The sequence below is a fragment of the Mobula birostris genome, chromosome 13 (genome assembly GCF_030028105.1).
Source record: "Mobula birostris isolate sMobBir1 chromosome 13, sMobBir1.hap1, whole genome shotgun sequence".
NCBI classification, from domain to species: Eukaryota; Metazoa; Chordata; class Chondrichthyes; order Myliobatiformes; family Myliobatidae; genus Mobula; species Mobula birostris.
The window spans coordinates 14269750-14413928 of record NC_092382.1 but is presented as its reverse complement, the minus strand read 5'-3'; the positions used below and the strand labels follow the sequence as shown (position 1 = coordinate 14413928).

At 43.9% G+C, this 144179-nt stretch overlaps 3 protein-coding genes and 1 long non-coding RNA gene across 4 annotated transcripts; 3 read left to right on the top strand and 1 right to left on the bottom strand.

The window, feature by feature from the left end:
* Positions 1 to 9507: 9507 nt before the first annotated feature.
* Positions 9508 to 41541, top strand: LOC140208413 (uncharacterized). Its single transcript, XM_072277077.1, is given in 3 exon segments — positions 9508 to 11131; positions 36242 to 38255; positions 38257 to 41541. Coding segments are annotated over 3 exon segments (3276 nt in total). The 5' UTR covers positions 9508 to 10013; the 3' UTR covers positions 38401 to 41541.
* Positions 41542 to 58994: 17453 nt separating this feature from the next.
* LOC140207819 (uncharacterized) lies at positions 58995 to 135531 on the top strand. Its single transcript, XM_072276380.1, is given in 7 exon segments — positions 58995 to 61041; positions 90723 to 90890; positions 105472 to 105735; positions 114319 to 115001; positions 115056 to 115404; positions 126735 to 126848; positions 133663 to 135531. Coding segments are annotated over 7 exon segments (5130 nt in total). The 5' UTR covers positions 58995 to 59358.
* LOC140208411 (uncharacterized) lies at positions 87918 to 90675 on the top strand. The gene is made up of 2 exons (XM_072277076.1): positions 87918 to 88123; positions 89540 to 90675. Exon 2 carries the CDS (start codon positions 89884 to 89886, stop codon positions 90496 to 90498), a length of 615 nt encoding a protein of 204 aa, XP_072133177.1. The 5' UTR covers positions 87918 to 88123; positions 89540 to 89883; the 3' UTR covers positions 90499 to 90675.
* On the bottom strand, positions 91223 to 105602 carry LOC140208412 (uncharacterized). Its single transcript, XR_011888764.1, has 3 exons — positions 105516 to 105602; positions 103085 to 103253; positions 91223 to 94404 (listed from the first exon to the last, which is right to left on the bottom strand). It is a non-coding gene; the product is annotated as an uncharacterized lncRNA (long non-coding RNA).
* Positions 135532 to 144179: the final 8648 nt, after the last annotated feature.

Below are 144179 nucleotides of genomic sequence, written 5' to 3'. Positions count from 1 at the left end.
GCGAAGGAGACAGACAAACTGAGCCAAGTCACAGACGGAGGAAGGGGAGGAATGATCCATTTTGATACCGAGAGGGAAGCAGAGAGTTTGATATTGTGCCTGATGCTGGAACTGTAGACAGTTAGAAGATAAAATCTTGTTCCTCCAAATTGTTTTGAGCTGTGACAGTGTTTTATCAGAAGGCACCATGGAGACTAAAATTATCTGAGTTGAAATGTTGTCCTTCACCCACTGACGTGCTTTGTAAACTTTTAACAGTGTAGAAAAGTCAAAGGATTTGTGTATGGGAATCACAAACACAACAGCACGTTAGTCCCGCTGTTTCTGTCAGTTCACCAGCGCTTGAATGTCGCCGATCCTTGAATGTGGAGATGGAGATGCTGGAGAAGACGGCGCCCCACTCCCTACAAGGAGAGCCCGGTCACGTGTCCATGTCCGTGATCTGATTGGATACATTGCCATGACGTTATGCAGTGTGATGTCATTCACTGGATTTAGTGGGACATCCCAGATACACCAACAGCTTCGCACTGGGAAGCGGCCGCTCACCTGCTCCGTGTGCGCGAAGAGACTCATTCAGTTAACCCACCTTGTGATGCTCCGGTGAGTTCACAATAAATAGAGGCCACATTTCTGTCCGGAGTGAGTAAAGAGTTTTACTCAATCATCCCAGCTGCTGCAACACCAGCAAATTCACATCAGGGAGGAAGGTCAAATTAGCTCCGTGTGAAATCACGGTGACTGAAGGCAGATGCAGGTTCATGAGGGATTATTACTGACAGATTCTGCAGTTCTTGCGCTGCTCATGGCACCCAGGACTGAACCCTGGTCACTGAGCACTGGAGGAGTCTGTTCTGCTGATGTTAGCCTTAAACTAGACTGGTATTTAATATTGTGGATCTTTGAAAGATGAATCAGTTCTGTATCATATCCCGTGTCTCAGGTACTTACTGTCTCTACCACACTCACAACGTACACTAGAGAGGCCACTCAGCCCATCTGATCCCTGCCCATGTTTCTGTTCCATATCAGTATATGAACATCTATCCTTGCCGTTCCCCTCTCACCCTCCCTGTGATGACAGGTTGCAGCCAGTCATCACTGCGTGGGATAGGAAACTTCCCTTGAATTTCATAAAATTCATAGAAATCATAGAAATCTACAGCACATTACAGACAATTTGGCCCGAGGTTGTGAGTAACTTACTCTAGAAACTGCCGCGAATTACCCTACCGCATAGCCCTGCATTTTCCTAATCTCCATGTAGCTATCTAAGAGTCTCTTAAAAGACCCAATTTTATCCGCCTCTACCACCGTCGCTGGCAGTGCATTCCACACACACACCACTCTTTATTTAAAAAAAAACTTAGCTCTGACATCTCCTCTGTACCTCCTTCCAATCACCTTAACCCTATGCCTCCTCATGTTGGCCGTTTCAGCCCTGGGAAAAAGCCTCTGACTATCCACACGACCAATGCCTCTAATCATCCTATACGCCTGCATGAATGTCCTGCATGATTTTCTCCAGTCTGCATAAGACGACGAGCTCACTGTGGTTTTGATTTTCCCCAGGGCTCAGGATGAAGTTGGTTAAACTCCTTCTTCCCTGCTGTTTTCAATGTTTGGGTCATTTTCACTCATTTCAAAGGACTGTGCTTCAGACAGCTGGGTTGTTGCAATGCACCTCTAAAGTTTGGCAGCAGACTAGCGAGTGAATCTTTGAATGTGCAGAGTCAGAAACCAAAGGGTTGCCAGCCTGAGTCAGGGCTCTGGGGCTCAAGAGAGAGATGGGGTCTGGAGTTTATGAGGAGGAAGAAGAATGAGACCAGCATGATGTGGCAACAAATGAAAGATCAGAAACATTTGCAAACTGCTTGATCGAAAAAAAGATGGTTATTTTTTGCAAATTACTGGTGGAAATCAACAGATCAGGCAGCAAATGTGGAGAGAATAAATAGACAACATTTAGGCCGAGCTCCTTCAGCATGCCTAGACTGTGTACTCCTCTGCTGAGCTGCTGCCTGAACTGCAGAGTTCCTCCAGCATTTTGTGTGTGTGCGTCTCTGTATTTCCAGCAACTGCAGAATCTCTTGTGTTTCATATCTGTATTTGTAAGAGGATTGTACTTTGGCATTAGATACACGTTGATATTAAGTAAATTGTTTATGGGAGCCACTTTCTGCGTTAAAACAGCTGCTGAATTTTCTATACACACAAAAAAAACTGAGATATGGACATGAAACCGGTGCTTGCAGAAACTGTTAATGGCACCATGATTACCCATAAAACCCTGCGTCTGAAGTTTCGCTGCCGCTGAAGCGCTGATCAAATGCGCAGGCGTCTGGATCGATGACGTTCGATTGCACGCATGCGCACAGTATACAGGGGGCCTCAGGCGGATCGGTGCAGGTAAGGGAAGATTTGCGGGCGGTTATTTGTCAACAACGACTTCTGGTAGTTGCTGTGACTCCGGACTCCGTGACCCGCAATCCCGGGACAGTCCTGCTCTCTTCCCTCTCTCTCAGCCCCACCATCCGTACACGGGCCCCGGGGAGCTTCCGGCTGATGAGGGAATGGGAACCGATGGGTCTCTCAGACAGAGCTGAGCTCCAGCTGTCTAAATGCAAGGATCGGGAACTCGGAGAAAGGGAACAAAATCTTTTACATCAGCTGTTGTGAAAATCACCTTTGTTCTGCCTCCAGTCACAAACAAGAGAAAATCTGCAGATGCTGGAAATCCGAGCAACACACACAAATTGCTGGAGGAACTCAGCATTAGTACTCTTTTCCATAGATGCTGCCTGGCCTGCTGAGTTCCCCCAGCATTTTGTGTCTGTTGCTTGTTCCACCCCCTCTTGTTCTGGACTTTCTACCCGTGAGAACATGTTTTGTCCCACTCTCTCTGGGTACATAATGATATCAAACACCTTTGTCCAGGGCAACAAGTATCTTTCACATCACAAATGTGCCAGACTCCAATGAGACAGACTACTGCCCTTCCCTTCATATTCATTGGCATTGCCATCACTGACTTCACCACCATCAGTCACCTGGGGGAGGGTTCAGGGGAAATATTTATGTACAATACAGAAACTGGTGTTACCTGTGTGTATTGTGGTGATGCAAAAGTTGCTGGAGAATTTGCAAGTGGGAAGAAGTGGAGTGATAGTTGGAAATCTGACCTTTTTAAGCGTCATTTAGCAAGCAAATCACATATGGACAGTGTGGAACAGCTGTGGAGAGAAAATCCTTCATTACCCGCTACAGGCCTACTATACAGGTTGTGTGAGAGTGCAGATGAACTCGATCAAACCCAGAGGACATCACAGTTCTTTATTGACAGTGATTTGCTAGCTGTTAAAATGAATGGCTCTCTATTTAAAATTCACAGTGCACATGTTGTCACTGGGTAAAAGAATGTACAGTACAAGATTTATGTGCACACTGGTCATGACAAATTAGAGGGGACATTGGTGGGAAGGTGGGGAGACCTCCAGCGTCCCTGATGCCCTCACTTACAAAATGTACATCCAGCTGCAGCTTGTAACTCAGCACTTTACAGAGTTGGAACTTGAAATGGATGAATTTTGGATCAGGTGGGAGTCGGAAGGGGTGATGGATATGACATGAAGAGAGGTGAGTTGCACCCAAGTGCAGGATACAGTAAACTGGGTGAGAGTCAGGAAGGGGAATGAGGTTAAATAGCCATCACAGAGTACTCTTCTGTCCATCCCACACAACAACAGGTGGACCACTTTAGAAACTGTTGGGCGGGGGATTACCTGGCAGAGGAAAGTCAAAGGGGTGAGAGGGGATTTGTTCGTGAGGGGAACACAACAAGAGGGGACTAATATCCCAGTGGTAAGGCTTGCTAGTGCTAGTGTGGGGAGAGGGTGATGTGGTTAAAATAAGTTGTAGGGGGAATGGGAGCCAGAATGACAGAACAGATAGTGGAGAGGGTGAAATGAATTGAATTGACTTTATTACATACATCCTTCATATACATGAGGAGTGGAAATCTTTACATTACGTCTCCGTCTAATGTGCAATGTGTAATTTATAATAAATAGTTTGTACATAGGACAGTCAATATAACATAGAAATGCAATTGTATCAGCATGAATTAATCAGTCTGACGGCCTGGTGGAAGATGATGTCCCGGAGCCTGTTGGTCCTTTTGCTGTGGTACCGTTTCCTGGATGGTAGCAGCAGAAACAGTTTGTGGTTGTGGTGACTCGGGTCCCCAATATCCTTCGGGCCCTTTTTACACACCTGTCTCTGTAAAGGTCCTGAACAGTGGGAAGTTCCCATCTACAGATGTGCTGGGCTGTCCGCACCACTCTCTGCAGGTTTCTGCGATTAAGGGAAGTACAGGTCCCATACCAGGCAGTGATGCAGCCTGTCAGGATGCTCTCAATTGTGTCCCTGTAGAATGTTCTTAGCATCTGGGGCCCCATCCCGAACTTCTTCAACCGTCTGAGGTGAAAGAGGTGCTGGTGTGCTTTTTTCACAACACAGCCGGTATGTACAGGCAATGTGAGATCCTTGGTGATATTTATGCCAAGGAACTTAAAGCTGTTCACCCTCTCAACCCCAGATCCATTGATGTCAATAGGGGTTAGCCTGTCTCCATTCCTCCTGTCGTCCACAATCAGCTCCTTTGTTTTTGTGACAATGAGCGAGAGGTTGTTTTCTTGACACCAGTCAGATGTTGTTCAGACCTCAGACAGAGTCAGCAATCAAATGGTTGAGCATGGTGCAATGAATGTGCTGAGCTGTGTATATCACAATGCAAGAAGCATCGTAGGAAAGCCAAATGAGCTCAGGACAGGGAATTATCATATTGTACCTTGGTTTTCAAGAGATATTTAGGCCCCGGTTAGTTTGTTACTCTAAATGCCTCAGACTGTTGGGTGCTACCAAGACTCATTAGTGACTACAATATCATAATTCCACCCCCTGAGCTCATCTGACTTTTTTTTTAATCATCTTCTGTTGGTTTCTAAAAGCTTCCCAATAGTTTTTGCTCTTTTGTTTGCCCTTTCTTTTGCTTTTATGTTGGCTTTGGCTTCTCATTTCAGCCACGGTTTTGTCCTCCTGCCTTTCCAATGCTTCCACTTCTTTGGGATGTATCTATCACTCAGCTCCCGATTTGCTCACAAATGCTCCAGCCATTGCTGCTCCATTGTCACTCCTACCTTTTCCCTTCCAAACAGGTTTGTCCAGCTTGTTTTTCATAAAAATATGGAGTAGTTCGGTACGGAAACAGGGTATTTGACCCATCTAGTCAATGGTAAAAAAAATTTAATCTGTCTAATGCAACTACCTGCACTGGGACCATCGCCTCCATACCCCACCATCCAGGTACCTATCAAACTTCTCTTAATTGTGAAACCCAGCTCATATTCACCACTTGTGCTGACATCTCATTCCACACTCTCACGACCATTTCAGTGAAGAGCTTTTCCACGTGTTCCCATTACATTTTCTCCTTCCCCACTTACCCATGACCTCTGGTTGTCATCCCTCCCAACCTCAGTGGAAAAAGCTGCTTGCATTTACCCGATCTATACCCTCATAATTTTGTATACTTCTAACAAATCTTCAAAGCAATATATAATTTCTTTGTTTATGTTTGGAGCCTTTTTGAGGTGTATAAGATGATGAGGGGCATTGATCATGTGGATAGCCAGAGGTTTTTCCCCAGGGTTGAACTGGCTAACACGAGGGGGCATAGTTTTAAAGTGCTTGGAAATAGATACCAAGGGGATGTCAGGATTAAGTTTTTTTTACACAGAGAGTGGTGGGTGTGTGGAATGCACTGCCAGCAGTGGTGGTCGAGGCAGATACAATAGGGTCTTTTAACAGCCTCTTAGATTGGTACACGGAGCTCAGTAAAATAGGGGTCTATGTGCTAGGGAAATTCCAGGCAGTTTCTAGAGTAAGTTTCATGGTTGGCACAACATTGTGGGCTGAATGGCCTGGAATATGCTGTAGATTTCTATGTTCTATGTTGAAGAGCGAAATGACTTTGGCTATCCTACAATCCTCAGATAACTCCCCTGTCACTAAGGATGATTTAGTTATATCTGCTAGGGCCCCAACAACTTCTGCACTTGCCTCCCGTGGGGTCCAAGGGAGCACCTTGTCATGCCCTGGAGATTTATCCACCCTAATCTGCCTCAGGATGGCAATCATCTCCTCTTCTTTAATCCGTACAGGGTCCACGATTTTAATGCCGCTTTTCCACAATCCCATAGACCCTGTGTCCATCTCCTGAGTAAATGAGATGAAAAATATATTTGAGATAGAACCATAGAAACTACAGCACAGAAACAGGCCCTTTGGCCCTTCTTGGCTGCACCAAACCATTTTCTGCCTAGTCCCACTGACCTGCACACGGACCATATCCCTCCATACACCTCCCATCCATGTATCTGTCCAATTTATTCTTAAATGTTAAAAAAGAACCCGCATTTACCACCTCGTCTGGCAGCTCATTCCATACTCAGATCTCCCCCATCTGCTTTGGTTCCACACATGGTTTGCCATTCCGGTCTTCCAGAGGACCAATTTTGTGCATTGCAGTCCTTTTGCTCTTAATCTATCTCCAGAATCCCTGAGGATTATCCTTCATCTTTTCTGCGAGGGGAATCTCATGCCTTTTAGCCATCCTGATTTATTTCTTATGTGTTCTCTTGCATTTCTTAAACTCCATAAGAACCTACCTGCCTGTCCCTGTTCTGCAACTCCATTTTGTGCTTCACCAGGGTCTCAATATCTCTTGAAAACCAAGGTTCCCTACAATTTCTATCTTTACCTTTTATTCTGACAGGCACATACCCGCCTTGTACTTTCAAAATTTCGGTTTGAAGGCCTCCCATTTACCAAGCGCACCTTTGCCATAAAGCAGCCTGTCCCAGTCCACAGTTGCCAGATCCTAGTGTCATAATTCCAGATGTTGATCCATGTCCTGAACACATCCGCCTTTCCTACGCTGCTCCCTGTATTGAAATGTACAGGATTGAGCATATTCACTGCACCATGCTCAATGTTTTTAATTCCTGACTTTGCCTAAGGACTGAACAACATCTGTCTCCACAACACCTCCACTATCTGTTCTGTTATTCAGGCTCCCATTCTCCCTGCAACTTTAGTTTAACCCTCCCCTACTCCCACCTCCCACCATGCAGCTCCATCACCCCTTTGGCTTTCATCTCCCAGATCAATAAAAAAGAGGTGCATACCAGGTACGGGCAGATAGGAACAAATGGGATACTTATGAAGTACGGGAAATTCAGGTGAACACTTATGAAAGAAATAAAAGAAGGCATGAGGTTGCCCCAACAGACAAGGTGAAGGAGAATCCTCATGGATTCTGCAGATATGTTAAGTGCGAAAAGATGGCAAGGGGAAAAATTAATTCTCTGGAAGGTCAGAATGGTAATCGATATGAGGAGACAAATAGATGGGGGAGATATTTTCTGCATCCGTATTTACTCAGGAGATGGTCACAGAGTCTATAGAAGTGAGGGAAAGCAGCATCAACTTCATGGACCCTGTAAAGATTACAGAGATGGAGCTGTTTGCTGTCTGAAGGCAAATTAGCGTGGATAAATCCCCAGGGCCTGACAAGTTGTTCCCTGGGACCCTGCGGAAGACAAGTGCAGAAATTGTTGGGGCCCAAGCACAGATATTTAAGTCATCCTTAGTGACAGGTGAGGTACTGGAGGATTGGAGGACAGCCGATGTTGTTCTGCTGTTCAAGAAAGGCTCTAAAAATAAACTAGGAATTTATACATTGGTGAGCCTGACATTAGTAGTGGGAAAGTTATTGGAATGTGTGTGCAGGAGACGGATATACAAGTATTTGGATTGATGTGGACTGATTAAGGATAGGCAGCAGATCATGTCTATCCAATCTTATAGAGTCTCTCGAGGAAGTTATCAGGAAAGTGGATGAAGGCAAGGCAGTGGATGTTGTCTACATGGACTTTAGCAAAAGCACTTGACAAATTCTCATATGGGAGTTTGGTCAAGAAGGTTCAGTCACTCAACATTCAAGATGAGATAGTAAATTGGATGAGACACTGTCTTTGGGAGAAGCCAGAGTGTGGTAGCAGATGGTTGCCTCTCTGACTGAAGGCCTGTGACTAGCGGTGTGCCACAGGGATCAGTGCTGGATCTGTTACTGTTTGTCACCTATATCAGTAATCTGGATGATAGTGTGGTTAACTGGATCAGCAAATTTGTGGATGACACCAAGACTGGGGGTGTAGTGGACAGTGAGGAAGACTATCATGGCTTGCAGTGCGACCTGGACCAGATGGAAAAATGGGTGAAGAAATGCAAAATGGAATTTAATGGAGACAAGTGTGAGGTGTTGCATTTTGGTAGGACCTAGAATTGCACAGTGAATGGTCGGTTACTGAGTAACGCTGTAGAAGGAAGGGATCTGGGAATACATGTCCATAATTCACTGAAAGTGGTGTCACAGTTAAATAGGGATGGAAAGAAAGATTTTGGCATATTGGCCTTCATGAACCAAAGTACTGAGTACAGGAGATGGATGTTATGTTCACACTGCACGAGACATTGGTGAGGCCTAATTTGGAGTATTGTGTGCAGTTTTGGTCACCAACCTACAGGAAAGATGTAAAAGGGGTTGAAAGAGTTCAGAGAAAATTCATAAGGATGTTGCTAGGTCTGGAGGACTTGGGTTATAAAGAAAGATTGAACAGGTCAGGACTTTATTCCTTGGAATGTAGAAGATTGAGTGGAGATTTGATGGAGGTATACGACGATTATGAGGGTTCTCGATATGGTAAGTGCAAGCTGGCTTTTACCACTGAGATGGTGGGTCTACAACTAGAGGCCATGGGTTAAGGGTGAAAGGTGAAACGTTAAGGGGAACATGAGGGGAAACTTCTGCACACAGACCGTCATCCGGGTGTGGAATGAGCAGCCAGCACAAGTGGTGAATGCGAGCTCAATTTCAACATTTAAGAGGTTTATATACGTACCTGGATGGTAGTAGTATGGGATTGGGCAGTTTAAATAGTTCAGCACAAACTAGATGGCCCAAAGGGCTTGTTTCTGTGTTGTAATTTTCTATGACTGTGAAAAGAACCTGAAATAATACAAAAATTCACTCTAAGTCCTTTTAACAGCTGTGTGGACCAACCATTCATCTCAGCAGGAATTTTTTATATGGTGTTAAAACTGTGGCACCTTAAGTTAATAATACAAGAAAACCCCAGTTGCATGTCAAGAAAGACTATTTGCGTGAGAGTGTTTCAGTTACTGTGGGGCCAGGCACCCATGCGGCTCAGCAGGAACAGGGAATAATACCAATGGAGAGAGTCAAACTGAGCCAAGGAACAGACTGGAGATGGCAGAAATGCCCCATTCTGATAGAGACAGGAAGAGCATCAGGGAATTGATGGTCATTCCAGATACCAGCACTGCGACCAGTCAGAAGATGATTTCTCTGTCCAACTTGGGTTGAACCTCACTGTAACAGTGTGATACCAGAACAAACCTTGGCAACTCAAGTAATCTCATCTGAAATGTTGTCCTTCACCCATTGATGGATTTTGTAAATCTTTTTACAGGTTAAAACGAGAAGTAATTTGTCTCCAGGAATCTCAAACACCAGTTTTGCTGTCTCTGTCTAGACATTTAAGAAGTGGAGCAAGGGATTCAATCAACCATCTTTCCTGCTCAGACAGTGGGGAGGGATTCACTTGATCATCTGACAGACTGGCACAGTCGTCATTCTACACAGGAGAAAGGCCGTTCACCTGCTCAAACAGTGGGAATCGATTCACTGGGTCATCTCAATTGAAAGTACATCAGCAAGTTCACACTGGGCAAGGCCTTTCACCTGTTCTGTGTGTGAGAAAGGATTCAGTCAGTCGTCTCACCTGTGGACACACCAGTCAGTTCACACCGGGTAGATGCTGGTCATCTGCTGAATTTCTGGGAAAGGATTGACTCAGTCATTTGACGTAATGGCTGACCAGCGTGTTTACACCGGGGAGTGGACGTTCACCTGCTCAGACTGTGGGAAGAGATTCACTCGGTCATCCCACCTACAGAGTCATCAGCGAGTTCACACTGGGGAGAAGCCATTCACCTGCTCAGACTGTGGGAAGGGATTCACTCAGTCTTCCACCCTACTGGTACATCAGCGAGTTCACACTGGGGAGAAGCCGTTCACCTGCTCAGTATGTGGGAAGAGATTCACTCGGTCATCCCACCTACAGAGTCATCAGCGAGTTCACACTGGGGAGAAGCCGTTCACCTGCTCAGTCTGTGGGAAGAGATTCACTCAGTCATCCACCCTACTGTTACATCAGCGAGTTCACACTGGGGAGAAGCCGTTCACCTGCTTAGTCTGTCAGAAGAGATTCAGTCGGTCGTCCCACCTACAGTGTCATCAGCGAGTTCACACTGGGGAGAAGCCGTTCACCTGCTCAGAATGTGGGAAGAGATTCTCTGAGTCATCCCACCTACGGAGTCATCAGCGAGTTCACACTGGGGAGAAGCCGTTCACCTGCACAGAATGTGGGAAGAGATTCACTCAGTTATCCAAACTGCAGAGTCATCAGCGAGTTCACACTGGGGAGAAGCCGTTCACCTGCTCAGTCTGTAGGAAGGGATTCACTCGGTCATGCGACCTACAGAGTCATCAACGAGTTCACACTGGGGAGAAGCCATTTCCCTGCTCTGTATGTGGGAATAGATTCACTCGGTCATCCGACCTACAGATTCATCAGCGAGTTCACACTGGGGAGAAGCCGTTCGGCTGCTCAGTCTGTGGGAAGGGATTCACTCAGTCATCCAACCTACAGAGTCATCAGCGAGTTCACACTGGAGAGAAGCCGTTCACCTGCTCAGTCTGTGAGAAGGGATTCACTCACTCTTCTGCCCTAATGATACATCAGCGAGTTCACACTGGGGAGAAGCCGTTCACCTGCTCGGAATGTGGGAAGAGATTCACTCGATCATCCAGCCTACAGAGACATCAGCGAGTTCACACTGGGGAGAAGCCATTCACCTGCAAAGAATGTGGGAAGGGATTCACTCAGTCATCCCAACTACTGGCACATCAGTCAGTTCACAATGGGCAGTGACCGTTGTTATGAATCCCTAGGTTTCATTTGCTGTGGGCTGTCATTTTAAGAGGGAGAGAGATTAAGGCGAATCAGTCTGACTCGCATCTCGTTTACATCACTCACAGCTTGTTTAGTTTTAACCGAGGACACAGACACTCAGAGTCAGGTGGAGATAAAGGAGGAAAAATGGAAGGTTCAAAACAAGGGAACGAGTGGCCAAGGGTCACTGTTTAGAACTTTCCTCTGCCCACAAGGTTGGGTTAATTATCGATTCAGCATACATTGAATGTGTGGTTGTCACCTCGTTTGATCTATAGGAGTGGATCGGATTTGGGGTATCCTGTGAAGACCACTTATGTGTTAACCCTTGCCTGGGTGTGGTGTGGTAATTCACTTGAAGATGATACCCCTTGTGACAAGTCACTTTCGGTGATAATTCGTATGTGGATTTGGAACAACGATGGATAAGTTCTACAGCAACTGTTCTCTTACCACCGTGGAAACTGTGGAATTTGACATAATTGCCTTCTCTCAACATTTACCCTGGATTACAAATCTCTCTCTCTCATCACCTATTCTATGATTGAGCTGAACTTCCATACTTTACCGTCTCAAGACTCCAAGCCTTGTTTCCCCCGAGCTCAGTTGGGTGGGAGTTATATTTACACACATATATACACATACCACTGTTAACTATTGTTTATAGAACATAGAATAGTACAGCACAGTACAGGCCCTTCGGCCCACAATGTTGTGCCGACCCTCAAACCCTGCCTCCCATATAAGCCCCCACCTTAAATTCCTCCATATACCTGTCTAGTAGTCTCTTAAACTTCACTAGTGTATCTGCCTCCACCACTGACTCAGGCAGTGCATTCCACGCACCAACCACTCTCTGAGTAAAAAAACTTTCCTCTAATATCCCCCTTGAACTTCCCAGCCCTTACCTTAAAGCCATGTCCTCTTGTATTGAGCAGTGGTGCCCTGGGGAAGAGGTGCTGGCTATCCACTCTATCTATTCCTCTTATTATCTTGTACACCTCTATCATGTCTCCTCTCATCCTCCTTCTCTCCAAAGAGTAAAGCCCTAGTTCCCTTCATCTCTGATCATAATGCATACTTTCTAAACCAGGCAGCATCCTGGTAAATCTCTTCCGTACACTTTCCAATGCTTCCACATCCTTCCTATAGTGAGGTGACCAGAACTGGACACAGTACTCCAAGTGTGGCCGAACCAGAGTTTTATAGAGCTGCATCATTACATCGCAACTCTTAAACTCTATCCCTCGACTTATGAAAGCTAACACCCCATAAGCTTTCTTAACTACCCTATCCACCTGTGAGGCAACTTTCAGGGATCTGTGGACATGTACCTTGAGATCCCTCTGCTCCTCCACACTACCAAGTATTCTGCCATTTACTTTGTACTCTGCCTTGGAGTTTGTCCTTCCAAAGTGTACCACCTCACACTTCTCCGGGTTGAACTCCATCTGCCACTTCTCAGCCCACTTCTGCATCCTATCAATGTCTCTCTGCAATCTTTGACAATCCTCTACACTATCTACAACACCACCAACCTTTGTGTCGTCTTCAAACTTGCCAACCCACCCTTCTACCCCGACCTCCAGGTCGTTAATAAAAATGACGAAAAGTAGAGGTCCCAGAACAGATCCTTGTGGGACACCACTAGTCACAATCCTCCAAACTGAATGTACTCCCTCCACCACTACCTATCTTGCTTAAGTTACTATATTAGAAGTAGATACTAATAAAGATAGTGGTTTTAACATCAAAACCAGACTCCAGGTGTAGTCTGTTGCTGCTGGTTCATTTTTAAAGTGTTAGGGTTCGTAAAAAAATTGGGGCCTGCATCCTGGATATGAACAGATTTGGGGCCGTATAGATTACTTATCGATTTCATTGGTGAAATCCCTTTTGATTTATTTGTGTGTAGAAAATGAGAAGCAATGGATGTTGATACATGTCTGGAAGCGCCAACCTCTGAGGCATTAGAGGACGCCAGAAGGATTGAGTTATTGAGTATTGCTAAAAGGTTAAAACTTGCTAAGATGAAATTGACAATGAGGAGGTCACAGATGCAGAGGATAATAGCTGAGTATTATGTATCTGAGGGTGTGTTTAAAGTGGAAGAGTTGGAGGTGTTTCCTGAAAGTAAACCTAGTGAGCTTGAGCTCCCGTACAAGTTAGAAAAAATAAAGATGGAGGTTGTGGAAAGACAGAGGCAGTTTGAGGCAGGAAAACAGAGAGAAGAGGCAGAAAAACAGGGAGGAAGCAGAAAGGTAGAGGATGTTCAAACTGAAAAAGATAGAGAGATTGCAGCAAAGAGGTCTAGTGTGAGACTCTGGTGATAAGTTTCAGGCCAGTCGGGAAGTTAAATTGGTACCCCCATTTGACGAGGCAGAGGTTGATAAATACTTTCAGCATTTTGAAAAGGTTGCTCAGGGTTTAAAGTAGTGAAAAGAGGGTTGGCCCATTCTCTTACAAAGTGTAATTAAGGGGAAGGCTCAGTGAGCCTATTCTGCTTTGACAGTTGATGAAGCAGCTGATTATGACACAGTGAAACAGGCTGTGCTCAAAGCTTATTAGTTGGTCCCAGAAGCATACAGGCAAAAGTCTAGAAATTTGAGGAAATCATGAACTAGATTTATATGGAATTTTCTTATGAGAAGTTTGTGTGTTTTGACCACTGGTGCACATATAAAAATGTAAATGATGATTTCAACAGCTTGAAAGAGTTGGTTTTAATTGAAGAATTCAAAAGATGCACCCTTGATTTAGATTTAGATGAAAAGGATGCTGCCACTTTGCAGGAGTCTGCTAGATTAGCAGATGAGTTTGCTTTAACTCATAAGATTAAGCTTACCCCAAATAAGAGCTTCCAAAAGAGTAGCAGGGATAACCAGGGTAAACCAGAAATTAAAGATGGGATTAGTAATAAGGTAAGAATGAAGGGAAGCAGTTGAAGGAGAAATATTCTGGTCTCTCTTGTTACTATTGTCAGAAAGCTGGTCATATGATGGCTAATTGTTCTGTCCTGAAGAAGAAAAAGGAAAAGGAGGCAGTCCCACATGCCTGTGATCAGTATGTTGAAGCACCTATAAACCCACAGGGTTCTGAACATTTTGTTGCAGCTCATTTAAGGACTGAGAGGTCTGACCGAGTTAAGAAGAGATTCGATCATTTTATGTCAGATGGGTTTGTATTAGTAATGGAAGGGTCAACACCGGTACCAGTGAAAATTCTTCGAGAAACTGGGGCTTCTCAGTCACTTATGTTAGACAGCCTTCTAAAGTTTGGTGGTGAGACTAACATTGGTGAGGTAAATCTTATTAAAGGCATTGGGGGTGGCATGGTTTCTGTGCCATTGCACAGGGTAATTTTACAGTCAGGGTTGGTTTTGGGACCTGTTAAAATTGGATTATGCTCCAGTTTACCAGTGGAAGATGTTACTTTGCTGTCAGAGAATGACCTGGCAGATGGTAATGTTGTTCCTGCAGTGCAGTTGCCAGCTAAGCCAACCACTGACGACCCACAGACGGATTTTAACATTTATCCTTCCTGCACAGTAACTCGAAGTACGGCGAAAAAGTCTGCTAATGCAGACGGTTCTGTGCAGCACGATTCTGATACCCAAGATAGCCAAAATCGGGATTCAGGTTATGATGACTTGTCAGGGAATTTTCTGCCTTCATTGTTTCAACAGGATTCAGGTAGTAAGTCTGATGAGAAAGATTTATCCCTGTCTAGGAAGGAGTTTATAGCAGAACAGGACCGAGACCCTGAGATTGAAGCTTTATAAGAAACATCTCTCTCAGATGATGAGATTAAGAAAATGTCAGTAGGGTATTATCTCAAGGATGGAGTGTTAATGAGGAAGTGGAGGCCACCTGCTATACCTGCGAGTGAGGAATGGGCAATTGTTCACCAAGTTGTAGTTCCTAAAGTTCATAGGACTGAAATTTTAACTTTGGCCCACACTATGCCCTTAGATGGCCATTATGGAGTGAATAAAACTGTAAACAGGATTATAAAGGAATTTTACTGGCCTAATTTGAGAAAAGGTGTTGTGACCTTTTGCAGAACCTGTCACACTTGTCAAGTTGTGGGTAAACCTAATCAGGTCAGCCCAGTGGCCCCACTCCGGCCTATACCTGCATTCGGTGAACCCTTTTCCAAAGTTATAATGGATTGTGTTGTCCCATTGCCAAAGACTAAAGCTGTCCATCAGTATTTGCTAACTATTATGTATACCGCATCCACATTCCCAGAGGCAATACCTCTCAGAAATATTAAACCTAAAACTGTGGCGAAGGCTCTTAAGTTTTTTTTTACTTTATTTGGTTTGCCTAAAGAAATCCAGTCTGATCAAGGAAGTAATTTTACATCTGGATTATTCCAGCAGGTAGTTTATGAACTGGGAGCTAAACAAATTACGTCGTCTGCGTACCATCCAGAATCACAAGGGGCTTTAGAAAGATTTAATTCTACTGTCAAAACAATGATTAAGACATACTGTGTTGAAAATGGAAAAGACTGGGGTGAAGGAATACATTTGCTTTTGTTCGCAGTAAAGGTTGATTTATACTTGTGCGTTCGGGATATGCCGTATCCTACACCGTAGGCCCAATTTAATTTTTGCGTAGCCCTACGCCGTAGCGAGCATGCGTAGCTGTGTCTGCATCGCTTTGCACTTCGCCACCAAAATGCAAGTTGGTGGTGGGGTTTCTCTGACACTGTTGAACTTTTTCATGAGAGACATGGACAAGGAAATGCATTTCAAAGATTTTCGGATGTTGGCAGGTAGACTTGACGATTCGGTTCATTGTCTCCAACCATTTATTTTGCATCAGTGTACAGACATGGCAGACAAAAGCAACCAGAAATGCGATGCTACCAAGCGGACCAATCACAGTTGTTGCGCTCTGCGTCGCCGCGACGCGTGAGTTACTTTTTAGAGGAGGTGCACGTCACCCTACGGCGTAAGGTACACCGTGGGTATGGCGTAGGGTACGTAGTGCCGATGGCGTACACTTGACGCACAAGTATAAATCAGGCTTAAAAGAGTTGGTACAGGAGTCACTGGGCTTTAGTCCATTTGAACTTGTATTTGGTCATAGAGTGAGGGGACCTTTGACCTTGTTAAAGGAACAGTGGATTGATGGGGATGTACATGTTAACTTGTTAGACTATGTTTTGAAGTTCAGAAATAAACTACACCAAGCCTGTCGTCTAGCGAGACAAAACGTAAAGATTTCTCAAAACAAAATGAAGTGTTGGTTTGATAAGCAGACCAAAACAAAAGAAAATATATGGTGGGGGATAATGTGCTTGCCTTATCTCCAATGTTGACGAATCCACTTCAGGTGAAATTCAATGGACTGTATGAAATAGTCTCTCAAATTAATGATGTGAATTATGTTATTAAAACACACGACTGATGTAAACTAACACAGGTGGTTCACATCAATATGATAAAGCCTTATTCTGACAAGCAGGCACCATCGGTGAGTGTTGTCAAACATATAAATCTGACAGCCCTGAGAATGAAACAATTGACTCATCTGAGACTTTTCACAAGCCAAACATGGCTAATGAACTCGGTTGTTCTCAAAAACGTGGACAACAGGTTGGCTCATCTGCAGCCAAAGCAACAACAACAGCTGAAGGAATTAATTCTGAGGTTTAAAGTTTTATTTCCCAATGTTCCCAAGCAAACCACGGTTGCAGTACATGACGTAGATATGGGTCAAGCCAAACCGATTAAACAACACCCATATCACATGAACATAGAAAAGTGTAAATTGGCTGAGCAAGAAATTGAATATATGCTGGAAAATAGTATTATTAGGCGTTCAACATCAGATTGGAGCTCACCCTGCGTTATTGTGCCCAAAGCTGATGGTAGTGTTAGATTTTGCACTGATTATAGGAAGGTAAATGCAGTAACAAAAACAGATGCCTATCCTATCCCTAGGGTGGATGATTGTATCGATAGGGTTGGAAAAGGCAATTTCTTACAAAGATTGATCTGTGAAAGTGTATTGGTGTGTTCCATTGACGGACTGAGGTAGAGAAATTTCTGCATTTGTGACACCTTCTGGGTTGTATGAATACAATGTTTCGCTATTTGGAATGAAATATGCTCTAGGAACATTCCAGAGAATGATTGATTCTGTAATTCAAGGGTTAGGACACACAGATGCCTATATTGATGACTTAGTCACAGGGAGTGACACTTGGGAAGAGCATAACTCTGTAGTAGAAGAGCTGTTTGACAGGCTTTCCAGGGCCAACCTTACAGCTGACTTAGCTGAGAGTGAATTTGGCCATGCCACTGTGATCTGTCTTGGCTGTGTTGTAGGTCAAGGCAAGTTGGCTCCTGTGCAGGCAAAATCCAGGCAATTTCTGAAGTTCCTATTCTGACTGTGTGACGAAGGCCCATCACTGATTACAGACGTCTCATGGCACACTCGGTAAAACACCCAAAGGGTCATCCACGCACATTATTCCCCTTTGTTATTGTGGTGAGTGCACACGTCACAATAAATCAACAGTCACAATTTTACACTCATCCCCAGCAGTAATAGGTATGAAAAAAAGAAACACACTATGTCACAGTTTTATTATCTCAGGTCAATTTATTCATATTCATCTTTCCAATAAGTGTTTTGCCGAAGTGTCATGATAATCTGTCGTCTCTCTCCTCCACAGTCACTGGGTCTGAAACAGAGCTGCTGCATAGAGCTGTTTTATATAGAGGCAGCAGCAACCTGCACAGGTGTGCCGATGGTGGAGGATACCATCTTTACCTGGGACAAGGGTTATGTTACCTAATTACTCATCTTGTGGTAAAGTTTTGGGGTTTATACAAGTTACTTAACCGGGAAATGGTGAATCCTATGATGAAGTATATGCGTTTATTGTGAGAACTGGTGGTAGAGTTTCAGATTGTGTGAAATGGAAGATAATTGAGTCAATTAGCTTCAGGTTGGTCTAGGGGGATTGGCTTAGCTGTTGTAAGCCTTGGGTTACCAAGGCTTTGGGTTCTTTTTTTGTTTAGTCTGAGGGTGGCTGTTAACCGGACAGGTGACAATTGCAAGCTGTATATATATATATATATATATAGTTTTTTTTTAATTTCTTGTTTTGATGTGGACATCCAAGTTTTTGTTTCTCCACTATCTTTGTAAATAAAAGCACCACAATCTATTTTTGCCACTCAAGCCATCTTGTTATTTTTCTTAGACAGTTGACCCACAGTTTTTGTGACAGACTGGTAAGAAGGCTCTTGAAAGGTTTCTGGGAATGGTTGGATATTATCGTAAGTTGTGTAAGAACTTTGCTGATATCGCTCTTCCTCTGACTAATCTCCTGAAGAAGGGTGAAAAAGTTGTTTGGACCGAGCCTTGTCAGGAAGCTTTTGATTGATTGAAAGTTGTTATTTGGGATTAGGCCAATCGATGTAGTGTTGTCAGCAAATTTAATTAACAGATTGGAGCTGTGGGTGACGACACAAGTTATGGGTGCACAGAGAGTAAAGGAGGGGGCCAAGGAGACAACCCTGTGGGGCATGTGTGCTGAGGGTCAGAGAGACAGAGGTGAGGGAGCCCACTCTTACCACCTGTCCGTCATCTGACAGGAAGTCCAGGATCCAGCTGCACAAGGCAGGGTGAAGGCCGAGGTCTCTGAGCTTCTTGTCGATACTTCACGCCTTCGTATGGCTAAAGCTCTGCCCATGACTGCAAGGAACTGCAGAGAACTTTGGTCTCATCTGGAAACATCATAGAAACAAGCCTCCCCTCTATGGACTCTTCCTACACTTCCCCTGCCTCGGGAAAGCAGGCCGTGTACTCAAAGATGCCCACAACTTTGGACATTATTGCTGCAAACCCAATCCCCCATCGGGGAAGAGATACAAAAGCCTTAAAGCGCATACCACCAGGCTCATGGACAGCTTCCTGTCTGCGGTTGTCAGCCAAATTAATGGTCTCCAGTCCAATAAAATGGACTCAAACTCACAATGTAACTCGACGTGACCCTGCACCATACGTCTATCTGCACTGCACTTTCTCTGCAGCCATAATGCTTTGTTACAGTTATTGTTTTGTCATATATCAGCTCAATGTACTGTTGTAATGTATTGATCTGTGTGGATGGTACGTCAGGCAAGATTTTCACTGTAGCTCAGTACGTGATAAGAATAAGCAAATTCCCCATTTTAATTGTGTGGAAATATTAGACAGACTGAGCTTCTGCTTTGGAACCACAGAAGGAAACTTAACTGAACTGAGGAACACGAAGAAATAGAAAAGGCTTCAATCTCACATTACGATCTGCGGTAACTGGGATCAGGTGACTGGTGGTGGGTCTCCCAGACCAATTATCAGAATCAGGTTTAATAGCACCGGCAGATGTCATGTAATTTGTTGTCTCTGCGGCAGCAATAGAACCTAATTCATAACAATAGATTTTAACCATTGTGATTTAAAATAAGAACATACATATTAAATAGTTAAATTATATAAGTAGTACAAAATTAAAAAATGTAATAAACTATTTTAATTGTGTGGGACTATTTGACCGAATGGGTTATTGCTTTGGAAATTCTGGAGTGAAGCTTAGCAAAACTGTACTAAACTCTAACTTAACTTATGAAAAGCTCAGATAAATACAAAAGGCTAAATTCTCACATAAATGGGTCATACATCCAGAAACATTGGCTGCCCTTCAGCAGGTAAAAACAGTGGAATGAGGCCTAGTCCCAGGCCTCAGCCCAGTGGTTATGGGCAAAGGCCTGGGACGAGGTGAGAGTAAGCATTCGGCACGGACTAGAAGGGTCGAGATGGCCTGTTTCCATGCTGTAATTGTTATGTGGTTATATAGAAACATGCTGAAAATATTGCAGAAAAAATCATTGTCCACCCACAACGAGAGGACGTGACAGATCCGGATCTCACTGACTTGTCTGAATGGACGAAAGATGAAGCTACACAGACACTTAGAGCAGTGACCGGCAGATGCTGCAGATTTGTGGAAAAACGTGAACAGGAAATGGGATCACGTGACGGGTGGAGGGTCTCCCACCTGAACCGGTGACTCTGCTCCTTGCCCCTCACACGCTGCCCGACCCATCCGCTGCATTTCCCACATTATTCCATATTCACACAAGATACATATTTACTTCTTCCTCCAGATCTTCCCTGTCCCTTTCCCTCCACCCCCAGGTCAGAGAGTCACAGGCTCGATTCCCATCCCGGTCCAACACACAATTCAGACCCAAAACGGTAATGTGCAGGTTTCATTTAAATCCATCCATGTGTATAAACAATAATTTCTATTCACATTTCTCCAGCCTCACTGGACAGGAACACTGAAACATCAGGTGAGAAACAGCAGGAGGTGGCCATTCAGCCCCTCTAACCATCAACAAGATGATGGCTGCTCTCCCATCTCAGCCACATGTTTCTGCACGATCCTCATTTCCTCGATCCCTTCGGTCTCCACACATCTGCCGGCCTCTGTTTTATGTGAGGATGATCACCAAGTCTTCACCGGCCTCTGTGGTGGGGATTTACAGACATTCACCACCCTCGGAGTGGAGACATTTCCCCTCATCTCAGTCCCGGACAGTCCACCCCCTTTTTCAGAGACTGGGATCCCTGGTTCAGCCAGTAATGATGTCGTGCATTTCAATGTGTTCACCTCTCAGTCCTCGATTCTCTAAATGAAAGGGTTATCACATTTGATCTTTCTTCATATGATGACCCACCACTCCAGGGATCAGTCTGGTGAATCTTCATTGCACTCTCTATAACAAATACTCTCTAACCTCTATGTTAATCCTCTATGGAATTAATTTCCATCTTCTGCAGCCCCGTGTTGCCCCAACCACTCACCTCCCACCCCCGTCACTATTTCCACCTTCCCACCTCCCCCTCACCTGGATCCACCTCTCACTCCCCAGCTCTTGCCCCATCCCCACCCCTCACCTCTTTTCTCGGACTATTTCCCGTCCACTCTCAGTCCAGAGGGAGGGTCTCGGCCCGAAATGTTGACGGTCCATTTCCCTCCACAGATGCTGCCCGACCCACTGAGTTCCTCCGGCAGTTTGTTCTTTGGTCTGTGTGACCCGTGTTAGTGTGGGGAGCGGGATTTTACACCATATTCCCGGTACAGTCTCAACAAAACACAAATAATTGTCACTTTGCCCGGACCATCGGCCCCGCTTGCAGGGCAACAGTCTGCCGGTGTTTGCCCCCCAATGTGGTGAATCGCCACCACCGTGGGCTCAGACATTTCCACAGATGAGCCCCGCCTGTCCCCACCGGGACAAACATCCTGTCCGCCCCCTCTCTCCCCGTCTTCATCCTCTCCCTCCCCGGGGAACCGGCATCAAACCGACGGGCCGAGCGGTCTCCTCCTACCTCTCAGCGACACATCAGACTCCGGCCGCAGGAGACGCTTCACAAACGCCCCAACTTCCCTCGGAGGGAAATGGAAATAAATCAGAAAGCGGACATTTACTTTGACGGTTGTCCCGCCGTGACGGAAAGTTCGGGAGACGGAGTCAGCGGGGGTAACGCCCTCTCGGCTGGTCCGCCTCTGCTATTGGCTGGAAGCAGTGATTGACACTGCTTCGTACCAATGGGAATAGCGCAGCGCGTGACTCCTCTGTTGACAGCGGTGGGGGAGGGGATGGTCACGTGATTAGTTTCCCAGCCGTTAAACCGACCAAGCTCGAGCTCACCAGCGCGCGGGGCACAAAAGGCCCCGGATGATCGGTTGAGGTGAGAAGGGGTCTCCGGGTTGGGGGTCTCACCGGGCGGCGTTTTCAACACCGACTTCGGGTAGTTGCTGTGACTCCGGACTCCGTGACCCGCAATCCCCGGACAGTCCTGCTCTCTTCCCTCTCTCTCAGCCCCACCATCCGTACACGGGCCCCGGGGAGCTTCCGGCTGATGAGGGAATGGGAACCGATGGGTCTCTCAGACAGAGCTGAGCTCCAGCTGTCTAAATGCAAGGATCGGGAACTCGGAGAAAGGGAACAAAATCTTTTACATCAGCTGTTGTGAAAATCACCTTTGTTCTGCCTCCAGTCACAAACAAGAGAAAATCTGCAGATGCTGGAAATCCGAGCAACACACACAAATTGCTGGAGGAACTCAGCATTAGTACTCTTTTCCATAGATGCTGCCTGGCCTGCTGAGTTCCTCCAGCATTTTGTGTCTGTTGCTTGTTCCACCCCCTCTTGTTCTGGACTTTTCTACCCGTGAGAACATGTTTTTTAAAATTTTTTTTAGTTTTCTACAAACAGTGTGGAAGAAAAAAGTCAATAGTGTAAATAGAGGGATCATTGCAATACAGACAAAAATAACAATAATACATGTCTTAATAAATGAGTAAGTCACCCATATTAAAAATGAAAAATTAGAAAGGAAAGCACCCAACCCACCCACGATCCAACTCCAAGCCGACTATTATAATATAAGTATTTAAAAGGACATTTGAGATAAACTTTTATCACCCCAGATCTATATATTGTGGTAAAAAGTGAAATCACTAATAAAAAAAGCAGCCTGCTACCTAATCAAAGAATCAAAGAAAGCTGGAAATGCAGGATCTGACTATCAAGGGAAGAAAAAAATACACTTGTCAATATTCAAGAAAAGGTCCCCACACCTTTTGGATCTCTATATCTGAATTAAAAAGTGAATAGTAACCGTATACGCTTATAACAATTACAGCACGGAATCAGGCCATCTCGGCCCTTCTACTCTGTGCTGAACTCTTACTCTCACCTCGTCCCACCGACCTGAACTCAGCCCATAACCCTCCATTCCTTTCCTGTCCATATAGCTGTCCAATTTTACTTTAAATGAAAACATTGAACCTGCCTCAACCACTTCTGCTGGAAGCTCGTTCCACACAGCTACCACTCTCTGAGTAAAGAAGTTCCCCCTCATGTTACCCCTAAACGTTTGCCCTTTAACTCTCAACTCGTGTCCTCTTATTTGAATCTCCCTCACTCTCAATGGAAAAAGCCTATCCACATTAAATCTATCTATCCCCCTCATAATTTCAAATACCTCTATCAAGTCCCCCCTCAACCTTCTATGCTCCAAAGAATGAAGACCTAACTTGTTCAACCTTTCTCTGTAACTTAGGAGATGAAACCCAGGCAACATTTTAGTAAATCTCCGCTGTACTCTCCCAGTTTTATTGACATCTTTCCTGTAATTCGGTGACCAGAACTGTATACAATACTCCAAATTTGGCTTTAGCAATGCCTTATAGAATTTCAACATTACATCCCAACTCCTATACTCAATGCTCTGATTTGTAAATGCCAGCATACCAAAAGCTTCCTTCACCACCCTATCCACATGGGATTCCACTTTCAGGGAACTATGCACCATTACTCCTAGATCCCTCTGTTCTTCTGCATTCTTCAGTGCCCTACCATTTACCATGTATGTCCTATTTTGATTAGTCCTACCAAAATGTAGCACCTCACATTTACCAGCATTAAACTTCATCCGCCATCTTTCAGCCCACTCTTCTAACTGGTCTAAATCTCTCTGCAAGCTTTGAGAACCTGCTTCATTATCCACAACTCCACCTATCTTAATATCATCTGCATACTTACTAATCCAATTTACCACCCCATCATCCAGATCATTAATATATATGACAAACAACATTGGACCCAGTACAGATCCCTGAGGCACATCACTAGTCACCATCCTCCTATCTGAGACACAGTTATCCACCACAACTTGCTGGCATCTCCCATCAAGTCACTGCTGAATCCATTTTACTACTTTGATATTAATGCCTAACGATTGAATCTTCTTAACTAACCTTCCGTGTGCAACGTTGTCAAAGGCCTTACTGAAGTCCATATAGACAACATCCACCGCTTTACTCTCATCAACTTTCCTAGTAACCTCATCAAAAAGTTCAATAAGATTTGTCAAACATGACCTTCCATGCACAAATCCATGTTACCTGTTCCTAATCAGACCCTGTCTATCCAGATAATTATATATACCATCTCTGAGAATACTTTCCATCAATTTCCCCACCACTGACGTCAAACTCACAGATCAATAATTGCTAGGTTTACTCTTAGAACCCTTTTTAAACAATGGAACAACATGAGCAATACGCCAATCCTCCGGCACCATCCCCGTTTCCAATGACATTTGAAATATTTCTGTCAGAGCCTCTGTTATTTCCACACTAACTTCCCTCAAGGTCCTAGGAAATATCCTGTCCGGACCCAGAGACTTACCCACTTTTATATTCCTTAAAAGCGTCAGTACTTCCTCTTCTTTAATCATTATACTTTCCATAACTACCTTTCTTGTTTCCTTTACCTTACACAATTCAATAACTTTCTCCCTGGTGAACACCGAAGAAAAGAAATTGTTCAAAATCTCCCCCATCTCTTTTGGCTCCACACATACCCATCCACTCTGATTCTCTAAGGGATCAATTTTATCCCTCACTATCCTTTTGCTATTAATATCTTTTCAAGATCTAAAGAAGACATAATATCCCTGAGCCATTGAACATGGGTACGGGGAACTTCATCTCTCCACTTAAGGAGTACTGCACGTCTAGCTAAAAGAGAGACAAAAGACAATGTTCGTCATTTAGCCGGGATCAAATGCTTGTCAGAGTCTCGTGAAATACCAAAAAAGGATCAGGTTCCAAATGACAGGGACATGTTTTGACCCACTCTCTCTGGGTACATAATGATATCAAAGACCTTTGGCTTGGGCAACAAGTAGCTTTCACATCACAAATGTGCCAGACTCCAATGAGACAGACTACTGCCCTTCCCTTCATATTCATTGGCATTGCCATCACTGAGTTCACCACCGTCAGTCACCTGGGGGAGGGTTCAGGGGAAATATTTATGTACAATACAGAAACTGGTGTCACCTGTGTGTATTGTGGTGATGCAAAAGTTGCTGGAGAATTTACAAGTGGGAAGAAGTGGAATGATATTTGGAAATCTTGACTTTTTGAAGCATAATTTAGCAAGCAAATGACATATTGATGATGTGCAAAAGCTCTGGTGAGAAAATCCTTCATTACCCGTTACAGGCCTGCTACAGAGGTTGTGTGAGAGTGCAGATGAACTCGATCAAACCCAGAGCACATCAAAGTTCTTATCGAGAGTGATTTGCTAGCTGTTAAAATGAATATCTCTCTATATAAAATTCACTGTGCACATGTTGTCACTGGGTAAAAAAATGGACAGTACAAGATTTATGTGTATACAGGTCATTACAAATTAGAGGGTACATTGGTGGGAAGGTGGGGAGACCTCCAGTGTCCCTGATGCCCTCACCTACGAGATGTGCATCCAGCTGCAGCTTGTAACCCTGCACTTTAAGGAGTTGCAGCTTGAAATGGATGAATTCTGGATCATCCAGCAGTTGGAGGGGGTGATGGATATGAAATGAAGAGAGGTGAGTTACACCCAAGGTGCAGGACACAGGAAACTGGGTCAGAGTGAGGAAGGAGAATGAGTTTAACTGGACATCGCAGAGTACTCTTGTGGCCATCCCACACAACAGCAGGTGGACCACTTTAGAAACTGTTGGGGGGCATTACCTGGCAGAGGAAAGTCAAGGGGGTGATAGGGGTTTAGTTACTTAAAAAGAGTGGGAATAAACGGGACCTTTTCAGAATGGCAGGCAGTGACTAGTGGGGAACCACAAGGCTCAGTGCTGGGACCCCAGTTGTTTACAATATATATGAATGACTTAGACGAGGGAATTAAATGCAGCATCTCCAAGTTTGTGGATGACACAAAGCTGGGCGACAGTGTTAGCTGTGAGGAGGATGCTAAGAGGATGCAGGGTGACTTGGATAGGTTAGGTGAGTGGGCAAATTCATGGCAGGTGTAATTTAATGTGGATAAATGTGAGGTTATCCACTTTGGTGGCAAAAACAGGAAAACAGATTATTATCTGAATGGTGGCCGATTAGGAAAAGGGGAGGTGCAACGAGACCTGGGTGTCATTATACACCAGTCATTGAAAGTGGGCATGCAGGTACAGCAGGCGGTGAAAAAGGCGAATGGTATGCTGGCATTCATAGCAAGAGAATTCGAGTACAGGAGCAGGGAGGTACTACTGCAGTTGTACAAGGCCTTGGTGAGACCACACCTGGAGTATTGTGTGCAGTTTTGGTCCCCTGATCTGAGGAAAGACATCCTTGCCATAGAGGGAGTACAAAGAAGGTTCACCAGATTGATTCCTGGGATGGCAGGACTTTCATATGATGAAAGACTAGATCAACTAGGCTTATACTCGTTGGAATTTAGAAGATTGAGGGGGCATCTTATTGAAAGGTATAACATCCTGAAGGGATTGGACAGGCTAGATGCTGGAAGATCGTTCCCGATGTTGGGGAAGTCCAGAACGAGGGGTCACAGTTTGAGGATAAAAGGGAAGCCTTTTAGGACTGAGATGAGAGAAAACTTCTTCACACAGAGAGTGGTGAATCTGTGGAATTCTCTGCCACAGGAAACAGTTGAGGCCAGTTCATTGGCTATATTTAAGAGGGAGTTAGATATGGCCCTTGTGGCTAAAGGGATCAGGGGGTATGGAGGGAAGCCTGGGGCGGGGTTCTGAGTTGGATGATCAGCCATGATCATACTGAATGGCGGTGCAGGCTTGAAGGGCCAAATGGCCTACTCCTGCACTTATTTTCCATGTTTCTAGTTAGGGCAAAAGAACAAGAGGGGACTAATATCCCAGTGGTAAGGCTTGGTAGTGCTAGTGTGGGGAGAGGGGTGTTGTGGTTAAAATAATTTGAAGGGGGAATGGGAGCCAGAATGACAGAACAAGTAGTGGAGAGGGTGAATTGAATTGACTTCATTACATACAGTACACCCTTAATATGCATGAGGAGGAGTAATCTTTACATTACGTCTCCCTCTAAATGTGCAATGTGTAATTTATAGTAATTTATAATAAATAGTTTGTACATAGAACAGGCAATGTAATGTGGAAATGCAATTGTATCAGCATGAATTAATCAGTCTGATGGTCTGGTGGAAGATGATGTCCCGGAGCCTGTTGGTCCTTTTGCTGTGTTACCATTTCCTGGATGGTAGCAGCAGGAACAGTTTGTGGTTGTGGTGAATTGGGTCTCCAATATCCTTTGGGCCCTTTTTACACACCTGTCTCTGTAAATGTCCTGAATAGTGGGAAGTTCACATCTACAGATGTGCTGGGCTGTCCACACCACACTCTGCAGGGTCCTGCGATTAAGGGAAGTACAGTTCCCATACCAGGCAGTGATGCAGCCAGTCAGGATGCTCTCAATTGTGTTCCAGTAGAAAGTTCTTAGGATTTGGGGCCCCATCCCAAACTTCTTCAACCATCTGAGGTGAAGGAAGTGCTGGTGTGCTCTTTTCATAACACAGCCGGTATGTAGAGACCATGTGAGATCCTTGGTGATGTTTATGCCGAGGAACTTAAAAGCTGTTCACCCTCTCAACCCCAGATCCACTGATGTCAATAGGGCTTAGCCTGTCTCCATTCCTCCTGTTGTCCACAATCTGCTCCTTTGTTTTTGTGACAATGAGGGAGAGTTTGTTTTCTTGACACCAGTCAGATGTTGTTCAGACCTCAGGTAGAGTCAGCAATCAAATGGTTGAGCATGGAGCGATGAATATGCTGAGCTGTGTATATCACAATGCAAGAGGCATCGTAGGAAATCCAGATGAGCTCAGGACAGAAAATTATGATATTGTAGTCATTATTGGGACTTGGTTGCACCCAATAGTCTGAAGGATTTAGAGGAACAAATTTCTACAGAGATCAAGGACAATGCCAAGAAACAAAGGTTGATTCAGTAAGTGATTTTAATTTTCCATATATTGACTGGGACTCCCATACTGTAAAAGGACTAGATGGGGTAGAGTTTGTCAAATGTGCTCTTATTCAGTATGCAGAATTCCTGATGTAGGAGTGTCCAATAATCTGTTAGTAAATGATCCAGGGCTGGTGACATAAATTAGTGATCATAATGCCATGAGATTCAAAGTAAAAATGGAAAAAAAGCGGTCTGGACCACGGGTTGAGATTCTAAATTGGAGAAGGGTCAATTCTGAAGGTCTCAGAAAGGATCTGACAAGTGTGGTTTGGGACAGGCTGTTTTCTGGCAAAGGAGTACTTGGTAAGTGGGAGGCCTTCAGAAGTGAAGTTTGAAGGTGTAGAGTTTGTATGTGCCTGCCAAAATAAAAGTTGAAGGGTAACTGGTGCAGGGAAACTTGGTTTTCAAGCGATATTGAGGCCCGGGATATTTTGTTCCTCTGTTGTGGTACAACCAAGGCTCAGGACTACAGTATCATAATTCCACGCCCTGAGCTCATTTGACATTTTTTTTTGTCGTCTTCTGTTGGTTTCTAAAGGCTTCCCAATAGTTTTTGTTCTGTTTTTGCCCTTTCTTTGGCTTTTATGTTGGCTGTGGCTTCTCATTTCAGCCACGGTTGTGTCCTTCTGCCTTTCCAATGCTTCCACTTCTTTGGGATGTATCGATCACTCAGCTCCCGAACTCCTCCCATTGCTGCTCCGTTGTCACTCCTACCTTTTCCTTCCAAACATGTTTATCCAGCTTCTCTGTCATAGAAACATGGAGAGGTTCAGTACACAAACAGGCTATTTGGCCCATCTGGTCAATGCTGAAATAGCATTTAAGCTGTCTAATGCAACTACCTGCACCGGGACCATTGCCCTTGTTACGTAACTGGCAACAATGAATATCAATCGAGACAGGTTATATAAAAACAACCAAACATTTATTAAACAGAGATAAGCAATATAAAAACAAACAAAAACCTTAACTGAAAGTTAACCGCTATGCAGCCGTTCAACAAATCATCACTCAGCACTGGTTCTTAAAGCGTTAAATGCGAAAATAGTTCTTAAAACGGTAAAGTCAAATACGGTTCTTAAAATGGTAAATTCTAAAGTCCGACAGATTTATACATTCAATTGGGAGAGACTTCTCTGGAGAAGGATTTCTTCATTGACACGACTTTCCAGTTTGTTCTGACCAAAGGATTCACGATGCAGGAAATAAACGGCTTAAGACAACTGACCGTCAATTCTAGAGAGCACCTTGCATGAACTACCTTGCTCTTTTGGTATGAGTTATCTTTGATGCAGGTCGCTACTCCTTCAACGAAGACTCAATAAGGTCGATCCTTTATTAAACTGCCGAACATTCCCAACTTCTCTTAATCCTTCGTATCCTGTATTTCGATGAAGTTTTCACTCTCCAGTACTGCTGGAAAAAGGTACATCAGTGCATCTAGCAAAAATTGCCAATCCAGCTCTGTTGTACCTTGCAACAGAAAGTAACACTCCTTTTTAAAAATGAAACTGTGTCATAAAAACAAATATGCAACAGAGACGGAGACACAGACGCACGTTCTAGCTGGAAAACTAAAAACTAAAATCTAACTGCGTCAACTGAGGTCTTCCCTTATATACCCGTGGTGCACGTGTCCCCATGTGACCTCACATCAGCGGGAAAATTACATCAGGTGACCTCCAGAAGACCATTACATCATTCTCACAAAAAAAGAATCACAGATCTCCTTGAGGTATGTAACACCTTCCTCCAAAATAAACATATTGGTCTCTCAAAGAACAAAATTTTAACAATTAACAATTTATACAAAGGTATAAAACTTACAACATACACAATATATACAGTCTTATCTTTCAGCACTTTACAAACTAATATACAGTAGGAGTGTTACAAATTTTAAAATACCACTCCATAAAAACAATTTTTCATTGTACATTTAACATCTAGATAAACGATCAGTGATCACAATGTCTTTACCCTTAATATGAGTGATCAGAATATTGTACTCCTGTAACATTGAACTGTGTTACTAAATTGAAGTTTAATTTCCTTAACCCTTTTCCTTAACGGTCACAGTGGCCTGACCAAATTCACTGTTAGCTAAGTTAATAGTTAAGTTAGCTTTTGAAAGTCTGTCAAATAATTTCCCCACCGCAGTAATATGTGCTTTCCACGTATTATTTCCTGTAACTAAATCATCAATATAGGCATCTGTATCTTTTAATCCCTGAATCATGCTATTAATCATCCTCTGAAATGTACCTGGTGCATTCTTCATCCCAAATGGAAGAACATTATATTCATATAACCCAGATGGGGTTACCAATACTGAAATCTCTCTACCTCTATCTGTCAATGGAACACACCAATAAGCTCTTAACAAATCAATCTTTGTAAGGAATTTGGCTTGTCCAACTTTATCCACACAATCATCTACCCTAGGGATTGGATATGCATCAGTTTTTGTCACAGCATTCACCTTCCTGTAATCTGTACAAAACCTAATACTATTATCTGGCTTAGGCACCATAATGCACAGTGAACTCCAATTCAAATTAGAGTGTCTAATAATATCATTCTCTAACATATACTTAATTTCTTATTTGGCAAGTTCACATTTTTCCCTGTTCATTCGATACGGATGTTGTTTTATGGGTTTTGCATCTCAACATCTACATCAACTGTAGCTACAGTGGCTGTTCTAGGAACATCTGGAAATAAATCTCTGTATTTAAAAATTAACTGTTTCATCTGCTGTCTCTGCTCTGGCTGTAAATAAGCTAATTTTCCATAAATATTTTCTAGAATTTTTGAATTTGGTAACGTGGCTGAAATAATGTTGAGTTTAAAATGAGTTTCAGATGAATCATCCCTTAAGGTTTTATCAAGATCAGACTCATTATTGATCACAATAGTCATAGCAGCAGTCTCTCTCTTAATATGGTTTTATCATATTTATATGACACAGCTGTGTTGTCTTTCTCCGATCTGGGGTTTTTATCACGTAATCTACATCATTTACCTTAGATTTAATCTCATAAGGACCATGAAATTTAGCTTGTAATGGGTTCGTTTGCACTGGGAAAAGAACCAACACCTTATCTCCAGGCTTAAATGACCTCATCCTAGCTTCCTTATCATACCAAGTCTTCATCTTCTCTTGAGCTAATTTAAAATTTCCTTTGCCAAGCTACAAGCTTTATATAATCTTTCTTTAAATTAAAAAAAAACATAATCTAGCAAACTAGTGTGTACCTCTTTATTAATCCACTGTTCTTTCAACAAGGCCAAAGGTCCTCAAACTCTATGCCCAACCACAAGTTCAAAAGGACTAAAACCTAATGATTCCTGTACTGCCTCTCATACTGCAAAAAGTAGTAAATGTATACCTTCATTCCAGTCTTTTTCATTTTCCACACAATATGTCCTAATCATAGTTTTTAATGTAGAATGAAATCTCTCCAAGGCTCCTTGTGATTTTGGATGATAGGCTGATGAGATAATCTGTTTTGCTCCCAGTTTATAAACTATTTGCTGAAACAATCCAGACATACAATGACTACCTTGATCCGGTTGTATTTCCTTAGGCAACCCAAAATAAGTAAAAAAAACTATAAGACCCTTTGTCACAGTTTTGGCTGTTATATTCCTAAGAGGTACTGCCTCTGGAAACCTAGACGCTGTGCACATAATAGTTAACAAATATTGATGTCCAGGTTTAGTTTTTGGCAAAGGACCTACACAGTCTACAATGATTTTTGAGAACGGCTCACCAAGTACTGGAATTGGTTGCAGTGGGGCCACTGGAGTAACCTGATTAGGTTTACCCACAATTTGACATGTATGGGACGTTCTGCAAAATGTCGCTACACCTTGTCTTAAACTAGGCCAATAAAAATGTTTAGAAACTTTGTTCATAGTTTTCTTTACACCTAGATGACCACCCAAAGGAATACTATGAGCCATAGTTAAAACCTCATTTCGATAAACTTTAGGAACTACTACCCGATGATTAACCTCCCATTCCTCACTAGCAGGAATTGTAGGTGCTCTCCACTTTCTCATTAATAGTCCCTTTTCAAAATAATATCCCACTGGTACTTTTTCAATTTCACTATCTGAAAGAGCTTGTTCTTCTGCTATCATCTCCTTCCGAGATAAAGACAAATCTTCCTGGTCAGACTTACCACCAAAATCCTGATCAAATAACGTAGGTAAGAAAGTTTCTGATACATCCTCAAAATTCGAATCTTGAGTTGAACTGTCATGGGTAACAACCTCATCCTGTACATCAGTCTTTTTAGCCATAGCTCTTGTTACAACACAGGAAGAATCTGTGTTAGATTCCCTCTGTGGTTCCTCAGAATTTGAATTTATTTTCAAATGCACTTCAGGAAAAACTTGTCCACATGCTAAATCATTCCATAACAAAAGAGAAACATCATTCACAGTTAAACTGGATTGTAGCCCTACTTTAACAATCCCTGTAACTAATCCTGACCTTAAATTTACTCTATGCAAATGTCCTGGCATGAGGGCACTCCCAACTCCTCTTATATAATTTACCTCACAATGTCAGACTTTAGTCAGACTTCAGACTTCAGATTTTAGCACACTGTCTAATATTAGTGATTGAGAAGCTCCAGTATCTCTAAGTATTCTTATTGGTACTGAATTAGATCCTTCTTTCAAGGATACAAATCCTTCTGTTATAAAAGTTTCATATCCCCTCTTAACTTGGTCAGACTCTGACACATCTTCATTAATGTTTTCTAAACCCTGTGAATTTAAAGGTGTTTCAATATGCTGCACACAAGCATCTGGGTCGGCTTCTTTCTCTTTCTTTTTCAATCAAAAGCAATTAGCTATTACATGTCCAGGTTTCTTACAATAATTACAAATAATACCAAAAATGTCTTTCCTTCACATGTCTCCCTTCATCCTTACTTTTCTCACTCACTTCAGGTTTAATTTCTGGTTTACATTGACTCTCTGTGCTATTTTTCCTTTTAAAAATTTTACCTGCAGAAAATTTATTCTTATGAATTAAAGCATATTCATCAGCTAATTTAGCAATCTCCTGCAATGTAGCAGTGTCCCTTTCATTTAAGTATGTTCTCACTTCAACAGGAATGCTTCTTTTAAATTCCTCCAGTAAAATCAACTCTTTTAATGTATTAAACTCCCCATTCACATTTTTAGAGGAAACCCATCTCTCAAAACACATAGATTTCTCATAGGCAAATTCTACATAAGTTTTTTCCACAGATTTCTTCAAATTTCTGTATCTTTCTCTATACGCTTCCGGAACCAACTCATATGCCTTTAATATATGCTGTTTAACAGTATCATAATCCAGTGCTTGCTCAGCATTTAAAGCTGTATAAACTTGTTGTGCCTTGCCTTTAGTTACACTCCGTAACATCACGCGGCCATTGCTCTTTCGGCCACTTTAAACTCAGTGCATCGGTTTCGAAATGCTGGAAATATTTGTCCACTTCAGCTTCATTAAATGGAGGAGCCAAAATAACCTCACGACTAGCAATAAACTGTTTCTTAGAACCAGAAGACTGATTTCCCATCCTTAATTTCTCCATCTCAAACTCAAATTTCCTCCGGTTTTCAGCTTCCCTTTCTTCAAATGCCCTTTTTTTAATTAGCCTCTCTTTTGGCCATTTCCACTTTAAATCTTTCAAACGTCAACTGTTCAAGGTGCAACTGCATTTCCAGATTAGTCATTGGAAACCTATCTAACACCTCATCATCAAACGTTTTCAAACTAATATAATGCTCAGCGATTTTTCTTTGTATTAAAGCCTTTGTGGTATTCTTTGTAATTCCTTTAATATCCAACCTCCTCGCAATCTCCAATACCTCAGGTTTTTTTGCATTCACTAAAGACACCGAGTCAGGCATGTCCATAAACTCGTTAATATTCATTGTTGCCGAATACCACTCACACACCAATCCAACTCAAAAAAATCGGGTATTTTCCTTTTCCAAATCAGAATGGCAATTATCAGCACTTAACCTCAAAATCGGAACATCTCCTGGCTGAGCCCCCACAAATTATGTTATGTAACCAGCAACAATGAATATCAATTGAGACAGGTTATAGAAAAACAACCAAACATTTATTGAAGACGGATAAACAATATAAAAACAAACAAAAACCTTAACCGGAAGTTATGCGGCCGTTCAACAAATCGTCACTCAGCACTGGTTCTTAAAGCGTTAAATGTGAAAACAGTTCATAAAGCAGTAAAGTCAAATACGGTTCTTAAAATGGTAAATTCGAAAGTCCAACAGATTTATACATTCAATTGGGAGAGACTTCTCTGGAGAAGGATTTCTTCATTGACACGACTTTCCTGTTTGTTCTGACCAAAGGATTCATGATGCAGGAAATAAACGGCTTAAAACAACTGACCGTCAATTCTAGAGAGCACCTTGCATGAACTACCTTGCTCTTTTGGTATGAGTTATCTTCGATGCAGGTCGCTACTCCTTCAACAAAGACTCAATAAGGTCGATCATTTATTAAGCTGCCAAACATTCCTGATTTCTCTTAATCCTTCGGGTCCTGTACTTTGAAAAAGTCTTCACTCTCCAATACTGCTGGAAAAATGTACATCAACACATCTAGCAAAAATTTGCAGTCCAGCACTATTGTATCTTCAAACAGAACGTAACATGCCGTTTTAAAAATGAAACTGCGTCATAAAAACAAATACGCAATAGAAACGGAGACACAGACGCACGTTCTAGCTGGAAAACTAAAAACTAAAAACTAACTGCGTCATCTGAGGTCTTCCCTTATATACCCATGGTGAAAATGTCCTCACGTGACCTCACATCGGCGGGAAAATTACATCAGGTGACCTCCAAAAGAGCATTACATCGTTCTCACAAAAAAAATCACATCTCCTTGAGGTATGTAACACCCTCCATACCCCTACCATCCAGGCTCCCATCCGAACTTCTTTTAAATGGTGAAACTGAGCTCACATTCACCACTTGTGCTGGCATCTCATTCCACACTCTCACAACCATTTCAATAAAGAGATTTTCCAAATGTTCCCATTAAATTTTCACCTTCCCCACTTACCCATGACCTCTGGTCATCATCCCACCCAACCTCAGTGGAAAAAGCTGCTTGCAATTACCCTATCTATACCGTCATAATTTTGTAGACTTTTAACAAATCCTCAAGGCAATGTATAATTTCCTTGTTTATGTTTAGAGCCTTTTTTAGGTGTATAAAATGATGAGGGGCATTGATCGTGTGGATCGCCAGAGGTTTTTTCCCAGGGCTGAAATGGCAAACACGAGGGGGTATAGTTTTAAGGTGCTTTGAAATAGATACCGAGGGGATGACAGGGGTAAGTTTTTTACACAGAGAGTGCTGGGTGCGTGGAATGCACTGCCAGCTATTTGTGTGAGAGTGTTTCAGTTCCTACCAGTCACCCACGCAGCTCAGTGGGAACAGGGAATAATACGAATAGACAGAGTCAAACTGAGCCAGGTCACAGATTGGAGATGGCAGAAATTCCCATTGTTATCGAGACAGGAACAGTATCAGAGAATATGTTGGTCATTCTAGATACCAGCACTGTGCCCAGTTAGAAGATGATTTCTCTCTCGAACTTGGATTGAACCTCACTGTAATAGTGTGATGCCAGATCACACCTTGACAACTCAAGTGATCTCATCTGAAATACTGTCTTACACCCATTGATGGATTTTGTAAATATTTTTACAGGTTAAAAATGACAAGGAATTTGTCTGTGGGAATCTCGAACACAGCAAGCCAGTTTTGCTGTCTCTAGCCGGATATTTAAGAAGTGGAGCAAGGGATTCACTTGATCATCCTTTGTGCTCGGACTGTGACGAGGGATTCACTCGATCATCTGACAGACTGGCACGCCCGTCATTTTACACAAGGACCTACACGTTCACCTGCTCCGACAGTGGGAATGGATTCAGTCCGTCATTTCAACTGAAGATATATCAGCAGGTTCACACAGGACAAGGCCATTCATTTGTCCTGTGTGTGAGAAGGCATTCAGTTGGTCTTCCCACCTGTGGACACACCAGTCGGTTCACCCTGGGCAGAGGCTGGTCAGCTGCTGAATTTGTGGGGAAGAATACACTCGGTCATCTGACCTAATGGCTCACCAGCAAGTTCACACTAGGGAGAGGTTGTACACCTGCTCGGACTGTGGGAAGGGATTTACTAAATCATCTCACCTACTGAGGCACCAGTCAGTACACACTGGGGAGAGGCCATTCACCTGCTCCGACTGTGGGAAGGGATTCACTTTGTCATCCCAACTGAAGGTACATCAGCGAGTTCACACTGGGGAGAGGCCGTTCACCTGCTCCGACTGTGGGAAGGGATTCACTTTGTCATCCCAATTGAAGGTACATCAGCGAGTTCACACTGGGGAGAGGCCGTTCACCTGCTCCGACTGTGGGAAGGGATTCACTTTGTCATCCCAATTGAAGGTACATCAGCGAGTTCACACTGGGGAGAGGCCGTTCACCTGCCCAGACTGTGGGAAGAGATTCACTCGGTCATCTCATCTACAGAGACACCAGCGAATTCACACTGGGGAGAGGCCATTCACCTGCACAGTGTGTGGGAAGCGATTCACTCGGCCATCCCACCTACAAGCACACTGGTCTGTTCACACTGGGGAGAGGCCGTTCACCTGCTCAGTGTGTGGGAATAGATTCACTTGCTCATCCCACCTGAAGGTACATCAGCGAGTTCACACCGGGGAGAGGCCGTTTATCTGCTCAGACTGCGGGAAGGGATTCACTTGCTCATACCAACTGAAGGTGCATGAGCTAGTTCATACTGGAGAGAGGCCATTCACCTGCTCAGACTGTGGGAAGGGATTCACTTGCTCATCCCAACTGAAGGTACATCAGCGAGTTCACACTGGGGAGAGGCCATTCACTTGCTCAGTGTGTGGGAAGGGATTCACTCGATCATCCCACCTGCAAGTACACTCGTCTGTTCACACTGGAGAGAGACCGTTCACCTGCTCAAACTGTGGGAAAGGATTCACTCAGTCATCTGAACTGAAGGTACATCAGCGAGTTCACACTGGAGAGAGGCCGTTCACCTGCTCAGACTGTGGGAAAGAATTCATTTGCTCATCCAAACTGAAGGTACATCAGCGAGTTCACACTGGGGAGAGGCCATTCACCTGCTCAGTGTGTGGGAAGGGATTCACTTGCTCATCCCAACTGATGGTACATCAGCGAGTTCACACTGGGGAGAGGCCGTTCACCTGCTCAAACTGCGGGAAGGGATTCACTCAGTCATCTGAACTGAAGGTACACCAGCGAGTTCACACTGGGGAACGGCCGTTCATCTGCTCAAACTGCGGGAAGGGATTCACTTGCTCATCCCAACTGAAGGCACATAGGCGAGTTCACACTGGGGAGAGGCCGTTCACCTGCTTGCACTGTGGGAAGGGATTTACTTCCTCATCCCAACTGAAGGTACATCAGCGAGTTCACACTGGGGAGAGGCCGTTCACCTGCTCAGACTGTGGGAAGGGATTCACTCAGTCATCCGCCCTAATGGCACACCAGCGAGTTCACAGTGGGGAGCGGCCGTACACCTGCTCTGTCTGTGGGAAGGGATTCACTCAGTCATGCACCCTACAGAGACACGAGCGAGTTCACAGTGGGGAGCGGCCGTTCACCTGCTCAGATTGTGGGAAAGGATTTACTCAGGCATCCGAACTACAGGCACACCGGTCAGTTCATACTGGGGAGTGGCCGTTCACCTGCTCAGTCTGTGGGAAGGGATTCACTTGGTCAACTGAACTACAGGCACACCAGTCAGTTCATACTGGGGAGAGGCCGTTCACCTGCTCAGTCTGTGGGAAGGGATTCACTAAGTCATATCAACTGAAGGTACATCAGCACGTTCACACTGGAGAGAGGCCGTTCACCTGCTCAGACTGTGGAAAAGGATTCACTTCGTCATCTCAACTACTGACGCACCAGCGAGTTCACACTGGAGAGAGGCCGTTCACCTGCCGAGACTGTGGGAAGGGATTCACTCGGTCATCTCATCTACAGAGACACCAGCGTGTTCACACAGGGGAGAGGCCATTCAGCTGCTCAGTGTGTGGGAAGGGATTCACTCGGTCATCGAATCTACAGAAACACCAGCGAGTTCACACCGAGTAGAGGCCAATCAGCTGCTCAGACTTTGGGAGGAGATTCTCTGAGCACTCTGCACCGAATGTGCATCATTGGGTTGACAGTGGGGAGAGGCCGTTCGACAGCTGTGAATGTGGGAAGCGATTCACTCAGTATTCTAACCTGATGTAACTCTCACTTTGACTGGCAGCTTAATATAGGGGGTGATAGCCCCCCCCCCCCCAGCCCGGCCAGTCTTAAGAAATCTTGTTTGGGTGGATGCTGCTTGATGTGTTCCCTGTTACAAATCAGTACCCTGAGAAAACAAACGGTACATAATCTGTGATTAAACGTTTGGGCTTTATAGTTTCTTACTTTGACTATAGAACGAGTAAAAAAAATAATGAAGAAGAAAGGCCCAATCTCTCCATTCATGTCTTCTCATCGCTCCCCGGCAAAAGACTGCAAAAATCTCTCTTCCAGACTCCCAAGAAAGAACAACATTTCTCTCATTGGATAGCCCTGCGTTCCAAAACCCTGTTGTCTCTAGTCGTAACCTAAACATTGCTGCTACAGAGAAACCGTTACCTCAGCAGTGATGCATTGCAGAGAGGCCATTCCATTAGCAGTGAAACCTCACAGCATGTTACACTTGTGACATAGTACTGGAATGTTTCAATAAGCTGCTTGCTGGATATTTGTCCATCACCGTTGCTGAATGCAATTTTGAGAGTGACTGTTGGTGCTGAACTCTGCAATTATTGCTGCTGCTCACCACACCCAGTCTGCACCCTGGTCACTGAGCATGGGAGGAGTTTCTTCTGCTGCATATTCACCTTTATTGGGACTGGAGTTTTATATGGACTGGAGTGGAGAGCGGCCAGTGAAGGAGTGGAGCTTTGAGGCTTTGGCTCGAGAGGTTCTGGCAGTTGGATTGTGCAATCATGTCAATCAAGATTTGAACAGCTCAGAATGCAGCTGATTGGGCAATCAAGGTCAGGGGACCAAGCAATTTGATTGGGCAATTGTAAATTGAGAAGCTCAACAAACAAGTAAAAAGAGGGGTAGCTGAAGCGGAGCGGCCAGTGAGTGAGTGGGCCAGTGAAGGAGTGGAGCTTTGAGGCTTTGGCTCGAGAGGTTTCGGCGAGAAGAGGCAGAGGACGAGCTTGCTCCCAGTAAGGTAAGGCTGGGTATGTTTCTTTAATTATTTTGATTAACTTAGGAGTTGGTAATGGAGGCAGTAGATAGGACAGTCCAGTGCTCTGATTGTAGGATGTGGGAAGTGAGGGACAGCACAATTGTCTCTGATGACTAAACCTCAGGGATCTGTACTAGGTCCAATGTTGTTTGTCATATATATTAATGATCTGGATGATGGGGTGGTAAATTGGATGAGTAAGTATTAGATGATACTGAGATAGGTGGAGTTGTGGATAATGAAGAATATTTTCAAAGCTTGCAGACAGGATTTAGACCACTTAGAAGAGTGGGCTGAAAGATGGCAGAAGGAGTTTAATGCTGATAAATGTGAGGTGCTGCATTTTGGTAGGAGTGATCAAAATAGGGCATACATGGTAAATGGTAGGGCATTGAAGAATGCAGTAGAACAGAGGGATCTAGGAGTAATGGTGCATAGTTCCCTGAAGGTGGAGTCTCGTTTGGATAGGGTGGTGAAGAAAGCTTTTGGTATGCTGGCCTTTATAAATCAGAGCATTGAGTATAGGAGTTGGGATGTAATGTTGAAATCGTACAAGGCATTGGTAAGGCCAAATTTGGAGTATTGTATACAGTTCTGATCACTGAATTATAGGAAAGATGTCAATAAAATTGAGAGAGTACAGAGGAGATTTACTAAAATGTTGCCTGGATTTCATCTCCTAAGTTACAGCAAAAGGTTGAACAAATTAGGTCTTTATTCTTTGGAGCGTAAGAATATTGGGAGTTAGGAAAAAAGTTAAAAAGCAGGACCTCAAGGGTGGTAATCTCAGGATTGCTGCCTGTGCCACGAGACAGAGAGGGTAGGAACAGGAAGTCATGGCAGTTGAATGCGTGGCTGAAGAGTTGGTGCAGGGGGCAGGGGTTCAGATTTCTGGATCATTGGGATCTCTTCTGGGGAAGGTCTGACCTGTACAACAAGGACGGGCTGCACCTGAACTGGAAAGGAACCAATATCCTGGTGGGCAGGTTTGCTGGAGCTGTTGGGGAGGGTTTAAACTAGTTTGTCAGGGGGGTGGGAATCAGAATGTGAGTGCAGAGAGGAGGGTAGAAGGACAAGGGCATGATGCTATGTGTTCTGAGTTGCTGAGGAAGGACAGGCAGGGGACAAAACATACATGTAGCCAGTTCGAGGGGTTGAAGTGTGTCTATTTCAATGCCAGGAGTATTAGGAATAAAGGGGATGAACTTAGAAAATGGATCAGTACGTGGAACTACGATGTTGTGGCCGTTACTGAAACTTGGCTGGAGGAAGGGCAGGATTGGCTGATGCAGGTACCGGGGTTTAGGTGTTTTAAAAGGAATAGGATGGGAGGTAGAAAAGGGGGGGAGTAGCATTACTGATCAGGGATAGTATCACAGCTGTAGGAAGGGAGGTCGCTGCAGAGGGGGTGTCCACTGAGTCGGTGTGGGTGGAAGTCACAAATAGGAAGGGATCAATCACTGTGCCGGGAGTGGTCTATAGGCCCCCAAATAGCCCTCGGGACATCGAGGAGCAGATAAGCAGGCAGATTTTAGAATGGTGCAGGAAATACAGGGTTGTAGTTATGGGTGATTTCAACTTCCCTCATATTGACTGGCACCTCCTGACTGCAAGGGGGATAGATGGGGCTGAATTTGTCAGGTGTGTTCAAGAAGGATTCCTGACACAGTATGTGGACCGTTCGACGAGAGGAGAGGCCATACTGGATCTAGTTCTGGGTAATGAACCTGGTCAGGTGGCAGACATCTTGGTGGGGGAGCATTTTGGTGAGAGTGACCACAACTCCCTTAGCTTCAGCATAGCTATGGAAAAGGATAAAAACAGACAAAATGGGAAAGTGCTTAACTGGAGAAGGGCTAACTATGAATGGATGAGGCAGGAACTAGCGAGAGTAAATTGGAAACAGGTGTTGAAAGGTGAAAGCACAGAAGTAATGTGGAGGAAGTTTAGGGACCACTTGTGCTGGGTTCAGGATAGGTTTGTCCCACTGAGGCAAGGAAAAAATGGTCGGAAAAGGGAACCGTGGCTGACGAAACACGCGAGGCAACTCGTCAAGTGGAAGAAGGAAGCAGATGTTAGATATAAGAAGCAGTCAGAGCCCTGTTGGCCGCTTTTCGATTGCTCCTACCCTGTTTACTTAATTGTCTCCTACCAGTCTTTTTTTTTTGAAACCTTATTATAAAACTTCAATACTGCTTTACTGTGGCTGGGAAAAGAACCAAAGCGTTTGCAAAAGAAAGAGAAACAGAAGATGAATCCGCAGTCACTTTGGATTCAATCAGTGACTTCCTTAAACGGCAAAAGTAGGAATTCTGTGAAGAGTTTCAACGGCTTAACAGCAAATTGGATACAATTCAGCGAACTTTATTTGAGCATGAGAACCAAATTCAGGAGAATACTGCGAAGCTAATGTTACTTGAAGAGGACACTGAAGATACAATTAAACTCTGCAAAGAGTTATCTTTATCCAATGATAAAATGCTGAGAAGGATCATCAGTCTCGAAAATAAAAATAGGAGAAATAACTTGCGAATCCTGGGTCTTGAAGAATCAATTGAATGCGCTGACCCTACGAAGTTTTTTGCAAACTTTCTGAAGCAGATTTTCCCTGCTTTATTCACATCTGAGCTGAAGCTCGATCGAGCTTCTCGCTCTCTGACTTTGAAGCCATTGTCCTTGGTGGCGAAACCCAGATCGATCAGACTAGTCTTTCATGAATTTCGTATGAAGGACCTTTTAATTCACCATACCCGGAGACAAGGAATGATCGATTTCCAAAATTGCAAGGTTAGATTTGTGGAAGACTATTCACCTGAAGTTTTGGCTGATCGCATGAAATATAAAGAAGTTATGTCGGAATTTTATAATAAAGGGTATAAACCATCTCTTCAGTTCCCCGCACGTCTGAGTATTGTTTTGAAGAACGGATTGCGAAAAAGAATAAATTCAGTTGAAGATGCAAAAGAGTTTCTGAAGGATGAATTCTAAAACTGTTATACTTCTTATTTGATCAAGTTTTTTTCTTCTGTTAATATGAATTTGAAATAAGGTTACGTTTTGGCTGTTCATATATTGTCTTTTGTTATATATTTTTTGATACTACTTTATTTTATCCCTTTTTGAGGCTTTCTTTTAATACAGCTTTCTTTGAATTTGTTTAAATTGATCCTTTCACATTTTCAAATACTAAGTTGTTTTACTTTTTATGTTGTGTGTTGGTAGGGACATAATGACATCGCAGGACTGGAGTTCTTTCTGTCAACAGGATTTTTTGGGGCCGGTACTTAGTTCTTAGCTCACTGACTGTCTATTGGTGAGCTTTCTCGCTTTGGGTAGGGGAGGGGGTAGGGCCTATTTCTCTCTGGGAGCTGTGTTGGGTTGAATATATGATTGTTTGTTTCAATACCTTACTTTACGGTTTGCTTTCTAGTTTTAATAACTTATGGCCAGATCTTTTAATTACATGTTGATTGGTATTTAAAATGGTTTGAAATATTCACCTGTTTAGTTTGAATGTGAAAGGGTGAATCACCCCACCAAAAGGAACAAAGTGTTTGCTTATATTAAAAAAATGAAAGCACCCATTATTTTTTTTTTACAAGAAACACACATACACAGCTGTGATACCTTACGTTTTTTTTACTGAGTGGAAGGGTAAGGAATTCTACTCTTCGTTTAACGCAAAATCCCGTGGAGTTTCGATTTTTTGTAGATACTACAGTTCCCTTTATTCAGCATAAAGTTGTTTCGGACCCTAATGGTCGATTTGTTATTGTATCAGGGAGTTTAGACAGTAAGTTGATTGTTTTTGCTCATGTTTATGCCCCCAATGTAGATGATCCAGGATTTTTTGAGCGTCTATTTTCATATTTGCTAGATTTGTGTACTTACGCCCTTGTGATGGGAGGAGATTTTAACTGCTGGTTAGATCCAGTATTTGATCACTCATTTGTTAAACCAGCCACACTTAATAAATCAGCTTTGTTTATCCAATCTTTTCTAACTAAATGTGGTATAGTTGATGTTTGGCGATTTCTTCATCTGACGGACAGGGAGTATTCTTTTTTCTCTCATGTCTATCATTCTTATACCGGGATTGACTTTATTTTTATTGATAGTCAAATGATTCCATTAGTTCGATCAATTGAATATAAAGAGATTGCTATCTCTGACCACTCTCCTGTAATTCTATCTTTAAATCTTCCTGGTCCTATCCCCATGAGTAGATTTTGGCGATTTAATTCAACTCTGTTATCCGATGAGGATTTTTTAAAAAAATTATGGAGAATCAAATTACTCTTTATTTTTGAAGAAAATACGTTGGAAGAGGCGTCTAGCCTGATTATATGGGATACTTTTAAAGCATACATCCGGTGTCAAATTATTTCTTATACTGCAAACATCATTAGAAAAGCTAACAAAGAAAGAAATGAATTAGCCAATCAGTTAAAGCAACTGGACCATAAATATGCTTCTGTACCTGATCCTGAAACATATAAGAGACGTATTGAAACTAAAACTAAATATGATCTTCTTTTAACATATCCAATTGAAAGCCAACTTTTAAAAGATAGAAGTCAACTTCATATTCACGGAGATAAAACTGGTAAGCTACTGGCTAATCAATTGAAGCCATTTTCAGCCAAGCGGCAAATTAAAGAAATACATAAAATTAATGGGGACGTGACAACTGACCACCTTGAAATTAATGAACTTTTAGAGAATTTTATTCTAAATTGTATAGATCTGACTCTGTTAATGATAATATTGCAATGAATAATTTTTTAGATCAATTAAATATTCCTAATCTTTCATTAGATGATCGTAGGCAATTGGATCAACCTATTTCCCAGGATGAAATTGCTCAGGCTATTTGAGAATTGCATTCTGGGAAATCCCCAGGACCCGGTGGATTCTCTGGAGAATTTTATTAGGCTTTTTCCTCCTTGCTTATACCACATTTATGTTCTACCCTTACAGGAAGGAAGACAACCAGAGTCTTTTTACGGAGCTTCCATTTTGCTCATTCTCAAAAAGAATATGAATCCTACTAAATGCTCTTCGTATAGACCTATCTCTTTACTCAATTTTGATACTAAAATTTTATCTAAAGTGTTGGCTTGAAGATATATCTTGCACATGCACCAGTCGTGCATGCAGCCTGGTACAGCCAATCCGATCTATTCCTTTTACTTTTTAATTTCCGTTATTTTTTGTATTTTTTTTCTCACGGTAACACGTCGAAGCTGCACGCTGTCTAACATGCTGGTAGAGAGAGTTTTCTTTGGGTTTTCTTTAGCACTGGAAATGGTTACATCCCAACATGCGAGACAGAAGCAAGGTCGCATTGTATATTTCACGGACCAGCAAACACCGGCCGGCTTAGCGAACAGAGCGATGGACACCCCAGCTGAAATCCGGAGGAAAACACACAGAGGGGGATCACAAAGTCGAGGAAAGAGGACCGGGTCGAGACAACAGAGACTTTTGGAGAAGAGGAGTTCGGTGGGTAATTCCATTCCGGCTGACCGGAAGTGCACTGAGAGCGGTAAGCGTGAAGGAGTTCGGTGCTTACTGATCTGGCTAACAACGGATAGTGCAATCCGGGGTATATTATGATTGAGGAATGTGTTTGCAGACTGGATATTGAACTTTTTACTGTTGGACTTCGGCCACATTCCACCGTGATACAGCACTTGGCAGCACGGGAGGTCGTACCTGCCTGTGGCCATCGAACATGCAGCTCCTCCCGTGGAAGGTCAGACACCCTGAGCCGATAGACTGGTCCTGGAATTATTTTCCATCTGGCATAGTTTGCATTTTGGTGTTTGATTGTTGGGGTTTTTTGTATTGCTATATTTACGCTCTATTCTTGGTTGGTGCGGCTGTAACGAAACCAAATTTCCCTCGGGATTAATAAAGTATATCTATCTATCTATATCTTTATTGATAGGATGCAAAACTGGGCTGAGAAGAGGCAAATGGAGTTCAACCCAGATAAGTGTGAGCTGGTTCATTGTATTAGGTCAAAGATGATGGCAGAATATAGCATTAATGGTAAGACTTGGCAGTGCGGAGGATCAGAGTCAAGTCAAGGCACTGTATATTGTCATTTCCACCATAACTGCTGGTACCATACACAGTAAAAACGAGACAATGTTTTTCAGGACCATGGTGCTACATGAACAATACAAAAATTACACTGAACTACGTAAAAAAACACAAAATTACACGAGACTCCAGACCTACTGAGGACTGCATAAGGTGCACAAAACAGTGCAGGCATTACAATAAATAATAAACAAGACAGTAGGTTGGTGTCAGTCCAGGCTCTGAGTATTGAGGAGTCTGAATACTTGGGGGGAAAAAACTGTTACATAGACTGGTCGTGAGGGCCTGAAAACTTCGGTGCCTTTTGCCAGGTGGCAGGAGGGAGAAGAGTTTGTATGAGGGGTGCATGGGGTCCTTCACAATGCTGTTTGCTTTACGGATGCAGTGTGTGGTGTAAGTGTCTCCAATGGTGGGAAGAGAGACCCCGATGATCTTCTCAGCTGACCTCAGTATCCACTGCAGGGTCTTGCGATCCGAGATGGCTTCCGAACCAGACAGTGATGTAGCTGCTCAGGATGCTCTCGATACGTCCTCTGTAGAATGTGGTGAGGACGGAGGGTGGGAGATGGACCTTCCTCAGCCTTCACAGAAAGTAAGGACACTGCTGGGCTTTCTTTGCTATGGAGCTGGTGTTAGGGACCAGGTGAGATTCTCCGCCAGGAGAATCTTGGGGTCCGAGTCCATAGGACACTCAAAGCTGCTGCGTAGGTTGACTCTGTGGTTAAGAAGGCATACGGTGCATTGGCCTTAATCAACCGTGGGATTGAATTTAAAAGGCGAAGGGTAATGTAGGACTCTGGTCAGACTGCACTTGAAGTACTATGCTCAATTCTGGTCGCTTCATTACAGGAAGGATGTGGAAACCATAGAAAGGGTGCAGAGGGGATATACAAGGATGTTGCCGGGTCTGGGGAGCATGTCTTATGAGAATAGGTTGAGTGAACTCGGCTTTTTCTTCTTGGACCGACGGAGGATGAGAGGTGACCTGATAAGGTGTATAAGATGATGAGAGGCATTGATCGTGTGGATAGTCAGAGGCTTTTTCCCAGGGCTGAAATGGTGGCCACAAGAGGACACAGGATTAAGGTGCTGGAGATTAGGTACAGAGGAGATGTCAGGGGTAAGTTTTTTTACACAGAGAGTGGTGAGTGTGTGGAATGGGCTACAATAGGGTCTTCGAAGAGACTCCTGGACAGGTACATGGAGCTTAGAAAAACAGAGGGCTATGGGTAACCCTGGGTAATTTCTGAGGTAAGAACATGTTCGGCACAGCATTGTGGGCCGAAGGGCCTCTATACTGCTGCAGTTTTTCTATGTTTCTACTTTCTATTCACATTCCTCCGGGCTCACTGGACAGGAACACTGAAACACCAAGTGAGAATCAGCAGGAGGTGGCCATTCAGCCCCTCGAACCATCACCAAGATGGCGGCTGCTCTCCCATCTCAGCCACATGTTTCTGCCTGATCCTCATTTCCTCGATCCCTTCAGTCTCCACACATCTGCTGGCCTCTTTTTTTTATGTGAGGACAATACTGAGTCTTCACCGGCCTCTGTGGTGGGGATTTACAGACATTCACCACCCTCAGAGTGGAGACATTTCCCCTCATCTCAGTCCCGTACAGTCCACCCCCATTTTCAGAGACTGGGATTCCTGGTTCAACCGGTAATGATGTTGTGCATTTCAATGTGTTCACCTCTCAGTCCTCGATTCTCTAAATGAAAGGGTTATCACATTTGATCCTTCTTCATATGATGACCCCACCACTCCAGGGATCAGTCTGGTGAATCTTCATTGCGCACTCTATAACAAATACTCTCTAACCTCTTTGTTAATACTCTATGGAATTAATTTCCATCTTCTGCAGCCCCGTGTTGCCCCAACCACTCACCTCCCACCCCGTCACTATTTCCACCTTCCCACCTCCCCCTCACCTGGATCCACCTCTCACTCCCCAGCTCTTGCCCCATCCCCACCCCTCACCTCTTTTCTCGGACTATTTCCCGTCCACTCTCAGTCCAGAGGGAGGGTCTCGGCCCGAAATGTTGACGGTCCATTTCCCTCCACAGATGCTGCCCGACCCACTGAGTTCCTCCGGCAGTTTGTTCTTTGGTCTGTGTGACCCGTGTTAGTGTGGGGAGCGGGATTTTACACCATATTCCCGGTACAGTCTCAACAAAACACAAATAATTGTCACTTTGCCCGGACCATCGGCCCCGCTTGCAGGGCAACAGTCTGCCGGTGTTTGCCCCCCAATGTGGTGAATCGCCACCACCGTGGGCTCAGACATTTCCACAGATGAGCCCCTCCTGTCCCCACCGGGACAAACATCCTGTCCGCCCCCTCTCTCACCGTCTTCATCCTCTCCCTCCCCGGGGAACCGGCATCAAACCGACGGGCCGAGCGGTCTCCTCCTACCTCTCAGCGACACATCAGACTCCGGCCGCAGGAGACGCTTCACAAACGCCCCAACTTCCCTCGGAGGGAAATGGAAATAAATCAGAAAGCGGACATTTACTTTGACGGTTGTCCCGCCGTGACGGAAAGTTCGGGAGACGGTGTCGGCGGAGGTAACGCCCTCTCGGCTGGTCCGCCTCTGCTATTGGCTGGAAGCAGTGATTGACACTGCTTCGTACCAATGGGAATAGCGCAGCGCGTGACTCCACTGTTGACAGCGGTGGGGGAGGGGATGGTCACGTGATCAGTAGCCCAGCCGTTAAACCGACCAAGCTCGAGCTCACCAGCGCGCGGGGCACAAAAGGCCCCGGATGATCGGTTGAGGTGAGAAGGGGTCTCCGGGTTGGGGGTCTCACCGGGCGGCGTTTTCAACACCGACTTCGGGTAGTTGCTGTGACTCCGGACTCCGTGACCCGCAATCCCGGGACAGTCCTGCTCTCTTCCCTCTCTCTCAGCCCCACCATCCGTACACGGGCCCCGGGGAGCTTCCGGCTGATGAGGGAATGGGAACCGATGGGTCTCTCAGACAGAGCTGAGCTCCAGCTGTCTAAATGCAAGGATCGGGAACTCGGAGAAAGGGAACAAAATCTTTTACATCAGCTGTTGTGAAAATCACCTTTGTTCTGCCTCCAGTCACAAACCAGAGAAAATCTGCAGATGCTGGAAATCCGAGCAACACACACAAATTGCTGGAGGAACTCAGCATTAGTACTCTTTTCCATAGATGCTGCCTGGCCTGCTGAGTTCCCCCAGCATTTTGTGTCTGTTGCTTGTTCCACCCCCTCTTGTTCTGGACTTTCTACCCGTGAGAACATGTTTTGTCCCACTCTCTCTGGGTACATAATGATATCAAACACCTTTGTCCAGGGCAACAAGTAGCTTTCACATCACAAATGTGCCAGACTCCAATGAGACAGACTACTGCCCTTCCCTTCATATTCATTGGCATTGCCATCACTGAGTTCACCACCGTCAGTCACCTGGGGGAGGGTTCAGGGGAAATATTTATGTACAATACAGAAACTGGTGTTACCTGTGTGTATTGTGGTGATGCAAAAGTTGCTGGAGAATTTGCAAGTGGGAAAGAGTGTTATTTAGAAATCTGACATTTTAAGTGTCATTTAGCAAGCAAACCACATATGGACGGTGTGCAAAAGCTCTGGCGAGAAAATCCTTCATTACCTGTTACAGGCCTGCAACATAGGTTGTGTGAGAGTGCAGATGAACTTAATCAAACCCAGAAGAGATCAAAGTTCTTATTGACAGTGATTTGATAGCTGTTAAAATGAATGCCTCTCTATATAAAATTCACTGTGCACATGTGGGTAAAAAATGCATAATACAAGCTTTATGTACACACTGGTCATTACAAATTTGAGGGGAGATTGGTGGGAAGGTATGGACACCTCTGGTGTCCCTGATGCCCTCATGTACAAGATTGAGGAGGGATCTGATTGAAACGTATATAATCCTAAAGGGATTGGACAGGCTAGATGCAGGAAGATTGTTCCCGATGTTGGGGAAGTCCAGAACGAGGGGTCACAGTTTGAGGATAAAGGGGAAGCCTTTTCGGACTGAGATTAGGAAAAACTTCTTCACACAGAGATTGGTGAATCTGTGGAATTCTCTGCCACAGGAAACTGTTGAGGCCAGTTCATTGGCTATATTTAAGAGGGAGTTAGATATGGCCCTTGTGGCTACGGGGATCACGGGGTACGGAGGGAAGGCTGGTGCAGGGTTCTGAGTTGGATGATCAGCCATGATCATACTGAATGGCGGTGCAGGCTCGAAGCGCCGAATGGCTACTCCTGCACCTATTTTGTATGTTTCTGTGTTTCTATGTGCATCCAGCTGCAGCTTGTAACCCTGCACTTTAAGGAGTTGAAACTTGAAATAGATGAATTCTGGATCATCCAGGAGTCGGAGGGGGTGATAGATATGACATGAAGAGAGGTGAGTTCCACCCAAGGTGCAGGACACAGGAAACTGGGTGAGAGTCAGGAAGGGGAATGAGGTTAAATAGCCATCGCGGAGTAATCTTGTGTCCATCCCACACAACAACAGGTGGACCCACTTTAGAAACTGTTGGGGGGATTACTGACAGAGGAAAGTCAAAGGGGTGAGAGGGGATTTGTTAGTTAGGGGAACAGAACAAGAGGGGTCTAACATCCTAGTGGTAAGGCTTGCTCGTACTAGTGTTGGGGGGAGGGGTGATGTGGTTAAAATAAGTTATAGGGGGAATGGGAGCCAGAATGACAGAACATATAGTGGAGAGGGTGAATTGAATGGAATTGACTTTATTACATACATCCTTCATATACATGAGGAGTAGAAATCTTAACATCTCCATCTAAATGTGCAAAGTGTAATTCATAGTAATTTATAACAGATAGTTTATACATAGGACAGTCAATATAACATAGTTTACAATTGTATCAGCATGAATTAAGCAGTCTGATGGCCTGGTGGAAGATGATGTCCCGGAGCCTGTTGGTCTTTTTGCTGTGGTCCTGTTTCCTGGATGGGAGCAGCAGGAACAGTTTGTGGTTGTGGTGAATTGGGTCCCCAATATCCTTTGGAACCTTTTTACACACCTGTCTCTGTAAATGTCCTGAATAGTGGGAAGTTCACATCTACAGATGCGCTGGGCTGTCCGCACCACTCTCTGCAGGTTCCTGTGATTAAGGGAAGTACAGTTCCCATACCAGGCAGTGATGCAGCTGGTCAGGATGCTCTCAATTGTGTGTCCCTGTAGAAAGACCTTTGGATTTTGGGCCCCATCCCCAACTTCTTCAACTATCTGCGGTGAAAGAGGTGCTGCTGTGCTCTTTTCACAACACAGCCGGTATGTACAGACCATGTACATGAAAGATAGCAAATGGAGTTTAATGCTGGTGAGTGTGAGATGCTACATTTTGGTAGGACTAATCAAAATAGGACATACATGGTAAATGGTAGGGCATTGAAGAATGCAGTAGAACAGAGGGATCTGGGAATAATGGTGCATCATTCCCTGAAGGTGGAATCTCATGTGGATAGGGTGGTGAAGAAAGCTTTTGGTTTGCTGGCCTTCATAAATCAGAGCATTGAGTATAGGAGCTGGAATGTAATGTTAAAATTGTACAAGGCATTGGTAAGGCCAAATTTGGAGTATTGTGTACAGTTCTGGTCACCGAATAATCGGAAAGATGTCAACAAAATAGAGAGAATACAGAGATTTACTAGAATGTTCCCTGGGTTTCAGCACCTCAGTTATAGAGAAAGGTTGAACAAGTTGGGTCTTTATTTTTTTGGAGCGTAGAAGGTTGAGGGGGGACTTGACAGAGGTATTTAAAATTATGAGGGGGATAGATAGAGTTGATGTGTATAGGCTTTTTCCATTGAGAGTAGATGAGATTCAAACAAGAGGACATGAGTTGAGTGTTAGGGGGAAGAAGTTTAGGGGTAACATGAGGGGAACTTCTTTACTCAGAGAGTGGTAGCTGTGTGGAACGAGCTTCCAGCAGAAGTGGTAGAGGCAGGCTCGATATTGTCATTTAAAGTAAAATTGGATAGCTGTATGGACAGGAAAGGAATGGAGGGTTATGGGCTGAGTGCGGGTTGGTGGGACTAGGTGAGAGTAAGCATTCAGCATGGACTAGAAGGGCTGAGATTGCCTGTTTCCACGCTGTAATTGTTATATGGTTATATGTGAGATCCTTGGTGATGTTTATGCTGAGGAATTTAAAGCTGTTCACCTTCTTAACCCCAGATCCATTGATGTCAATAGGGGTTAGCCTGTCTCCATTCCTCCTGCCGTCCACAATCAGCTCATTTGTTTTTGTGACAATGAGGGAGAGTTTGTTTTCTTGACACCAGCCAGATGTTGTTCAGACCTCAGACAGAGTCAGCAATCAAATGGTTGAGCATGGTGCGATGAATGTGCTGAGCTGTGTATATCACAATGCAAGAAGCATCGTAGGAAAGCCAGATGAGCTCAGGACAGGGAATTATGATATTGTATCCATTGTGGGGACTTGGTTGCATCCAACAGTTGGCGGTGGGGTTTCTCTGACACTGTTGAGCTTCATCGTGAGAGACATGGACGAGTAAATGCATTTCAAATATTTTCGGATGTCGGCAGGTAGATTTGACGATTTGGTTCATTGTCTCCAACCATTTATTTTGCATCAGTGTACAGACATGGCGGAGAAAAGCAACCGGAAATGCAATGCTACCAAGCGAACCAATCACAGTTGTTGCGGTCTGCATCGCCGCGACGCGTGAGTTACTTTTTTGAGGAGGTTCACGTTACCCTGTGGCGTAGGGTACAGCGTGGGGACGGCGTAGGGTACATAGTGCCTATGGCGTACACTTGATGCACAAGTATAAATCAGGCTTAAGAGAGTTGGTACAGGAATCACTGGGCTTTAGTCCATTTGAACTTGTATTTGGTCATAGAGTGAGGGGACCTTTGACCTTGTTAAAGGAACAGTGGATTGATGGGGATGTATATGTTAACTTGTTAGACTGTGTTTTGAAGTTCAAAAATAAACCACACCAGGCCTGTAGTCTAGCGAGACAAAACTTAGATTTCTCAAAACAAAGTGAAGTGTTGGTTTGATAAGCGGACCAAAACAAAAGAAAATACAAGGTGGGGGATAATGTGCTTGCCTTATCTCCAATGTTGACGATTCTACTTCAAGCGAAATTCAATGGACTGTATGAAATAGTCTCTCAAATTAATGATGTGAATTATGTTATTAAAACACATGACTGACGTAAACTAACACAGGTGGTACACATCAATATGATAAAGCCTTATTCTGGCAAGCAGGCACCATCGGTGAGTGTTGTCAAACATATAAATTTGACAGCCCTGAGAATGAAACAATTGACTCGTCTGAGACTTTTCACAAGCCAAACATGGTCCCAGTTAGGCTAATGAACTCGGTTGTTCTCAAAAACGTGGACAACAAGTTGGCTCATCTGCAGCCAAAGCAACAACAACAGCTGAAGGAATTAATTCTGAGTTTTAAAGTTTTATTTCCCAATGTTCCCAAGCAAACCACGGTCGCAGTACATGACGTAGATATTGGTCAAGCCAAACCGATTAAACAACACCCATATCGCATGAATGTAGAAAAGTGTAAATTGGCTGAGCAGGAAATTGAATATATGCTGAAAATGGTATTATCAGGCCTTCAACATCAAATTGGAGCTCACCCTGCGTTATTGTGCCCAAACCTGATGGTAGTGTTAGATTTTGCACTGATTATAGGAAGGTAAATGCAGTAACAAAAACAGATGCCTATCCTATCCCTAGGGTGGATGATTGCATTGATAAGGTTGGAAAAGGTAATTTCTTACAAAGATTGATCTGTTGAAAGGGTGTGGTGTGTTCCATTGACGGACTGAGGTAGAGAAATTTCTGCATTTGTGACACCTTCTGGGTTGTATGAATACAATGTTTCGCCATTTGGAATGAAATATGCTCCAGGAACGTTCCAGAGAATGATTGATTCTGTAGTTCAAGGGTTAGGACACACAGATACCTATATTGATGACTTAGTCACAGGGAGTGACACTTGGGAAGAGCATATCTGTGTAGTAGAAGAGCTGTTTGACAGGCTTTCCAGGGTCAGCCTTACAGTTGACTTAGCTAAGAGTGAATTTGGCCATGCCTCTGTGACCTATCTTGGCTGTGTTGTAGGTCAAGGCAAGTTGGCTCCTGTGCAGGCAAAATTCAGGCAATTTCTGAAGTTCCTATTCCGACTGTGTGACGAAGGCCCGTCACTGATTACAGACGTCTCAGGGCACACTCGGTAAAACACTCAAAGGGTCATCCACACACATTATTCCCTCTGTTATTGTGGTGAGTGCACGCGTCACAATAAATCAACAGTCACAATTTTACACTCATCCCCAGCAGTAATAGGTATGAAAAAAAGAAACACACTATGTCACAGTTTTATTATCTCAGGTGAATTTATTCATATTCATCTTTCCAGTAAGTGTTTTGCTGAAGTGTCATGGTAATCTGACGTTTCTCTCCTCCACAGTCACTGGGTCTGAAACAGAGCTGCTGCATAGAGCTGTCTTATATAGAGGCAGCAGCAACCTGCACAGGTGTGCTGATGGTGGAGGATACCATCTTTACCTGGGACAAGGGTTATGTTACCTAATTACTCATCTTGTGGTAAAGTTTTGGGGTTTATACAAGTTATTTAACCGGGAAATGGTGAATCCTGTGATGAAGTATATGTGTTTATTGTGAGAACTGGTGGTAGAGTTTCAGATTGTGTGAAATGGAAGATAATTGAGTTAATTAGCTTTTGGTTAGTCTCGGGGGATTGGCTTAGCTGTTATAAGCCTCAGGTTACCAAGGCTTTGGGTCGTTTTTTTTTCTGTTTAGTCTGAGGGTGGCTGTTAACCAGACAAGTGACAATTGCAAGCTGTGTGTGTGTGTGTATATATATATATATATATATATATATATATATATATATATATAATATAGTATTTTTTTAAAAAAAATTTCTTGTTTTCATGTGGACATCCAAGTTTTTGTTTCTCCACTATTTTTGTAAATAAAAGCACCACAATCTATTTTTGCCACTCAAGCCATCTTGTTATTTTTCTTAGACAGTTGACCCACAGTTTTTGTGACAGACTGGTAAGAAGGCTCTTGGAAGGTTTCTGGGAATGGTTGGATATTATCGTTAGTTGTGTAAGAACTTTGCTGATATCACTCTTCCTCTGACTAATCTCCTGAAGAAGAGTGAAAAGTTTGTTTGGACCGAGACTTGTCAGGAAGCATTTGATCAATTGAAAGTTATTATTTGGGATTAGGCCAATCAATGTAGTGTCATCAGCAAATTTAATTAACAGATTGGAGCTGTGGGTGGTGACACAAGTCATGGGTGCACAGAGAGTAAAGGAGGGGGCCAAGGATTCAAGCCTGTGGGGCATGTGTGCTGAGGGTCAAAGAGACAGAGGTGAGGGATCCCACTCTTACCACCTGCCAGCCATCTGACAGGAAGTCCAGGATCCAGCTACACAAGGCAGGGTGAAGGCCCAGGTCTCTGAGCTTCTTCTCGATACTTCACAACTTCGTATGGCTAAAGCTCTGCCCATGACTGCAAGGAACTGCAGAGAACTTTGGTCTCATCTGGAAACATCATAGAAACAAGCCTCCCCTCTATGGACACTTCCTACACTTCCCCTGCCTCGGGAAAGCAGGCCGTGTACTCAAAGATGCCCACAACTTTGGACATTATTGCTGCAAACCCAAACCTCCATCGGGGAAGAGATGCAAAAGTCTTAAAGCGCGTACCACCAGGTTCATGGACAGCTTCCTGTCTGCAGTTGTCAGCCAAATTAATGGTCTCCAGTCCAATATCTATATAGGGGAAATATTTATGTACAATACAGAAACTGGTGTTACCTGTGTGTATTGTGGTGATGCAAAAGTTGCTAGAGAATTTGCAAGTGAGAGGAAGTGGAGTGATATTTGGAATTCTGACTTTTTAAAGTGTCATTCAGCAAGCAAATCAGGTATGGACAATGTGCAAAATTTCTGGTGAAAAAATCCTTCATTAACCGTTTCAGGCCTGCTACATAGGTTGTGAGAGAGTGCAGATGAACTCGATCAAACCCAGAGGAGATCAAAGTTCTTACTGACAGTGATATGCCAGCTGTTAAAATAAATACCTCTCTATATAAAATTCACTGTGCACATGTTGTCACTGGGTAAAAAAATGTACAGTACAAGATTTATGTGCACACTGGTCATTACAAATTAGAGGGGACATTGGTGGGAAGGTGGGGAGACCTCCAGTGTCCCTGATGCCCTCACCTACAAGATGTGCATCCAGCTGCAGCTTGTAACCCTGCACTTTACAGAGTGGGAACTTGAAATGGATGAATTTTGGATCAGCTGGGAGTTGGAGGGGGTGATAGACATGACATGAAGAGAGGTGAGTTACACCCAAGGTGCAGGACACAGCAAACTGGGTGAGAGTCAGGAAGGGGAATGAGGTTAAATAGCCATCGAAGAGTACTCTTCTGTCCATCCCACACAACAACAGGTGGAACCACTTTAGAAACATTTTGGGGGAATTACCTGGCAGAGGAAAGTCAAACGGGTGATAGGGGATTCGTTAGTTAGAGGAACAGAACAAGAGGGGACCAATATCCTAGTGATAAGGCTCGCTAGTGCTAGAGTTGGAGTGGGGTGATGTGGTTAAAATAAGTTGTAGGGGGAATGGGAGCCAGAATGACAGAACAGATAGTGGGGAGGGTGAATTGAATTGAATTGACTTGACTTTATTACATACATCCTTCATATACATGAGGAGTAGAAATATTTACATTACGTCTCCATCTAAATGTGCAATGTGTAATTTATAGTAAATTATAATAAATAGTTTGTACATAGGACAGTCAATATAACATAGTTATGCAATTGTATCAGCATGAATTAATCAGTCTGATGGCCTGGTGGAAGATGATACCCTGTTGGTCCTTTTGTTGTGGTACCGTTTCCTGGATGGGAGCAGCAGGAACAGTTTGTGGTTGTGGTGAATTGGGTCTCCAATATCCTTTGGGCCCCTTTTACACACCTGTCTCTGTAAATGTCCTGAATAGTGGGAAGTTCACATCTACAGATGTGCTGGGCTGTCCGCACCACTCTCTGCAGGGTCCTGCGATTAAGGGAAGTACAGTTCCCATACCAGGCAGTGATGCAGTCGTCAGGATGTTCTCAGTTGTGTCCCTGTAGAAAGTTCTTAGGATTTGGGGCTCCATCCCAAACTTCTTCAACCATCTGAGGTGAAAGAGGTGCTGTTGTGCTTTTTTCATGACACAGCTGGTATGTACAGACCATGTGAGATCCTCGGTGATGTTTATGCCAAGAAACTTAAAGCTGTTCACCCTCTCAACCCCAGATCCATTGATGTCAATAGGGGTTAGCCTGTCTCCATTCCTCCTGTCATCCACAATCAGCTCCTTTGTCTTTGTGACAATGAGCGAGAGGTTGTTTTCTTGACACCAGTCAGATGTTGTTCGGATCTCAGATAGAGTCAACAATCAAATGGTTGAGCATGGTGCAATGAATGTGCTGAGCTGTGTATATCACAATGCAAGAAGCATCGTAGGATAGTCAGATGAGCTCAGGACAGGGAATTATGATATAGTAGCCATTATTGGGACTTGGTCGCACCCAACAGTCTGAGGGATTTAGAGGAACAAATTTGTAGAGAGATTGCAGACCATGCCAAGAAACAAAGGTTGATTCAGTGAATGATTTTAACTTTCCATATATTGATTAGGACTCCCATACTGTAAAAGGACTAGATGGGGTAGAATTTGTCAAATGTGTCCTTAATCAGTTCGTAGAATTCCCAACATAGAAGTGTGCAATAAGCTGTTAGGAAATGATCCAGGGCTGGTGACAGAAATTAGTGATCATAATGCCATGAGATTCAAAGTAAATATGGAAAAAGAATGGTCTGAACCGCGGGTTGAGATTCTAAATTGGAGAAAGGTCAATCTTGATGGTATCAGACAGGATCTGGCAAGTGTGGTTTGGGACAGGCGTTTTCTGACAAAGGAGTACTTGGTAAGTGGGAGGCCTTCAGAAGTGAAATTCTGAGGGTGTAGAGTTTGTACGTGCCTGCCAAAATAAAAGTTGAAAGGTAACTGGTGCAGGGAACCTCGGTTTTCAAGAGATATTGAGGCCCGGGATATTTTGTTCCTCCAAATGCCTCAGACTGTTGGGTGCTACCAAGACTCATTAATGACTACAATATCATAATTCCACCCCCAAGCTCATCCGACTTTTTTTTTGTTGTCTTCTGTTGGTTTCTGAAAGCTTCCCAATAGTTTTTGCTCTTCTGTTTGCCTTCTCTTTGGCTTTTATGTTGGCTTTGGCTTCTCATTTCATCCACAGTTGTGTCCTCCTGCCTTTCCAATGCTTTCACTTCTTTGGGATGTATCGATCACTCAGCTCCTGAATTGCTCCCAGAAACTCCAGCCATTGCTGCTCCGTTGTTACTCCTACCTTTTCCCTTCCAGACAAGTTTGGCCAGCTTCTCTGTCATAGAAACATGGGGAAGTTCAGTATGGAAACAGGGTATTTGGCCCATCAAGTCAATGCTGAAAAAACATCTAAGCTGTCTGATGCAACTACCTGCACCAGGACCATCGCCCTCCATACCCCTACCATCCAGTCTGCTATCAGACTTCAGTTAATTGTGAAATTGAGCTCATATTCACCACTTGTGCTGACATCTCATTCCACACTCTCACGACCATTTCAGTAAAGAGCTTTTCCAAATGTTCCTGTTAAATTTTCACCTTCTCCACTTACCCATGACCTCTGGTTGTCATCCCACCCAACCTCAGTGGAAAAAGCTGCTTGCATTTACCCTATCTATACCCTCATAATTTTGTATACTTCCAACAAATCCTCAAAGCAATGTATAATTTCCTTCTTTATGTTTAGAGCCTTTTTTAGGTGTATAAGCTAATGAGGGGCATTGATCATGTGGATAGCCAGAGGATTCTTTCCCAGGGCTGAAATGGCTAACACAATTGGGCATAGTTTTAAGGTGCTTTGAAATAGATACCGAGGGGATGTCAGGGGTAAGTTCTTTACACAGAGAGTGGTGGCTGCGTGGAATGCACTGCCAGCTATTTGTGTGAGAGTGTTTCAGTTACTGTGGGGCCTGGAACCCATGCAGCTCAGTGGGAACGGAATAATGCCAATGGAGAGAGTCAAACTGAGCCAGGTCACAGATTGGAGATGGCAGAAATGCCACATTCTTAGAGAGACAGGAAGAGCATCAGAGAATTTGATGGTCATTCCAGATACCAGCACTGTGCCCAGTTAGAAGATGATTTCTCTCTCCAGCTTGGGTTGAACCTCACTGTAATAGTGTGATGCCAGATCACACCTTGACAACTCAAGGGATCTCATCTGAAATATTGTCCTACACCCACTGATGGATTTTGTAAATATTTTTACAGGTTAAAAATGACAAGGAATTTGTCTTTGGGAATCTCGAACACAACACGCCAGTTTTGCTGTCTCTGTCTAGATACTTAAAAAGAGGAGCAAGGGATTCACTCGATCATCTGACCGGCTGGCATGCCCATCATTTTACACATGGGGGGGAGCCCATTCACCTGCTCAAACAGTGGGAATGGATTCAGTCGGTCATTTCAACTGAAGATATATCAGCAAGTTCACACCGGACAAGGCCATTCATTTGTTCTGTGCGTGAGAAGGCATTCAGTTGGTCATCCCACCTGTGGACAGACCAGTCAGTTCACCCTGGGCAGAAACTTGGTCATCTGCTGAATTTGTGGGGAAGGATTCACTCGGTCATCTGACCTAATGGCTCTCCAGCGAGTTCACACTGGGGAGCGGCCATTCACCTGCTCAGACTGTGGGAAGGGATTCACTGAATCATATAAACTACGGATACACCGGTCAGTTCACAGTGGCGAGAGGGCGTTCACGTGCTCAGACTGCGGGAAGGGATTCACTTGCTCATCCCAACTGAAGGTGCATCAGCGAGTTCACACTGGGGAGAGGCCGTTCACCTGCTCAGACTGTGGGAAGGGATTTACTTCGTCCTCTGTTCTACAGAGACACCAACGTATTCACACTGGGGAGAGGCCATTCACCTGCTCAGTGTGTGGGAAGGGATTCACTCGATCATCCCACCTACAAGCACACTGGTCTGTTCACACTGGGGAGAGGCCGTTCACCTGCTCAGTGTGTGGGAAGGGATTCACTTGCTCATCCCACCTGAAGGTACATCAGCGAGTTCACACTGGTGAGAGGCCATTCATCTGCTCGGATTGTGGGAAGGGATTCACTCGATCATCCCAACTGAAGGTACATCAGAGAGTTCACACTGGAGAGAGGCCGTTCACCTGCTCCGACTGTGGGAAGGGATTCACTCGATCATCTCAACTGAAGGGTCATCAGCAAGTTCACACTGGGGAGAGGCCATTCACCTGCTCAAACTGCGGGAAGGGATTCACTCAGTCATCTGAACTGTTGGTACACCAGCAAGTTCACACTGGAGAGAGGCCGTTCACTTGCTCAGTGTGCGGGAAGGGATTCACTCGGTCATCGAACCTACTGACACATCAGTCAGTTCACACCGGGGAGAGGCCGTTCACCTGCTCAAACTGTGGGAAGGGATTCACTTGCTCATCCCAATTGAAGGTACATCAGCGAGTTCACACTGGGGAGAGGCCGTTCACCTGCTCAGACTGTGGGAAGGGATTCACTTGCTCATCCCAATTGAAGGTACATCAGCGAGTTCACACTGGGGAGAGGCCGTTCATCTGCTCAAACTGTGGGAAGGGATTCATTCAGTCATCTGAACTGAAGGTACATCAGCGAGTTCACACTGGAGAGAGGCCGTTCACCTGCTCAGACTGTGGGAAGGGATTCACTTGCTCATCCCAACTGAAGGTACATCAGCGATTTCACACTGGGGAGAGGCCGTTCATCTGCTCAGACTGTGGGAAGGGATTCACTCAATCATCTGAACTGAAGGTACACCAGCGAGTTCATACTGGGGAGAGGCCGTTCACCTGCTCAGACTGTGGGAAGGGATTCACTTGCTCATCTGCACTGAAGGTACATCAGCGATTTCACACTGGGGAGAGGCCGTTCACCTGCTCGGATTGTGGGAAGGGATTCACTCAGTCATCCACTCTAATGGCACACCAGCGAGTTCACAGTGGGGAGCGGCCATTCACCTGCTCAGTCTGTGGGAAGGGATTCACTCAGTTATCTCAACTGAAGGTGCATCAGGGAGTTCACACTGGAGAGAGGCCATTCACCTGTTCAGATTGTGGAAAGGGATTTACTACGTCATCTCAACTACTGAGTCACCAGCAAGTTCACACTGGAGAGAGGCTGTTCACCTGCTCAGACTGTGGGAAGGGATTCACTCGGTTGTCTCATCTTCAGAGACACCAGCGAGTTCACACTGGGTAGAGGCCGATCTGCTGCTCAGACTTTGGGAAGAGATTCTCTCAGCCATTGCCACCAAATGTCCATCATTGAGTTCACACTGGGGAGAGGCCGTTCACCTGCTGTGAATGTGTGAAGCAATTCGCTCAGTCATCTAACCATATGTAACTCTCGCTTCAGCTAGCAGCTTAATATAGGGGGTGATAGCCCCCAGCCCGGCCAAACTTAAGAAATCTCGTTTGGGTGGATGCTGCACGATGTGACCCCCATTACAAATCAGTACCCCAAAATAACAAACGGTACATAATATGCGATTAAACGATTGGGCTTTGTAGTTCTTACTTTGACTATAGGGCTAGTAAAGAAAAAATAAAGGAAAAGGGCCCACTCTCTCCATTCATGTCTTCTCATCGCTCCCAAGCAAAAGACCTGCAAAAATCTCTCTTCCAGACTCACAAGAAAGAACAACATTTCTCTCATTGGATAGCCCTGCACTTCAAAACTCTGTTGTCTCTAGTCGTAACGTAAACATTGCTGCTACAGAGAAACAGTAACCTCAGCAGTGAAACATTACAGAGAGGCCATTACATTAACACTGAAACCTCACAGCATGTTACAGTTGTGACACACTACTGGGTTCACAATAGACAATAGGTGCAGGAGTAGGCCATTTGGCCCTTCGAGCCAGCACTGCCATTCACTGTGATCATGGCTGATCATCCACAATCAGTACCCCGTTCCTGCCTTACCCCCATAACCTTTGATTCTGCTATCTTTAAGAGCTCTATCCATCTCTTTCTTGAAAGCATCCAGAGACTTGGCCTCCACAGCCTTCTGGGTCAGAGCATTCCATATATCCACCACTCTCTGGGTGAAAAAATGTTTCCTCAACTCCATTCTAAATGGCTTACCCCTTATTCTTAAACTGTGGCCTCTGGTTCTGGACTCACCCATCAGCGGGAACATGCTTCCTGCCTCCTGCGTGTCCAATCCCTTAATAATCATATATGTTTCAACAAGATCCACTCTCAGCCTTCTAAATTCCAGTGTATACAAGCTCAGTTGCTCCAATCTTTCGACAAATGACAGTCCCACCATCTTGGGAATTAACCTTGTGAACCTACGCTGCACTCCCTGAATAGCAAGAATGTCCTTCCTCAAATTTGGAGACCAAAACTGCACACAGTACTCCAGGTGTGGTCTCACCAGGGCCCTGTACAGCTGCAGAGGGACCTCTTTGCTCCTATACTCAATTCCCCTTGTTATGAAGGCCAGCATGCCATTAGCTTTCTTCACTGCCTGCTGTACTTGCATGCTTGCTTTCATTGACTGATGTACAAGAACACCTGGATCTCGTTGTACTTCCCCTTTTCCTAAATAGATTCCATTTAGATAATAATCTGCCTTCCTGTTCTTACCACCAACGTGGATAACCTCACATTTATCCACATTAAACTGCACCTGCCATGCATCCACCCACTCACCCAGCCTGTCAAAGTCACCCTGCATTCTCATAACATCCTCCTCACATTTCGCACTGCCACCCAGCTTTGTGTCATCGGCAAATTTGCTAATGTTACTTTTAATCCTTTCATCTGAATCATTAATATACATTGTAAACAGCTGCGGTCCCAGCCCTGAACCCTGTGGTACCTCACTGGTCACCGCCTGCCTTTCCAAAAGGGACCCGTTAATCACTACTCTTTGTTTTTTGCCAGCCAGCCAATTTTCAATCCATGTCAGTACTCTGCCCCCAATACCATGTGCCCTAATTTTGTCCACTAATCTCCTATGTGGGACTTTATCAAAGGCTTTCTGAAGGTCGAGGTGCACTACATCCACTGGCTCTCCCTCATCCATTTTCATACTTACATCCTCAAAAAATTCTAGAAGATTGGTCAAGCACGATTTCTGCACTGGGGAGAAAGTTTCAACGAGCTGCATGCTGGATATTTGTCCATCACCGTTGCTGAATGCAATTTCGAGAGTGACTGTCGGTGCTGAACTCTGCAATTATTGCTGTTGCTCACCAGACCCAGTTCTGCACACTGGTCACTGAGCATGGGAGGAGGTTCTTCTGCTGCATATTCACCTTTATTGGGACTGGAGTTTAACGTGGACTGGAGTGGAGAGCGGCCAGTGAAGGAGTGGAGCTTTGAGGCTTTGGCTCGAGAGATTTCAGTGAGCAGAGGCAGAGGATGAGCTTGCTCCCAGTAAGGTAAGGCTGGGAAAGTTTATTTAATTAATTAACTTAGGAGTTAGTAATGGAGGCAGTAGATAGGGCAGTCCAGTGCTCCGATTGTAGGATGTGGGAAGACAGAGACAGCACAATTGTCTCCGATATCTACACCTGCAAGAGGTGCATCCAGCTGCAGCTCCTGTGAAATCGGTTCATTCGGGGGGCAGAGGCAGTAATAGATCAGAGTTTCAGGGAGACAGTCACCCCTAAAAGTCAGGAGACAGGTAAATGGGTGACTGTCAGGAGAGGGAAGGGGAATAGACAGAAAGAGCAGAGCACCCCTGTGGCCGTTCCCATCAACAATAAGTATACTGTTTTGGACACTGTTGGTGGGGACGACCTACACCTACCAGGAACAAATTGTAGTGGTCACGTCTCTGGCACCGAGACTGGACCCTCAGCTCAGAAAGGAAGGAGTGAAAAGAGGAGAGCAGTAGTGATAGGGGATTCGATAGTTAAGGGGACAGTTAAGAGGTTCTGTGGGAAAGATATAGAATCCCAGTCTGTTCCCTCCCTGGTGCCAGTGTCCGCGATATCTCGGATGGAGTTCTCGGTATTCTCAGAAGAGAGGGTGAGCAGCCAGATGTCCTGGTCCACGTGGGGACCAATGACATAGATGGGAGTACGGATGAGGTCCTGAAGAAGGAATAAAGGGAGTTAGGGGAAAAAAGTGAAAAAGCAGGACCTCAAGGGTGCTAATTTCAGGATTGCTGCCTGTGCCGCGAGACAGAGAGGGTAGGAACAGGAAGTCATGGCAGTTGAATGTGTGGCTGAAGAGTTGGTGCAGGGGGCAGGGGTTCAGATTTCTGGATCATTGGGATCTCCTCTGGGGAAGGTCTGACCTGTACAACAAGGACGGGCTGCACCTGAACTGGAAAGGGACCAATATCCTGGTGGGCAGGTTTGTTGGAGCTGTTGGGGAGGGTTTAAACTAGTTTGGCAGGGTGGTGGGAATCAGAATGTGAGTGCAGTGATTAGGGTAGAAGAACAAGGGCACGATGCTGTGTGTTCTGAGTTGCTGAGGAAGGACAGGCAGGGGACAAAACATAAATGTAGCCAGTTTGAGGGGTTGAAGTGTGTCTATTTCAATGCTAGGAGTATTAGGAATAAAGGGGATGAACTTAGAGAATGGATCAGTACGTGGAACTATGACGTTGTGGCCATTACTGAAACTTGGCTGGAGGAAGGGCAGGATTGGCTGATGCAGGTACTGGGGTTTAGGTGTTTTAAAAGGAATAGGATGGGAGGTAGAAAGGGGGGGAGTAGCATTACTGATCAGGGATAGTATCATGGCAATAGAAAGGGAGGACGCTGCAGAGGGAGTGTCCACTGAGTCGGTGTGGGTGGAAGTCAGAAATAGGAAGGGATCAATCACTGTGCCGGGAGTAGTCTATAGGCCCCCAAATAGCCCTCGGGACACCGAAGAGCAGATAAGCAGGCAGATTTTTGAATGGTGCAGGAAATACAGGGTTGTAGTTATGGGTGATTTCAACTTCCCTCATATTGACTGGCACCTCTTGACTGCAAGGGGAATAGATGGGGCTGAATTTGTCAGATGTATTCAAGAAGGATTCCTGACACAGTATGTGACCGGCCGATGAGAGGAGAGGCCATACTGGATCTAGTTCTGGGTAATGACCTGGTCAGGTGGCAGACCTCTTGGTGGGGGAGCATTTTGGTGAGAGTGGCCACAACTCCCTTAGCTTCAGCATAGCTATGGAAAAGGATAAAAACAGACAAAATGGGAAAGTGCTTAACTGGAGAAGGGCTAACTATGAAGGGATGAGGCGGGAACTAGCGAGAGTAAAGTGGAAACAGGTGTTCAAAGGTGAAAGCACAGAAGTAATGTGGAGGAAGTTTAGGGACCACTTGTGCAGGGTTCAGGATAGGTCTGTCCCACTGAGGCAAGGAAAAAATGGTAGGAAAAGGGAACCGTGGCTGTCGAAACACGTGAGGCAACTCGTCAAGCGGAAGAAGGAAGCATATGTTAGGTATAAGAAGCAGTCAGAGCCCTGTTGGTTGCTTTTCGATTGCTCCTACCCTGTTTACTTAATTGTCTCTACCAGTCATTTTTTTTTTGAAATCTTATTATAATACTTCAATACTGCTTTACTATGGCTGGGAAAAGAACCAAAGCATTTGCAAAAGAAAGAGAAACAGAAGATGAATCCCCAGTCACTTTGGATTCAATCAGTGACTTCCTTAAACGGCAAAAGTAGGAATTCTCTGAGGAGTTTCAACTGCTTAACGGCAAATTGGATACAATTCAGCGAACTTTATTTGAGCATGAGAACCAAATTCAGGAGAATACTATGAAGCTAATAACACTTGAAGAGGGCGTTGAAGATACAATTAAACTCTGCAAGGAGTTATCTTTATCTAGTGATAAAATGCTGAAAAGGATCATCAGTCTCGAAAACAAAAACAGGAGAAATAACTTGTGAATCCTGGGTCTTGAAGAATCAATTGAAGGCGCTGACCCTACGAAGTTTTTTGCAAACTTTCTGAAGCAGCTTTTCCCTGCTTTATTCACTTCGGAGCCAAAGCTCGATCGAGCTTCTCGCTCTCTGACTTTGAAGCCATTGTCCTTGGCAGCGAAACCCAGATTGGTCGGACTAGCCTTTCATGAATTTCGTATTAAGGACCTTTTAATTCGCCATACCCGGAGACAAGGAATGATCAATTTCCAAAATTACAAGGTTAGATTTGTGGAAGACTATTCACCTAAGTTTTGGCTGATCGTATGAAATATAAAGAAGTTATGTTGGAATTTTATAATAAAGGATATAAACCATCCCTTCAGTTCCCCGCACGTCTGAGTATCGTTTTGAAGAACGGATTGTGAAAAAGAATAAACTCAGTTGAAGATGCAAAAGAGTTTCTGAAGGATGAAGTCTAAAACTGTTATATTTCTTATTTGATCAAGTTTTTTCTTCTGTTAATATGAATTTGAAATAAGGTTACGTTTTGGCTGTTCATATATTGTCTTTTGTTATATATTTTTCTGATACTACTTTATTTTATCCCTTTTTAAGGCTTTATTTTAATACAGCTTTCTTTGAATTTGTTTAAAGTGATCCTTTCATATTTTCGAATACTGAGTTATTTTGCTTTTTATGTTGTGTCTTGGTAGGGGCATAATGACCTTGCAGGACTGGAGGTTTTTTCTCTGTCAACAGGATTTTTTGGGGCCGGTACTTAGTTCTTAGCTCACTGACTGTCTATTGGTCAGCTTTCTCGCTTTGGGTAGGGGAGGGGGGTAGGGCCTATTTCTCTCTGGGAGCTCTGTTGGGTTGAATGTATGATTGTTTGTTTGAATACCTTACTTTACGGTTTGCTTTCTAGTTTTAATAACTTATGGCTAGATTTTTTAATTACACATTGATTGGTATGTAAAATGGTTCAAAATATTAACCTATTTAGTTTGAATGTGAAAGAGCTGTATCACCCCTTCAAAAGGAATAAAGTGTTTGCTTATATTAAAAAATTAAAAGCACTTTTTTTTTTACAAGAAACGCACATACGCAGCTGTGATAGCTTACATTTTTTTATTCGGTGGAAGGATATGCAATTCCACTCTTCGCTTAATGCAAAATCACGTGGATTTTCAATTTTTGTAGATAATACAGTTCCTTTATTCAGCATAAAGTTGTTTCGGACCCTAATGGTCGATTTGTTATTGTATCAGGGAGTTCAGACAGTAAGTTGATTGTTTTTGCTCATGTTTATGCCCCAGCGTAGATGATCCAGGATTTTTTGAACGTCTATTTTCATTTTTGCGAGGTTTGTGTACGTACTCCCTTGTGATGGGAGGAGATTTTAACTGCTGACTAGATCCAGTATTAGATCACTCATCTATTAAACCATCCACACTTAATAAATCAGCTTTATTTATCCATTCTTTTCCAACTAAATATGGTATAGTTGATGCTTGGCATTTTCTCCATCCATTCATTTTTCCCTCATGGCTATCATTCTTATACCAGGATTGACTAGTTTTTTATTGATAGTCAAATGATTCCATTAGTTCAATTGATTGAATATAAAGAAATTGCTCTCTCTGACCACTCTCCTGTAATTCTATCTTTAAATCTTTCTGGTCCTATCCCCATGAGTAGATTCTGGCGATTTCATTTAACTCTGTTATTCAATGAGAATTTTTAAAAATTTATGGAGAATCAAATTACTTTTTTTTTGAAGAAAATTCGTTGCAAGAGACATCTAGCCTTATTATATGGGATACTTTTATAGCATACATCCAGGGTCAAATTTTCTTATACTGCAAACATCATTAAAAAAGCTAACAAAGAAAGAAATGAATTAGCCAATCAGTTAAAGCAACTGGACTTCAGTACCTGATCCTGAAACATATGAGACGTGTTGAAACTAAAACTAAATATGATCTTTTTTTAACGTATCCAATTGAAAGCCAACTTTTAAAAGAGAGAAGTCAACTTTATATTCACGGAGATAAAACTGGTAAGCTACTGGCTAATCAATTGAAGCCATTTTCAGCCAATCGGCAAATTAAAGAAATACGTAAAATTAATGGGGACCTGACAACTGACCACCTTGTAATTAATGACACTTTTAGGGAATTTAATTCTAAATTGTATAGTTCTGGCTCTGTTAATGATAATATTGCAATGAATAATTTTTAGATCAATTAAATATTCCTAATCTTTCGTTAGATGATTGTAGGCAATTGGATCAACCTATTTCCCAGGAGGGAAGTGCTCAGGCTATTTGAGAATCACATTCTGGGAAATCCCCAGGACCCGGTGGATTCTCTGAAGAGTTTAATAAGGCTCCTTGCTTATACCACAATTATGTTCTACCCTTACTGATTACTTTCAGGTAGGAAGACTACAGCAGTCTTTTTACTAAGTTTTCATTTTGCTCATTCTCAAAAAGAATAAGAATCCTACTGTATGTTCTTTGTATAGACCTATCTCTTTATTCAATTTTGATACTAGAATTTTATCTAAAGTGTTGGCTCGCAGACTTAAAATATTATATCTTCTGTAGTTTCAGATGATCAGACAGGATTTATTAAAAATCGATATTCCCATTTTAATATACGGCGTTTGTTAAATGTTATATATTCTCCATCTAAGGAAATACCGGAATGTGTGATATCTTTGGATGCAGAGAAGGCTTTTGACAGAGTTGAATGGAACTTTCTATTTACATCCTTCAAAAAATTTAATTTTGGACTTAACTTTATTCATTGGATTAAATTACTTTATTTATCTCCCTCCGCTTGGGTTCTTACTAATTTTCAGAATTCTAAACCCTTTAAACTCCAATGTGGAACTAGACAAGGTTGCCCTTTGAGTCCTCTGCTTTTTGATTTGGTATTAGAACCCTTATCAATTGCTTTTCGAGAGTCTGAAGAGATCACTTGTATTTTAAGGAGAGGTACTATTCATAAAGTGTCGCTCTATGCTGATGACTTATTCCTTTTTATATCTAATGTGACAACCTCCTTACTATTTGTGTCCCGTTGACTGACTAATTTTAGTCAGTTCTCAGATTATAAATTAAATTTACATTAAAGTGAGCTGTTTCCTTTAAACAATTTAATACTAACTGATATTAACCTGCCTTATAAAATTTTAATAAAACAATTTACATATTTAGGAGTAACAATTACTGAGAATTGACAAGATTTATTTAAGGAAATTTTTAAAGTGTATTGAATTACTTTAAAAACACACTCTCTAATTGGTTGCCTCTTTCTTTATCACTGATTGGCTGAATCAATTCTATTAAAATGGATATCTTACCTAAATTTATATACTTTTTTTCAAGCTGTGCCTGTTTTTATTCCTAAATCTTTTTTTGACTCTTTGGATTCAATTCTTTCTTCCTGTATATGGAAGAATAAAAAACCTGGTATAAGTAAAGCTCACCTTCGAAAACCCAAACAGAACAGAGGATTTGCCCTACCCAATTATAGGTTATATTATTAGGCAGTTAATATACATAATATTACGTTCTGGATATATTACATTAACCATGATAATTGTCCTATATGGGCTTCATTGGAAGCCAACTCTGTTATAAAATTTTCCATTATTTCTTTACTTGGATCCTCGCTTCCTTTACCTTTAAATAAACAAATTGACAATGTGGTGGTTAAACATACATTGAGGATTTGGTTACGGTTCAGAAAACATTTTGGTTTATTGAGATTCTCCCTCTCAAGTCCCATATTTTCCAATTGTTTTTCTTCAAACCATCTTTAATTGACTCATCTTTTAAAGAATGGGATAGACTGAATAATAAACGATTTCAGGATTTGTTTGATGGAGGGAATCTCTCTTCTTTTGTGCAACTTTCAACGAAATTTAACCTTTCCAACACTCACTTTTTTCGATACTTACAGATTAGAGAGTTTTTAAAGATCTCAATTACTTACATTCCTTCAAGTCCAGATAAGAATATATTAGATAGAATTTTTAATTTGAAACCCTTTGATAACAGTTCAATATCTTACATTTATGGTCTACTGTCGGGACTGAAAATGGCCTCTTTAGATAAAATTAAAGGAGACTGGGCAAGGGATTTACAGGTTTTCATATCTGATGAGAGCTGGAAGATTATTTTAAAATTGATTAATTCTCCATCATTATGTGCTCATCATTCTTTATTACAATTCAAAGTGGTACATAGAGTTCATATGTCTAAGGATAAGCTTTCCCGTTTCTACGCAGATATTTTCCCCTTACTGTGATAGATGTGGTAATGGAGTGGCCACAATAATTCATATGTTTTGGTCATGTCTGAACCTTGAAAAATTCTGGAAAGATGTATTTCAAACGCTTTCTGCACTTTTGAATGTCAGCTTTAAGCCCAATCCTTTGACTGCCATGGTTGGTTTTGTTGAGGACAGTGCTACAAAATTGAAGCCATCTAATTTGCGGGTATTGGCCTTTATGTCTCTTATGGCCAGGAGGGCGATCTTGCTCAAGTGGAAGGAGCCTGCCCCGCCCACTCATGTTCAATGACTATCTGACGTTATGTTGTGCCTTAATCTAGAGAAGATTCGTTGTCCGATTTCTGATTCGAAACATGATTTTTTTTTAATGTTATGGGGACCCTTCCTGAATAATTTTCGCAATCTTTGAACTGTTATTAAAGTATGGATCTGATTACTTATGCAGGTACAATCAAGTGGCAAATATCATTCACCAAAATCTTGCTTTAAAATACAAACTCATGAACGACCACTGTAACTTCATCAAGGCACAATAAATTCAAACCTGATCCAGTTTTAGAGTCAAAATCTTACAAGTTATATGATAATCAATACATAATTATGAATAAGAAAATCCATAATAACCATCCGGATATAATATTACAGGATAAACAAGCAGGAACAACCCCTTCAATAGATAAAACCATTCCCAACACACGCATGTTCCTCGACCAGTGGAGCACCTCACCACAGGAATTGTTTGTGTCAGCAGTCAGACAACCAAATTATTTTATCTGTCAATCAGCTTCCAAATCTTGCTACTCTGTCATTCGTTGCCACGCCCCACTGCTGATCCCCTTCTCCTCATCATTCGTTCTTATCCCAACCATTGTTCAGAGCCCCAAACTCTGCCCTGTGCAGACCCGCCTCTGGTTTCTGACCCTGCATCATTGAAAATCCAGCTGATGGTTTCCCATTCTGCTTTCAGTCTTTAGAGGACAGTAATGTTCTCTAACAACTCTTTAGAAGCAGGGAAAATGACTCATAATGTGGAAATGAGTCGTGATTAAGGAGGTTAACTACCAATGTCATTCTTCCTCAGCCCAGAGATTGGAGGGGCGAAGAGCATCTCAGACAGAACTGCAGTCAGCTGGACTTCTTCAGTCTGCAGAGAATTCAAGGGAAACCTCTTCACCCACAGAGTGGTGACTGTTTGGAACCCATCACCACAGGGAGAGCGAGAGATGAACAACAGGGAAGGATTTAAAAAGGACTGTCGTGGAACTGAATCACTGGCATGGTCCAGCCGGCCTGAGTTGACTCTTTACTGTACACTATATATGTTATAAATTCACTAAGTACCAGAGACAGTTTAAAATAAACTGATTTATTTGTCTCAGATCCAGAATATTAAACTCCACTCCCATTAAAAGTGAATATGCAGCAGAAGAAACTCCTCCCATGCCCAGTGACCAGGGTGCAGAACTGGGTGTGGTGAGCAGCAGCAATAATTGCAGAGTTCAGCACCGACAGTCACTCTCAAAATTGTATTCTGCAATGGCGATGGACAAATATCGAGCTTGAAGCTTATTGAAACTTTCTCCCCAGTGTGAATCCGGTAGTCTGTCATAAGTGTACCATGCTGTAAGGTTTCACTGCTAATGTAATGGCCTCTCTACACTGTTTCACTGCTGAGGTAATGGTTTCTCTGCAGAAGTTTAGGTTACGAATAGAGATAACAGGGTTTTGGAGTATGGGGTATCCAATGACAGAAATGTTCTTCCTTGTGAGTCTGGAAGAGACATTTTTGTGGTCTTTTGCTGGGGAGAGATGAGAAGATGTGAATGGAGAGAGTGGACCCTTTTTCTTTTATTTGTTTACTTCACTAACCCCATAGTCAGAGTAAAAGTTATGAAGCTCAATTGTATAATCGCATGTTGTGTACTGTTTGTTATTTCAGGGTACTGATTTGTAACAGGGGACATATCGCGCAGCATCCACCCAAACGAGATTTCTTAAGTTTGGCCGGGCTTGGGGGCTATCACCCCCTATATTAAGCTGCTAGCCAAGGGAGAGTTACATAATGTAAGATTATTGAGTGAATCGCTTCCCACATTTACAGCAGGTGAACACCCTCTCAACAGTGTGAACCTGGTAGTGTGTCATAAGGATAGATAACTGAATGAATCTATTTACGTACACACAATGGTCTAAATGAACCAGCAGCAATAGAGCACACTTGGAGTCTGGTTTTGTTATTAAAAATCACTATTTATTAGTAACTACTCAATATAGTAACTTAAACCAGGTAAATCAAAAGTTAGCAATGTTATGCATATATTTGTGTGTAAATACAATTCCCAAACTGGTTAAATCTCGGGTGGCAAGAGTTAAAGTCTTACGATGGTAATGTAAGGAAGTTCAGTTCAATCCACGGAATTGGTGTGTGTGTGTGTGTGTGTGTGTGTGTGTGTGTGTGTGTGTGTGTGTGTGTGTGTGTGTGTGTGTGAGAGTGAGAGAGTGAGAGAGTGAGAGAGTGAGAGAGTGAGAGAGTGAGAGAGTGAGAGAGTGAGAGAGTGAGAGAGTGAGAGAGAGAGATATTTGTGATCCACGGAATTGGTGTGTGTGAGGAAGGTATTTGTGATCCAAGGTGAAAACCACACTTGGAGAAGAACGAGTAAACAGGTACCGTTGATCTTCCGTCGTCAGGCTCCAAATCCACTCTCGAGTTAGCCAAACGCAGCTTATCACTAAGGGGACCGTCTTCGAGGGTAAACTACCTCCCAGGCAAGGGTAGACACACCGGTAGCCTCCACAGGGTCAGCCCTTACACACACCGTGACAGCCACTGATCAATTACCCTGATCGATCCTCAACCCTCGCTTGTGGGCACTCGAAAGTTCCACCCAGTGACTCCTCTGTCACTGGCCTCCTTTCACTGACCGGTCGCCGTAACCGGTGTCCCACTGTGTGTCTCTGGGAGAGTCATCTGACCTTGCTTAAATAAACTCGCTACGAAGCAACTGTGAACATCGAACTGACCATCACATAACTCCGCCTCTCTCTCACCATGGCAACCAAGAAGCAACTGTGAACATCGAACTGTCCATCACATAACTGCGCCTCTCTCACCATGGCAACCAAGCAACTGTGAACATTGAACTGTCCATCACATAACTCCGCCTCTCTCTCACCATGGCAACCAAGAAGCAACTGTGAACATCGAACTGTCCATCACATAACTGCGCCTCTCTCACCATGGCAACCAAGCAACTGTGAACATTGAACTGTCCATCACATAACTCCGCCTCTCTCACACCATGGCAACCAAGAAGCAACTGTGAACATCGAACTGTCCATCACATAACTCCGCCTCTCTCTCACCATGGCAACCAAGAAGCAGGCAGCAGTACTGTAGACAGTTTCTCTCTCTCTCTCATTTAAAGGCACAGTCCATGTCCACCACAAATCCTTCACCACATTCACAGTAGGTGATCTGCCTCTCCCCGGTGTGAACTCAGTGATGCCCAATTGGTTGATTTGGCTGAGAGAATTTCTTCCCACAGTCCGAGCAGGTGATCAACCTCGACCCAGTGTGGACTCGCTGATGTTCCTTCAGTTGAGATGACGTAATGAATCCCTTCCCACGGACAGAGCAGGTGAACGGCCATTTCCCTGTGTGTCAGCAGGTGAAATGACCAATTGAATCCCTTCCCACAGACTGAACAAGTGAATGGTCACTCCCTAGTGTGAACTGACTGGTGTCTCAGTAGATGAGATGAGCAAGTGAATCCCTTCCCACAGTCTGAGCAGGTGAACGGCCTCTCCCCGGTGTGAACTCACTGATGTATCTTCAGTTGAGATGACTCTATGAATCCCTTCCCACACACTGAGCAGATGAATGGCCTCTCCCCATTGTGAACTGACTGGTGTCTCAGTACAGCAGATGACTTTGTGAATCCCTTCCCACACACTGAGCAGGTGAACGGCCTCACCCCAGTGTGAATTCGCTGATGTACCTTCAGTTGATATGACTGAGTGAATCCCTTCCCACAGTCTGAGCAGGTGAACGGCCTCTCCCCGGTGTGAACTCTCTGATGTACCTTCAGATTAACTGAGCAAGTGAATCCCTTCCCACAGTCTGAGCAGGTGAATGGCCTCTCCCCAGTGTGAACTGACTGGTGTCTCAGTAACTGAGACGATACAGTAAATCCCTTCCCACAGTCTGAGCAGGTGAACGGCCTCTCCCCAGTGTGAACTGACTGGTGTCTCAGTAACTGAGACGATACAGTAAATCCCTTCCCACAGTCTGAGCAGGTGAACGGCCTCTCTCCCGTGTGAACTCGCTGATGTACCTTCAGTTTACATGATTTAGTGAATCCCTTCCCACAGTCTGAGCAGGTGAACAGCCGATCCCCGGTGTGAACTGACTGGTGTCTCAGTAACTGAGATGACACAGTGAATCCCTTCCCACAGTCTGAGCAGGTGAACGGCCGCTCCCCGGTGTGAACTCTCTGGTGAGCCATTAGGTCAGATAACCGAGTGAAACATTCCCCACAAATTCAGCAGATGACCAGCCTCTGCTCGATGTGAACTGACTGGTGTGTCCACAGGTGGGAAGACCGACTGAATCCCTTCTCACACACAGAACAGGTGAATGGCCTTGTCCCAGTGTGAACTTGCTGATGTACCTTCAGTTGAGATGACCGACTGAATCCATTCCCACTGTCTGAGCAGATGAATGGGTTTCCCCTTTGTTGACGTACAGCTGGGATTTTCTTTTATCTACTGTCAATTTAAAGTGCCACAGTTTTAAAGCCATGAAAACATCTTCTGCCCAGATGAATGGTTGGTCTGCACAGCTGTTAAAAGGAATTAAATGAATATTAATATTATTTCATGTTCTTGTCACAGAGTCATAGAAAAGTACAACACAGAAACAGGCCCTTTGGCCCATCTAGTTTGTGTTGAACTATTTAAACTGTCTACCCCTGTACCCCTACCATCCAGGTACCTATACAAACCTCTTACATGTTGAAATTGAGCTCGCATGCACCAGTTGGACTGTCTGCTCATTCCACACCCGGATGACTGTCTGTGTGAAAAAGTTTCCCCTCATGTTCCCCTTCATGTTTCAACGTCACCCTTAATCCATGGCCTCTGGTTGGAGTCCCACCAAATCTCAGTGGAAAAAGCCAGCTTGCATTTACCCCATCTATAACCCTCAATTTTGGCACACCTCCATCAAATCTCCCCTCAATCTTTTACATTCCAAGGAATAAAGCCCCATCCTGTTCAATCTTTCCTTATAACCCAAGTCCTCCAGACCTGGCAACATCCTTGCGAACTTTCCCTGAACTCTTTCAACCTCTTTTACATCTTCCTGTAGGTTGGTGATGTGACAAAGGTGTGCAAAGACTGAGATGTTGACTGTCCTGTGCTATCAGCAGTGGGATCGTCAGTTGATCTGCCACCTGTCTTCAGGAGGAGAGATAAGTAAGACAATGGAGCAACATTTGGAAATGTTAATGAAGAGACGAGAGAGTTTAACGGAAGGAGACACCGGTCTGAGTATTGTCAAGACCGGCTGCTTTGAAACCCTGAACCGTTTGAAGTCTGATGGACAGGCGATACCCCAACAGGGGGGATAAAAAGGGACAGGTTCGCTAAGGCAATAGACACCACTCACGACACCACAAGGTAACGAGACCCTGGAAGCGGAGCGCCCCCACAAGTCGGTGGGAGTTTTGGAGGGCTGGTCGCGGGACCAGCCATAGACGCACAGGGTGGAAAGTTACGGTCGGCGGGAACCAGGTGTGTGGGTCCGCCCTTGCCTGGGTGCTAGGTTCACCGCAGAAGAACGATCATGTCTGAAACGGAGGGGTCACAGTCGGTGACCTCAGAAGACATTACAAAGGGCTCGCCCGAAAGCTAACTGTGAGGAATATCGAAGGTCTGTTTGAAATCCGATTTGAATATTCATTCGTTCTCTCTCTCTCTCTCTCTCTTCAACGGCACAAAAGCGATTACTGCGAAATGAACTAAATTGAACTCTGTCACTTGTGATTGATCATTTTACCCCTAGACTGCGATAGAGCTTGATTGATCCTATTATCCTAGTTCTGTGTACATGTGTGTTTATTCATTGCTAACCTGTTGCATTTATATCCTTACTATTAGGGTACTGTGTTGCTTATTCCTTTAATAAAACTTTCTTAGTTCCAGTAATCCAGACTCCAACTGAGTGATCCATTTCTGCTGGTTTGGCAACCCAGTTACGGGGTACGTAACAGTGACCAAAACTGGACCCAACACTCCAAATTCGGCCTCACCAATGTCTTGTACAACACCAACATCACATCATCTCCTGTACTCAGTAATTTGGTTTATGAAGGCCAATGTCCCAAAATCTTTCTTTCCATCCCTATCAAACTGTGACACCACTTTCAGTGAAATATAGACCTGTATTCTCAGATTCATTTCTTTTACAATGCTTCTCGGTGCCCGACCAGTCACTGTGTAAGACCAACCCTGGTGGGTCCTACCAAAGTGCAACACTTTGCACTTGTCTGCATTAAATTCCATTTTCCATTTCTCAACCCATTTTTCCAGCGGGTCCAGATCACACTGCAAGACATGATAGTCTTCCTCGTTGTCCACTACACCACCAATCTTGATGTCAGCCACAAATTTGATGATCCAGCTAACCATGTTAACATCCAGATAACTGATATAGATGACAAACAATAACAGATCCAGCACTGATCCCTATGACACACCACTAGTCACAGGCCTCCGGTCAGAGAGGCAACCATCTGCTACCACACTCTGGCTTCTCACAAAGCCAGTGTCTCATCCAATTTACTGTCTCATCTTGAATGCTGAGTGACTGAACCTTCTTGACCAACCTTCCATATGAGACTTTGTCAAGTGCCTTGCTAAAGTCCATGTAGACAACATCCACTGCCTTGCCTTCATCCACTTTCCTGATTACCTACCATGCACAAAGCCATGCTGCCTATCCTTAATCAGTCCACATCTATCCAAGTACTTACAGTATATATCTGGTTGCACACACGTTCCAATAACTTTCCCACTACTGATGTCAAGCTCACCAATGTACAATCTCTTAGTTTATTGTTAGAGCCTTTCTTGAACAGCAGAACAACATTGGCTGTCCTCCAATCCTCCAGTACCTCACCTGTCACTAAGGGTGATTTAAATATCTGCGCATGGGCCCCGACAATTTCTGTACTTGTCTGCCGCAGAGTCCCAGGAAACAACTTGTCAGGCCCTAGGGACTTATCCACACTATTTTGCCTTAAGACAGCAAACACCTCCACCTCTGTAATCTGTACAGGGTCCAGGAAGTTGATGCTGCTTTGCCTCACTTCTATAGACTCTGTGTCCATCTCCTGTGTAAATATGGATGCAAAAAAAAATCTCCCACATCTATTTTGTCTCCTCATATGGATTACCATTCTGATCTTGCAGAGGATTAATTTTTTCCCTTGCAATCTTTTCACTCATAATATATCTGCAGAATCCCTGAGAATTCTCCTTCACTTTGACTGCTGGGGCAACCTCACGCCTTCTTTTATTTCTTTCATAAGTGTTCACTTGAATTTCCTGTATTTCATATGTGCCCCATTTGTTCCTATCTGCCTGTACCTGGTATGCACCTCCTTTTTATTAATCTGGGAGAGGAAAGCCAAAGGGGTGATAGAGCTGTACGGTGGGAGGTAGGGGTAAGGGGGGGGTTTAAGCTAAAGTTACAGGGGGAATAGAGGCCTGAATAACAGAACAGATAGTGGAGAGGTTGTGGAGACAGATGTTGTTCAGTCCTCAGACAAATTCAGGAATGAAAAAGTTGAGCATGGTGCAGTGAACATGCTGAGCCCTGTATATTTCAATACAAGGAGCAGTTTAGGAAAGGCAGATGTGTTCAGGGCATGGAACAACACTGAAATTATGACACTAGGATCTGGCAACTGTGGACTGGGACAGGCTGCTTTATGGCAAAGGTGTGCTTGGTAAATTGAGGACTTCAAAGCAAAATTTTGTAAGAACAAAGTGGGTATGTGCTTGTCAGAATAAAAGGTAAAGATAGAAACTGTATCTCTTGGTTTTCAAGTGATATTGAGAACCTGGTGAAGCACAAAATGGAGTTGCATAACAAGGATAGGCAGGTAGGTTCTTATGGAGTATAAGAAATGCAAGAGGACACATAAGAAATAATTCAGGATGGTTGAAAGAAAGCATGAGATTCCCCTCACAGAAGAGATAAAGGATAATCCTCAGGGATTCTGGAGATAGATTAAAAGCAAAAGAATTGCAAGGCACAAAATTGGTCCTCTGCAAGACTGAAGTGGCAATCCACGTGTGGAACCAAAGCAGATGGGGGAGATCTTAAATATTTTTTTTCATCTCATTTACTCAGGAGATGGACACAGTGTCAATGAGAGTGTGGAAAAGTGGCATTAAAATCATGGGACCTGTACAGATTAAAGAAAAGGAGATGTTTGCTATCCTGAGGCAGATTAGGGTGGATAAATCTTCAGGGCATGACAAGGTGCTCCCTCGGACCCTACGGGAGGTAGCGCAGAAATTGTTGGGGCCCTAGCAGAGATAATTAAATCATCCTTAGTGACGGGGGATTATCAGAGGATTGTAGGATAGCCAAAGTTATTTCGCAGTTCAACATATAACATAGAAATCTACAGCATATTCCAGGCCATTCAGCCCACAATGATGTGCCAACTATGAAACTTACTCTAGAAACTGCCTGGAATTTCCCTAGCACATGGCTCTATGTTTCTAAGCTCCATGTACCTATCTAAGAGGCTGTTAAAAGACCCTATTGTATCTGGCTCGACCACCACTGCAGGCAGTGCATTCCACGCACCCACCACTCTCTGTATAAAAAACTTACCCCTGCCATCCCCTCGGTACCTATTTCCAAGCAGCTTAAAGCTACGCCCCTCATGTTGGCCATTTCAGCCCTGGGAAAAGCCTCTGGCTATCCACATGATCAATACCCCTCATCATCCTATACAGCTAAAAAAGGCTCTAAGCATAAACAAGGAAATCATACATTGCTTTGAGGATTTGTTGGAAGTGTACAAAAGGTATGAGGGTATAGATAGGGTAAATGCAAGCAGCTTTTTCCACTGATGTTGGGTGGGACGACAACCAGAGGTCATGGGTAAGTGACTTCCCCATTTATACAACACAATACAATACAGCACAATACAGGCCCTTCGGCCCACAACGCTGTGCTGAACATTATTTACTTCAGAAATTCCCTAGAGTTCCCCATAGCCCTGTATTTTTCTACACGAAGTGTACCTATCCAGGAGCCTCTTAAAAGACCCTATTGTATTCGGCTTAATCACTGTGGCCGGCAGCCCATTCCACGCACTCACCACCCTGTGTAAAAAACTCACCCCTTGTGGTGATATCACGTGTCAGGACGTGACTGGACAGAGTTCCCAGCATGCGCAGAAATGAAGAATGATCGAGAAGCATGGCAGTGTAAGACATGGTTTTGCTGCTGTTAAATACAAGTTCAGTTCTGCAGAATGTGGTTTGTTATCAGTAACCCACGGTACGTATAAAGAACACAACACCCCTGACATCTCCTTCGTACCTGCTTCCAAGCACCTTAAAACTGTGCCCTCTCTGCAGATTTTCTCTTGGTTGTGACTGGAGGCAGAACAAAGGTGATTTTCACAACAGCTGATGTAAAAGATTTTGTTCCCTTTCTCCGAGTTCCCGATCCTTGCATTTAGACAGCTGGAGCTCAGCTCTGTCTGAGAGACCCATCGGTTCCCATTCCCTCATCAGCCGGAAGCTCCCCGGGGCCCGTGTACGGATGGTGGGGCTGAGAGAGAGGGAAGAGAGCAGGACTGTCCCGGGATTGCGGGTCACGGAGTCCGGAATTAACAGCAACTACCCGAAGTCGGTGTTGAAACCCCCTACTAACCCCCGGAGACTCCCTCTTACCTGCAGCCGATCTACTTAGGCCCACCGTACTGCGCGCATGCGTGATATTCGAAACGTCACAACCTTTACGCCTGCGCATTTGATCGGTGCTTCGGCGAAATTTCTAATGCAGGGATTTATGGGTAATCACGGCGCCATTACAAGTTTCTGTAAGCACCTGTTCCATGTCCATACCTAAGTTTTTTTTTGTTCAGCAGCTGTTTTAACGAAGAAAGCGGCTCCCATAAACAATATACTCAATATCAACGTGTATCAAATGCCAAAGTACAATCCTCTTACAAACGTAGGTATAAAACACAACAGATTCTGCAGTTGCTGGAAGTACAGAGACATACACACACAAAATGCTGGAGGAACTCTGCAGTTCAGGTAGCGACTAAGCAGAGGAGTACATAGTCCAGGCATGCTGAAAGGGTTCGGCCTGAATGTTATCTACTTATTCCTCTCCACATTTGTTGCCAGGTCTGCTGATTTCTTCCAGTATTTTGGAGAAATTAACCAACTTTTTTTTTCAATCAATCAGTTTCCAAATGTTTCATTTGTAGACACATCCTGCTGGTCTGATTCCTCCTCCTCCTCATAAACTCTAGACCCCATCTCTCTCTGGAGCCTCAAAGTCCTGACTCAGGCCGGCATCTCATTGGTTTCAGACTCTGCTCCATCGAAGATTCATTCGCTAGTCTGCTGTCAGACTTTAGAGGCGCATTGCAACAACCCAGCTGTCTGAGGCACAGTCCTTTGAAATTAGTGAAAATGACCGAAAACTTTGAAAAGAGCAGCAAAGGAGTTCAGCTAAATTATTTCACAGCACTGAAGAACTTCAAATACACAGGGAGCTCATCGTCTTATTCAGCCTGGAGAAAATCATGCAGGGAATTCATGCAGGTGTATAAGATGATGAGAGATATTGGTCATGTGGATAGCCAGAGGCTTTTTCCCAGGGCTGAAATGCCTAACACGAGGGGCATAGTTTTAAGGTGCTTGGAAGCAGGCGCACAGGAGATGTCAAAGAGTGGTGGGTGTGTGGAATGCACAGCCAGAGACATTGGTAGACGTGGATACAGTAGGGTCTTTTAAGATACTCTTAGACAATCGACAATAGGTGCAGGAGTAGGCCATTCGGCCCTTAGAGTCAGAACCACCATTCACTGTGATCATGGCTGATCATCCACAATCAGTATCCAGTTCCTGCCTTCTCCCCATATCCCTTCACTCTGCTATATTTAAGAGCTCTATCTAACTCTTTTTTGAAAGAATCCAGAGAATTGGTCTCCACTGCCTTCTGAGGCAGAGCAATCCACAGAACGACAACCCTCTGGGTGAAAAAGTTTTTCCTCAACTCTGTTCTAAATTGTCTACCCCTTATTCTTAAACTGTGGCCTCTGGTTCTGGACTGCCCGGACATCGGGAACATGTTTCCTGCCTCTAGCGTGTCCAATCCCTTAATAACCTTATACGTTTCAATCAGATCCCCTCTCATCCTTCTAAATTCCAGCGTATATAACCCCAGTCGCTCCAATCTTTCAACATATGACAGTCCCACCATCCCAGGAATTAACCTTGTGAAACTATGCTACACTCCCTCAATAGCTAGAATGTCCTTCCTCAAATTTGGAGACCAAAACTGTACACAATATTCCAGGTGTGGTCTCACCAGGGCCCTGTACAATTGCAGAAGGACCTCTTTGCTCTTATACTCAATTCCCCTTGTTATGAAGGCCAGCATGCCATTAGCTTTCTTCATTGCCTGCTGTACCTGCATGCTTACTTTCAGTGACTGATGAACAAGAACACCTCAATCTCATTGTACTTCCCCTTTTCCTAACTTAACACCATTTAGATAGTAATCTGCCTTCCTGTTCTTGCCACCAAAGTGAATAACCTCACATTTATTCACATTAAACTGCACCTGCCATGCATCTGCCCACTCACCCAACCTGTCCAAGTCACCCTGCATTCTCATAACGTCCTGCTCACATTTCACACTGCCACCCAGCTTTGTGTCATCTGCAAATTTGCTAATGTTACTTTTAATCCCTTCATCTAAATCATTAATGTATATTGTAAATAGCTGCAGTCCCAGCACCGAGCCTTGCGGTACCCCACTGGTCACTGCCTGAAAAGGACACATTAATCCCTACTCTTTGTTTCCTGTCTGCCAACCAATTTTCTATCCATGTCAGTACCCTACCCCGAATACCATTTGCTCTAATTTTGCACACTAACCTCCTATGTGGGACCTTATCAAAGGCTTTCTGAAAGTCCAGGTACACTACATCCACTGGCTTTCCCATGTCCATTTTCATAGTTACGTTCTCAAAAAATTCCAGAAGATTAGTCAAGCATCATTTTCCCATCGTAAATCCATGCTGACTGGGACCTATCCTGCCACTGCTATCCAAATGTGCCACTATTACATCTTTTACAATTGATTCCAGCATCTTCCCCACCACTGATGTCAGACTAACTGGTCTATAATTGCCTGTTTTCTCTCTCCCTCCTTTCTTCAAAAGTGGGATAACATTAGCTACCCTCCAATCCACAGGAACTGATCCTGAATCTATAGACATTGGAAAATGATTACCAATAGACAGGTACATGGAGCTTAGGAAAATAGAGGGCAATGCGGTCGGGAAATTCCAGGCAGTTTCTGGAGTAGGTTACATGATTGGCACAACATTGTGAGCCGAGGGGCCTGTAATCTGCTCTCGATTTCTGATTCTATGAAGTTCAAGGGAAATCTCTTCTCCTGTGGAGTAGTGACGAGTTGCAACCTGTCATCATGGGGAGAGTGAGAGGTGAAGTGAACAACAGGGCTAGATTTTACAATACTGATATGGAACAGAAACATGGGCAGGAACCAGACGGACTGAGTGGCCTCTCTAGCGTTCAATGTGATTGCGGCAGAGACAGTAAGTATCTGTGACATGAGATTTGAAACAGAACTGATTTATCTTTTACAGATCCACAATATTAAACACCAGTCTAGTTTAAGGCGAACATCAGAAAAACATTGGATTTGATAAGGTACACCATGCAAGGCTTATTGAGAAAGCAAGGAGGCCTGGGATCCAAGGGGACATTGCTTTGTGGATCAAGAGCTGGCTTGCCCACAGAAGGCAAAGAGTGGTTGTAGACAGGTCATATTCTGCATGGAGGTCGGTGACCAGTGGTGTGCCTCAGGGATCTGTTCTGGGACCCCTACTCTTTGTGGTTTTTATAAATGACCTGGATGAGGAAGTGGAGGGATGGGTTAGTAAATTTGATGATGACACAAAGGTTTGAGGTATTGCAGATAGTGTGGAGGGCTGTCAGAGGTACAGCGGACATTGGTAGGATGCAAAATTGGGCTGAGAAGTAGAAGATGAAATTCAACCCACATAAGTATGAGGTGGTTCATTTTGGTAGGTCAAATATGATGGCAGAATATAGTATTAATGGTAAGACTCTTGGCAGTGTGGAAGATCAGAGGGATCTTGTGGTCCGAGTCCATAAGTCACTCAAAGCTGCTACGAAGGTTGACTCTGTGGTTAAGAAGGCGTACGGTGCATTGGCCTAAATCAACCCTGGGATTGAGTTTAGGAGCTGAGAGGTAGTGTTACAGCTAAATTGGACCCTGGTCAACCCCACTTGCAGTACTGTGCTCAGTTCTGTTCACATCACTACAGGAAGGACGTGGAAACCATAGAAAGAGTACAGGAGAGATTTACAAGGATGTTGCCTGGATTGGGGAGCATGTCTTATGAGAATAGGTTGAGTGAACATGGCCTTTTCTCCTTGGAGCGATGGAGGATGAGAGGTGACCTGATAGAGGTGTATAAGATGATGAGAGGCATTGATTTTGTGGATAGTCAGAGGCTTTTTCCCAGGGCTGAAATATTTGCCACAAGAGGACACAGGTTTAAGGTGCTGAGGAGTAGGTGCAGAGGAGATGTCAGGGGTAAGTTTTTTTTTGCACAGAGAATGGTGAGTGTGTGGAATGGGCTGCCAGTGATGGTGGTGGAGACGGATATGATAGGGACTTTGAAGAGTCTCCTGGACATGGAAGTTAGAAAAATAGGGGGCTATGGGTAACCCTAGGTAATTTCTGAGGTAAGGATATATTCGGTACAGCATTGTGGCTGAAGGGCCTATGTTCTGCTGTAGTTTTTCTATGTTTCTAATTTCTATTCACATTCCTCCTGCCTCACTGGACAGGAACACTGAAACACCAAGTGAGAAACAGCAGGAGGTGGCCATTCAGCCCCTCTAACCATCAACAGAATGGTGGCAGCTCTCCCATCTCAGCCACATGTTTCTGCCCGATCCTCATTTCCTCGATCCCTCCGGTCTCCACACATCTACCAGCCTCTGTTTTATGTGAAGACGATCACTGAGTCTTCACCACCCTCTGTGGTGGGGATTTACAGACATTCACCACCCTCGGAGTGGAGACATTTCCCCTCATCTCAGTCCAGACAGTCCACCCCCTTTTTCAGAGACTGGGATCCCTGGTTCAACCGGTAATGATGTTGTGCATTTCAATGTGTTCACCTCTCAGTCCTCGATTCTCTAAATGAAAGGGTTATTGCATTTGATCTTTCTTCATATGATGACCCCACCACTCCGGGGATCAGTCTGGTGAATCTTCATTGCACTCTCCATAACAAATACTCTCTAACCTCTTTGTTAATCCTCTGTGGAATTAATTTTCATCTTCTGCAGCCCCGTGTTGCCCCAAACACTCATCTCCCACCCCGTCACTATTTCCACCTTTCCACCTCCCCCCTCACCTGGATCCACCTCTCACTCCCCAGCTCTTGCCCCATCCCCACCCCTCACCTCTTTTCTCTGACTATTTCCTGTCCACTCTCAGTCCAGAGGGAGTCTCGGCCCAAAATGTTGACGGTCCATTTCCCTCCACAGATGCTGCCCGACCAACTGAGTTCCTCCGGCAGTTTGTTCTTTGGTCTGTATGACCCGTGTTAGTGTGGGGAGCGGGATTTTACACCATATTCCCGGTACAATCTCAACAAAACACAAATAATTGTCACTTCGCCCGGACCATTGACCCCACTTGCGGGTCAACAGTCTGCCGGTGTTTGCCCCCCAATGTGGTAAATTCCTCTGCTCGCCACCACCGTGGGCTCAGACATTTCCACAGATGAGCCCCTCCTGTCCCCACCAGGACAAATATCCTGTCCACCCCCTCTCTCACCGTCTTCATCCTTTCAATAAAATCCCCCTCTCCCTCCCCGGGGAACCGGCATCAAACCTACGGGCTGAGCGGTCTCCTCCTACCTCTCAGCGACACATCAGACTCTGGCCGCAGGAGATGCTTCACAAACGCCCCAACTTCCCTCGGAGGGAAATGGAAATAAATCAGAAAGCGGACATTTACTTTGACGGTTGTCCCGCCGTGACGGAAAGTTGAGCTGAGCTCCAGCTGTCTAAATGCAAGGATTGGGAACTCGAAGAAAGGCAACAAAATCTTTTACATCAGCTGTTGAGAAAATCACCTTTGTTCTGCCTCCAGTCATAAACAAGAGAAAATCTGCAGATGCTGGAAATCCGAGCAACACACACAAATTGCTGGAGGAACTCAGCATTAGTACTCTTTTCCATAGATGCTGCCTGGCCTGCTGAGTTCCTCCAGCATTTTGTGTCTGTTGCTTGTTCTACCTCCTCTTGTTCTAGACTTTTCTACCCGTGAGAACATGTTTTGTCCCACTCTCTCCAGGTACATAATGATATCAAACACCTTTGCCCTGGGTAACAAGTAGCTTTCACATCACAAATGTGCCAGACTCCAATGAGACAGACTACTGCCCTTCCCTTCATATTCATTGGCATTGCCATCACTGAGTTCACCACCGTCAGTCACCTGGGGGAGGGTTAGGGGGAAATATTTATGTACAATACAGAAACTGGTGTTACCTGTGTGTATTGTGACGATGCAAAAGTTGCTGGAGAATTTACAAGTGGGGAGTGATAGTTGGAAATCTGACTTTTTAAAGTGTAATTTAGCAAGTAAACCATATATAAATAATGTGCAAAAGCTCTGGTAAGAAAATCCTCCATTAACCTTTACAGGCCTGCTACATATTCTGTGTGAGAGTGCAGATGAACTGGATCAAACCCAGAGGGGATCAAAGTTCTTATTGACAGTGATTTGCTAACTGTTAAAATTAATACCTCTCTAAATAAAATTCGGTGTGCATATGTTGTTACCGGGTAAAACAAAATGCACAGTATGAGATTTATGTGCACATTGGATATTACTAATAAGAGGAGACATTGGTGGGAAGGTGGGGAGACCTCCACTGTCACTGATGCCTTCACCCACAAGATGTGCATCCAGCTGCAGCTTGTAACCCTGCACTTTAAGGAGTTGGAACTTGAAACAGATGAATTCTGGATCATCCAGGAGTTGGAGGAGGTGATAGATATGACATGAAGAGAGGTGAGTTACACCCAGGGTGCAGGACACAGGAAACTGGGTGAGAGTCAGGAAGGAGAATGAGGTTAAATAGCCATCGCAGAGTGCTCTTGTTGCTATCGCGCAACAATGTGCAATGTTTAATTTATAGTCATTTATAATAAATAGTTTGTACATAGGACAGTCAATAGAACATAGAAATTTAGTTGTATCAGCCTGAATTAATCAGTCTGATGGCCTGCTGGGAGATGATGTCCTGGAGCCTGTTGGTCCTTTTGCTGTGGTACCGTTTCCTGGATGGTAACAGCAGGAACAGTTTGTGTTTGTGGTGAATTTGGTCCCCAATATCCTTTGGGCCCTTTTTACACCTCTGTCTCTGTTAATGTCCTGAATAGTGGGAAGTTCACATCTACAGATGTGCTGGGCTGTCTGCACCACTCTCTGCAGGTTCCTGTGATTACGGGAAGTACAGTTCCCATACCAGGCAGTGATGCAGCCAGTCAGGATGCTCTCAATTGTGTGTCCCTGTAGAAAGTTCTTAGGATTTGGGGCCCCATCCCAAACTTCTTCAACTGTGTGAGTTGAAAGAGGTGCTGATGTGCTTTTTTCACAACACAGCCGGTATGTACAGACCATGTGAGATCCTTGGTGATGTTTATGCCGAGGAACTTAAAGCTGTTCACCCTCTCAACCCCAGATCCATTGATGTCAATAGGGGTTAGCCTGTCTCCATTCCTCCTGTCGTCCATAATCAGCATCTTTGTTTGTGTGACAATGAGGGAGAGTTTGTTTTCTTGACACCAGCCAGATGTTGTTCAGACCTCAGACAGAGTCAGCAATCAAATGGTTGAGCATGGTGTGAATGTGCTGAGCTGTGTATATCACAATGCAAGAAGCATCGTAGGAAAGCCAGATGAGCTCAGGACAGGGAATTATGATATTGTAACCATTACTGGGATTTGGTTGCACCCAACAGTCTGAGGGATTTAGAGGAACAAATTTGTGGAGAGATCACAGACTATTCCAAGAAACAAAGGTTGATTCAGTAAGTGATTTTAACTTTCCATATATTGACTGGGACTCCCATACTGTAAAAGAAGTAGATGAGGTAGAGTTTGTCAAATGTGCCCTTAATCAGTACATAAAATTCCTGATGTAGAAGTGTGCAATACGCTGTTAGGAAATGATCCAGGGCTGGTGACAGAAATTAGTGATCATAATACCATGAAATTCAAAGTAAGTATAGAAAAAGAGAGCATATAGAAAAAGGCATGAACATCGACTTCTCTAACTTCCGCTAAGGCCCCACCTCCCCCTCGTACCCCATCTGTTACTCATTTTTATGCACACATTCTTTCTCTCACTCTCCTTTTTCTCCCTCTGTCCCTCTTGCCTATCCTCTGGATCTTCCCCCCCCCTTGTCTTTCTTCCCGGACCTCCTGTCCCATGATCGTCTCATATCCCCTTTTGCCTATCACCTGTCCAGCTCTTGGCTCTATCCCTCCCCCTCCTGTCTTCCCCTATCATTTTGGATCTCCCCCTCCCCCTCCAACTTTCAAATCCCTTACTCACTCTTCCTTCAGTTAATCCTGACGAAGGGTCTCGGCCTGAAATGTCGACTGCACCTCTTCCTACAGATGCTGCCTGGCCTGCTGTGTTCACCAGCAACTTTGATGTGTGTTGTTGATAGAAAAAGAGAGGTCTGGACCATGGGTTGAGATTCTAAATTGGAGAAAGGTCAATTTTGATGGTGTCAGAAAGGATCTGGACAGGCTGTTTTCTGGCAAAGGAGTACTTGGTAAGTGGGAGGCCTTCAGAAGTGGAATTTTGAATGTGTAGGGTTTGTATGTGCCTGCCAAAATAAAAGTTGAAAGGTAACTGGTGCAGGGAACCTTGGTCTTCAACAGATATTGACGCCCCGGATAATTTGTTCTTCTAAATGCCTCAGACTTTTGGATGCTACCAAGACTCATTAATGACTACAATATCATAATTCCACACCCTCAGCTCATCTGACTTTGTTTTCAGTCATCTTCTGTTGGTTTCTAAAAGCTTCCCAATAGTTTTTGCTCTTTTGTTTGCCCTCTCTTTGTCTTTTATGTTGGCTTTGGCTTCTCATATCAGCCATGGTTGTGTCCTCCTGCGTTTTCAATGCTTTCACTTCTTTGGGATGTATCTATCACTCAGCTCCTGAATTGCTCCCAGAAACTCCAGCCATTGCTGCTCCATTGTCACTCCTACCTTTTCCCTTCCAAACAAGTTTGGCCAGCTTCTCTGTCATAGAAACATGGAGAAGTTCAGTACACAAACAGGGTATTTGGCCCATCTGGTCAACGCTGAAAAAACATTTAAGCTGTCTAATGCAACCTCCTGCACTGGGACCATCGCCCTCCATACCCCTACCATCCAGGCTCCCATCCAAACTTCTTTTACATGGTGAAACTGAGCTCATATTCACCACTTCTGCTGGCATCTCATTACACACTCTGATGACCATTTCAGTAAAGAACTTTTCCACATGTCCCCGTTGAATTTTCACCTTCCCCACTTACCCATGACCTCTGGTTGTCATCTCACTCAACCTCAGTGGAAAAAGCTGCTTGCATTTACTCTATGTATACCCTCATAATTTTGTATACTTCTAACAAATCCTCAAAATAATGTATAATTTTCTTGTTTATGTTTAGAGCCTTTTTTAGCTGTATGAAATGATGAGGGGCATTGATCATGTGGATAGCCAGAGGATTCTTTTCCAGGGCTGAAATGGCTAACACAAGAGGACATAGTTTTAAGGTGCTTGGAAATAGATACTGAGGGGATGTCAGGGGTAAGTTTTTTTACACAGAGAGTGGTGGGTGCGTGGAATGCACTGCCGGCTATTTGCATGAGAGTGTTTCAGTTACTGTGGGGTCAGGAACCCATGCAGCTCAGTGGGAACAGGGAATAATACCAATGGAGAGAGTCAAACTGAGCCAGGTCACAGATTGGAGATGGCAGAAATGCCCCATTGTTATAGAGAGAGGAAGAGCATCAGAGAGTCTGATGGTCATTCCTGTTACCAGCATTGTGCCCAGTTAGAAGATGATTTCTCTCTCCAACTTGGGTTGAACTTCACTGTAACAGTGTGATGCCAGATCACACCTTGACAACTCAAGTAATCTCATCTGAAATGTTGTCCGACACCCATTGATAGATTTTGTATATCTTTTTACAGGTTAAAAATGACAAGGAATTTGTCGATGGGAATCTTGAACACAACACACCAGTTTTGCTGTCTCTGTCCATGTATTTAAGAAGTGGAGCAAGGGATTCACTCGATCATCCTTCCTGCTCAGACTGTGGGGAGAGATTCACTCAATTACCTGACTGACGGGCATGCCCATCATTTTACACAGGGGGGAACCCATTGATCTGCTCAGACAGTGGGAATGGATTCAGTCGGTCATCTCAACTGAAGGTACATCAGCAAGTTCACACTGGGACAAGGCAATTCACACTGGGCAGAGGCTGGTCATCTGCTGAATTTGTGGGGAAGGATTCACACGGTCATCTAATGTAATGACAGATCAGCGAGTTCACACAGGGGAGAAGCCATTCATCTGCTCGGACTGTGGGAAGGGATTCACTTGCTCATCTAAACTGAAGGTACATCAGAGAGTTCACACTGGGGAGAGGCCATTCACCTGCTCAGACTGCAGGAAGGGATTCACTCAGTCATCCCAACTGAAAGTACATCAGCGACTTCACACTGGGGAGAGGCCGTTCACCTGCTCAGACTGTGGGAAGGGATTCACTTGCTCATCCCAACTGAAGGTACATTATCGAGTTCACACTGGGGAGAGGCCATTCACCTGCTCAGACTGCAGGAAGGGATTCACTCGCTCATCCCAACTGAAGGTACATCAGCGAGTTCACACTGGGGAGAGGCCATTCGCCTGTTCAGAGTGTGGGAAGGGATTCACACAGTTAGCTAACCTACAAGAACACCGGTCAGTTCACACTGGGAAGCGGCCGTTCACCTGCGCAGTGTGTGGGAAGCGATTCACTCGTTCATCTGATCTACAGACCAGCGAGTTCACACTGGGGAGAAACCATTCACTTGCTCAGTCTGTGGGAAGGGATTCACTTGGTCATCTCTTCTACAGATACACCAGCAAGTTCACACTAGGGTGAGACCATTCACCTGCTCAGACTGTGGGAAGGGATTCACTTGCTCATCCCAACTGAAGGTACATCAGCGAGTTCACACTGGGGAGAGGCCGTTCACCTGTTCAGACTGTGGGAAGGGATTCACTTTGTCATCTCACCTACTGAGACACCAGTCAGTTCACACTGGGGAGAGGCCGTTCACCTGCTCAGTCTGTGGGAAGGAATTCACTCGGTCATCTCATCTGCAGAGACACCAGCGAGTTCACATCAGGTGGAGGCCGATCACCTTCTCAGATTGTGGGAAGGGATTCACTCGGTCATCTTGCCCACTGACACACCGGTCAATTCACACTAGGGAGAGGCCATTCACCTGCTCAGACTTTGGAAAGAGATTCTGTCAGCTACATCAACCAAATGTGCATCACTGAGTTCACACTGGGGAGAGGCCGTTCACCTGCTGTGAATGTGGGAAGCGATTCACTCAGTTATCTAACTTTATGAAACTTTCGCTTCGGCTAGCAGCTTAATATAGGGGGTGGTAGCCCCCCAGCCCGGCCAAACTTAAGAAATCTCGTTTGGGTGGATGCTGCACGATGTGTCCTCTGTTACAAATCAGTACCCCAAAATAACAAACAGTACACAATATGCAATTAAATAATTGAGCTTTATAATTCTTACTTTGACTATAGGGTTAGTAAAGAAAACAAAAAAAAGAAAAAGGGCCCACTCTCTCCATTTGCGTCTTCTCATCTCTCACCGGCAAAATACAGCGAAAATCTCTCTTCCAGACTCACAAGAAAGAACAACATTTCTGCCATTGGATAGCCCTGCATTCCAAAACCCTATTATGTCTATTCGTAACCTAATCATTGCTGCTACAGAGAAACCATTACCTCAGCAGTGAAACATTGCAGAGAGGCCATTACATGAGCAGTGAAACCTTACAGCATGTTACACTTGTGACACACTGCTGGCTTCACACCGGGGAGAAAGTTTCAATAAGCTGCATGCTGGATATTTGTCCATCCCCATTGCTGAATGCAATTTCGAGAGTGAGTCGGTGCTGAACTCTGCAATTATTGCTGCTGCTCACCACACCCAGTTCTGCACCCTGGTCACTGGGCATGGGAGGAGTTTCTTCTACATACTCACCTTTAATGGGACTAGAGTTTAATATTCTGTATCCGAGACAAATAAATCAGTTTATTTTAAACACTGTCTCCGGTACTTAGTGAATTTATAACACAACTAGTGTACAGTAGAGAGTCAACTCAGGCCGGCTGGACCCTGCCAGTGATTCTGTTCCATGACAGCCCTTTTAAATCCTCCCCTGTTGTTCATCTCTCACTCTCCCTGTGGTGATGGGTTCCAAACAGTCACCACTCTGTGGGATTTTTTTTATTAAGTGCAATCGTGAACAATAGCCAGATCAGAAATGCTGATCAAGTCAACTAGTTCCCAAAGAGAACTCTGATAGGCCAATTAGAAGGTTCACTGCTGCTCAGCGATAGAATACAAAAAAAATCATATGTACAGGTAAGAAACATTAAAACATAGTAGAAATACTGGAGTCATGATGAAATCTGCTGGAGAGAGACATTTATACACAGGCTGCCCTCCATAATTTAAAGAGATTGAAGGATGAGGTTGCAGGGTGACAGAATGAGGCAGGAGCACTTGGAACTAAAAACTAATCCCTACCGGGAGGAAACAGCACCTGCTCTTTCTGCACTGTTCTCCAGCAGTTTAAGGACTAAGTCCAGCCGGAAGATAACTCACAAGTGCTCTTGAAAGTCAGGTATTAACCCTACTTGCCAACAACCAAGCATTGCCATCCTGGTCCCCTTCATGATAGCTTAAGAAGCATGTGACTTCCCTCCCAGAGATGATAGGTGTTTGTGCACTCGACTCTTGAAGGCTTGCACCCCATCGTCGCAGATGTTTCCAACCACAGCATCTGGAAGGCTGTTCCAAATTCTGATAGCACAGTGAAGGAAGCTTCTATCCGGTGTGTGGGTTCTCGCATCAGGCATAGAAACAGCATGAGCAGGCATAGACAATCTTGATCGTCTGGTACGCCGTCTCTCATGAGATGAAGGCAGCATGGTGCGAAGGTCTGCAGGGCTGTGGCTGGTGTGCATTTTGTATATTCTGCATTGTGCAATTTCATCTACACCTATAATCCTGAGAGCCTTTCTTTGATGGAATCAACCTGGCCGAGGACACTCTGTGAGGCATTCACCCATGATACTTCGTACCTGGGCTTTGTAAATCGTGGCTCTGCCCTCTTTGTCTAATTTGGATGCTACTTTCCACAGAGCTCCAAGCCTTTGTCCAGCCACGGATGAAATAGTGGAAAGGAGTTTATCCCATACCAACTTGCTGTCAATATTAATACCAAGGATTTTGCAGTTCCCAAAATACAGGTCGGGGTTAGATGGATTCCTCTTCCTAGACATCACCATTGCCTTGCACTCAGTAGGCTCAAAGGTGACATTCCAGTTGTCTGCCCAGGCTTTCATCCTGTCAAGATCCCTATTCAGGCCTGCTGTCACTATATCACTCTGTCCCACTCTAATTGAAGAGGTTTCCCTTGAATTCTCTGCAGATGGAGCAGGGTCAGAAACCAGAGGCACGTCTGCACAGGGCATAGTTTGGGGCTCTGGACGATGGTCGGGGCAAGAACATATGATGAGGAGAAGGGAATCAGCAGCGGGGCACGGCAATGAATGAAAAGTAGCAACATTTGGAAGTTGACTGGCAGCGAAAGTCTTTCGGTTTTCTGACTGATGACACAAACAATACCCGTGGTGATGTGCTCCACTGATTGAGGAACATCTGTTGGTTGGGAATGGTTTTATTTATTGAGGGAGTTGTTCCTGCTTGTATTGATTGTCACATAATTTGTAATATTTTGACTGTAAAACTAGATCAGGCTTGAATTTATGGTGCCTTGATAGAGGGCATTCATGAGTTTGTATTTTAAAGCAAGATTTTGGTGAATGATATATACCACTTGATTGTACTTTTGTAAGTAATCAGTTTGAGTTAAACTGCTACAGGATTGTGTCTGGTTTCTCTAGGCATTTTCTGCACTTACTGCTTTGTTTGTATCTCATGTATTTTTGATTTTTTTTTTCTTTCCTTTTGTTAACCACCTTGTCCTGTATTTCTGCAAGGAAGCCCCCCTGTGTCTGGGAAGAGGTCTCCAACTCTCAGTCAGGTGCTCGATGCTTCCTTGTCAACATCTCATCTGTTCAGATCGTTGGGATTTCTCCCATGGAGGGTCGTACTCATTCCACTGGTTAATGTTTTCTTCCCTAGTGATGATTCATTTTTCTGAGTTGGGCTCTCATTTAAGTTTTCTGGTCTGTATTTCTTACCACGGTTGCAGATGCACACATGGAGTGCTGAATCCAGTTCAGTTTTGATGAGAATATATACTTAGAAGTGTTATCTGACTGTTGTGTGGTTTCCTTTTTTTTTCCAAGTGTGTTATTTCTCTTCCTCCTTCTGTCCATGGTAGTGTTAATCTAAGTGGGTTTGAGTGTAAGTAGTCTTTTCTAAAGTTCTTATTTATCTTTGTAAATTTTATTGATTGAAATGGGACCAAGATATTTTTATAAAAAAAAGTCAATGTCGGGATTGATGGAAGTGTTTATTACCTTTGTTGTATTTGTTAACTATTGAGCTCTGTTTGGCAGGTCCTTGTTTAAGCCTTCAACTAAATTTTGTCAAAGGTTTTCCTCACTTTGCACTACTTTCTATTGTCTTTGCTTGTTGATATTCCAGATACGTGGGTACGAAGAGTCCCGATGAAGCGTCTTGTCCCGAAATGTTGATTCCCATCCATAGATGCTGCCTCACATGCCGTGCTCCTCCAGCACTTTGTGTGTAGTTCTCATCAGGGGTGATTCAGAAGTTCATGGCCTAAGGTAGAAGGAGATGAGTTATTAACTTCAAACTTTCTGCATAATCACTCAAAGAGTTGACCTGCATGTGCCTGTAAGGAGAGCTGTATAACTCATCTCCTTCTACCTTAGGCCACAAACTTATCAATCACCCCTGCTGTGGACACTTTCTGGAGGTCCAAGATCCGTTTGCTCCACGACCACTGGACTAACTGTGTAAATGCAGGAGGGGACGATGTTGAAAAAATAAATGTGCTTGGTTCTCTAAAATTGACTCATTCTACTTTTGGCCACAAACTTATCAATCTCATTACAAAGAGGAAGTAGTATTCTAAATGTAAGGTGACAAAACCGTGACTGACAAGAGAAATGAAAGACAACATAAAAAAACAAAGAGAGGACATGGAGCAAAAACTACTAGGAAGCTAGAGGATTCAGAAGCTTTTAAAAACCAGAATGCAACTGAAGTAATTAAGAAGGAAAAGATGGAATACATAGGTGAGCTAGCCAGTAATATTAAAGAGGATACCAAATGTTTGTTCAGGTACATATAAACATGTAAAAGAGAGGCGGAAGTGGATATCGGGCCACTGAAAAATGATGCTGGAGAGGGAGTAATGGGGTGGGATGCAAGGTGATGGCAGATCAACCGAATAAGTTGAATAACTGAATAAACTCACTCTTATCCGTCAAAGACCCTGACAAGAATATGGAATTCCCAGATATCAGTGGTCAGAATGTGTAAAGTTACATTACTCGGGAGAAGGTTCTTGGGAAACAGAGATGGTCTGGAGGTAAATAGGTCACCTGGACCAGATGGTGTACACCCCAGGGATCTGAAAGAGGTGGCTGAAGAGATGTGGAGGCATTAGCAATGATCTTTCGAGAATCAATAAGGAAATTATATCCTAAGAAGTTTTTTCCTTCACTACTCTCCCTCTCCCGGTTTCACCTATCACCTGCCACTTCCTCCACGCTTTTCACCCCCACTCTTCTTCCTCTGACATCTCATCATTCTTTTTCCCCCAGTCCTGATGAAGGGTCTCAGCCTGAAACGTTGACTGTTTACTATTTCCCATATATGCTGCCTGGCCTCCTAGGTTCCTCCAGCATTTTGTGTATGTGTTGCTTGGATTTCCAGCATCCACAGATTTTCTCCTGTTTTTGATAAAACCAAAAGCGGGGTCATATAATATAACAAGAAATTAATGGGAAGTTAGAGGATTGTAAAGCTTTTACATAACCAACAGGAGACAACTAAAAAAAAACACACAGGAGATACAAGATGAAAAATTAAGGTAAGTGAGCCAATAATATCAAGCATCAAAAGTTGTTCAGATTTATAAAGAGTAAAAGAGAGGCAAGAGTTGATATAACGCTGGAAGATGATGCTGGCGAGTTAGTAACAGAGCAAAGGAATATTGGCCATATGTTATTATAAGTGTTTTGTGTCAATCTTCACTGTGTAAGACACTGGCAGTATAAGACAATAAGACATAGGAGCAGAATTAGGCCATTCAGCCCCATCGAGTCTGCTCTGCCGTTCTATCATGGCTGATCCCGGTTCTCACTCAACCCCATGCACCTGCTTCCTCGGCATGTCCTGTAATGCCCTGACTGATCAGCAAACTATTAGCTTCTGCCTTGAATGTGGCCACAGACTTGGCCCCCACCACGGTCTGTGTCAGAGAATTCCACAGATTCACTGCTCTGTGATGAAATAAAATCCTCTAAAAGGTCACTCCTCAGTTTTGAGGCTGTGACCTCTGTTATGACTACCCCCACCATATGAAAAGTCCTCTCCTCATCCACCCTATCTAGATCTATCCACATTTGGTGGGTTTCAGTGAGATTTAACTCCCCCACCACCCCCATCTATTCAACATAGGTCAGTGCAGCAGTACGGGCCCAAGGCTGGCAAACGCTCCTCATATCTCAACCGCTTCTTTCACAGAATCATCTTCTTGAATATCCTCCGGACTCTCTCCAATGACAACACACCTTTTCTGAGATCTAGGTCCCCAATATTCTAAATGGAGCCTAAGTGGTGTCTTATAAAGTATCAACATTTTCTCAGGTGAACAGCCTCTCCCCAGTGTGAAATCACTGATGTACCTTCAGTGCAGATGACACAGTAAATCCCTTCCCACAGTCTGAGCAGGTGAACAGCCTCTCCCCAGTGTGAACTCTCTGATGTACCTTCAGTTTACATGATTTAGTGAATCCCTTCCCACAGTCTGAGCAGGTGAACGGCCTCTCTCCCGTGTGAACTCGCTGATGTACCTTCAGTTTACATGATTTAGTGAATCCCTTCCCACAGTCTGAGCAGGTGAACAGCCGCTCCCCGGTGTGAACTCGCTGGTGAGCCATTAGGTCAGATAACCGAGTGAAACCTTCCCCAAAAATTCAGCAGATGACCAGCCTCTGCTCGATGTGAACTGACTGGTGTGTCCACAGGTGGGAAGACCGACTGAATCCCTTCTCACACACAGAACAGGTGAATGGCCTTGTCCCAGTGTGAACTTGCTGATGTACTCTCAGTTGAAATGACCGACTGAATCCATTCCCACTGTCTGAGCAGATGAATGGGTTCATCCCTTTGTTGACGTACAGCTGGGATTTTCTTTCATCTACTGTCAATTTAAAGTGCCACAGTTTTAAAGCCATGAAAACATTTTCTGCCCAGATGAATGGTTGGTCTGCACAGCTGTTAAAATGAATTAGATGAATATTAGTATTATTTCATGTTCTTATCACACAGTCATAGAAAAGTACAACACAGAAACAGGCCCTTTGGCCCATCTAGTTTGTGTTGAACTATTTAAACTGTCTACCCCTGTACCCCTACCATCCAGGTACCGACACAAACCTCTTCAATGTTGAAAATGAGCTCGCATGCACCAGTTGGGCTGTCTGCTCATTCCACACCTGGACGACCGTCTGTGTGAAAAAAGTTTCCCCTCATGTTCCCCTTAATGTTTCAACGTCACCCTTAACCCATGGCCTCTGGTTGTAATCCCACCCCATCTCAGTGGAGTAAGTCAGCTTGCATTTACCCCATCTATAACCCTCATAATTCTGGTACACCTCCATCAAATCTCCCCTCAATCTTCTACATTCCAAGGAATAACGTCCTGACCTGTTCAATCTCTCCTTATAATCCAAGTCCTCCAGACCTGGCAACATCCTTGCGAATTTTCTCTGAATTCTTTCAACCTCTTTTACATCTTCCTGTGGGTTAGTGACCAAAACTGCACACAACACTCAAAATTAGGCCTCACCAATGTCTTGTACAAAGTCAACATAACATCCATCTCCTGTACTCAGTAATTTGGTTTATGAAGGCCAATGTGCCAAAATCTTTCTTTCCATCCGTATCGAACTGAGTCACCACTTTCGGTGAAATATAGACCTGTATTCTCAGATTCATTTCTTCTACAACACTTCTCGGTGCCCGACCAGTCACTGTGTAAGACCAACCCTGGTGGGTCCCACCAAAGTGCAACACTTCACACTTGTCTGCATTAAATTCCATTTTCCATTTCTCAACCCACTTTTCCAGCTGGTTCAGATCTCACTGCAAGACATGATAGTCTTCCTCGCTGTCCACTACACCACTAATCTTGGTGTCATCTTCAAAATTGCTGATCCAGTTAACCACCATATCATCCAGATTACTGATATAGATGACAAACAACTAGTCACAGGCTTCCAGTCAGAGGGGAAGATCCATCTGCTTCCATACTCTGGTGATGAAGTTTTAAGGGGATTGGGTGACATAAGAAATGATTCTTGGACTCTTGTAAATAAGGGGTTAAAATTTAAGTGTGAAATTATGTGTGCTCTGTTCTGGATAGTGTGCACATTTCTGTTTTGTCCTTCACTGAGGAATCTGCTTGCAGCTTGTTTAGATTAACGACTCACAGATGTCTCTTGGAAACGTTATGTGGAGTTGAGTTCTCATGAGACACAAATTGAACTAAGTTCCCTCCTATGTCTAACAAAAGAGAATAACTGATAAGGATTGGACAGAACATTCATTTGTAATTAAAACCCTGATTTAGTGGACTCTCTTATCTAAGAAATTAAGTTTTGCTCCAACAGACTTGGTGGGAATACCAGTTGAACTAAAGCCCCCTTTGTTTCGCGATTTCTATAAATTGTAACATTTCTGCATGTTAGACAAAGGTTCGTCACGAGCCGCCAGAGGGAGAGGAATTCTGTCTCTCTGACGCTTGGCTCCGAGCTTCTCACCGGCTGAGTTCAAACAAATAAACTGGTGAAAAGGATAAAGTAAAGAACTGTTTGTGGTGTGGTTATTGGTCCAGCGAATTTAAGTTCACACCATAAGAAGTATCCCATCCGGATACTTCACACCTTTGTACGGCTCCTCTCTTCTGTTGACTTCAGGAAACAGCAGAGAACTGTGGACAGAGCTGAGCCTATCACGGAAACAAGCCTCCCCTCCACGGACTCACTCACTCACTCGAGAGACTTTGAACTTTTTACTGAGCCACGGACTATTCTTCATCAAGATATGGTATTGTTGCACTGTTGTAACAATATGTTATAATTATGTGGTTTTGTTAGTTTTTTCAGTCTTGGTCTGTCCTGTGTTTTGTGATATCACACCGGAGGAAATATTGTATTATTTCTTAATGCATGCATTACTAAATGACAATAAAAGAGGACTGTGTGTCTTCATAATCTAATAATCTAATTAAACATTCCCAGAACCCCAGACCAGACATTCTTCATTCTCAACCACCCCTCGGGTCGAAGATAAATGAAAACGACAAAACAGAAAACATACCCCCAGACCTAGGGATATTTTCCATTCTGCTGTTATAAGCAAACTGAATATTCCTCAGCATTATAAGATAGACTCTTGACTTCATAATGTAACTCGATGTGACCTTGCACCATGTCTACCTGCAGTGGATTTTCTCTGTAACCACAATACTTTGTTACACTCTGTTAATATTTTATCATAATCTACTGTTGTAATGTGTGGAACTGAGAGGATGGTATGCAAGACAAGATTTTCATTGACCCTCGGTACATGACAATAATAAACGATTCCCCACTTTAATTGTGTGGAGATATTAGACAGACTGAGCTTCTCATCTGGAACTTCTGGAGGGAGATTTCACTGAAGTGTACAAATGTTTGAGAAGCCCAGAAAAACAGAAAAGGCTTCCTCCTTGCAATAATAGGGCTATGTACCTCGAAACATTGGCTGCACTTCGGCAATTTGTAACAGTGGAATGGAGTCAATGTATAAAAAATGCCCTCCCACAATGAGAGGACCTGACGGATCTGGATCTCACTCCCTTGTCTGAACGGAAGAAAGATTAAACTGCACAACCGCGAGAAACAAACCCGCAGACGTAAGGAAGTGGATGTGACGTCAGACACTGGTGTAGCAAACCCATGCATGACATCAGGCATGTGGAGGGGGGAGAGAAGGGGAGGGGATAAGATTTTTGGTTCCATGGCTCTCTTCCAGGGAAGGTGGGACCTGCACAGAAGGGACCACAACAAGACAGAAGGTTCTTTGGAAACTGAAGATCTGAAGGCAAATAAGCCACGTGGATGAGATAGTTTACACCCAGAGTTCTGAAAGAGGTGGCTGGAGAGATTGTGGAGGCATTAGTAATGATCCTTCAAGAATCACTAAATTCAGGAATGGTTCTGGAAGACTGGAATATTGCAAATGTTACTCCACTCCCCAAGAAGAGAAAAAGACAGAAGAAAGGAAACTATAGGCCAGCGGTTAGGAAGATATTGGATTCGATTGTTCAGGATGTGAGTTCGGGGGACTTGGAGGCACAACATAAAATAGGCCGGAGTCAGCATTGTTTCCTCAAGGGAAAATCTTTCCTGATAAATTTGTTGGAATGCTTTGAAGAAATAATAAGCAGGGTAGACAAAGGAGAATTGGTTGATGTCACGTACTTGGATTTTCAGGCCTTTGACAAGGTGCCACACACGAGGCTCCTTAACGAGCTCTGAGTTATTACAGGAAAATGTAGTGGCTGATTGGCAGGAGGAAACGAGTGGGAATACAGACAGCCTTTTCTGGCTGGCTACCAGTTTCTAGTGGAGTTCCACAGGGGTCTATGTTGTGAACAATTTTTTTCATGTTACATGCCAATGATTTGGATGATGGAATTGTTGGCTTTGTTGCAAAGTTTTCAGGTGATGTTAAGATAGGTGGAAGGACAGGTTGTTTTGGGGAAGTAGTGAGGGTACAGAAAGATGAGGAAAATGGGCAAGGAAAGGAATGATAGAATACCGTGTTGGGAGTTGCATGATTATACACTTTGCTAGAAGAAATGAAAGGGTTGACTATTTTCTAAATGGAGAGAATGTACAAAGAAATCTGAGTGCAAATGGAGTTGGGAGTCCTTGTGCAGGATTCACTAAGGGATAATTTGTGGGTCGAGTCTGTGGTGAGGAAAGCAAGTACGATTTTCACATTCAGTTCAAGGAGACTAAAATATAAAAGTGAGGATGTAATGTTGAGACTTTATAAAGCTCTTGGATTATTCTCAGCAGTTTTGGGCCCCTCATCTCAGAAAGGATGTGCTGACACTGGAGAGAGTTCAAAGCAGGTTTAAGGAAAAGAGTGCAGGATTGAATGGCCTGTCATATGAAGAGCATTTGATGGCTCTGGACCTGTATTCAGAGGAATGAAGGATGATTTCATTGAATCCTATCGAATGGTGAATGGCCTTGATCGAGTGGATGTGGAGAGGATGTTTCCAGTATTGGGAGAGTCCACGATCAGAGGACGCAGCCTCAGATTAAAGGGGGTAGAGGGGTGTCCTTTTACAAAGGGGATGAGGGAGAATTCTTTAGCCAGAGAGTGGTGAATCTGTGGAATCCTTTGCCACGGGCAGCTGTGAAGGCCAGGTATTTATGGATATCAAAGGCAGAGGTTGCTAGATTCCTGATTGATGACGATTTACGGGGAGGAAGGAAGGAGACTGGGACAGAGGAAAATTGGAACAGCTATGATTTAACGTCAGAGCAGGAGCGATGGACCAAATGGCCTAATTTTGCTCCTACAGTATATTTTATGGTTTTACGTGGGGGCAACAGAATGACATCACATGTGGGTGAGAGTTTGTATTCAAAAACTGTTTAATGGACGTTTTTTATGATATCAGGGGGTGAACAAAGGAAACTTGACGGTTTTCATCAATGAATCCAACGTTGTGTGATTTAAAGTCCCCTGCAAGATACCCTACTCTGCCGTGTTGTCCGTAGAGTGGGCGGTGTGGTGCTTGTCTCGAGTCGGGTCACAAAACCCCAACGTTTCTGAGGAGGACTTTCCAGGGTGATCTGGTCTGGGGTGGTTCAGTCAGTGCAGTGTCTTGTTGTCTAGTATTTTCAGAAACAACAGTTTTACTGATATAAACCGGAATTGCCAGCAGGGTAAAGACAGGTTCGTATCAGTTAACAGAAGACCTCTCGTCCCTGCAGTCCTTGTCTCCTGGCAATTTAAACACCCCGACAGTGTAGGTACCCCTTCCTCTAAAAGTGAGTGAATCATTCCGTTAGCTGATCGCTGAGAGGAATTATATTTGTTGGTCGTTGAAGTTGGTCCAGATTTGGCTGGATGGAGTTAATGCAGAGTTCGGGGGTGTCACAGTGAAAGAACTGAACAGCCAAATCCTCTACGTTGTCGCTCCGACCTCCGGCCACTGGTGGCGCCGCGGGGACCTCCTGCGAATCACAGCACAGAGCCGACCCCAGCTGTTGCCGGCGGTTCTCCTGGCTGGGCCGCGATGAGGAAGGGGTCTGATCTCGGGTTGGTGTAAATCAAGGGGCGGTTGCAGTGGGAAAGGGCCAAGACCGAGCCGGACAGCTGGACAGTCTGGGCCGGGAACATAGGATCAGTTAGTTGTGGTTTCCCAGGCTGTGAGAGTGGATGTGGGTGACGTGGATCTGTTTACGTGTACGGGTGTGGGGTAAACGGTGGGAAAGTTGTGGGGCTACTGGCGGGGTGGAGGGAGGTTGGGGATGTGTGGGTTATCAGACACAGTGTGACCCGGGAGGAGTGGTCCAAGGGCAGATTAAGTTGGAAGCAAGAGAGGATCTCATCCGTTGCATCAGACAGCTTTCAGGAAGCAACAAATCTCCCTTTATGTTAATCACTGTCTAATCTTGCTGCTAACATTGTGTTTGTCACAGAGCCCAGAGTCTGGGAACAGCTAGATGGCAGGAAGCAGATGGTGATGATGGGAGGCTGTTTATTGGAGTCCAGGCCGGTGCCTCGTGGAGTTCCCCAGGGTTACACCCATTGCTACTTGTCATCTATGTCAATAATCTGGTTGAGAATGTACAGGGTATGGGGAGTGAGTTTGCAGCAAGTAATTTCAAACAATTACTTCTTTTTGCAAGATAGTAATATAAACACCCCTCTTTCCCTCTCCACACTCAGAACAGACCAAAAGCTACTTCAGAAGATGCAAGTTCTTTAAATGAGCAAACACTGAGGGAATGTGAGTGAGTTTAAAGAGCTGGGATACTGACAGTACATTACCAGACCTGGAGTGATTGTAACTGGGTCTGACAGAGGCATAACTGCTATTTCTGGGCACATTCAGTCTCACCATAACTATTCCCTACCTTACTTTGTACAGATATGTAATGTCTGATGGACCAGTGTTTGAGTAAATGAGACTCACCAAACTTGCTCCGGACTGAATCAATGGAAACCCTGAGTCAGAAGGGTTCTCTCCAGTTGGTGCTCTCAGTCCTCGGGCTGGGTCACTTGCTGCTGTTCCCTCATCTTCAGTCGTGGTTCTCTTCCAGTTGTGGGCTTTTCTTCCAATAAATCTCTCACTGCAGGTCTAACTTCAAAATGAAAGATAATGAAACATGTTAACAATACAAAGGAGAACAAAATATTTCTGCTCACTGAAATCTAAACATTGAAGACAAATATAATGATCTCAGTGAACAAATCTGTAATTATCCCTGACACTTCACAGAACCTGATAAGGGATAGGAAGGAGTCATCGTTCAGTCATGGTAAGATATAAGACACAGGAACAGAATTAGGTGATTCGATCCATCGAGTCTGCTCCATCATTCAACCACGGCTGAGATTTATTCCAACACCATATTCCCGCCTTCCTCCTGTAACCCTGAAGCTACTTAGCAATCATGAATATTTTAATCTGCCCTAAATATACCCAAATGACAGCCTCAGCCACCCTCTGTGGCAACAAATTCCACAGATCAGCCATCTTTTGGCTGAAGAAATTGTTCTCATCTCAGTTTTAAGGGAAGCGTCTTTATTCTGAGACTGTGCTGTCAGATCACAGACTCTCCATCTAATGGAAACATCCTCTCCATGTCCACTGTATCCAGGCTTCTCAGCATTCAGTAGGTTTACTTAACCACCTCCCCTTTCACCACCCCGTCTGAACTCCACTGAGCACAGCCCCATAACCATCAAATGCTCCTCACACATAAAGCTGATCATTCCTGAGATTATTCATGTGAACCTTGTCAGCAACAACTGCACTGAACACATTCCCAAGTACAACAGACAATCAGGAAATTTAAACCATTCCCGAGTGAATTTAATAAAAAGAAACTGGAATCACCAGAGTCGCTCAACAGGAAAGGAACTGCTGTGGGGAGAGAAACAAATTTAACCATTCAGGTTCACAATCTTGCCAGGATGGATTCAGAATTTAGTGCAGATCTCCAGCAAGTTGAGTTTCTGTTTGATTTCCACTGTCTGACAGACAGGTGACAGTGAGGAAGAATTTCCAATCACAGTTCGAACACTGAACCCCCCAGGTCTATTTCTGCTGGTGCAAACATGGAACAGCCCATTTAATCACAGCCTCTCCTTGTGAGGGATGAATACAAACTCATTCCTTCCTCAGATCAACAGCATTGCTTCCAAAGGAACTCCAGAAACAAACATTTGATCCTAGATGGGAAATACATGCTCAACACCTCAGAAACCCTGGCAGCTTGATCCCTGGGTCCATTTTACTTGGATCTAAAACTGTGATATCCCAGGACCCAACCTCACAGGGTCACACAGCTGAACCTGTCACTGACCAACCCTCAGAGCCTCATATATCGTCCCCACATCTCAGACTGGGTGGTGCTATCCGGGATTTCCCCATAACCAATGTCCAGCTGCTCGAAACTTCTGCTTCATTGCAGAAGGATGACCATCCAGCCCCATCTGTAGAAGCACTAACTAAAGTTAAATCCAGAACACCGACAGTTCCATATGCCTGGAATGTAGATCACAGGATTATAGGCCAAGCATCAACTCCCCCAGTACTCTTTGCTGACAGGAAAATGCTGCAGTGTGTCAGCCAGTCACAATTCAAAAATCAACACCTCCAGACCAATGCACAACACAACTGGTACCTGATGACCCTCTGGCATTCCAGCTAACAAAAACCGATTCTGGAAATAACTCAGCGAGGCCAAAGGTGCAAAAAAAAACACTTCACAATGAAGACAAAGGTTAGAAGAAAAATTGCTGATATATAACATTGAGGAGGTGGACACAGGGTGGACCAAGGTTGACCCAGATGGTTGATGCATATCACTGAAGCGGGGGGGGGGGGGTGAGGAGATAGGACAAAGGTTGAACAAGATGGGCAGGGAATGAGCAGAGGGAACCATGTGGGGAGGAAATCTAAGATCATTACTGATGATACTCTAGCAATACACAGATTGTTAATGAATAGTACATACTACTGCACAAAAGATCCTAAAATGGCAAAATTAGAACAAACAATAAGAACTGGCATATGAACTTTGACCCTCACCAATTTTTAATCACCATACCATAGAAAGTTTCCCAACCGGACACTTCACGCTTTTGCATGGTAATTACTCTGCCCGTGACTGCGAGGAACTGCAGAGACCTTTGGATACAGATCAGCCAAACCCCCTCCCAGCCTGGGAACCACAACGAACGGATCTCACAGCCCGGGCTCGGGCGCAAAGCTAAAACCGGGGCTGCGGGACCGGAGAGCCCGGAGCCTTCAGCCGTCCGGGAGAACACGGTCCCAGGCCTTTCCCACTGCAGCAGGCCCCCGATTCACACAATACCGGGATCAGATCTTTACTCACCGCTGCCGGCGACAGCTGCGGTCGGCACCGCGCTGCATTTAGCCGGAGGTTCGCGGCGGAACCACCCGTGACCGGAGTCTGCAAATCGCCGCCGATAGCCGGAGGTCCACGCAGCGCCACCAGTGGCCGGAGGACCAAACAGCGCCGCCAGTGTCCGGAGGGCCACACAGCGCCACCAGCGGCCGGAGGACCAAACAGCGCCGCCAGTGTCCGGAGGCCCGTGGGACAATGGAGAGGTAAATTACAACCACGAGAAAGTCTACAGATGTTGGAAATCCAGAGCCGCACAAAAAAAAATGCTGGCGGAACTCAGCAGGCCGGGCAGCATCTATCGACAATGCCGTCTTGGACAATGTCTCCCATCCACTACATAATGTACTGGTTGGGCACAGGAGTACATTCAGCCAGGGACTCATTCCACCGAGATGCAAAACTGAGCGTCATAGGAAGTCATTCCTGCCTGTGGCCATCAAACTTTACAACTCTTCCCTTGGAGGGTCAGACACCCTGAGTCAATAGGCTGGTCCTGGACTTATTTCCCAGCATAATTTACATATTATTATTTAACTATTTATGGTTTTATATTGCTATATTTATACTCTATTCTTGGTTGGTGCAACTGTAACGAAAACCAATTTCCCTCGCGATCAAAAAAGTATGACTATGAAAAGAGTCAACAGTGGACGTTCCCCATTGAACCTTCCTTCAGAACTGAGATGGAATGGGGGAAATATCTGAATAAAAACGGAGCGGGTGAGGAAGGGTTATCTATGGTTCACATTGTCGGGGTGTTGAGTTTACCAGGAGACAGAGACTGCAGGGACGAGAGGTTTTCTGTTGACTAATACACTGTGTGTGGACCCCGCTGGCAATTCTGGTGTTGTGACCCGAATCGAGACAAACACCAGGCTGCCCACTCCACCAACAACACGGCACAGCCGGACACATAACAGGGGACTTTACATCTCACAACACTGGATTCAGTGATGAAACCCGTGATTAATGTTGTTGTCCCACCGAAATCATCAGAAACGTCCATTCAGGTGTTTCTAAATACGAGCGCTCCCCCACAGGTGACGTCACACAGGCGCATCCACGCGCCTGACGTCACACATGGGCTCCCCACACGGGGATCTGCTCTCACGTGCGCGGTGTCTTACGCCACCCACGCGCTGGTGAGATCGAGCTTGGTCGTTTAACGGCTGGGCTACTAATCACGTGACCAGCCCCTCCCCCACCGCTGTCAACAGAGGAGTCAGGAGCTGCGCTATTCCCATTGGTGCGAGGCGATGTCAATCACTGCTTCCAACCAATAACGGAGGCGGACAAGGCGAGTGGGCGTTACCCCGCTGACACCGTCTCCCGAACTTTCCGTCACGGCGGGACAACCGTCAAAGTAAATGTCCGCTTTCTGATTTATTTCCATTTCCCTCCGAGGGAAGTTGGGGCGTTTGTGAAGCGTCTCCTGCGGCCGGAGTCTGATGTGTCGCTGAGAGGTAGGAGGAGACCGCTCGGCCCGTCGGTTTGATGCCGGTTCCCCGGGGAGGGAGAGGATGAAGACGGTGAGAGAGGGGGCGGACAGGATGTTTGTCCCGGTGGGGACAGGAGGGGCTCATCTGTGGAAATGTCTGAGCCCACGGTGGTGGCGATTCACCACATTGGGGGGCAAACACCGGCAGACTGTTGCCCTGCAAGCGGGGCCGATGGTCCGGGCAAAGTGACAATTATTTGTGTTTTGTTGAGACTGTACCGGGAATATGGTGTAAAATCCCGCTCCCCACACTAACACGGGTTATATATGTTGTGTTCTTTAATACACACCGTGAGTTTCTAATAAAGAACCATATTCTGGAAAACCTTATCAACACTTTACTTATCAACAACCACACGTGCCTTACAAAGCCATGTTTTCTGGATCTTTCTATCATTCCTGCGCATGCTCAGAACTCTCTGCAATCACGTTCTTACACGTCATATCACCAGATCTTCCTTTCCTTAAAAAGAAAAACAATTAGCAACATTGACCAGAGCAAATGCATAATTTAACATGTCTCCATCATTTTCTCTGGGGGTCTGCAAACACCAGTAGATCTTCTAAGTGGTTCACACAGTTTCTTGTGTTTCGTTGTCATTCCCATGTTTTGTCTGGTCTGAAACTGAAACTTTGAAGTTGGCTCTTTATTGAGGTCTTTGCAATGTCTTCTTAACACTGCTCCTTCCTCTGTTTTGACCATGTATGATCTGGGTTGTACTTCTTCAAGTACTGTAGCGTTCTGTGTCCACGTGTTCATTTTGTCTTGTGTCCTTATTTCATCTTCTTGGTGAAGTTCAGGGAATGGACGAGAGCATCTGTCAAAGTATGTTGTTTGGTTTGTGTTCATCTTTCCATCTTTTCACTTGTTCACCTCCCTCTGTTTTCAGAAGGCTCTCCTCTGTTGTCAGATTGGATCTCAAATGGAGTCCCATCAAGAGCTGAACATTGACATTCAAGTGGAGTACTACGACAGGCTAACAAAGCTTTATAAAAATCACCTCCACTATATTTTGCTTTGTGCATCAGTTTCTTGATAATTCCTACCGACTTCTCAACTAATCCATTGTACTAAGGGCAAAGTGGTCTCGATGTTGTATGAACAAAGCCCCACTCATGAGCAAAATGTCTCATGTATTCACCATTGAATTGTGGACCATTGTCTGTGAAAACTTCGGCAGGTACACCATATCTGGAAAAAAAAACTGATTTCATGCATGTAATTACATTCTCTGTTGTTGTTCTGCTTAAACCACACAATGAGTAGTAATCTGTTATTAATAGATAATCTTTGTTGTCAGATACAAAAAAGATCAACACCTATCTTCTGATAAGGTCTCTAAGGACTAGGACGTGGATGCAGTGGCTCCTCAGGGTTGCTGGGTTGGTATTTAAGGCATATTTGACAAGAAGACACCAATTCTGCAATTTCTTGATTCGTCCTGGGCCAAAACATCACTTCCCGCACCCCCTCTTACATTTTTCAATACCTCTGAGGCCTTTATGAATTTTCCCAATCTTCTTTCAGAGACTTTTAGGAATCACAATTCTGCTACATTTGTACAATGTCCTGTCCACAACAGAAAGTTCTGTTCTGTGGTTCCAATATTCTTGTAGTTCTGAGGTACAGACATGCTTATAATCTGGCCATCCATCCATCGCCACTTGTATTACCTGACTGGCAATTGTGTCCTTCTCTGTCTCAAGACGCAGCATTTCCAACTTTTCGAGAACAACAGGTACAGTCTTTATGCCCATATCAACAAATGCCTGGACGTCAACAGCGACCCCGTGACTGCCATTTGTTGTTGGATCCACAGCTCTGGAAAGTGTGTCAGTCTTGTACATGAAATTTCCAGGTGTGTATGACACATTCAATACATACCTTTGCAATTTGATCATCATTCGCTGAATTCGCAAAGGACAGTCGCTTAAAGGTTTGTGAAACAATGCAATCAGAGGCTTATGATCAGTTTCAACATCAATAGATTGCCCTGACACAAACTGATGAAATCTCTCACAAGCAAACATAATGCTGAGCAATTCTTTTTCAATTTGGGTATACTTTGTTTCTGGATCAGATAATGAACGAGATGCAAATACCACTGGTAGCCATTCCTTATCATGTTTTTGCCATAATACTGCCCCTAAATCTGCTTGAGATGCATCACATGAGATTTTGATGGCTATCTCAGCATCACAGCATTTCAACACAGGTTCCTTAGTGAGCACTTTCTTGAGATTTTCCCATGCCTTCTCCTGTTCATGATTCCAGCTCCATTTGTTTTTTCTTTTCTGTTACCTGTTTCAATGGAGCAAGCTGTTCCGAAAGATTGGGTATAAATTTTCCCATGTCGTTGACCATTCCCATAAACCTTTGAAAATCCTTTTTACATTGCGGACTTGGCATGTTCTCAATAGCAGAAACCTTCAATGGATCAGGACGCACACCCGCATTGCTGATGATATCATGCACAAAGGTAAGTTCAGTCACTCCTAGCTGACATTCGTCTTTATTCAACTTCAGGTTTGCCTTGCGTGTTGCCTCTAAGACTTGTCCGAGTCTGGCGTCATGCTCTTGTTTAGATGATCCGCAAACAATAATATCGTCCTTGGAAGTATCTATGCCCTCAATGTGCTCATATAGCATGTGAATGGTTTTATGGCACACTTCAGGAACTGATGCAATTCCAAATGGAAACCTAAGAAAATGGTATCTGACAAAAGGAGTGCTCTCAATCTATCTCTAGAATCCCTAAGGGTTATCCTTCTTTTCTGCGAGGGCAATCTCATGCCTTCTTTTAGCCATCCTGATTTATTTGTTATGTATACTCTTGCATTGCTTGTACTCCATAAGAATCTACCTGCCTATCCCTGTTAATGCAACTCCATTTTGTGCTTCACCAGGGTCTCAATATCTCTTGAAATCCAAGGGATACAGTTTCTATCTTTACTTTTTATTCCGACAAGCACATACTCGCTTTGTACTTTCAAAATTTCGCTTTGAAGGCCTCCCACTTACCAAGCACACCTTTGCCATAAAGCAGCCTGTCCCAGTCCACAGTTGCCAGATCCTTGTGTCATAATTCCATTGTTGTTCCGTGCAGTGAACACATCCGCCTCTCCTACGCTGCTCCTTGTATTGAAATATACAGGACTGAGCATATTCACTGCACCATGCTCAACTTTTTCATTCCTGACTTTGTCTGAGGACTGAACAACATCTGTCTCCACAACCCCTCCACTACCTGTTCTGTTTTTCATGCTCCCATTCCCCCTGGAACTTTAGTTTAACTCCCTCTACCCCCACCTCCCACCATGCAGCTCCGTCACCCCTTTGTGCTTCATCTCCCAGGTCAATAAAAAGAAGGTGCATTCCAGGAACAGGCAGATAGGAACAAATAGAAATACAGGAATTTCAAGTGAACACTTATGAAAGAAATAAAAGAAGGCATGAGGTTGCCCCAGCAGACAAGGTGAAGGAGAATCCTCAGGGATTCTGCCAATATTTTAAGGCAAAAAGATTGCAAGTGAAAAAAATAATTCTCTGGAAGATCAGAATGGTAATCCATATGAGGAGACAAAATATATGGGGAGATTTTAATTTTTTTTTTGCATCCGTATTTACTCAGGAGATGGTCACAGAGTCTATAGAAGTGAGGCAAAGCAGCATCAACTTCTGGACCCTGTACAGATTACAGAGGTGGAGGTGTTTGCTGTCTTAAGGCAAATTAGCGTGGATAAATCTCCAGGGCCTGACAAGTTGTTCCCTGGGACTCTGCGGCAGACAAGTGCAGAAATTGTCGGGGCCCAAGCACAGATATTTATATCACCCTTAGTGACAGGTGAGGTACTGGAGGATTGGAGGACAGCCAATGTTCTTCTGCTGTTCCAGAAAGGCTCTAAAAGTAAACTAATAAATTGTACGTTGGTGAGCTTGACATCAGAGGTGGGAAAAGTTATTGGAGGGTTATGTGCAGGAACCGGATATATAAATATTTGGACAGATGTTGACTGATGAAGGATAGGCAGCATGGCTTTGTGCATGCTAGGTCATGTCTCACCAAAGTCTCTCGAGGAAGCTTTCAGGAAAGTGAATGAAGGCAAGGCAGTGGATGTTGTTCACATGGACTTTAGTTAGGCACTTGACAAAGTCTCATATGGGAGGTTGTTCAAGAAGGTTCGGTCATTCAGCATTCAAGATGAGACAGTAAATTGGATGAGACACTGTCTTTGGGAGAAACCAGAGTGTGGTAGCAGATGGTTGCCTCTCTGACTGGAGGCCTGTGGCTAGTGGTGTGTCATAGGGATCAGTGCTGGATCTGTTGTTGTTTGTCATCTATATCAGTAATCTGGATGACAGTGTGGTTAACTGGATCAGCAAAGTTGTGGATGACACCAAGTTTGATCGTGTAGTGGACAGTGAGGAAGACTATCATGTCTTGCAGTGCGATCTGGACCCGCTGGAAAAATGGGTTGAGAAATGGAAAATGGAATTTAATGCAGACAAGTGTGAAGTGTTGCACTTTGGTGGGACCCACCAGGGTTGGTCTTACACAGTGACTGGTCGGGCACTGAGAAGTGTTGTAGAAGAAGTGAATCTGAGAATACTGGTCTATATCTCACTGAAAGTGGTGTCACAGTTTGATAGGGATGGAAAGAAAGATTTTGGCACTTTGGCCTTCATAACCAAATTAATGAGTACTGGAGATGGATGTTACGTTGACTTTGTACAAGACATTGGTGAGGCCTAATTTTGAGTATTGTGTGCAGTTTTGGTCTCCAACATACATGAAGATGTAAAAGAAAGTTGAAAGAGTTCAGAGATGTTGCCAGGTCTGGAGGACTTGGGTTATAAGGAGAGATTGAACAGGACAGGGCTTTATTCCTTGGAATGCAGAAGACTGAAGGGAGATTTGATGGAGGTGTGCCAAAATTTATGATGGTTATACGTAGATGGGGTAAAGGCAAGCTGGCTTTTTGCATTAAGATTTGGTGGGATTACAACCAGAGGCCCTGGATTAAGGGTGAAAGGTGAAACATGAAGGGGAACATGAGGGGAATCTTCTTCGCACAGACAGTCATCCAGGTGTGGAATGAGCAGAGAGCCCAACTGGTGCGTGCGAGCTCAAGTTCAGCATTGAAGAGGTACCTGGATGGTCGGGGTAAATGGGGTAGACAGTTTAAATAGATCAGCACAAACTAGATGGGCCAAAGGGCCCTTTTCTGTGTTGTACTTTTCTATGACTCTGTGACAAGAACATGAAATAAAACCGATATTCATTTAATTCCTTTTAACAGCTGTGCGGACCAACCATTCTTCTGGGCAGGTAATATTTACATGGCTTTAAAACTGTGGCACTTTGAATTGACTGTAGATAAAAAAAACACAGTTGCACGTCAACAAAGGCTATTTGCGTGAGAGTGTTTCAGTTACTGTGGGGCCAGGCACCCATGCAGCTCAATGGACAATAGACAATAGGTGCAGGAGTAGGCCATTCGGCCCTTCAAGCCAGCACCGCCATTCACTGTGATCATAGCTGATCATCCACAATCAATATTCAGTTCCTGCTTTATCCCCATAACCTTTGATTCCGCTATCTTTAAGAGCTCTATCCATCTCTTTCTTGAAAGCATCCAGAGTCTTGGCCTCCACTGCCTGCGGGGGCAGAGCATTCCACATATCCATCACTCTGTTCTAAATGGCCTATCCCTTATTCTTAAACTGTGGCCTCTGGTTCTGGACTCACCCATCAGTGAGAACATGCTTCCTGCCTCCAGCATGTCCAATCCCTTAATAATCTTATATGTTTCAATCTGATCCCTTATCATCCTTCTAAATTCCTGTGTATACAAGCCAAGTCGCTCCAATCTTCCAACATATGACAGTCCCATCATCCCGGGAATTAATCTTGTGAACCTACGCTGCACTCCCTCAACAGCAAGAATGTCCTTCCTCAAATTTGGAAACCAAAACTGCACGCAATACTCCAGGTGTGGTCTCACCAGGGCCCTGTACAGCTGCAGGAGGACCTCTTTGTTCCAATACTCAATTCCCCTTGTTATGAAAGCCAGAATACCATTAGCTTTCTTCAGTGCCTGCTGTACCTGCATGCTTACTTTCAGTGACTGATGAACAAGAGCACCGAGATCTCGTTGTACTTCCCCTTTTCCTAACTTGACTCCATTTAGATAATAATCTGCCTTCCTGTTCTTGCCACCAAAGTGGATAACCTCACATTTATCCACATTCAACTGCATCTGCCATGCATCCGCCCACTCACCCAACCTGTCCAAGTCACCATGTACAAGCTGTCCAAGCACAGTGGGAACAGGGAATAATACCAAAGGATAGTATCAGACTGAGCCAGGTCACAGATTGGAGACGGCTAGAATGCCCCATCCTCACAGAGACAGGAAAAGCATCAGCGAGTTTGATGGTCATTACAGATACCAGTACCGTGCCCAGTTAGAAGATGACTTCTCTCTCCAACTTGTGTTGAACAGTGTGAGGCCAGATCACACCTTGGCAACTCAAGTGATCTCATCTGAAATGTCCTTCACTCACTGATGGATTTGGTAACTTTTTTTTTTCAGGTTAAAAAGGACAAGGGATTTATCTACGGGAATCTTGAACACAACACGCCAGCTTTGCTGTCTCTGTCCACGTGTATAAGAAGTGGAGCAAGAGATTCACTCGATCATCCTTCCTACTCAGACAGTGGGGAGGATTCACTCGATCATCTGACCGACTGGCATGCCTGTCAGTTTACACAGGGGAGAGGCCGTTCACCTTTTCAGACTGTGGGGATTCAAGGTCATCTCATTAAGGTACACCTGCAAGTTCACACTGGGACAAGGCCATTCCCCTGTTCTGTGGGTGAGAGGTGATTCAGTCGGTCATCCCACCTGTGGACACACCAGTCAGTTTGCACTGGGCAGAGGCTGGTCATCTGCTGAATTTGTGGGGAAGGATTCACTCAATCATCTGACCTAATGGCTCACCAGCGAGTTCACACCGGGGAGCGGCCGTTCAGCTGCTCGGACTGTGGGAAGGGATTCACTTGTTCATCTAAGCTAAAGGTACATCAGCGAGTTCACACTGGAGAGAGGCCATTCATCTGTTCAGACTGTGGGAAGGGATTCATTCAGTCATCCGATCTGAAAGTACATCAGCGAGTTCACACTGGGGTGAGGCTGTTCAACTGCTCAGACTGTGGGAAAGGATTCACTTCATCATCTCAACTTAAGGTACATCAGCGAGTTCACACTGGGGAGAGGCCGTTCAACTGCTCAGACTGTGGGAAAGGATTCACTTCATCATCTCAACTTAAGGTACATCAGCGAGTTCACACTGGGGAGAGGCCGTTCACCTGCTCAGACTGTGGGAAGGGATTCATTTCGTCATCCAATCTGAAGGTACATCAGCGAGTTCACACAGGGGAGCAGCCGTTCACCTGCTCAGACTGTGGGAAGGGATTCACTTTGTTATCTCAACTACTGAGACACCAGTCAGTTCATACCGGGAAGTGGCCAATCACCTGCTCAGTCTGTGGGAAAGGATTCATTAATTCATCTCAACTGAAGGTACATCAGCGAGTCCACACTGGGGAGAGGCCATTCACCTGCTCAGTCTGCGGGAAGGGATTCAATCAGTCATTTCACCTACTGACACACCGCGCAGCCCACACAGGGAAATGGCCGTTCACCTGCTCAGTCTGTGGGAAAGGATACATTAAGTCATCTGAACTGAAGGTACATGAACGAGTCCACACTGGGGAGAGACCGTTCACCTGCTCAGTCTGTGGGAAGGGATTCATTTCTTCATCCCACCTGAAGGTACATCAGCGAGTTCACACCGGGGAGAGGCCGTTTATCTGCTCAGACTGCGGGAAGGGATTCATTTCGTCATCCAATCTAAAGGTACATCAGCGAGTTCACACAGGGGAGCGGCCGTTCACCTGCTCGGACTGTGGGAAGGGATTCAGTTTGTCTTCTCAACTACTGAGACACCAGTCAGTTCATACCGGGGAGTGGCCATTAACCTGCTCAGTCTGTGGGAAGGGATTCAATCAGTCACTTCACCTACTGACACACCACGCAGCCCACACAGGGAATTGGCCGTTCACCTGCTCAGTCTGTGGGAAAGGATTCATTAAATTATCTCATCTGAAGGAACATCAGCGAGTCCACACTGGGGAGAGGCCATTTACCTGCTCAGTCTGTGGGAAGGGATTCATTTCGTCATCCAATCTGAAAGTACATCAGCGAGTTCACACTGGGGAGACACCGTCCACCTGCTCAGACTGTGGGAAAGGATTCATTCAGTCATCCAACCTACAAGGACACTGGTCAGTTCACACAGGGTAGAGGCTGATCACCTGCTTAGACTTTGGGAAGAGATTCTCTCAGCCAAATGAGCCAAATGTGCATCATTGAATTCACACAGGGGAGAGGCCGTTCACCTGCTTTGAATGTGGTAAAGGATTCATTCAGTTATCTATATTTATGACACACTACCAAGTTCACACCGGGGAGTTGCTGTTCTTCTGCTCTGAATGTGAAAAGCGATTCACTCAGTCATCTAACCTTATGTAAACTTCAAGTCGGCTAGCAGCTTAATATAGGGGGTGATAGCCCCGCAGCCCGGCCAAACTTAAGAAATCTCGTTTGGGTGGATGCTGCGCGATGTGTCCCCTGTTACAAATCAGTACCCGGAAATAACAAACAGTACACAGTATGCGATTAAACAATTGAGCTTTATAACTCTTATTTTGACTGTATGGTTCGTGAAGTAAACAAAAAAAGAAGAAAAATGGCCCACTCTCTCCATTCACATCTTCTCATCTCTCCCCAGCAAAAGACCACGAAAATCTCCCTTCCAGACTCACAAGGATGAACATTTCTGTCATTGGATAGCCCCGCACTCCAAATCCCTGTTATCTCTATTCCTAATCTAAACATTGCTGCTACAGAGAAACCATTCCCTCAGCAGTGAAACATTGCACAGAGGCCGTTACATGAGCAGTGAAACCTTACAACATGTTACACTGGGATACATTACCAGATTCACACTGGAGAGAAAGTTTGAATAAGCTGCATGCTGGATATTTGTCCATCACCGTTGCTGAATGCAATTTCGACAATGACAGTCGGTGCTGAACTCTGCAATTATCACCACACCCAGTTCTGCACCCTGGTCACTGGGCATGGGAGGAGTTTCTTCTGCTGCACAATCACCTTTAATGGGACTGGAGTTTAATATTCTGTATCGGAGACAAATAAATCAGTTCTATTTTAAACTCTGTCTCTGGTACTTAGTAAATTTATAACACAACCAGTGTACAATAGAGAGTCAACTCGGGCTGTCTGGACCCTGCCAGTAATTCAGTTTCACGATAGTCCTTTTTAAATCCTCCCCTGTTCCCCTTTCGCTCTCCCTGTGGAGATGGGTTCCAAACAGTCACCACTCTGTGGGCGAAGAGGTTTCCCTTGAATTTTCTGCAGACTGAAGAAGTCGAGCTGACTGCAGTTCTGTCTGACATGTTCATCGCCCCTCTAATCTCTGGACTGAGGAAGAATGACATTGGGAGTTAACCTCCTTATTCAGGGCTCATTTCCACATGTGGGTCATTTTCCCTGCTTCTGAAGGGTTGTTAGAAAACACCACTGTCCTCTAAAGACTGAAAGCAGAATGGGAAACCATCAGTTGGATATTCAACGGAGCAGGGTCAGAAACCAGAGGCGGGTCCGCACAGGGCAGAGTTTGGGGCTTTGGACGATGGTCAGGGTAAGAACGTATGATGAGGAGAAGGAAATCAGCAGCGGGGTGTGGCAACGAATGACAGAGTAGCAACATTTGGAAGCTGATTGACAGAGAAAATAATTCCGTTGTCTGACTGATGACACAAACAATGCCTGTGGTGAGGTGCTCCATTGATCGAGGCACATGTGTGTTTTGAAATGGTTTTATCAATTGAGGGAGTTGTTCCTGCTTGTTTATCCTGTAACATCCCGATGGTTTTAAGGATTGTCTTATCTGCAAAAGTGTATTGATCATCTGTGTTCCTGTGCCTACTCCTAGTCTGCGTCCTGTCCCGTCATTTAGTTTTGTCCATTCCCGTTCCCTCGGACTTCAGTGCCTGTGTCGTGCTTTTGGGACCGTTCCCAGCGCCCCCCATTATGACACTTGAAGCAAGATTTTGGTGAATGATATTTGCCACTTGATTGTACCTTTGTAAGTAATCAGATTGAGTTAAACTGCTGCAGGATTCTGGAAAGTGTCGGACTGTGTCTGGTATGTCTTGGCATTTTCTGCATTCATCACCTTGTTTGTTACTCTTTTATGTATCTTTGTTAATTTTTACGTTAACCACTCTGTCCTGTATTTCTGCAAGGAACCTCTCTTTCTGTGAAAACGTCTTCCACTCAGAGTTGGGCGTTCGATGCTTCCTTGACGAACATCTTATCTGCTCAGATCATTGGGGTGTCTTCCATGGAGGGTCATAATCATTCCACTGGTTAACATTTTCTTCAATACTGTGATTCATTTTTCTGAGTAGGCCTCTCATTTAAGTTTTCTGGTGTGTACTTCCATCACAATTGCTTATGCTTGCATGGAGTGCTGAATCCTGCTTATTTTAGAAGAAAATATATATTTAGGAGTTTTATCTGACTTTAGTGTAAGTCTTTAATGTCTGTAATTCCTCGTCCTCCTTCTGTCCTAGGTAGTGTTGATCCAAGTCTGTTTCAGTGCAGATACTGTTTTCTAAATTTGTCTTTTCCGCTCTTATTTTTCTTTGTAAAGTTCCATTTCAGAATGGGACCAAGATATTTTTCCGAAATAATAAGTTTCGTTAAGGAAGATATTTTGATCCCCGATTCGATTTTGAGAGAAAGTGGGGCTCCTTTGCCAAATATTATCATTTAATATGAATTTATTTATATAGTTTCCTTCCAATTTTATGTTATATAAATGTGATTTGGCAGTTGTTGTTGTTGTTTTAAAAAGAATCTTTTATATATAATTGCAAGACGTGATGCTCCGGGTGTTGGTTCCTAATGTTTTTTTAGTAGTTCGTGGGTATTTTTTTCATTAGTTGGGGTTCTCTTTTTCCCTTTTTCTAAGTTTTTTTTCATTAGCATATACAAGCTTTTTTCTTCAGCTTTATTAATTATATATACTAATTTGTTGAACTTTTGCATTTTATAGTTGTAGAAGATTATATATCAATAAAAAGATTTAAAAAATGAAATGAAAGGAAAATATGTTCTTAGGAGATATTTTGCTTAATTCCCCATCCCCCTTACATTTGTTTCTCTCACTTCATCTCCACCCCCCAAATGCCAATACTTCAAGTGTATCGGGGTAGAAGTGGGTATATATACTATTACTAAGGAGAAAATTTGCTTTGGAAGCTGAAAGGCCTGGAGGTAGGTAAAACTCCTGGACCAGACAGTGTACACCCCAGTGTTCAGAAAATGGTAGGTGAAGAGATTGTGAAGGCATTAAAGTCATAGAACATGACAATCTAGTCTGTGCCAAAGTATTCATCCAGCAACCTCCATTCCCTTCCATCCATGCACCCATCCAAACTTTGCTTAAATGTTGAAATCGCCCCTGCCACTTGCTCTGGCAGCCCGTTCCACATTCTCACCAGCTCTGAGGGAAAAAGTTCCCCCTCGTGTTTATCTTAAAGAATGGGTCATGACCTTTCAAAAATCACTAGACTTGGGAATGGTTCTGGCGAGCTAGAAAGTTGCAAATGTCATTCCATTCTTTAAGAAGGGAGGGAAGCAGAAGAAAGGATATTATATGACAGTTTCTGACGTCAGTGGTTGGAGTCCATTAAGGATGATTTTTTGGGGTACTTGGCACACGATAAAGTAGGCCAAATTCCTCATGGTTTCCTGGAGGGAAAATCTTGTCTCGGAAATCTGTTGGAACTCTTTGATGAAATAACAGGCAGGATAGACAAAGGAGAGGCAGTGGATGTTGTTTGCTTGGATTTCCAGATGGTCTTTAACAAGGTCTTGCTCCCATGAGCCTGCTGAACAAGGTCACAGCTCATGGTATTACAGGAAAGATACTACAATCAATCGAAGAGTGGTTTACTGGCAGCAGGCAAAGACTCAGAACAATGCGAGCCTATTCTGTTTGCTGCTAGTAAACAATGACATTCCGCTGGGATCAGTATTGAGACCGCTTTTTTTCGTGTTAGATATCAACGATCTGGATGACAGAATTGATGGCTTGGTGACCAGCTTTGCAGTTAATACGAAGATAGGTGCCGGGCAAAGCTGGTCACCAAACCATCAATTCTACCTTAGAGTAAAGCGGGTGTCTAATGAAGGACTCGGACAGGTTTGGAGAACAGACAATGAAGTGGCAGATGGAATGCAGTGTAGGGACTGCGGTCTACAGCCAGGGACTCAGGTTCATGTAGCATAGTGATGCACGAACATTATTAGCAAAACACTCCGATACAATACGGGTTTCGTTTGTCACAGACAACAATGCCATTTTGGTACTACCAGTAAAGAACATTTCCAGAGTGGTCAAGAAGCTTCCAAACAGCCCGGGCCATCTGTGAAAACCCTTCCACATAGATGGAATCTTATCCCCTTTTTAAGTTTAAATTCAAGGATAATTACCATAAAAATGAATATTCTCCCTCACTTACTTTACCTTTTCCGGACTTTACCTGTGGAGGTAGACGATAATCAATTCAGGAAATGGGACAAAAGGATTTCCCGCCTTATTTCGCAAGGAAAGAAACCTAGAATCGGATTTAACACCTTCCAGTTAGGAAAGGAAGGAGGAGGTATAGCACTTCCTTGCTTGAGAAATTATTTTTATGCTTCACAGATAACCCCTCTGTTATATTGGTGTAATAAGGGATAGAAGGCTAGGTGGAAGGAAATAGAATTTGGATTGATTGACAGTTTTCCTCTACAGGCCTCAATTGCGGGCAAAGGATTGATGGCCCAATCGGAAAAGATTAAAAATACCTGGATAAATGTCACACTAAAAGTATGGCAAAAGGTGGCTAATTCATGTGGAATCTATAACATGTTAAAGCTTTTCAGATGGTGTGCTGATGATACCACATTCCTTCCCAGCAGAGGAGATAAAAGATTTGAACTATGGATAGAGAAAGGTCTTACAACCTACATCTCATTCACACACTAAAGTATTACGAAGTTTTCAATCCCTGTAGGACAAACATGGCCTGGAACACAATCACTTTTTTAGGTACCTTCAAAAAGAATTCAAAAAGAAAATAATTATCATATTTGGAATAAATGGATTGAATTTATAACCCCAAAGCGAGCAGACTTTTAGATGACTCTCCTAATGGTTTAGACTGCCTTCCCTATCAACATAGTAATAGTGTTAACGTAAGCTCCCTTGGTTCGAATGTTCACTGTTCTATTTCTGGAAAATGAGGAATTAACACAAGCAAAGAAAAAGATTTGAGAAAAAATATGATGAAATGAAGTAAATAAGTACACAGAGATTGGATAAGTATGTTTGTGGGTAGGAACAAACATTAACACCTACGAAGGAAGCTACATGGGGTTACACACAATATTTTGAACCAGAAAGAAATGGACCAGAAGAGATACATGGAGATTATTATTCATACACTATTATTACTATTTTAACAACTATTATTATTATTTAGTTTAATAGAGTGGAATTACAACTGCACGTAAATATCTATTTAAGTGCCTAATTATTTTTATATCATCTCAGTGTGTACTTGTGAATATATAAATATATATAGATTTATATATATATAAACATGGAAAAGGTTTTATATGTAAAAACAAGTTTGTGTAATACTTAAAATACCTTATCCAAATAAAAAATAACATTAAATAAAGAAAACCCTCCCAACCCCTACATCACTCCCCATTTCTGTAAACCTCTCCAACCCCGACAGCACTCGCCATCTCTGTAAAACCCTCCACCATCCACCCTGGAGCTGACCCGAGAAAGACACTGTCCATGACGCATGGCAGGGCTCATAAAACACCCTGTTGTCCAGAGGAAACTACAGTCTGATCAAGGACAGGGGAAGCAGACAAACCAGTTCTCTCTGTCTCCCCCCATTTCGTGGACTCTGAATTGACTCTTGCTCTTGGATAATCTAATCAGAGCATCCACCCTGGAGCATTCAGACGACAGCTGACCCGAGAAAGACACAGGGTGAATGCAGACACAGGAAGCTTCAGGTGATCATCTGCTAATCCTGAGACCATTCCTAAACAAGCATACGTTTGTTATGTAAAGGGCGTGGACTCTGTACTGACTCCTGACTCCGGGACAATCTAATCAGAACAATAAACCTGAGACCGTTCTCAGAGGAGTGGATACTGATTATGCAAAATGCCGGACCTACCAAACAAGCAATCTGTAGCCTCGTTTGGTTGCCTCTGTCTGCCTGGGCTGCCTCATTAAACTGGATGTAAAGACCCAAATACACAAGGCTGGGGTGGGCGGAGCCATGAAACAACGTTGGCTGTTGCCCTGTACAATGAGCAGTGAGAAGGTGACCCAGGTAGGTCAGGACAGAGATCCAGTGGTTCAGTTTATGAGGGGCAGTATAAGACTCAGGAGCTCCAAATAGACAGGGGCGATAACTCTCCAGCAGCCAGAGACCAACCATCGTGAATAGGGAGGACCCCACGGACACGTGGAGATTGGGATCACGAGGCCAGCCGTAGAATCCTTTCCCGGGTGATACCTTTTCTCTTCATTGACTGTTCATGGAGTGTCAGGGGTTCTAGTAGAATGCACACAGGTAGATAGCGTGTGAACCTACATGCTTTATAGTTGAAATAATAAAATTTACTTGTTCGTAAATACAGATTCTCTGTACCTCTCTGATCATTATTACAAGGGATGATCCTTGTAACAGGGGCGTCCATCATTCAAGTTGCCCACCAATAGGACATGCGCGCTGCACAGTGTTACCATCGGGAGGGAGCTCACGCTCAGCGATTCAGGAACAGCTTCTTTCCCTCCGCCACCTGTAACTCAGTTTTTTTCCCCTCTATATTTATTTATCCTGTATTTCATTTTACTGCTACCGAAAAGTTAACAAATTTCACGACAAATGCCTGTGATATGAAACCTGGTTCTGATTCGGATGCGGGAGGGTTGTGTTAGATTGAATTTAAATTGGTTGAAAGATAATGAGAGGCATTGATCATGTGGACAGTCAGAGGCTTTTTCCCAGGACTGAACACGAGAGGGCATTATCTTAAGGGGCTTGGAAGTAGGTACAAAGGAGATATCAGGGGTAAGATTCTTTTCCGCAGAGGGTGGTGAGCGCGTGGAATTGGCTGCCGGCAGCTGTGGTGGAGGCGGAAATGATAGGGACTCCTGGATGGATACATGGAGCTCAGAAGAATAGATGACTATGGGTAATTCTCAGGTAGGGACATGTTCGTTACAGCCTTGTGGGCCGAATAGATGACTAGGTAATTCTCAGGTAGGGACATGTTCATTACAGCCTTGTGGGCCGAAGGGCCTGAATTGTGCTGTATGATTTCTATGTTTCTATGTTACTAAGGCGATAAGAAGTGAGGTTTATCTAATTCCGAATGGGAAAAGGGAGAGAAAGAGAGGTGATCACACTTTGGTCAGCCCTGACATCAGTGAATTGACTCAGTTAACGATACAGGAGGAGGTCACTGATCCACCTAGTTTAATGCCGAGACTTTCCGCAGCACTGGCAAGGCCTCAGTTGGAGTATTGTGAGCAGTTTTGGGCACATTACCCTGAAAAGACGTGTTGAAGCTAAAAAGGGTTTCATTCACGAAAATGATTCCAGGATTGAACGTCTTGTCCTATGACAAGCATTGGACGGCTCTGAGCCTGTACTGACTGGAATTCAGAAGAATAAGGGTGACCTCATTGAAACCTATCGAATGGTGAAAGGCCTTGACAGAGTGGATGCGGAAAGGATGTTTTCTCCGGGGAGAGAGTCCAGGATCAGAGGACACAACCTCAGAATAGAGGACCGCCCTTCAAGTCCGGTAAAGAGGATGGATTTTTTTTTAGATAGAGAGCGGTGCGTTTGTGGAAATCTTTGCCAGTCGCCGCTGCGGAGGCCATGTTTTTAGGGATATTCAAGGCAGCAAGTGATAGATTTTTCATTGTTCGGGGCAGGAAGGGATACGGGGAGAAGGGAAGAGATTGGTGCTGAAAGGAAAATTGGATCAGCCATGATGAAATGGTGGAGCAGACTCGATGGCCAAATGGAGTAACTCTGCGCCTGTATCTCATGGTCTTACCTTCTTCGCGCTGACTATCACTTGGACCATCTCGTTAACTTTGTTTCTTGTATCGTTTCGATATCTACACATAAATCGCCCGTCATCTGTGTACGCAGTTACCTTTGTAGGGTCCTGGTAAACCCATCTCCATCAGAGTATGAGAGAGCTCCATCCAAATCACAGCCACTGGTTCTCTGTGAGACATGTCCTGATGTTCCAGTCACCGTCAGTCTCTCCCTCTCAGACCACAAAGCCTCCACCAGCAGGTCGTCTTATTTACACCAACTCAAATGTTTTAAGTTGTTGGTAAAATCAGACCTGAACTGTGTTTGTACTCAGGGTAAACTCCGCTTCTCAAGTGTCCACGCTGACTTCCGTGTACTTCCTAAAGTACTGGACCTGCTGCCGGACGCAACATCCAGGCAAATGCCAAGATTTCTATAGCAGCTGACATCTCTTGGAGGACTGGGTCAGGCACAATCTGAAAGGAAAAACAATTTGTCAACGTTTCTGAACGAAACCATCCGGGCCTGGTAAATGCAGGGGGTTTTGGGATGAGCCGAGTTTCTCTACAAGATCTACCCATATCTTCACTCCGCGGTCTCACCATTCTGTAGATATCATTATCTGCCTGTCCCCATCACATTCCTTTACCACTATTTTAGTTGTGTTCTATAAGTTCTTCAAGGCCTGTAGATACATTCTTCGAAATAAACTCCCATTCTCCTGATAGACGCACGACTTCTCACAGACAAGTTTTCATATGAAGGTTTTCACACAGATGTTGTTTTGGACCGAGGTCCTGATTCACCTCCAATCTCCGTCAAGCAAATTGCAGGCTGCTTGGGGCTACCTCCTGTCATTCCTCAGGCTTCTACCCTCACACTAATGGACAGGCTGAGAAGACGAACCAAGACCTGGAGCAGGTTCTTCTCTGCCCCTCTCCTCTCGGAGTAACCATTTAATCTTGGCCGAGTTTGCCCACAGCACCCTTCAGCATTCACCACTGGGTATGACCCCTTTCGAGTGTCAAATTGAGTTTCTGCCTCGCTCTGTCTCCTGATCAGGAATTAGAGGTCGGGTTGCCCTCCGCAGAATAATTTGTTTAAAGGTGTCTCAAGGGCAAAGGATTCTGAAAGAAAGTTCAGCCCGGCAGCAGGCCAAGGCCAACAGACAAAGGCGGTTTGGCCCCTCTTTCAATATTGATTAGCGGATCTCTGTTCGTCCACTCAAACCTGAATCGCGAAAACTAGCCCCTCGCTTTATCGGCCTCTTTAAAGTCACAAGGAAAACTGTCCCGGCAACATATATATCACATCCTCCTTCTTCTCTAAAAATTCACCCCGCCTATCGGGATTTAAACTTTTACCTTGTCCCTATTTGGCCCCGAATCGGAAGACTCACATGCCTTTCCCTCCGCGCCACCACACCGCCACCGCCCCCCACACCCCCCCCGCCCCTCACTACCGAGGATCATCTTGCTAGTTCGGGAGGAATATTTTGGGTCCTGTCCTTAATTCAGAATTCCAAAGGACATTCCGGACAGTACTGGGCCATCAGATGCGGCCATGGTGGGACGGGATTTGTCGCACCCTCGTGTCGGAGGTAGAGTATTCTCAGGTCTCTTTTTTTTTCTTTGCTGTTTTGTTTGTCAGTTCTCTGAGTTTTATGAATTGTAACTCAAATGTGTTGTTGCGCTTTGGGGATTTTTATATGTTAGAGTTGTGTCTTCTATAGTTGACAATCACGGTGCAATTATCCATGGATGCTTCTAATTAATTCTCCCTGAGACTTTGCAGGTATCTAAGTAAATATCCATGAACCTTTGTTCCTCTTCAGATTGGTTACCTGTAAACTTGTCCCGAGTCTGGGCACGGCTTCCTTCGTGCCCTGGAGTATATCTAAAGGGGCAGTGCGAATTCCTGGGGCTCGGTCGGCCTGATCCTTGCCCAGTGGTCACTGAGCATTGGAGGAGTCTGTTCTGCTGATGTTAGCCTTAAACTAGACTGGTGTTTAATATTGTGGATCTGTGAAAGATAAATCAGTTCTCTATCAAATTCCGTGTCCTAGGTGCTTACTGTCTCTACCACACTCACATTGTACACTAGAGAGGCCACTCGGCCCATCTGATCCCTGCCCATGTTTCTGTTCCATATCAGTATTTTATTAATCCATCCCTGCCGTCCCCCTCTCACTCTCTCTGTGATGACAGATTGCAACTAGTCACCAGTCCATGGGAGAAGAGATTTCCCTTGAATGTCATAGAACCATAGAAACCTACAGGACATTACAGACCCTTCGGCCCACAATGTTGTGCCGACCATGTAACCTACTCTAGAAAACGCCTAGAATTACCCTACCTCATAGCTCTCTATTTTCCGAAGCTCCATGTACCTATCTGAGGTTCTCTTAAAGGACCCTATTGTATCCGCCTCTACCACTGTCACCGGCAGTGCATTCCACACACCCACCACTCTTTGTGTAAAAAAATCTTACCACTGACATCTCCCTTGCAACTACTTACTTTAAACTTACCCCTTGTGTTAGCAATTTCCGTCCTGGGAAAAAGCCTCTGGCTATTCGCACAACCAATGGCTCTCATCACCTTCTCCACCTGCATGAATTTCCTGCATGTTTTTCTCCAGACTGAATAAGATGATGAACTCACTGTGGTTTTGACGTTCCCCAGTGGTCCGGCCGAAGGTGGTTAAACTCCTTCTTCCCTGATCTTTTGAACGTTTTGGTCATTTTCACTCATTTCAAAGGACTGTGCCTCAGACAGCTGGGCTGTTGCAATGCGCCTCTAAAGTCTGACAGCAGACTAGTGAGTGAATCTTCGATGGAGCAGAGTCGGAAACCAAAGTGTTGCCAGCATGAGTCAGTGCTTTGGGGCTCCAGAGAGATATGGAGTCTAGAGTTTACGAGGAGGAGCAGGAAGAGGAATCAGGCCAAAAAGATGTGCCTGCAGATGAAAGAACAGAAACATTTGGAACCTGATTTTTTAAAAAATGCAAAACACTGGAGGAAATCAGCAGGTCAGGCAGCAAATGTGGAGAGGAATAAACAGACAACGTGTAGGCCGAGCTCCTTCAGAATTCCTAGACTATGTGCTCCTCTGCTTAGTTGCTGCCCTAACAGCAGAGTTCGTCCAGCATTTTGTGTGTGTGCGTCTCCGTATTTCCAGCAACTGCAGAATTTCTTGTGTTTTATACCTGCCTTTGTAAGAGGGTTGTACTTTGGCATTAGATACACTTCGATACTGAGTATATTGTTTATTGGAGCCGTTTTCTGCGTTAAAACAGCTGCTGAGTTTTCTATACAGACACTAAAAAACTGAGATATGGACATGGAACCAGTGTTTGAAAAAACTGTTAATGGCACCGTGATTACCCATAAAGCATTGCGTTATAAATTTCGCCTGCGCTGAAGCATCGATCATATGCGCAGGCGTGAAGGTTGATGAATATCACGCATGCGCGCAGTACACAAAGGCCTCGGGATCACGGCTGCAGGTAAGTGAGAATCTCGGGACAATGCTGTGACTCCGGACTCCGTGACCCGCAATCCCGGGACAGTCCTGCTCTCTTCCCTCTCTCTCAGCCCCACCATCCGTACACGGGCCCCGGGGAGCTTCCGGCTGATGAGGGAATGGGAACCGATGGGTCTCTCAGACAGAGCTGAGCTCCAGCTGTCTAAATGCAAGGATCGGGAACTCGGAGAAAGGGAACAAAATCTTTTACATCAGCTGTTGTGAAAATCACCTTTGTTCTGCCTCCAGTCACAAACCAGAGAAAATCTGCAGATGCTGGAAATCCGAGCAACACACACATATTGCTGGAGGAACTCAGCATTAGTACTCTTTTCCATAGATGCTGCCTGGCCTGCTGAGTTCCCCCAGCATTTTGTGTCTGTTGCTGGTTCCACCCCCTCTTGTTCTGGACTTTTCTACCCGTGAGGTCATAATTTTTTAATTTTTTTTTAAGTTTTCTACAAACTACAGTGTCGAAGAAAAAAATCAATAGTGTAAATAGAAGGATCATTGCAATACAGACAAAAATAGCAATAATACACATCTTAACAAATGAGCAAGTCACCCATATTAAAAATGAAAAGTTAGAAAGGAAAGCACCCAACCCTCCCACGATCCAACTCCAAGCCAACCATTACATTATAAGTATAAATATTTAAAAGGACATTTGAGATAAACTTTTATCACCCCAGATCTATATATTGTAGGAAAAAGAGAAATGAATAATAAAAAAAGCAGCCTGCTAACTAAACAAAGAATCAAAGAAAGCTGGAAATGCAGGATCTGACTATCAAGGGAAGAAAAAAATACACCTGTCAATCTAGGTGAGAATTATGAAAATATCCAAGAAAAGGTCCCCACACCTTATGGAACTTTATATCTGAATTAAAAAGTGAATAGTAACCGTATACGCTTATAACAATTACAGCACGGAATCAGGCCATCTCGGCCCTTCTAGTCCGTGCTGAACTCTTATTCTCACCTCGTCCCGCTGACCTGCACTCAGCCCTTAACCCTCCATTTTTTTCCTGTCCATATAGCTGTCCAATTTTACTTTAAATGACAACATCGAACCTGCCTCAACCACTTCTGCTGGAAGCTCGTTCCACACAGCTACCACTCTCTGAGTAAAGAAGTTCCCCCTCATGTTACCCCTAAACTTTTGCCCTTTAACTCTCAACTCATGTCCTCTTGTTTGAATCTCCTCCAATCTCAATGGAAAAAGCCTATCCACATCAACTCTATCTATTCCCCTCATAATTTTAAACACCTCTATCAAGTCCCCGCTCAACCTTCTACGTTCCAAAGAATAAAGACCTAACTTGTTCAACCTTTCTCTGTAACTTAGGAGATGAAACCCAGGCAACATTTTAGTAAATCTTCTCTTTACTCTCTCAATTTCATTGACACCTTTCCCATAATTCGGTGACCAGAACTGTACACAATACTCTAAATTTGGCCTTAGCAATGCCTTATACAATTTCAACATTACATCCCAACTCCTATACTCAATGCTCTGATTTATAAAGGCCAGCATACCAAAAGCTTTCTTCACCACCCTATCCACATGAGATTCCACCTTCAGGGAACTATGCACCATTATTCCCAGATCCCTCTGTTCTACTGCATTCTTCAATGCCCTACCATTTACCATGTATGTCCTATTTTGATTAGTCCTACCAAAATGTAACACCTTACATTTATCAGCATTAAATTCCATCTGCCATCTTTCAGCCCACTCTTCTAACTGGCCTAAATCTCTCTGCAAGCTTTGAAAACCTTCTTCATGATCCACAACTCCACCTATCTTAGTATCATCTGCATACTTATTAATCCAATTTACCACCCCATCATCCAGATCATTAATATATATGACAAACAACATTGGACCCAGCACAGATCCCTGAGGCACACCACTAGACACCATCCTCCTATCTGACACGCAGTTATCGTCTCTGGCGTCTCCCATCCAGCCACTGCTGAATCCATTTTACTACTTCGATATTAATGCCTAACGATTGAATCTTCTTAACTAACCTTCCGTGTGCAACGTTGTCAAAGGCCTTACTGAAGTCCATATAGACAACATCCACCGCTTTATCCTCATCAACTTTCCTAGTAACCTCATCAAAAAGTTCAATAAGATTTGTCGAACATGACCTTCCACGCACAAATCCATGTTACCTGTTCCTAATCAGACCCTGTCTATCCAGATAATTATATATACCATCTCTAAGAATACTTTCCATCAATTTCCCCACCACTAACGTCAAACTCACAGGCGGATAATTGCTAGGTTTACTCTTAGAACCCTTTTTAAACAATGGATCAACATGAGCAATAAGCCAATCCTCCAGCACCATTCTCATTTCCAATGACATTTGAAATATTTCTGTCAGAGCCCCTGTCATTTCCACACTAACTTCCCTCAAGGATTCTAGGGAATATCCTGTCTGGACCCAGAAACTTATCCAGTTCTATATTCCTTAAAAGCACCAGTACCTCCTCTTCTTTAATCATCATACTTTCCATAACTACCCTTCTTGTTTCCTTTACCTTACACAATTCAATATCCTTCTCCTTGGTGAATACCGAAGAAAAGAAATTGTTCAAAATCTCCCCCATCTCTTTCGGCTCCGCACATACCCATCCACTCTGATTCTCTAAGGGATCAATTTTATCCCTCACTATCCTTTTGCTATTAATATCTTTTCAAGATCCAAACAAGACATAATATCCCTGAGCCATCGAACATGGGTAGGGGGAACTACATCTCTCCACTTAAGGAGTACTGCACGTCCAGCTGAAAGAGAGAGAAAAGACAATGTTCATCGTTTAGCCAGGATCAAATGCTTGTCAGAGTCTCGAGAAATACCGAAAAGAGCGATCAAAGGATCAGGTTCCAAATGACAGGGACGTGTTTTGACCCATTCTCTCTGGGTACATAATGATATCAAACACCTTTGTCCTGGGCAACAAGTAGCTTTCACATCACAAATGTGCCAGACTCCAATGAGACAGACTACTGCCCTTCCCTTCATGTTCATTGGCATTGCCATCACTGAGTTCACCACCGTCAGTCACCTGGGGGAGGGTTCAGGGGAAATATTTGTGTACAATACAGAAACTGGTGTCACCTGTGTGTATTGTGGTGATGAAAAAGTTGCTGGAGAATTCGCAAGTGGGAAGAAGTGGAGTGATATTTGGAAATCTTGACTTTTTAAAGCATAATTTAGCAAGCAAGTGACATATGGATGATGTGCAAAAGCTCTGGTGAGAAAATCCTTCATTACCCATTACAGGCCTGCTGCATAGGTTGTGTGAGAGTGCAGATGAACTCGATCAAACCCAGAGGACATCAAAGTTCTTATCGACAGTGATTTGCTAGCTGTTAAAATGACTGTCTCTCTATATAAAATTCACTGTGCACATGTTGTCACTGTGTAAAAAAAATGGACAGTACAAGATTTATGTGCACACTGGTCATTACAAATTAGAGGGGACATTGGTGGGAAGGTGGGAAGACATCCGGTGTCCCTGGTGCCCTCACCTACAAGATGTACATCCAGCTGCAGCTTGTAACCCTGCACTTTAAGGAGTTGGAACTTGAAATGGGAGAACTCTGGATCATCCAGGAGTTGGAGGACGTAATAGATATGACATGAAGAGAGGTGAGTTACACCCAAAGTGCAGGACACAGGAAACTGGGTGAGAGGCAGGAAGGGGAATGAGTTTAAATAGCAATCACAGAGTACTGTTATTGCTATCCAACACAACAACTTTAGAAACTATTGCGGGGGATTACCTGGCAGAGGAAAGTCAAGGGGGTGATAGGAGATTCGTTAGTTAGGGGAACAGAACAAGAGGGGACGAATATCCTAGTGGTAAGACTTGCTCATGCGAGTTGTAGGGGGAATGGGAGCCAGCATTAACAGAACAGATAGTGGAGAGGGTGAATTGAATTGACTTTATTACTTACGTCCTTCATATACATGAGGAGTAGAGATCGTTATGTTATGTCTCCGTCTAAGTGTGCAATTTGTAATTTATAGTAATTTATAATAAATAGTTTGTACATAGGACAGTCAGTATAACATAGAAATGCAATTGTATCAGCATAAATTAATCAGTCTGATGGCCTGGTGGAAGATGATGTCCCGGAGCCTGTTGGTCCTTTTGCTGTGGTACCGTTTCCTGGATGGTAGCAGCAGGAACAGTTTGTGGTTGTGGTGAATTGGGTCCCCAATATCGTTTGGGCCCGTTTTACATCCCTGTCTCTGTAAATGTCCTGATTAGTGGGAAGTTCACATCTACAGATGCGCTGGGCTGTCCGCACCACACTCTGCAGGTTCCTGCGATTAAGGGAAGTACAGTTCCCATACCAGGCAGTGATGCAGCCAGTCAGGATGCTCTCAATTGTGTCCCTGCAGAAAGTTCTTAGGATTTGGGGCCCCATCCCCAACTTCTTCAACCGTTTTGAGGTGAAAGAAGTGCTGCTGTGCTCTTTTCATAACACAGCCGGTATGTACAGACCATGTGAGATCCTTGGTGATGTTTATGCTGAGGAATTTAAAGCTGTTCACCCTCTCAACCCCAGATCCATTGATGTCAATAGGGGTTAGCCTGTCTCCATTCCTCCCGTCGTCCACTATCAGCTCCTTTGTTTTTGTGACAATGAGGGAGCGTCTGTTTTCTTGTCACCAGTCAGATGTTGTTCAGACCTCAGAGTCAGCAATCAAATGGTTGAGCATGGTGCGATGAATGTGCTGAGCTGTGTATATCACAATGCAAGAGGCATCATAGCAAATCCAGATGAGCTCAGGACAGGGAATTATGATATTGTAGCCATTATTGGGACTTGGTTGCACCCAACAGTCTGAGGGATTTAGGGGAACAAATTTGTAGAGAGATTGCAGACCATGCCAAGAAACAAAGGTGTGATTTTAACTTTCCATATATTGACTGGGACTCCCATACTGTAAAAGATGTCAAGGGGGTAGAGGTTGCCAAATGTGCCCTTTATCAGTTCGTAGAATTCCCGACATAGAAGTGTGCGATGAGCTGTTAGGAAATGTTCCAGGGCTGGTGACAGAAATTAGTGATCATAATGCCATGGGAATCAAAGTAAATACGGAAAACGAGAGGTGTGCACCACAGGTTGAGATTCTAAATTGGAGAAAGGTCAATTTTGATGGTATCAGACAGGATCTGACAAGTGTGGTTTGGGACAGGCTGTTTTCTGGCAAAGGAGTACTTGGTAAGTGGGAGGCCTACAGAAGTGAAATTTTGAGGGTGTTTAGTTTGTATGTACCTGTCAAAATAAAAGTTGAAAGGTAACTGGTGCAGAGAACCTTGGATTTGAAGAGATATTGAGACCCCAGATATTTTGTTCCTCCAAATGCCTCAGACTGTTGGGCGCTACCAAGACTAATTAATGACTACAATATCAAAATTCCACACCTGAGCTCATCCAACTTTTTTTTAGTCGTCTTCTGTTGGTTTCTAAAAGCTTCCCAATAGCTTTTGCTCTTTTGTTTGCCCTCTCTTTAGCTTTTATGTTGGCTTTGGCTTCTCATTTCATCCACAGTTGTGTCCTCCTGCCTTTCCAATGCTTCCACTTCTTTGGGATGTATCGATCACTCAACCTCCTGCACCGGGACCATCGCCATCCATACCCTTCCCATCCAGGCTCCCATACAAATTTCTTTTAAATGGTGAAACTGAGCTCATATTCACCACTTGTGCTGACATCTCATTCCACACTCTCACGACCATTTCAGTAAAGAGCTTTTCCAAATGTTCCCGTTAAATTTTCACCTTTCCCACTTACCCATGACATCTGGTTGTCATCTCACCCAACCTCAGTGGAAAAAAATGCTTGCATTTACCCTATCTGTACCCTCATAATTTTGTATACTTCCAACAAATCCTCAAAGCAATGTATAATTTCTTGTTTATGTTTAGAGCCTTTTTTGGTGTATAAGATGATGAGGGCATTGATCATGTGGATAACCAGAGGCTTTTTTTCCCAGGGCTGAAATGGCTAACACGAGGGGGCATAGTTTTAAGGTGCTTGGAAACAGATACCGAGGGGATGACAGGGGTAAGTTTTTTACCCAGAGAGTGGCAGGTGCGTGGAATGCACTGCCGGCTATTTGTGTGAGTATTTCAGTTCCTGTGGGGCCAGTCGCCCATGCAGCTAAGTGCGAACAGGGAATAATACCAATGGAGAGAGTCAAACTGAGCCAGGTCACAGATTGGAGATGGCAGAAATGCCCCATTCTTATAGAGACAGGAAGAGCATCAGAGAGTTTGATGGTCATTCCAGATACCAGCACTGTGCCCAGTTAGAAGATGATTTCTCTCTCCACCTTGTGTGGAACTTCACTGTAACAGAGTGATGCCAGATCACACCTTGACAACTCAAGTGATCTCATCTGAAATATTGTCCTACACCCATTGATGGATTTTGTAAATATTTTTACAGGTTAAAAATGACAAGGAATTTGTCTACGGGAATCTCGAACACAACACGACAGTTTTGCTGTCTCTGTCCAGATACTTAAGAAGTGGAGCAAGAGATTCACTCGATCATCCTTCCTGCTGAGACTGTGGGGAGGGACTCACTCGGTCATCTCAACTGAAGGTACATCAGCAAGTTCACACCGGGACAAGGTCATTCAACTGTTCTGTGTGTGAGAAGGGATTCAGTCAGTCTTCCAACCTGTGGACACACTAGTTAGTTCTCACTGGGCAGATTGCTAGTCATCTGCTGAATTTGTAAGGAAGGATTCACTCGGTCATCTAACCTAATGGCTCACCAGCGAGTTCACACTGGAGACCGGCTGTTCACCTGCTTGGACTGTGGGAAGGGATTCACTGAATCATATAAGCTACTGAGACACTGGTCAGTTCACACTGGGGAGCAGCCGTTCACGTGCTCAGACTGTGGGAAGGGATTCCCTTGTTTCTCTAAACTGAAGGTACATCAGCGAGTTCACACCGGGGAGCGGCCGTTCACCTGCTCGGACTGTGGGAAGGGATTCACTGAATCATTTAACCTGCAGATACACCGGTCAATTCACACCGGCGAGAGGGCATTCACGTGCTCAGACTGCGGGAAGGGATTCGCTTGCTCATCCCAACTGAAAGTGCATCAGCGAGTTCACACTGGGGAGAGGCCGTTCACCTGCTCAGACTGTGGGAAGGGATTCACTTCGTACTCTGTTTTACAGAGACACAGGCAAGTTCACACTGGGGAGAGGCCGTTCACCTGCTCAGTGTGTGGGAAGGGATTCACTCGATCATCCTACCTACAAGCACACAGGTCTGTTCACACTGGGGAGAGGCCGTTCACCTGCTCCGACTGTGGGAAAAGATTCACTCGATCAGCCCAACTGAAGGTACATCAGCGAGTTCACACTGGGGAGAGGCTGTTCACCTGCTCAGACTGTGGGAAGGGATTCACTCAGTCATCTGAACTGAAGAAACACCAGCGAGTTCACACTGGAGAGAGGCCGTTCACTTGCTCAGTGTGTGGGAAGGGATTCACTCGGTCATCCCACCTACTGACACATCAGTCAGTTCACACTGGAGAGAGGCCGTTCACCTGCTCAGACTGTGGGAAGGCATTCACTCGGTCATCTGTCCTAGAGAGACACTGGCGAATTCATGCTGGGGAGTGGCCATTCACCTGCTCAGTCTGTGGGAAGGGATTCACTTGCTCATCCCTACTGAAGATACATCAGCGAGTTCACACTGGAGAGAGGCCGTTCATCTGCTCAGACTGTGGGAAGGGATTCATTCAGTCATCTGAACTGAAGGTACATCAGCGAGTTCACACTGGAGAGAGGCCTTTCACCTGCTCAGACTGTGGGAAGGGATTCACCTCGTCATCTCAACTTAAGGTACATCAGCGAGTTCACACTGGAGAGAGGCCTTTCACCTGCTCAGACTGTGGGAAGGGATTCACCTCGTCATCTCAACTTAAGGTACATCAGAGAGTTCACACTGGGGAGAGGCCGTTCATCTGCTCAGACTGTGGGAAGGGATTCATTCAGTCATCTGAACTGAAGGTACATCAGCGAATTCACACTGGAGAGAGGCCGTTCACCTGCTCAGTCTGTGGGAAGGGATTCACTTGCTCATCTCAACTGAAGGTACATCAGCGAGTTCACACTGGGGACAGGCCGTTCACTTGCTCAGACTGTGGGAAGGGATTCACTTGCTCATCTCAACTGAAGGTACATCAGCGAGTTCACACTGGAGAGAAGCCGTTCACCTGCACAGACTGTGGAAAGGGATTCACTTCGTCCTCTCAACTACTGAGTCACCAGCGAGTTCACACTGGAGAAAGGCCATTCACCTGCTCAGACTGTGGGAAGGGATTCACTCAGTTGTCTCATCTACAGAGACACCAGCGTGTTCACACTGGGGAGAGGTCGTTCACCTGCTCAGTGTGTGGGAAGAGATTCACTCGGTCATCCAACCTACAGAAACACCAGCGAGTTCATACTGGGTAGAGGCCGATCTGCTGCTCAGACTTTGGGAAGAGATTCTCTCAGCCATCGCCACCAAATGTCCATCATTGAGTTCACACTGGGGAGAGGCCGTTCACCTGCTATGAACTTGTGAAGCAATTCGCTCAGGCATCTAACCTTATGTAACTCTCGCTTCGGCTAGCAGCTTAATATAGGGGGTGATAGCCCCCCAGCCCGGCCAAACTTAAGAAATCTCGTTTGGGTGGATGCTGCGCTTGGGTTGATGTTACAAATCAGTACCCTGAAATAACAAACGGTACACAATATGTGATTAAACGATTGGGCTTTGTAGTTCTTACTTTGACTATAGGGTTAGTAACGAAAAAATAAAGGAAAATGGCCCACTCTCTCCATTCATGTCTTTTATCTCTCCCCAGCAAAAGACCACAAAAATCTCTCTTCCAGACTCACAAGAAAGAACAACATTTCTCTCATTGGATAGCCCCGCACTCCAAAACCCTGTTGTCTCTAGTCATAACATAAACATTGCTGCTACAGAGAAACCATTACCTCAGCAGTGAAACATTACAGAGAGGCCATTACATTAACAGTGAAACCTCACAGCATGTTGCAGTTCTGACACACTACCGGGTTCACAATAGACAATAGGTGCAGGAGTAGGCCACTTGGCCCTTCGAGCCAGCACTGCCATTCACTGTGATCATGGCTGATCATCCACAATCAGTACCTCGTTCCTGCTTTATCCCCATAACCTTTGATTCCACTATCTTTAAGAGCCCTATCCATCTCTTTCTTGAAAACATCCAGAGACTTGGCCTCCACAGCCTTATGGGGCAGAGCATTCGATATATCCACCACTATCTGGGTGAAAAAATTCCTTAATTCCAATTCCTTAATAATCTTATATGTTTCAATAAGATCCCCTCTCAGCCTTCTAAATTCCAGTGTATGCAAGCTCAGTCGCTCCAATCTTTCGACACATGACAGTCCCACCATCTTGGGAATTAAATTTGTGAACCTACGCTGCACTCCCTCAATAGCAAGAATGTCCTTCCTCAAATTTGGAGACCAAAACTGCACACAGTACTCCAGGTGTGGTCTCACCAGGGCCCTGTACAGCTGCAGAAGGACCTCTTTGCTCCTATACTCAACTCCCCTTGTTATGAAGGCCAGCATGCCATTAGCTTTCTTCACTGCCTGCTGTACCTGCATGCTTGCTTTCAGTGACTGATGTACGAGAACACCTGGATCTCGTTGTACTTCCCCTTTTCTTAAATTGATTCCATTTAGATAATAATCTGCCTTCCTGTTCTTACCACCAACATGGATAACCTCACATTTATCCACATTAAACTGCATCTGCCATGCATCCACCCACTCACCCAGCCTGTCAAAGTCACCCTGCATTCTCATAACACCCTCCTCACATTTCGCACTGCCACCCAGCTTTGTGTCATCGGCAAATTTGCTAATGTTACTTTTAATCCTTTCATCTGAATCATTAATATATATTGTAAACAGCTGCGGTCCCAGCTCTGAACCCTGTGGTACCTCACTGGTCACTGCCTGCCTTTCCGAAAGGGACCTGTTAATCGCTGCTCTTTGTTTTTTTGTCAGCCAGCCAATTTTCAATCCATGTCAGTACTCTGCCCCCAATACCATGTGCCCTAATTTTGTCCACTAATCTCCTATCCGGGACTTTTCTGAAAGTCCAGGTGCACTATATCCACTGGCACTCCCTCATCCATTTTCATACTTACATCCTCAAAAAATTTCAGAAGATTAGTCAAGCATGATTTCTGCACTGGGGAGAAAGTTTCAACGAGCTGCATGCTGGATATTTGTCCATCACCGTTGCTGAATGCAATTTCGAGAGTAACTGTCGGTGCTGAACTCTACAATTATTGCTGATGCTCACCACACCCAGTTCTGCACACTGGTCACTGAGCATGGGAGGAGGTTCTTCTGCTGCATATTCACCTTTATTGGGACTGGAGTTTAACGTGGACTGGAGTGGAGAGCGGCCAGTGAAGGAGTGGAGCTTTGAGGCTTTGGCTCGAGAGATTTCAGCGAGCAGAGGCAGAGGATGAGCTTGCTCCCAGTCAGGTAAGGCCGGAAAAGTTTATTTAATTAATTAACTTAGGAGTTAGTAATGGAGGCAGTAGATAGGGCAGTGCAGTGCTCCGATTGTAGGATGTGGGAAGTCAGGGACAGCACAATTGTCTCCGATGTCTACACCTGCAAGAGGTGCATCCAGCTGCAGCTCCTGTCAAATTGGATCATTCGGGGGGCAGAGGCAGTAATAGATCAGAGTTTCAGGGAGACGGTCACCTCTAAAAGTCAGGAGACAGGTAGCTGGGTGACTGTCAGGAGAGGGAAGGGGAATAGACAGAAAGAGCAGAGCACCCCTGTGGCCGTTCCCATCAACAATATGTATACTGTTTTGGATACTGTTGGTGGGGACGACCTACCAGGGACAAGTTGCAGTGGTCGCGTCTCTGGCACCGAGACTGGACCCTCAGCTCAGAAAGGAAGGAGTGAAAAGAGGAGAGCAGTAGAGATAGGGGATTTGATAGTTAAGGGGACAGTTAAGAGGTTCTGTGGGAAAGATTGAGAATCCCAGTCTGTTCCCTCCCTGGTGCCAGGGTCCATGATACCTCGGATGGAGTTCTCGGTATTCTCAGGAGAGAGGGTGAGCAGGCAGATGTCGTGGTCCACGTGGGGACCAATGACATAGATAGGAGTAGGGATCAGGTCCTGAAGAAGGAATATAGGGAGTTAGGGGAAAAAAGTTAAAAAGCAGGACCTCAAAGGTGGTAAACTCAGGATTGCTTCCTGTGCCGTGAGACAGAGAGGGTAGGAACAGGAAGTCATGGCAGTTGAATGTGTGGCTGAAGAGTTGGTGCTGGGGGCAGGGGTTCAGATTTCTGGAGCATTGGGATCTCCTCTGGGGAAGGTCTGACCTGTACAACAAGGACGGGCTGCACCTGAACTGGAAAGGGACCAATATCCTGGTGGGCAGGTTTGTTAGAGCTGTTGGGGAGGGTTTAAACTAGTTTGTCAGGGTGGTGGGAATCAGAATGTGAGTGCAGAGATGAGGGTAGAAGGACAAGGGCATGATGCTGTGTGTTCTGAGTTGCTGAGGAAGGACAGGCAGGGGACAAAACATACATGTAGCCAGATCGAGGGGTTGAAATGTGTCTATTCCAACGCTAGGAGTATTAGGAATAAAGAGCATGAACTTAGAGAATCGATCAGTACATGGAACAATGACGTTGTGGCCGTTACTGAAACTTGGCTGGAGGAAGGGCAGGATTGGCTGATGCAGGTACCGGGGTTTAGGTGTTTAAAAGGAATAGGATGGGAGGTAGAATGGGGGGGGGGGGGGGGCGGAGTAGCATTACTAGTCAGGGATTGTATCAGGGCTGTAGAAAGGGAGGACGCTGCACAGGGAGTGTCCACTGTGGTTGGAAGTCAGAAAGAGGAAGGGATCAATCACTGTGCCGGGAGTAGTCTATCGGCCCCCAAATAGCCCTCGGGACACCGAGGAGCAGATAAGCAGGCAGATTTTAGAATGGTGCAGGAAATACAGGGTTATAGTTATGGGTGATTTCAACTTCCCTCATATTGACTGGCACCTCCTGACTGCAAGGGGGATAGACGGGGCTGAATTAGTCAAGTGTGTTCAAGAAGGATTCCTGACACAGCATGTGGACCGGCGGACGAGAGGAGAGGCCATACTGGATCTAGTTCTGGGTAAAGAACCTGGTCAGGTGGCAGACCTCTTGGTGGGGGAGCGTTTTGGTGAGAGTTACCACAACTCCCTTAGCTTTAGCATAGCTATGGAAAAGGATAAAAACAGACAAAATGGGAAAGTGCTTAACTGGGGAAGGGCTAACTATGAAGGGATGAGGCAGGAACTAGTGAGTCTAAATTGGAAACAGGTGTTGAAAGCTGAAAGCACAGAAGTAATGTGGAGGAAGTTTAGGGACCACTTGTAATGGGTTCAGGATAGGTTTGTCCCACTGAGGCAAGGAAAAAAATGGTCGGAAAAGGGAACCGTGGCTGACGAAACACGCGAGGCAACTCGTCAAGCGGAAGAAGGAAGCATATGTTAGGTATAAGAAGCAGTCAGAGCCCTGTTGGTTGCTTTTCGATTGCTCCTACCCTGTTTACTTAATTGTCTCTACCAGTCTTTTTTTTTGAAACCTTATTATAATACTTCAATACTGCTTTACTCTGGCTGAGAAAAGAACCAAAGCATTTGCAAAAGAAAGAGAAACAGAAGATGAATCCCCAGTCACTTTGGATTCAATCAGTGACTTCCTTAAACAGCAAAAGTAGGAATTCTCTGACGAGTTTCAACAACTTAACGGCAAATTGGATACAATTCAACAAACTTTATTTGAGCATGAGAACCAAATTCAGGAGAATACTGTGAAGCTAATGACACTTGAAAAGGACATTGAAGATACAATTAAACTCTGCAAAGAGTTCTCTTTATCCAATGATAAAATGTTGAATATGATCATCAGTCCCGAGAATAGAAACAGGAGAAATAACTTGTGAATCATGGGTCTTGAAGAATCAATTGAAGGCGCTGACCCTACAAAGTCTTTGCAAACTTTCTGAAGCAGCTTTTTCCTGCTTTATTCACTTCCGATCCGAAGCTCGATAGAGCTTTTCGCTCTCTGACTTTGAAGCCATTGTCCTCGGCGGCGAAACCCAGATCGATCGAACTAACCTTTCAGGAGTTTCGTATTAAGGACCTTTTAATTCGCCACACCCAGAGACAAGGAATGATTGATTTCCAAAATTACATGGTTAGATTTGTGGAAGAATATTCACCTGATATTTTGACTGATTATATGAAATATAAAGAAGATATCTCGGAATTTTATAATGAAGGATATAAACCATCCCTTCGGTTCCCTGCCCGTCTAAGTATTGTTTTGAAGAACGGATTGTGAAAAAGAATAAATGCAGTTGAAGATGCAAAAGAGTTTCTGAAGGATGAAGTCTAAAACTGTTGTATTTCTTATTTGATCAAGTTTCTTCTTCTGTTAATATGAATTTAAAATAAGGTTTCATTAAGCTTACATTTTGTGTGTTCATATATTGTCTTTTGTTTTTTTTTGCTACTTTATTTTATCCCTTTTTGAGGCTTTATTTTAATACAGCTTTCTTTGAATTTGTTTAAAGTGATCTTTTCATATTTTTGAATACTGAGTTGTTTTGCTTTTTATGTTGTGTCTTGATAGGGACATAATGACCTTGCAGGACTGGAGTTTTTTTTCTGTCAACAGGACTTTTTTGGGGCTGGTACTTAGTTCTTAGCTCACTGACTGTCTATTGGTCAGCTTTCTCGCTTTGGATGGGGGAGGGTGTAGGGCCTATTTCTCTCTGGGAGCTGTGTTGGGTTGAATATATGATTGTTTGAGATTTCTACACCCTAAGGACAAAGAGTTTTCATTCTTCTCACATGTTTATCATTCTTATTCTTGAATTGATTACTTTTTTATTAACTCTTCTAACTCCATCTGTAATCAACTGCAATTATGACATTATCGCCATTTCGGATCATGCTCCAATGAAACTTTCTATCAAGTTAATGGATACCACTTGTACTAATAGGCAATGGCGATTTAATTCCAATTTGCTTCAAGACCTGTACTTTGTTAAATTTATGAAGGAACAGATTGATTTCTTTTTTTCCAACTAACATTACGGAAGAAATTTCCAAAGGCACAGTTTGGGATGCTTTTAAAGCTTATATCTGCGGACGGATTATTTCTTTTTCTGTTGGTTTAAACAAACGTATTAAGAATGAAACATTTTTGTTGGTTGATAAAATTAAAGGAATTGATAAGAAATATTCTATTGCTCCTAGTAAGGAGCTCTACAAACAGAGAGTCGAACTTCAAATGGAACATAACTTATTATTAACATCCTCAATTGAAAATCATTTAATGAAAACTAGAAGTGAGTTCTATATTCATAGTGATAAATCGGGTAAATTATTAGCTAATCAATTGAAAACTACTTCGGTTAAACGTCAAATTATCAAAATTCGTAAACATGATGACACTTTGACAGTTGATCATGACGAGATAAAACTTTTCAAGAATATTATGTTTCTTTATATCTTTCTGATTTTCCTCATGACCCTAACACTATGCATGATATTTTAAGGAAATTGAACTGTCTGAAATTATCACACAAAGAATGTTCAACATTAGAAACTCCTATTACAGATGAAGAAATAACAATGAACTCTGGCAAAATACCTGGTCCTGATGGTTTTACAGTGGAATTTTTAAAGTTTTTCCTCTATTCTCTCTCCTTGGTCGTCTAGAATATTTAAAGAAGCAATCAGATTAGGTAAATTACCACAATCATTTTATGAAGCTTCTATTTCTTTAATTCTTAAAAAGAATAAAGATCCTACTGATTGTGCATCATACAGACCGATATCGCTTTTGAATGTAGACGCCAATTTTTTTTCTAAAATATTAGTGACTAGGTTAGAAAAGGTACTACCTCAAATTATCTCTGTGGACCAAGCAGGATTTATTTAAAATCATTATTCATTTTCTTAATATTAGGAGGTTAATGAATATTGCTTATACTCCTTCATTTAACACCCAGGAATGTATTATTTCATTAGATGCTGAGAAAGCTTTCGACAGAGTTGAATGGCCATATTTAGTTACTGAGTTTGAGAAATGTAATTTTAGTCTGATATTTATATCTTGGATTAAATTGATATATCATTCCCCTGTAGCTTCCGATTGTAGTAACAATCAAAGATCTTCCTTTTTTCGTCTATCTCGGGGTACTAGGCAGGGATGTTCATTATTATTTGATATTGCCCTTGAACCTTTAGCAATTGCCATCCGAGACTCACCTAACATTTTTGATATTACCCGTGGAAATGAAATACAGGAGTTATCATTATATGCAGATGATTTGTTATTATATATCTCTCATCCTGGGAAATCTATTCCCGTTGTTTTATCCTTGTTGGCTCAGTTTAGTCATTTCTCTGATTACAAATTGAACCTTAATAAGAGTGAACTATTTCCCCTAAATATTCAGGTTTCTATTGATGGATGTTTACCGTTTAAATTGGTTACTGACTCTTTTACATATTTAGGGGATAAAATTACGAAAAAGCATAAAGATTTATTGAAAGCTAATTTTTTACCTTTAATCCATTACATTAAATTTTTGTTTACTAAATGGTCACCAATATCTTTATCATTGATCGGTCAGATCAATACTATCAAGATGATTATTTTGCCTAAATTTTTATATGTATTTCAGGTGGTGCCAATTTTCATTCCAAAATTCTTTTTTGATAATGTTGATTCCAAAATCTCCTCATATATATGACAGAACAAAAAATCCTAGGTTAGGTAAAAGACATTTACAGAAACCTAAAAAGGAGGTGGGGTTTAGCTTTGCTGAATTTTAGATTTTACTATTGGGCAATTAACATTTGATGTTTAAAATTTTGGTTGTGAGACTTGGATACAACTTCAAGTCCACATTGGGTAAATCTTGAACGTAATTCTTTACAAGGGTTTTCAATGGGTTCTATTCTAGGGACTTTGCTTCCCTTTACTCTTTCTAAATTGTATAAACAACTGGATAACCGAATAGTTAAATATACTTAACATACATGGTTTCAATTTTGAAAATTGTTTGGGTTGAATAAATTTATTTTAGCACGTCCTACTATATCTAATTTCTTTTTTCAACCCTCTACTATGGATCAAGCATATTTGGCTTGAAAAATTAAAGGTATAGTATGATTTTGTGATTTATTTTCGGATAATTGTTTCATGTCTTTTGAACAACTATCTAATAAATATAATTTGCCTAGATTTCACTTTGTTAGATATTTACAGGTTAGATACTGTTTCTCTTACCTTCCTGAATTTACAAACGTTTGCATATTCAATGGATATTTAGGAAAAAATGTGAGATTTAAAGCCTCTTCAGAAAGGTGTAATACCAATTATTTATAATGTAATTATGAAAATATGTCCAGTTGTATCTAATAACATTAAGACTGATTGGGAAAGGGAACTTAAGATTATTGTACCAATTGAAAATGGGAAAAAAATTCTTCAGTTAGTTAATTCATCCTCTATATGTGCTAAACATGTGTTGATACAGTTTAAGGTAGTACATAGGGCTCATATGTCTAAAGATAAATTACCTCGTTATTATTCTCATATAAATCCTATGTGTGATAGATGTCATTCTGAGATAGCTTCTCTAACTCAAATGTTTTGGTCATGTCCTTTGTTGAAAAAGTATTGGAAAGATATTTTTGATATTATCTCAACTGTTTTGAATATTGATCTACAACCTCACTCTATTACTGCCATTTTTGGGTTACCAATGATAGAATCAAGTCATTGAACCCCTTCAGCTCGTCGGATGATTGCATTTCTTACATTAATGGCTAGAAGATCCATTTTCCTGAATTGGAAAGAGATTAATCCTCCCACCACATTCCATTGGTTTTCTCAAACTATGTTGTGTTTAAATTTGGAAAAAATTAGAAGTGTTGTTTCTGATCCCTCTATTAAATTCGAAAAGACTTGGAGGCCATTTATTAAACATTTTCACATGATGTAACTTGACCTTTTCCAAACTTATTTTATTTCTTTGTAATACATGGTGAGAGGAACGGAGTCAACGACACTAATGGTTCCCTTTTTTTTAACGACGTTACTAAACAGCCCGTGCCTTTTTTTTAAGTTTAGTTGATTAACATTGTTCAGGTCAGTTTTTTTGCG

Excerpts from the sequence above, each read along its gene's own strand:
- LOC140208411 (XM_072277076.1), top strand. The coding sequence starts at position 89,884 with ATGACAGATCAGCGAGTTCACACAGGGGAGAAGCCATTCATCTGCTCG.